Source organism: Heloderma suspectum, chromosome 2, assembly GCF_057233095.1.
Source record: "Heloderma suspectum isolate Gila_16-S chromosome 2, 16-S_ref, whole genome shotgun sequence".
Lineage (NCBI taxonomy): Eukaryota > Metazoa > Chordata > Lepidosauria > Squamata > Helodermatidae > Heloderma > Heloderma suspectum.
The window spans coordinates 62,753,528-62,897,706 of record NC_139459.1 but is presented as its reverse complement, the minus strand read 5'-3'; the positions used below and the strand labels follow the sequence as shown (position 1 = coordinate 62,897,706).

General features: G+C 43.1%; 3 protein-coding genes across 4 annotated transcripts; 2 read left to right on the top strand and 1 right to left on the bottom strand.

Annotated features, from left to right (window-relative positions):
* Nucleotides 1-55,918: 55,918 nt before the first annotated feature.
* On the top strand, nt 55,919-66,528 carry GLRX (glutaredoxin). Its single transcript, XM_084833695.1, has 3 exons — nt 55,919-56,224; nt 60,536-60,648; nt 62,766-66,528. The coding sequence occupies exons 1-2, from the start codon at nt 56,006-56,008 to the stop codon at nt 60,644-60,646; spliced, it is 330 nt and encodes a 109-aa protein (XP_084689821.1). The 5' UTR covers nt 55,919-56,005; the 3' UTR covers nt 60,647-60,648; nt 62,766-66,528.
* A 3,992-nt stretch (nt 66,529-70,520) lies between these two features.
* RHOBTB3 (Rho related BTB domain containing 3) lies at nt 70,521-124,577 on the bottom strand. Its single transcript, XM_084833694.1, has 14 exons — nt 124,542-124,577; nt 123,503-123,670; nt 116,676-116,860; nt 116,260-116,485; nt 108,622-108,814; nt 101,249-101,400; nt 91,274-91,385; nt 87,452-87,817; nt 85,086-85,198; nt 83,943-84,063; nt 78,594-78,767; nt 75,784-75,950; nt 73,458-73,554; nt 70,521-71,203 (listed from the first exon to the last, which is right to left on the bottom strand). Coding segments are annotated over exons 3-14 (1,839 nt in total). The 5' UTR covers nt 116,678-116,860; nt 123,503-123,670; nt 124,542-124,577; the 3' UTR covers nt 70,521-71,087.
* LOC146352299 (carnitine O-palmitoyltransferase 2, mitochondrial-like) lies at nt 124,283-138,710 on the top strand. 2 transcript variants are annotated; one of them, XM_084833693.1, is made up of 5 exons: nt 124,283-124,842; nt 125,611-125,691; nt 128,735-128,841; nt 133,370-133,957; nt 138,139-138,710. In XM_084833693.1, the coding sequence occupies exons 1-5, from the start codon at nt 124,283-124,285 to the stop codon at nt 138,465-138,467; spliced, it is 1,665 nt and encodes a 554-aa protein (XP_084689819.1). In that variant the 3' UTR covers nt 138,468-138,710. The 2 variants fall into 2 exon arrangements, with proteins under 2 accessions (XP_084689819.1, XP_084689818.1); XM_084833692.1 differs by having other exon boundaries at nt 133,370-134,668.
* The last annotated feature ends 5,469 nt before the right edge of the window (nt 138,711-144,179 follow it).

Below are 144,179 nucleotides of genomic sequence, written 5' to 3'. Positions count from 1 at the left end.
TCTAAAATAAGAGTAAGTAAAAAGAGATGAGCACAGCTTTCAGATGGAGGGCTGCTAGCACTACCAATCTAAAGACATTGTATGAAAAAATGCAGGAGAGAGATACACATGGAATACAGTGTTGTTTGGGACCACACACACCCTGTAAAAATTCCATGAACAAAGCAGTGCAATCGCATAATAAAAGTGATGTCTGCAAGCACCTGAGATTACTTGGGTAACGAACAAAAATACAGTCTCACTTCTTACATTTCTTGCTTTAAAACAAAACCCGTTTCCTCCTGCAGCCACTCAGACTGTTGCTTCACTCTGGTGAAATGACTTGCTTGTGTGTCTATGCCAGATAAACACCACTGGGACCCACCATGAACATGCCATATTTCCAGGCCATATTTTACCTTTTCTCTACTTGTGCAAGTGTCCATAGCCTTACATTTTGTTTCTCTGCACTTTTATCCATGAAACATTTCTCTGTGGTTGTTTCACAAGGTTGCCTACACTGCTCCTGTTTATAATTAACTTGGGCTCACTGTTTTTTAGGCTTAGCATATTTTAATAACTACAGCACAAGCACTGAGGAGTGAATGTTGGAACTCTTCCATCGACTTTATCCCTGAGGATAGTGTGTTCCTATGCAAAGTTTACTAGCACAAGCAGATTCACTTCCATCCCCCCATGCCCCACCCACCCCCCGGCCCCAAATCACACACCATATTTCCAGAACATTCTGGAAGGCAAAAGGAAGAGGGGCTGACCAAGGGCAAGATGGATGGATGTTATTCTGGAGGTGACGGACTCGACCTTGGGGGAGCTGGGGGTGGCAACGGCTGACAGAAAGCTCTGGCATGGGCTGATCCATGAAGTCACGAAGAGTCGGAAGTGACTGAGCGAATAAACAACAACAACAAAGGAACATTGCAAAATTAGTCACTGGTCTGGTTAAACCTAGGAAATGCTGAAGTTTAAACAAATAGCATGAGTGAAAAACTGTCCATTGCAAAAGTGGTGCTTTGCATGTGATTTGTGGTACTTAATGTTTGCTTCTCTGGAAAAGGTTCCAGGTTCCTTTCTTGTAATCGCTATCTGACTGAGCCAGCTCACAAATGACTAATATTGTGGGTGGGCACAATCAACCAGAAATGTATTCTGTATGGGCCCAATTGAAAAGAATGGCTACCTCAGGCTATGTAAGAGCACATCTGGCAGTGGAGGGAGGAACCATTTATTTGGTCGTGATTGTGGAGCTTATGGGGATCTCTACACCTCAAGTTTATTGTGCATTCGTGGTTGCTCACTCACTGAATTGTGCGGGTTCATTACATGATGTCGTCATTGTCCAGTCGTTATTCCACTATTTCTTCCCACCTAGCTCATGTTTTCCTCAAATGGAAAAAATGGGGTATTTTTCCAGATATGCGCAAATGGAGCTCCATGTCCTCCCCATGTATATCTCCCCTAGCGCGAATGCAGCACTGAGTGTGGTTGTTGGGGGCGTGATCATGATGTCGAAGGTGGTGACGAAGGTCTGATGGGTGTTCAGCCGTCCCACTCCTGTGCCATTTTGGCTCCTCACCATTTTCAGCCTGCCTGTTCAAAACAGAGCGGCAGAGCGGCTGTGGGGGGGGGGGGGCAGACCAGAGGAGCAGCAGAGCAGCAGGGACTGGCCATAAGTATGGAAGAGGGAGGCAGAGCCCGGGGAGATCGGTGTGGGGGGTGTCAACGTGTCAGTCCCATCCACCAGTAATGTGCAAGGGGAGGGAAAGGGGCATGAATCCAGAAGCAAGTATCACTGAACCTGGAGCGTGTGTAATGCCTCTTCACAGAAACATAACGCTATGGGAATGGCCATCTACAGAAAAGGAAGCACGTGTAAAGGGAATCGGTTGTGATCCTGCTTTTAAAATGGAAGCAGAAAGCCCCATTCTAAATGCAGGATTTTAGGCTCGTGTAGAAATCCCCTAGGTTCCAGCTGGATTGTGCCCATTGTGTGGCAGCAATGCTCTTATGCAATATGCTCTTTGCTCTGTGGAGGTTGGGGAGTTTGGGTTTTTTGTAGTGCTGTCTAAGTGTGTGCGTACTCGGGTCTTGTTTGCTTTAGGCTATGCAAATCAGTTCCTGTATTTGTTCCTGATTAGATCTAGCCTGTCCATTAAAAAAAAAAAAAAAAGACTTGTCATGTTTTCCTAAAGTATGACCATCAGAGTCCTAGAACGGCAAAGTAAAACGTAATGCCATATGCCTGAGGATTAATGAAGCACCAGCATTGCACGGAGAGCACACGTGTCCTGTGCAAAGTCTCAGCTGACTTTCCAAAAACATACTTGCCAATTTTTACATTAAGTCAACGTGTTGATTGTCATCGCTGTGATCAGAGGCCTGTCTGCTACACAAAGTTATTTTCATGGAAAGTTTTCTCTGAAACCAATGATTTATTCCATTACTCAGTGCTTCCCTGCAATAGCTGCCAAAAACTTTTCACAAAGGTGTGACAGTGTAAAATAGGTCAACAGCTCTTGGAGAGGTACAGTGTGGTTTGTTGACTAGAGGTCAAGAGCAAACTTAGACAGCTGTCTGAACTTCACCTATTTGCATTTCAAAGCTGCAGTAACTGCCTGTAACAGATTTACATGTGGAGTTTCTGCCTCTCAAAATGAGCATGATACGACTTTTTGTATTAGTAGGGACAATGCAAAAAAAGGTGAATTCACTGGTCCAAGTTGGACTTTTTGTATTAGTAGGGACAATGCAAAAAAAGGTGAATTCACTGGTCCAAGTTGATACATTTTCTCTCTACCTCAGTGGTGGCAAATGACCTCGATTTTGGTAATAATAACTATAATTAATAAAGCACCTAACAGTTTCTAAGTGCTGAACACAGTTTCAAAGCAAGACAGTCCCTGCCTGCTAGTTTACAATCTAAGAGACACAACATAAAAGGAAAAGGGGATTGGGAGGGAAGAGGAAAACAAGCAAACCCTGGCACCAATTCTTAAAGTTACTTCCGCCCTATTCAGGGGTTCGTAATGGTATCTCGGCAGGGGCTGGGGTGGGTGGTGAGCTGATCCTTCCACCCCAACATTCCCACACTGAGCAGGAAGGCCTGAAAGTAGATTGCAAGCACATTCAGTTGAACCCGGCTACTGTCGCCATATTAGGAACCCTGGAGGTGTATTCAGAGCAGTACACAACATAGCCCTAAAAACCATATAATATAATAAATAAAAGTGCAAGTGCAACAAACAAGTTCTAAAAGCAGTAACAAAATACACCTAACACTTAAAACAAAACACAAACCTAGCAAGAGTAAAAGATTTTAATGTAAGAACATAAGAAGAGCCGTGCTGGTTCAGACCAAAGGCCTGTCTAGTCCAGCATTCTGTTTACATAGAGGCCAACCAGTTGTCTATGGGAAGCCCACAAGCATGAGTGCAATAGCACCCTCCCACCCATGTTCCCCAGCAACTGGCATACAGAGGCAAACTGCCCCTGATATAGCCATCATTATTAAAACCAGTAACAATAAAACAAGGTGTCAACATATTAAAAATGCATCAAAATAAACATGTCTTCAACTTCCAGTGAAAGACAAAGAAAGAGGGAGTCTGATGAATTTATATTGGGATGGCATTCCAGAGTCATGGCACCACCACAGAAAAGGCTCCATCATTTGTGCCCACTCATCAAATCTCCCAAGATGAGAGCAAAGACTCTGACACTGATCTTTATATGGGAGCAAGCAGCCCCTAAGGTAACCTGGTCCTAAGCTGCTTAAGGCTGTAAAAGGCTGGATCCTACACTCTGAACTGAGCTCAGAAGCAAATAGGAAGCCAGTGGAGTTGACATTAGATTAGAGTGATATGGTCTGACCTGAGAGTGCCAGACAAAAGTCTACCTCCTATATTTTGGACCCATCAAAACTCCTGGACTGTCTTCAAAGGCAGCCCCACATAGAGTGCAATGCAGTAATCCAATCTGGAGATAACTGAAGCATGGATGGCTGAAGCCAAGTCCACTTTCTCCAGGTAAGGCCACAGCTGGCCTATTAGCCAAAGCTGATAAAGGCCCTCCTGGCTACTGCAGCCACCTGAGCATCCAGGGAAAGTACGTCGCTTTTGTTTCTGCAGCTATTGTATTATTGCTGCTGCTGCTAGGACTGCAACTATGTCATCCTGAATTTCTTTGGGCCCCAGCATAACATCTAAGGGTGAAGCAGGACCGTAAGATTAGCCTGCCGACCAACGAAGTATTTGTGGGTTATTCTTTTTGGTTCTGGCCTCTTGTCAGCATGAACCAACTGGCATTTTACAAATGTCCTGTTAGTTACTGGTGTTTTATTTAGCATCTCTTTTAATAGATCCTAATAAAGCAACACCAGAATCTAATGGTAGGTTATACATAGCAGATCGTTTGCACAACTTCATTCCAATATTTGTAGGGTGGTTCTTTTTTTGGCAATTCCACCAAGCATCTTTGTAATCTCCCTTTTCTTTGCTGCATATCCATTGAAGTTAAGATATATCATCTTTTGAAAGAAAAGAAATCCAGCAAGCTGGTCCTCCAGTATTTTAGAAGCAGCAGCCTCAAGCTGGATGTGCCTGATCTCGGCTGATCTCAGCAGCTAAGCAGGGATGGGAGACTGCCTGGGAATCAGACTTCCTGCACTGAGCAGAGAGTTGGAATCGATGGTCTTGTAGGCCCCTTCCAACCCTATGATCTATGACTATGCAAGAACAGTAGATCGGTAGAAGCAATAACAGCTCTGTAGAAAACGATAGCCATTTTTCTCTTATAATTGCCTTTGTGTATCTTTATTTGTAGGGCCGCGGTGGCTTAGTGGTTAAGACGCTGAACTGCAGACTGGAAGGTCGGCAGGACAGCAGTTCGAGACCTGAGTGCTGTGTGACAGAGTGAGCTCCCGTCTTCAGTCCCAGCTTCTGCCAACCTAGCAGTTCAAAAGCAAGAAATTGCAAGTAGATAAATAGGTACCGCTTCGGCGGGAAAGGTAACAGCGCTCCGTGCACCTTGGTGTTCAGTCATGCCGGCCACATGACCACGGAAGCGTCTTTGGACAGCGCTGGCTCTTCGGCTTAGAAATGGAGATGAGCACCACACCCTAGAGTCGGACACGACTGGTTGGGGACACCTTTACCTTTTTTTTTAATCTTTATTTGTAGTTTAATATTTAGAAATCCTGTCTACTAATAGCAACTCATTCCCCAAGTGTGGATCCTTATGTAGCCAAAACCAGCTCCAGCTTTTTGAGGGCCCTTGTGCAAGACACCCTCAGTGGGCCTCCTCCCTCAGTGAGTCTATCTTCTCACCGCCATTGTCACCAGATGCCTTGTCATCCTGTCTCTCATCATTGCTATCGCTAGCTTGCTTGACTGGCAGAGAGCCAGGGAGCAAGCAGGCAATGGCATCTGCTGCTCCTCCTTTTCACCACCACCGTTGTCTGGGCCAGAGCGAGGGGCAGGTAAACAAGCAGGATGCAATGGTGAAGAGAAGGAGCAACTCCAGGGGGGTCTTTTCAGTGGTCCCCTACTGGGGCATGGGACCTCAGCAGGTGCCTGACCATGCCTACCCTTGACACCAACCCTTGCCAAAACAGCATGATCCATGCAAAAGAGGGAGACATTACCAAGCTTGGGGGAAGCCCAAGGTTTGCAGAAATACAAAAAAAAAAAAAAAAAAGGAAATTATAAGTGGGGGGAGCACCCCAAAACAACGCCATGAGGACTGAGCATGGTCAGTGGGCAAGGAATGCTGACTGACTGTTGAGGGGAATATAGTAAACACTAGGGAGGGAGAATGGAATGGAATATCCTAGGAGAAGGCATGGTTGGCTGGCTGGAACCCCAGACAGGAGCTCTCTACGCTGCAACGTTTTGCTGCAGGTCCCACTTGAAATTTCTAATACTCTCTAGTATTTGCCTGTGTGTCTGAACAAATCATACCAAAGGAGGGAAGAACAGGTCTGCAGAATGGTAGCTTCCCAAATGAGAAGTGGGCCAGGACAGATCACAAGATCTTTTAATTACTGCAATTAGCTAGGGCCTTGTTCTTAGGCCTTATTATCCTGCCTTTTTTTCCCTCTAAGTAAGAGGAAATGCCGGTGCCTGCTTGACTCATCACCAACACTGCTTCCTGCGCTGGCTTTGAAGTCCAGGTGCCAAGCAAGCTTGATCAGGACATTTATAAGACGCTTGACAACTTACAAAGTGGTATCTCCTCAACTAAAGGGCACCCTTTCTATATATCAGACGCATTCATCTACTGCAATGCAGACAGTGCCATCAGTGTCCATGGCATTCCACAGAGTAATATAAGTGTGGGGGAGATAGGCCCCCACTCAAGGAGGTTACAGCCTGCCGCCGTTTCTTGCTGTTTTAGCATTGCTCTAGTGCCAGTATGGTAGAAGATGTATAGAACAACAAAAGGCGCAATCCGTGGCCAGAAGGCTTGCAACCCACATCAGCCTTCCGCAACCTGGTGCCCTCCAAATGTGCTAGAGCACAGTTCCCATCATCCCCAGCCACCGTGACTATTGGCCTTGTTGGCTGGGATAGATGGGAGTTGTAGATGTAGCCCATCAGATCTAGAAGGCACCAGGTTGGGTAAGGGAGGTCATCCCAACCTAGATTCTATTTTATCCCTATCACAAACCATTTTCAATCCATGAGATGCTTCCCTTTACACTTCTTTAACATCTACCATAGCTTATCACATGGATCTTCCAGATCATGTTATCAATAAAATTAAAATCTCCATGTCAGTGCTAGGAGTTCACACTGGTGTCCCCTGCTGGAGTGGCAACTCTGGATCTGGAGGTTTCCTATGGCAATGACAGATGTTGCAACCGGGCAAATGTTCTCACCAGTTTGCCACAGAGTTTAAATTATTCTGTAAGCTCTCCCTTAAAGGGTCATGGCAGGTATAGTAGAGCAAGGAAGCAGGTAGGAGAGGAGAGTGAAATAAACTCATTTTGTATTGCCTGTTGGCCAATATAGCTGTAGGACCTAACAAGACATCACAGAGGGGAAATGACTGCTGCTGACCCATGGCTCTCCCATGTCATCTCTCTAGTAATATCTAATTTTTAAAAAACAGTAACGTGGCACCATGTGTTCAGTGTTCCTCTTGTCTGCTCCGTTTTCATTGATTACTGCTTGCAGGGGCCAAGAAAACATTACCTACCATGACATACTAGAACCTGGATTTCCTGAGCCCAGTCCAACACCCTAACCGTACACCACTCACATCACATCATATCTTTCATTTGCCAGATATTACCATAGGAGATACTAGTTGACAGCAGCCATGTATTGCCAGTAACATCTAGTTCATAATTATGGCACAGGGAGCAATCTGACATACCTTTTACACACTAGACCATTTTTTATGTACTAGACCACTGATGAAGACGTTGTGTCAAAACGTGTTTGGTTTTGGTCTTACTTGGTACTAGTTACTTCTGGCATTGTAGGACATTACAGCACAATAACATTGTACTTTCCTCTATTGTTTGAATATATGGTTTTAGCTTGCACGGATAAAATTATACTATCAGATATTCTTGTATATATTCTTTATTATCACCAGTTACCCTATCCCAGCTGTTTTATTGTTATATTGTTCAGGGTTGGGACACATTTCCTGTTTTGCTTACAGAGAGCAATAGTCACCAGCATCTGTGTATATGAGCAATCTCCATAGAAAGTACGTGCATTTTTAAGGAGTATCCAGTCTGGGTTATGGTGGGCGGTAAAGTTATAGGAGAAACCTGGATTATTATTTTTTTTAATCCAGGCAAGCATCACTCATAGGTCATATGACTGAATCAAATGGGTGGGGTGCCTTCCTCAGTAAGCACTACTTCATGTCTGGCTCTCTGGGTTGCTGGTGTATCCTAGGGAGGAGGTAGTACCATTAGCAGTCAAGGTAGAGCTTCGGCTCTCATTAAAAACAGGGACTCGCAACAGAAGCAAGGGAGCTGATGACAAATCTTTGAGCAAATAGCTTATGCAAGCCCAGCCTCACCTAGCTATTCAACCTTGGCAGGTCAGGAAACTTCACTGACCGGGTGGGTGGAGGATTGTGAAGCCTGCTTGTAATTAGCGAGCTGACTGCATCCAGCCGAAACTCTGCCTCTTCCTGGGCTGCCACAAAGATGATGCCTTTTTATAGAGTCATCATTCCAGATCAGCCTTCTCTAACCTGGTGCCCTCCAGAGGCGTTGGAGTACCACTCCCATCATTCCACCCAATGGCAGTGCTAGCTGGGGCTGATGGGAATTGTAGGCCAAATGTAGGAGAGCACCAGGCTGGGGGAGGCTGTTCTAGATAATGCTTGGCCCAATGGGTCTAAAACTACAATCATGTTGATGTTTTATTTTTTAAAATGTGCTTGAATTGCAGCAACCCTGTCCTGCTTGGTGGGTTGTACATGGAGGGTTCTGCAAAAAGGCAGAGCCACCTTGTTCCTGTACTCCAGCAAGGTGGAATGACCTGCTTCAGCTGGAAGGGGGTGGGAGTGATAGATGAAGCTGAGAGCTGCTGTTTGAATGGCTGAGCGAGACTTCTTACAATTGGCCATTATTGGCCAGCTAGGGCTCTTCCATCTGCAGGAAATGCCCTCCTCACTGTGTCCCCCCCGCCAGCCCAATAAATGAGGTGAGATGGGTAGGGATATGTGATCCCGCATTTTCGGTGGCAGTCCCCCCTCCCCCCATTTGTGGAACACACTCCCAGTCCCAGGAGAGGTGCAATTACTCCCCACTGTGAATACTTTTAAACATAAGTGAAAGACCATTTTATTTACAAAAGCATTTGGTTCTTGACTTGTTGATTTTGGTGTTTTAAATTAAGAGTATTATTGTTGTGTTTTAATTTTTTTATTGTGATAGTAGGATTTTAATGTTGCTTTATGGGTACTTGTTTTATTAATATCATAAGGGCCCAATCCTATGCATGCCAGTATGGGGTAGTGGCAAAAGTGTTGGACTGGGAGCTGGGAGATCCGGGTTCTAGTCCCCACTCGGCCATGAAGCTCACTGGGTGACTTTGGGCCAGTCACAGACTCTCAGCCCAACCTACCTCACAGGGCTGCTGTTGTGAGGATAAAATGGAGAGGAGGAGGATAATGTAAGCCGCCTTGGGTTCCTTGCAAGAGGAATAAAGGCGGGATATAAATGCAATAATAAATAAAATGTTTAGACAGAAAAAATACTACAGCTACCAGCATGCACCAGCCAGCCATGCTGGCTGGGGAATGGTAGGAGTTGTAGGACTTTTTTCCGGCTAAATATGCATAGGATTGTACCCTAAGCCACTTATATGCTCCTTTTGGGGGAAGGGTGAGGCACAAGACAAGCAAACAAATAAGGTAAGTGTTGGCCTTAGTCGGGAAATGAGCTCTACTTCAGGCAGTAAAATGTCTTTGGCCAGCAGTTTTTCCCCTTCCCCCACATGCCCAAGAATACTGTGAGCAGTGTGGCCACCAAATTTCACTGGGGGGAATCGCCATGAAAATGGAATGAGAAGTGCGTTGGAAGTGCATGAAAATGCGAAGAATTTCATGAAATTGGCTTTGGTCCGTCAGGGACACACGAAGCAAGAAAAGCAGAGTAAACAGTACCTAAAAACTCACTTTTCAAAGGTCAAACTGCAGTTGAAATCGCCTTACTTTGGGGTTGGGTGGGCGGAGTCCTGCTACTAGAAGTGAACATCATCAGCCCCCTAGATGCTGCTCAGCCAGCGAGAGAGGCTTGCTCCCTGCCACTCCCTGCTCCTCTGCTCAGGGAAGTCTCATGGAGGAGTAACGTGGTAGCTTTCCCTAAACGCACTAGAGCCAGCAGCAGGACCGCTGCTGCTGCCGCCTCCATGTCCCGACCACGAACTAAGCCTCCTCGTCCTGCCCACACTTTTAGGAATGGGGGATAAAGGCTAATTACAGTGAATGGCCAAAGCAACCAATATGGAAATCTGAAGCCCCGAAACAGCGATGAAGCGGTTTTACGAATGGGAAAGACAGGCAGGCCCAGCCCAAGGATTATTGTCGCCTCAAACGAGGCAGCGCCGCTGTTCCCCCCGCCCACACTCACTCGCTCAGCCAGTTCATTGGCCAGCCGCTCCCTCACACCCTTCCTCCCCCATTGCAATAGTCGCTGCTGCCCTCTCCACCTCCCCAGGGCTCCCCTCGCCCTGCCTGTGTGTGCCTGCCTTGGCATTTGGTGGAAGAAGCACCAGCAAGCCGCAAACTTGCGTACCGAGTGGGAGCGGAGCTAGCCTGGAACCGGGGCTGCCCTTGCTCGGACTTGTGCAGCGCCTCCATTTCTGTTGCTGGCGGGGGAGGGAGTGACCTCTTGCAGCAGCCCTGTGGCTGGGGCACAATGTGAGAGCAGCCAGGCAGGCAGAAGCAAGTGAGGGAGGCCAAGCGAGCCACCAGACGGGTGGCAGCGGCTGTGGCTGCAGCTGACACGGCAGGCAGCAGCAGGCCGTCCTGGCAGGAGTGCGGGGGAGAGCAGCGCAATGAGAAAGGCAGGCTAGATACTCTGACTAGCATTAGTAACAGATACAGAAATCTGAAGCCCTGAAACAGCGCTGCGGCAGTTTTATGAATGAGAAAGCCAGGCTAGATACTCTGACTGGCGAAAGCAACTGCTGCGCAATTGTGAAGGCTCAAAAATGCACAACGACGGTATTATGGGAGACACAGGCTGCAGACTGTGTGCTTTACTACAGGGAGAAGAGGGAGGGGGAGGGGTGGCCCCACCCCTTGATCACGTCACTGCCGGGTCACAGCCACGCCACAGAGGCCCGCCCAGGACTTAATGTGGGGGGCCAGGGCACAGTGCAGCAGAAACGCTTAGGGGCCGCTTTAAGTAAAAAAACACACACTAAAAGGAGTTTCTGAAAATGCGGCTTTTCCAGAGGGAAGCGGCAGGATGGCTGTGGAGTGGTGACAGCATCATCTGTCGCGAACAGCCCTGATGCACTGTTGCCCCGCACTAAAATGGCTGTGTACATTAGTCCCTGGCCTGGAAGCAAACTTGGAGGCTGTTGCTTGAGTGAAAACATGTAAAGAACTTCAGGGGAAATTTTTTTTTTAAAGATTTTCAATAGAATTGGCAACATTTCTCATGGAGCCATGGGAGACAGAAAACAAAAATTCAGGTTGTTAATGAAGCTATACTGTTGATGGTCCTCTGTTTCTCACCAGACCTGGACAGGGACTCTCACTCTTTCTAAAGCAGTTAATAAGAAACTAAAACAAAAACCCTCAGCGGTACTGGGATCATTCTCTCCATCAGAACCCACCCTATGGATATGTGTCATATCTTCCCCAATCTTTTGCAAGTGCCTCTGTCCTTTTGAAATAACCGGGTCCCTGAGGGCATCCTATTGCATCAGCATGAATAATTCCTTTGATAAAAATGCTAACTTTCAAAAGCAGTTATTGCATACACTGTGAGAAGCAAAAGTTCAGTTGGTGAAAATGAAAAGTAACTTCATGTTTTTGCTGTTGTTCGAGGTTAGAAGTTGTGGGTGGGGAGGGGCTTCTTAAAGTCTAAGGGTAGATAAGGATCACCTTTGTCAGTTTTTGATAAGCTATGCTATTGTGGAGAGAAATCAGTGTCAGTCAATTACAAGACAGACATAATCTTGGAAAATATACTAAACTGCCCCCGTGAACTGTGTTTTACTTAAAATTTTCAGTTTCGTCTATTGAAAAAGATACAGTTCTATGTCAAAGAAACCAGATTCTCCTCTCACAAATGATATATATTAAGTACATTTTTGTATATAACTGGATATAATAATTAATTTCATTTTTATGAAATTTTATTAATTTCATTTTTATCCCACTCTTCCTAAAAACAGGTTCACGATGACATACACAGTTCTTTCCCTACCCACCCCTTTTATCTTCCCAACAACCTTGCAAGATAGGTTAGGAAGACAGTGCCTGCCCCAAGATCACCCAGTGAGCTTCATGGCTGAATTTTAACCTGGGTCACTCTGATCCTAGTCCAACCTTCTCCGACCTGGTGCCCTCCAAATGTGTTGGATTGCAACTCCCATCATTCCCAGCCAGCAAGGCCACTGGGAGTTGCAGTCCATCTGAAGGACACCAGGTTGGGCAAGGTTGTTTAGTCCAACACTTGGCATTATTTCAGGACTTGCATTTCCTAAGAATTTGAGGACATTTTCTTTCTGTAGAGAAGAGTCAGTAGAGAAGAAAGGGTATAGAGGTTGTGGGTCAGAAATTAGGAAGAATGACAGAAAGCAGTAGTTATAAACCTGGGACAAAAAGTTGTGTGATGCAATAAAAGCTCTTTCTAATGTCAGTTGAAACCTCTGCCCTGCCCTGTGAATTCTGGAATGTTTTAAAAGAGAAAGATGACTTTTGCCTCTGGATTCTTTAGACCTAATCACAGTTTGTTCACTGATTCACCCTTAGTATGGCATTTTTGCTACCAGCAGCATAAAATATTAGGGCCTCATGCGATTAATTACTTGGCATATATCATTCATACACACACACACACACACACAGAATCATAGAATAGTAGGGTTGGAAGGGGCCTATAAGACCATCAAGCCCAACCCCCTGCTCAATGCAGGAATCCAAGTCAAAGCATCCCTGACAGATGGCTGTCCAGCCTCATCTCGAATGCCTCCAGTGTGGGAGAGCTGCACTACATATATATAAAAAGCTGATGTGATGTACATATAATCTTATTGTTCTTAGGCTGGTTTCACCCAGATCCTGGGTACAAGTTGAGGAAGGAGGAGTACAAAGACCAATTTCATCATCTACCTGCCTGGCCAAGATCCACTTTCTAGGCAGGACTGAGGATGCTTCCAGACAGAGGGGTCATAGCAGGACCAGCCCTACCATTAGGCAGAGTGAGACAACCATTTCAGGCAGTGGATTTTGGGTATCATGAAAGGGCAGCAAATTGTCAGTTATTTAATTTATTATTATATTTTTACTGCCAGGGAATGGGAGAGGTGCTGGTGGGGTTTTCTGCATCAGGATCCCAAAAAACTTGACTGGGCTTGGTTACTCTACACTGTTATGGAGTAGCTCTCATTCAAGTGAACAGTATTGACTCTATGTTGAGATACACAGCCAAAAAGCCAGGCATCTTCATCTCCAGCTTCAGCAAAGGTGGGAGAAAGGCACAGGAATGGGGTTGAGAGTAATCACTTAAAGACTAGATCAAGCAATTCATTTTCTAATGGACTTCCTAAAATGCATTCCACCAAGGGCGTTGTTACTGACAGGCCTACCTGGACGTGGGCCCTGGATCTTTAGAGCTGTCCTAATTGCCATTTTTTAAACATTTTCCCATTGACTTGCATTGGAAAACAAAAACGGCCATAACTTTTTTAGTTTGTATCATACATACATGAAATTTGGAGGCTTGGTAACTCCCATGGAACTGATTTAATCTGCCGAATGGCAGGCAGTTAGGTCCAGGGGGTTTTGTGCTAGTCACAGGTAAAATTTGCTATTTTCAATAAAAACTGTCAAAGCAAAGAGCTATATTTTTTTTGTGCTTCCACACACATGCATGGAATTTTGGGACCTGCCAGCCCCCATAGAGATGACTGAGCCTGCCAAATTTCAAATAGTTAGGCCTAGTGGCTTTTGTGCTAGCCACAGGTAAAATTTGCTTTTTCCAAGAAAATGTGTCAAAGCAAAGAGCTATAATTTCTTTGTTCTTCCACATAAGTGTACGGAATTTGGAAATCTGGCAGCCCCCATGGAGCTGATGGAATCTGCCAACTTGCAAGCAGTTATGTCTAGTGACTTTTGTGCTAGTCACAGGCAAAGTTTGTTATTTTCAAGGAAATGTGTCAAAGCAAAGAGCTATATTTTTTTTGTGCTTCCACATATGTGCATGGAATTTGGGGACCTGGAAGCCCCTATAGAGCTGACTGAGCCTGCCAAAGTTCAGACAGTTAGGTGTACTGGCTTTTGCGCTAGCCACAGGTAAAATTTTATTTTTCCAAGAAAATCTGTCAAAGCAAAGAGCTATAATTTTTTTGTGCTTCCACATAAATTCATGGAATTTGAGGACCTAGCAGGCCCTATGGAGCTGACTGAACCTACCAAATTTCAGGCAGTTAGGTCCAGTGGCTTTTGTGCTATCCATGAGTAAAGGTTCATTTTCTCAAAGTCTAAAACAAAATGTAAAAACTGTCAAGTCACCCAGGGGATTAGAGATCCTAATCAGAAGGTGTTTAAGGCGACTATTAGGAGGTCGCTATCCCTAATCTCTGGTGTAGGGTTTTTTTGAGGTGCAAAAAACTTCTCTCCCCCCTACTTTTCTTTTCTGCTCTTACATGCCCACTGTTGGGAGCTTGCCTGCAATGAAATTTTGAAGAGGGAGAAGGAAGGGAAGAAAGAGCTCCATGTGAAATACTGGTATTTCACACAGCATCTGATTTTACTGCCCCAAACTGGAACCTTTGGATTCTGCAGAAGTTTAGTAGCTTCAGTACAGCAAAGGATCCAATCAGTCTCCACAAACTTCTTTCTCCCCCTCCACTTTAATTTCTCCTAAATAGCTGTAGGACTCAAATAATCCCAAAAGGAGCATTAGGACCATGTGGCATCATGATCGAGAAACTGCTGGAGCTTTTAAATAGGTTCTACAGTTTTAAAAAAGCTAGAAAAAGCCCTCAGCCACCTCACCTCATAAAGTTCATTTAAGTACATGCAATCCTTACAAATCCTCCACAGCCTCCTAAATTCCTCTGAAGTACTACCTCTCTGAAAGGAGCCACTTGGTTTAGGGAATTCTTTCGACCCACCCCCTACGCCCACGCACATTTCCAATCACCATTCTTCTTTTCTTCTTCCCTCCCCTATCCTGTTGGTTCTTTCTTTCTTTCTTTCTTTCTTTCTCTTTTTTATTCCACCCAGAGAATATCTTGGGGAATTCTTAAAGAGAATTCTCTTCAGTGGGCAAGAAAAGTTCTGAACTGTATTTGACTTTATACAAACAGACAAGAGGGTTGGTTTTTCTCCTTCTCACCCAAGCCGTTGAGAAAAGTGGGTTCACATGGTTGCAGAGAAACAAATCTGGGGCTGTTTTTTTTGGTCAGTTGCCATTATCCAACAATAGGAAGAGCTGTAGCTCAGTGGTAGAACACATGCTTGGCATGCGGAAGGTCCCAGGTTCAATCCCAGCATTTCCAGGTAGGGCTAGGAAAGAATCCTGCCTGAAACCCTGGAGAGCCGCTGCTGCCAGTCAGTGTCAACAATACTGCGCTAGATGGACCCAGGGTCTGACTCAGTACGAGGCAGCTTCCTATGTTCCCCTGAACAGAAAGCTTTACTAAAAATAGGAGGTTTGGGTTTGTTTTTTTAAGTGGAGGGGAGATAAATATTGCTAATTTATGCAATCCTATGTATGCCTACTGAGAAGTCCCATTATGTTTAATGAGACTTACCCTCAGGAAAGTGTGCATAGGATTCCAGCACAAGTTACTTTTGCAGGGAGGTTTGCACCTTGATGTTCTGCATATTTACTCAGAAATAAGTCCTGAGTTGTGAGCATGGTACTGCAGGCTTAATACTGTGCCTACCCAATTCTGTCTAATGAATTGACTACCCTTTCAGCTCAGTCCTATGCATGTTTTGTCATTTGTCATTTGTGGGTTTGGGTTTTTGTTTTGTTTTTTGCATGAACTCTAGCTTCAGTGGTGAGGGAAAGGCACTTAGTGCATGCTCAGAGTTTCTCCATAACTGAGCCCTAGTTTTGAAAACAGACTCATTGGCTGAATCCTGGTGAAGTCTTGGCACAAATGAAGTTATGGGGAGGAAGATACAATGAGAGCTTGTGCATAGGGAGGACTTGCACAAAACAAGACATCTGTTTTGGTGAAGAGTTGCTTGCTGGAGAATGGTAGGATGAGGAGGGATGGTTGCATGGAGGGGAATAGAATTGGTAGGGGGAGAATGTAAGTGCTCAGTTGTGAAAGAAAAACATTCTGCACACGCTCAGAGGCACTCACTATTTAAGAACATAAGAAGAGCCGTGCTGCATCGGACCAAGGTCCATCTAGTCCAGCATTCTGTTCACACAGTGGCCAACCAGATGCCCATGGAAACCCACAAGCAGGATATGAGTGCAATAGCACCTTCCCACCCATGTTCCCCTGCTGCTAACATTGGTGAAATGTAAATAAATTATAGTAATTCTACATTGTTGTTGTTGTTCAGTCGTTCAGTCGTGTCCGACTCTTCGTGACCCCATGGACCATAGCACGCCAGGCCTTCCTGTCCTGCGCTCTCTCCTGGAGCGTGCTCAAGTTCATATTCATTGCATCCGTGATGCTATCTAGCCATCTCATCCTCTGCCGTCCCCTTCTCCTTTTGCCTTCAGTCTTTCCCAGCATCAGGGTCTTTTCCAGGGAGTTTTCTCTTCGCATTAGGTGGCCAAAATATTGGAGCTTCAGCTTCATTATCTGTCCTTCCAATGAGCACTCAGGGTTGATTTCCTTTAGGATGGACTGATTTGACCTCCTTGCAGTCCAGGGGACTCGTAAGAGTCTTCTCCAGCACCACAGTTCGAAAGCATCAATTCTTCGGCGCTCAGCCTTCCTTATAGTCCAGCTCTCACAGCCATACATTACTATGTATGGTACTATGTATACATGCATTCTAATTCTACATTAGAATGCATGTATATCCTTCAGAAATTTTGCAGGTTTCTTCTCTGAGAGGCGCCTCTAATGACCTGTGCATTTTCATACAAATTTACCCAAAAACTATTGAGGAAGGGGTGAATGGAAGGGAAAGCAAATCACTCCCTCTCCCAAACTGGAGAACTCCACTTCCACATGAACTGCTGCACCTATCCTTCTGAAACTTACTTAGGGACAACTGTAGGCTGTCTGTAACTTTCAGAACAATGGTCCACAAGGAACATAGGGAGATTAGTATGTCCCCTTTTGGAGACTTCAAAATGTCAAGGCCACCCTTGCACAACAACCCTTGTGGCTAGCACTCTGAAATTTGGAGACATGATCTCCTCTGATGGGGCAATGAATCCTGAAATTTTTATCCAATTCTTCCAAGGAATTAAAATGTTATTGGCAGTTCCCTTTAAAAGAAAATCAAACTATAAACCCTGCACCTATTTTTTTTTCTGACTTTGGGCAGGTGTAATCCCCTTCTAGGGGGCTACTATGCCTGAAATTATCCAGTTCTGACCAAGAGAAAAAAGTTACAGGGTTTTTTTTTTTCTAATTTCCCATGGTAGTCAACAGGAAGCATAAAGACTCATTTTTCCAAACCTTGACTCAGGTTTGGTGCTGAGCTGAAGTGGTCCGACTACAAATTGGCCAGAGCAGAAGTGGGATGTTTTCCAAAATGCTGAATCGGGGTCTGAGTTGAAGTGGGGTGGGGGGTCAGTGCACACTTCTTATGTATGCATGTATGTACGTATCTAATATATACACACACGCAAGCACACTGCATTCACGTACCACACACACACACACATTAGATGTGCGCTTAGACTCGTATATGTGTGTGTGTGTGTGTGTGTGTGTGTGTAAATTTGTGTTTTGAAATAGAGCTGTGGCTATTGGGTGGTATAGAAATGAAATAAATAAATGATAAATAAATAAATAAAACTGTGCTATGGGCCTGTGCCCCGGATCTTTTAAGACCCTAGCAACGCCCCTGCATTCCACAAAGGTGGGCGTAAAAACTGAGCAAAATGTGGCTGTGCTGGATAGCAAGAGTGATATCCGGTAAGGTACCTGGTCAACTACCTGCAATGCACTCCAGCCTTGACAAGTGTCATTAAGACAGCCATTAGCATGGAAGGTAATATTTGGTTAACAGAAGGAAGATAGTAAGAAGGACCCAGTAGGAAGTCTGTTCATCCCCAAACACCCTCTTTTGTTATACCGCATGAGGGGCCAGCTCAGTCTTTGTCCCATAGTGGTATCACCATTTCCCATGCTTGTGAGCGCTGTCTGGTTCATCAAAGTTATGATGTCACAGACTTTCCCTGAACTGTATAAGAACCCCCATGTTTGGGCAGCCAGAATCCTGCTCTTCCCAGAGACAGGGCCAGCGTTACCATTATGCGGGGTCATGCGCCTCCATCAGGTGGCGCTCTTCCCCCACACCTCCTGCCAAGAGGACCTGCCATCACGTCCATGCTGCCTCGGCTGTGGCCACCGCCACCCACCTGGTTGCTCGCTTGGCCTCCCTTGCTTGCTCCTGCCTCCCTGGCTGCTCTTGTATTGTGCCCCAGCCACAGGGCTCCTGTGAGAGGTCTCTCCCCACCAGCAACAGAAATGGAGGCACTGCACAAGTCCGCGGAAGGGCAGGCCTCGCTCCAGGCCAGCCCTGCTCCCAGCACGTGAGAGGCGGCTCGCTGGTGCTTCTTGCGCCAACCACCAAGGCAGACAGGCTGGGAAGGGCGAGGGGAGCCTGAGGTGGGCTGCTGCAACAGGAGAGGAAGTGAGCAAGTGAGGGAGCGGCTGGCCGATTGACTGGCTGAGCGAGTGAGGGCAGGCCTCGCTTAAGGCAGCAAAAATCCTTGGGCAGGGCCTGCCCAGAGACTTGGGGCCATGCTATAGATGCTTCACCCCTCAGGGCTACAGTGCCACACTGATGCTGAAATTACTCAGGTCTTTCCTCCCAGAGGAAATACTCCATGCTGAAATCACTGAAGGACTCACCCCCTTCCCACTGAAATCACTTGACTCCTGGCTTGGCAGAGCAAGGTGCCATCATTGGGTGCCTTGCCTCCCCTAGTCAAGGCCTCCTGTTTTCCTTCCTCTTCACCTGACAGGAGTTACAACGTTCACTAGTTCTTGTCTGAAGGAAAGGGCTTTGGCCCAGGGAAAGGTAGGGGGGGTGTGCGCGCACACGCGCGCGTCAAGCCTTGGGAAGACTCCTTGCAGTCTTGAAAACTACTTCTCAGCCTGGAGCTCAGCTTCACCAAGAATGCAGCTAATTTACCCATCAAGGCATAACTTGGTGAAGGCTGGAGCATCCCCAATTGGTGTAAGAATTCATTTGCTCAGCGAATTCTCCCTACATCAGCTTGTCCATTTGAATCTCTGTAAACCTCAATAAATGTGCCATCGTGGTATTATCCCCATCAACAGTATCTAAGCGGATCTCTTTGGGTGGGAATTGCTTTCTTAACCATAGACGCTCTCTTTGCCAGTGTCTAAAGTTTCCTCATAAACAGGTGTGTGAGTCTTGTTGGAAGGTATGCAGATCCATACACAGATCTAATAGGAGCACATCATGTAATAGCACCTTTACTTTGGCCAGGGAGGGAGCGCTTGCTTCAGGAAGCAAAATGCCTGAGGCCAGCCATGGCTCATACCACTAGAAATCAAAAAACATCATGCAGCTATTTTATCTTTCCTGGTAAGAAAAAAGATGAAAGAAATGATGGGGAACATGGGACAGCTACAAACTGAAGGCTATGTCTGACTCCCCACCCTAAAAAAATCCAGTAATAAAGTAGTGCAATTTCACAATAAAAGCCTCATCCGGAAACACCCTGAGGTATAGAAGCAATCTCTATTGTCCAATAAAGCACATTCCCATTCTAGTGTAATAATACCCTGGGAACCAACAGGAAACTGTTCTGGAAAATCAGTCATTATGAAAAGCAAGCTTATTAGGCTGGCAATTTATTTTATCTACTATTTTTGAGAGTCGTCTTCCAGGAATGGAGCAGTAAAGTTAGGGGAGGGTGTCTAATACTGTTTGGATTTCTCCAGTCTAACTTGAAAATAAACATACACCCAGCAGCGGCACCATTTATTAGTTCATGACCTGTGGATTCTTCCAGGGCTTGCTTCTGTATTCATATTCCATTTTGTTATAAAATATATTGCATATATACAGAGGGAGAAGCAAGGGGTCATCCTTGATCCTTTTATACGTTGATGGCACTTGTGGGTGTCCCTTGGCTACCTACATCTTTTCTTCTTTAACATTCCACTGATGTATAAAGAGAAGAAGCATTTGATTGGCTGCTGGCAGGCCAGTAACAGGAAATAGCATGTGTGTGATTCAGAGTTCTATGAAGACTTCTTAAACACAGTGTATAGCCATCTCAGCTTCCCTAAAAAATTTAAACTGAACAAATAAAATTGCCCAAGATGCAACAGGACCACATTTCTAGAGTGGGTCTTGATGGGAGTCTTACTAGCTTCGGGTGCGTTTAACTTCCTCCACTGGGGTGAGTGCTTTGCTTTCACATCTTACCAGAAAAACAGTACCTCCTGGAGCTGACGGCGAACTAGGAAGATGCCAAAGCCTTGTTTTGATACTGACTCACAGAGAAGAGAGTTGTGGTCTTAGCAACACATCCTGCACCATCTAGAATTTCTTGCCTAGGTTTTTCCATAGGAGCAAGATGGATGGTGGTTCACAGGTAATTTTAGACTCTGCACTAAATGGTTTTACCAGGGGAAATGTGTATTACTTCACTTGATTCAAAATGTGGTAAGGCAGCCCTGCTGTGCTTGGAGGTGCTTCTGTTCATTCTGCTGAATGGGGCCCTGGACTTGTGACCTAAAGTCCTGCCCTGAGTGCACCAAAGGGGGAAAAATGCAGACTACATTCTAAATCAAGACTGCACAATCTTTGGCCCACAAGAGAAATGCAGTCTACTGCCTCAGCAGGGAGCTCAGTAAGCCTATTCTTGCCGCCTGTCTGGAGCTGCAAAAACAAGGGGGTTGATGAGCCCTTGACAGGCCAAGATGCATGGCTGGTGATCTGTCTTTAGCTTGATGGGTCACAATCACAAGTTGTGCAAGAGCCTGTTCTAAAATGTATGCCTTGAGACAGACCATCTGAGTTGATAGTGCCAGAACTGGAAGCCATTTGTGAGGAAGTATACTGTAAGTTGCCTTCTATTTATTTTTAAGGACAGGGATTTTTTTAAGTATACAAATTAGATTATGAATCATTGGTGAAGGTTAGGCTACGACTAATAATGTATTCTTAGATGTGGTCAACAGAATCATAAATCCAAGAAATCTCCCTTTCTCAGTATGCCAGTCTTACTGGTTGCTGATGTTGTGACATCTCCCAAATGTGATTTATATGTTAATATTTGTGTCTGTACTCCAGGGAAGGGCAGAAGGTAGATCTACAGATGTTTTGGACTTCAACTCCCAGAGGCTGCTGCCTGTATGGCCAATGGTCAGGAAGCTGGGAGTTGAAGTCTAATGCATCTCGAGTTCTAATTTCTGCCCACTCCTGATGTACTCAACACATTCTCTTTGATCTCGTTGTGCATGTGAAACATCTGAACAGATTCACACTAGTACTATGAAGATTTGCCATTTATGTGCTGGGCTCTGTGTGGAATTTTGCAGTTGCACAGCACAAGCACAAAGATTGGTAAAGGATGCAAAGTTTGTCATTCTGAGGATATTCCCTTCTTCTTTAAGGTGCATATTTCTAGCCCTTCTAGCTGTAATTATAGGCTTGAACATGTGTGGGAAATACCTGGGGAAATCTCACAAGATAAGGATGATGAAAGAAGGAGGAAGAAGGAAACAGAGGATTTCTCAACAAAAGCCGAGGCTTCAATAAATTGGCCCTGAAGATCCATGGATGTCCTTGGGATAATCATTACCTCTCAGCCTAATCTACCTCACAGGGTTGTTGTGGAGAAAAAAACAGAAAGGATAAAAACAGCTCCTTGGAGGAAAGGCAGGATGTTTTGTGCCAGGGGTGGAGGCAGCGGATTTGCTGCCTCTGGCCCAGGTATTGTTGTTGTTCAGTCGTTAAGTCGTGTCCGACTCTTCGTGACCCCATGGACCATAGCACACCAGGCCTTCCTGTCCTCCGCTCTCTCCCAGAGTGTGCTCAAATTCATATTCACTGCATTGGTGATGCTATCTAGCCATCTCATCCTCTGCCGTCCCTTCTCCTTTTGCTTCAATCTTTCCCAGCATCAGGGTCTTTTCCAGGGAGTTTTCTCTTCACATTAGGTGGCCAAAATATTTGAGCTTCAGTTTCAGTATCTGTCCTTCCACTGAGCACTCAGGGTTGATTTCCTTTAGGATCGACTGATTTGACCTCCTTGCAGTTCAGGGGACTCGTAAGAGTCTCCTCCAGCACCACAGTTCGAAAGCATTGATTCTTCGGCTCGCAGCCTTCCTTATAGTCCAGCTCTCACAGCCATACGTTGCTACTGGGAAAACCATAGCTTTGATTATACGAATCTTTGTCGGCAAGGTGATGTCTCTGCTTCTTACTATGCTGTCTAGGTTTGCCATAGCTTTCCTCCCAAGGAGCAAGCGTCTTTTAATTTCATGGCTACAGTCACCGTCTGCGGTGATCTTGGAGCACAAGAAAAAAAATCTGTCACTGCTTCCATTTCTTCCCCTTCTATATGCCAGGAAGTGATGGGCCAGATGTCATGATTTTAGTTTTTTTAATGTTGAGTTTCAAACCATCTTTTGCACTCTCCTCTTTCACCCTCAACAAGAGGCTCTTTAGATCCTTTTCGCTTTCTGCGATTAGGGTGGTATCGTCTGCGTATCTGAGGTTGTTGATAATTCTCCCGACAATCTTAATTCCGACCTGTGATTCATCCAAACCGGAGTTTCTCATGATGTACTCCACATATAAGTTAAATAAGCAGGGTGACAATGTACAGCCTTGTCGTACTCCTTTCCCAATTTTTAACCAATCGGTTGTTCCATGTCCAGTTCTTACTGTTGCTTCTTGTCCCTTGTACAGGTTTCTCAGGAGACAGGTAAGGTGGTCTGGTACTCCCATCTCTTTCAGAATTTGCCAGAGTTTGTTGTGATCCACACAATCAAAGGCTTTAGCGTAGTCAATGAAGCAGATATAGATGTTTTTCTGGAATTCTCTTGCTTTCTCCATGATCCAGCGAAAGTTGGCGATTTGATCTCTAGTTCCTCTGCCTCTTCGAAACCCAGCTTGTACTTCCAGTAGTTCTCGGTTCACATACTGCTGAAGCCTAGCTTGTAGAATTTTGAGCATAACCTTGCTGGCATGTGAAATGAGCACAATTATACGGTAGTTTGAATACTCTTTGGCATTGCCTTTCTTTGGAATTGGAATGTAAACTGACTTTTTCCAGTCTTGTGGCCACTGCTGAGTGTTCCAAATCTGTTGGCATATTGAGTGCAGCACTTTAACAGCATCATCTTTTAGGATTTTAAATAGCTCAGCTGGAAGACTGTCATCTCCGCTAGCTTTGTTGTTAGTAATACTTCCTAAGGCCCACTTGACTTCACTCTCTAGGATGTCCGGCTCAAGTTCAGTGACCGCACTATCATGGCTATCAGGGACATTCAGATCTTCCCTGTATAGTTCTTCTGTGTATTCTTTCCACCTCTTCTTCATCTCATCTGCTTCTGTTAGGTCCCTGCCTTCTTTGTCCTTTATCATGCCCATCTTTGCACAAAACGTTCCCTTGAGATCTCCGATTTTCTTGAAAAGATCTCTAGTCTTTCCCATTCTATTGTTTTCCTCGATTTCTTTGCATTGTTCATTTAAGAAGGCCTTCTTGTCTCTCCTTGCTATTCTCTGGAACTCTGCATTCAGTTGGATATATCTTTCCCTTTCTCCCTTGCTTTTCGCTTCCCTTCTTTCCTCAGCTACTTGTAAAGCCTCATCAGACAGCCACTTGGCTTTCTTGCATTTCTTTTTCTTTGGGATGGACTTAGTTGCTGCCTCCTGAACAATGTTACGGACCTCCGTCCATAGTTCCTCAGGCACTCTGTCTATCAGGTCTAATCCCTGAAATCTATTCCTCACCTCCACTGTATATTCATAAGGGATATGATTTAGGTCATACCTGAATGGTTTAGTGGTTTTCCCTATGTTCTTCAATGTAAGCCGAAATTTTGCAAGAAGCAGCTCATGATCTGAGCCACAGTCAGCTCGAGGTCTTGTTTTTACTGACTGTATGGAGCTTCTCCATCTTTGGCTGCAAAAGACATAATCAATCTGATTTCGATATTGACTATCTGGTGATGTCCATGTGTAGAGTTGCCTCTTGTGCTGTTGGAAAGGAGTGTTTGCTATGATCAGCGTGTTCTCTTGGCAGAACTCAATTAGCCTTTGTCCTGCTTCATTTTGTACACCATGCTTGCCTGTTATCCTGGTGATTTCTTGACTTCCTACTTTAGCATTCCAATCCCCTATGATGAAGAAGACATCTTTTTTTGGTGTTAGTTCTAGAAGGTACTGTAGGTCTTCATAGAACCGATCAACCTCAGCTTCTTCAGCCTCAGTGGTTGGGGCATAGACTTGAATTACTGTGATGTTGAATGGTTTGCCTTGGATTCGTACTGAGATCATTCTATCGTTTTTGAGATTGTACCCCAGTACTGCTTTTCCCACCCTTTTGTTGACTATGAGTGCTACTCCATTTCTTCTATGGGATTCTTGCCCACAGTAGTAGATATAATGGTCACCTGAATTAAATTCACCCATGCTTGTCCATTTTAGTTCGCTGATTCCCAAGATGTCGATGTTCAGTCGTTCCATCTCATGTTTGACCACCTCCATCATACCTTGATTCATTGACCTTACATTCCAGGTTCCTAAACAATATTGTTCTTTACAGCATCGGACTTTCTTTTCACCACCAGACACATCCACAGCTGAGTGTCCTTTTGGCTTTGGCCCAGCCGCTTCACTCTTTCTGGCGCTACTTGGAAATTCCCTCTGCTCTTCGCCAGTAGTATATTGGACACCTTCCGACCTGAGGGGCTCATCTTCCAGCATCATATCTTTTAGCCTTGTGATGAGTTCCATGGGGTTTTCTTGGCAAGAATACTGGAGTGGGTTGCCATTTCCTTCTCCAGTGGACCACATTTTGTCAGAACTCTCCACCATGACCTGTCCGCCTGTCCGCCTTGGGTGGCCCTGCATGGCATAGCTTATGGCTTCACTGAGTTACGCAAGCCCCTTCGCCACAACAAGGCAGTGATCCATGAAGGGGCCCAGGTATGCTCACCCTTTAAGAGAGCAGGATCCCACACTGTCTTCACCACTACAGATCATGTATTGAATTGAGGCATATAATAAAATTGTGGCCCGAGTTTACCGAACCTTTCTGTGTCTTGCCTCCATATTTCGGGGTTTGGCCAGAAATATGCCCACTATTTGACTGCGCCACACAGCAGTTGGGGGGGGGGGGCGGCAATTGCAGCCAGCCTCTGAGGCAGGTGAGCGGGGGACAGGGGCCTGTGTATACAGCCCCAGCGCACCACACAAAGGGGCAGGACATGGGCTTATAAACCACCTCCATGCCTTTCCCTGTCCTCCTGCATGTAATTTCACTCGTAAAGCCAGTGTGGGATATCTCCTTTCTCCCCGAGAGGTGGATTGCCACTGAGGGCTGCGTGCCAGCAGTGGGTGTGGCTAGTGGCCAAAGCCCCATCCTATTCTCTCTCACGCCTTCCACATTGACACACTACTCTGACCAAAGCAATACAATAGCAGCAACAGAATAAACAAAGCAAGCCGGTGGAATCAAATTTACTTTCTATGTCTCCTCATTGCAAAAATTAATATGGATTGAGCACAAGCAACTTACGGAGAGTTCTGTTATGCTCTTAGATCTCATTTTGGTGAATGGAGCTTTTAAATATGCTTTAAAAGGATCTCCTGCAATGGTGTGGTAAATCAGGAAGTAGGTAGTGATGGAGCTTTCAGACAGCCACATCATCTTCTCGAGTGATCTAAGCTGAAAGAAAAAGTAGCTGTGCAAGTTGGCATGGAGTTCCATGGCATGTTTTACAAATGATGCCTCAGCCAAACGGTAATTTACCATAATAGCAGGGGAAGACGTGCCTTGTCATGATTCAGCTACACCTACTGTAAGAGGAGCCTTGCTGAGTGTCCTTCTACTAACCCAGTATTAGTATCACAATTTCCAGCAGTGGTGAGACAATTGTTTTCAGATACCCCAGCAGCAGGACATGAAGGCACAAGGCCCCACTTGTTGTTTCTCTCCAGCAACTGGCTCTTTATGCAGAGGTACACTATGACTCTGAACACGGAGATTCTGTTTAGCCATTGTGGCTACTAGCCAATGATAGACCACTGTGGTCATCAATTTGTCTAATGCTCTTTTCATAGTATCTAAGGGTCAAACTACCCACAATGCTAAATGCATCTTTAGGGATTATGTCCATTTTCAAACATTTAACGACTGGAGGGTGGAGAGAGAGATTTTCATTGGGACTGCAGCACAGGGGCAGGGATATTTAACCCTTTCCAGCTGCAACCCTGACAAAAAATGCCTCTTATTTGTACTCTATTAATGTTAGGGAAAAAGCCTTTTTTCCTAATAGCAGGATGGGGGGGAGCAATTTTCCTCAGAATCACAGCTGAGGAGGGCAGGGTTAACTCTCCCCTAGTTCTGCACTGTGTTCCTATGTTCCCTATGAAAATTGGGGGCCTTGAACTTGTTAAATACTTTTTTTGAACCTGATGTCGGTCCAAATTACATATTTAGCATCATGTGTAACTTGGCCCTAGGGCATAATACCAAATCTGTGAATATTTTCACATGTGATGTATATAAAATTGCTGTCTAAGGTGGGATCTGGCTGAGGCACAGTGGGCGCTGTGGTCCACCAACAGCTTTCTTCTATAGTAGCTTAAGATAGAACCTCTCAGTATTCTAGTGATTGCCAAAGCAGAGGACAACAACAAGGGATGTCTATCTTCATCTTCAGCATGGCTTCCCTTTTGTTTATAACCAAGGCTTTTCTCCTGATGGCCACTCTTGGAGGTGGATTATATGCATGTTTGATCTGATCCATCAAGGAGAGTCTTATGTTCATAGACACACCTTCCTACCTTAAGTAGCCTCTCACTAAAGCAGGGCTGTTGAATCTCAGGCCTGTGGGCCAAATCCAGCCCCCTTGGGATTCTTCAAATGGGAAATGGGATTCCTCAAATAGCCATGCCCCCTTCCCATGACCCCAGCCCCTTTCTCACAACTACTAATTGTTTGGTGTTTTCCCAGCATTTGTGCCCTTTTCCCCATTCTAAAAGGTTTAAATGCCTCTGCTAAGGCTTAGTGACTAGCTGAAAGAGCTGTAAGCAAAGATATGCTAGTTTTTCTGCCCTGCCCATTTTCCCTTCAGCCCTGCTCACCACTCAAATGTCTCCCCCAAGAGCTTCTCCAAAAATGAATTTGACCCTTGGGCTGAAAGAGATTTGACACGCCTGCGCTAAAGCATTGTTCCTGTCAGAATTGGAAGATATCCAATGTAATGGATATTGGGTTTTTTAACTAGGGGTTGGGACAATTAAGGAACAGGGGAGGGAACCTCATCTGGTCACCATAGAAAAATGGTAGGATTTATGTTGTGCCTATGGCAGTGTGGCAATTCATGTTTTAAAAGGTGCACCCTGTCTTTGCTTTGCTGCCAGCAATCTACTATCTAAATTAGATGCGCAGCAGTGGCTATTAACATGAGAATTCTTTATTGTTTCTGTCGAACCATAATTAGTGACTACTTCAGAGAAGAGAAAAATTGAACCAATCCTCATTTATATTTCCCTGTTTCACTTCTAGCCAACACTTAACTTAATACTGGAGCAAATGATGCCATTTGCTGTGGGAGCCAAGCAAGAGTGTTCTTCTGACTCAGCTGTTTAACCAGAAGTCTTCAGAAGCCTAAACTGCACAACAGAGTCAGGAGTGTTGTTTGTGAGTAATGCACCCAAATGCAGATACCCTTTTCTTGTATATGGAAGGGGAGGGGAAAGAAACTTTATTCTGATCCTTGTTAGACTTGCTGTGTGTGTATTCAAAACAGAATGCAGGTTAAATGTTGCGATTCCATCACTTCCAAATCCTGATCCAAAAACAGTCTGGCAACTGTTCAGAAATTCTCTGTTCTTTTGACACATCCACTTACAAGTCACTCTGACATAAAGAGTGTTTCTGCAAAACTCCCATAGCTCCCTTAAAGTGGAGCTTAGCAACTGGAGAATATTCAGAAAATATTAACCACAAAGGGGAGGGGGGTGGAAGTCTCAGCAACAAATCCCTCTCTTTGATAGGCTGTATGTAGCAGCCAATCAAAAATAAGGGTCTCTGAATGCATCTGTTATTGGATGTGTCTGTTATTGCACACACACACACACACACACACACACACTTTCATTAATCTGCTGGACATGGAAGTTACAGAGAATGATTTTTTTATATTGTGCTTTATAGAATCACACAGGTGAGAAAGACAGGTCCCTGTCACTAGAAGCCTACAATATAAACGTAGATCAGGGATGGGAAACATGTGGCCCTCCAGATGTTGTTGGAATGTAACTCCCATCATCCTTCCCCATTAACTATGCTGGCTAGGGCTGATAGGAGTTGCACTCCAACAACATCTGGAAGGCCACATTTTTCCCCATGACTGACTTAGATCAACATTCACATCAGTCCTCTTTGCATCTTCAGATCAGCTTAAACATTTACTTACAGACACAGGCTTATGTCAGTTTCAAAACACACACAATTTTTTTTTTAAAAGTTCTACATCTACATGGTGATGTCTCACCTCCAGATTTGCATGCTCAGACTTCAACATATTTGCATTTTTAGAAATGCCACACCCCATGTTTTCTTCTACTGTAAAAGAGACCATATTCCTTGGAAGAGAACCTAGAAATAGTATAAAATTGGCAATTGAATATACATCTTTACAGCTTTGTCTGTTCTCAGGAACAGGGGTGTAAGCACTTTCCAGGCCATTCAAATTTAAGAGACACATTGCCAGGGACTATTATGCAAATTAACAACACTTGTTTAGCACATGACATGCTGCATTAATTGTATTCAAAAGTTTGGAAAATAAAAACCTGTTGGACACACGCACGCATGCACTGACCTTAGTAGCCAATTATAAATGAGATTTAATGGAAATATAGTTATTCCTCTAGAGAGCCCTTCGTGATTTTGAATATTTTTTGTTGAGTTGGCTTGCTTGATTTGGGAAAGATGGCTTTCTTTCTCTCTCTCTGTCTTTGATACTAGAGTGACTTTGATTAACATCAGTCTGAGAGGGAAGCCAAATTGTTAAATTGCGATAACAAGAGAAGCAGTGCATTTGCAATGTTATCATTTCTGTGGAGAAAACTGACAAATTGCTACCGCTGAGATGTTAGCCTGATTTTCCCAGCATGGTTAAGAAAGGCACAAGGGAAAAGATGGTGAATCCCACAATACACAGTCAGCAGGTGACAGATACAATCACCACCTCACTGCTGAAGTGTGGTTCAATGAATGACATTCTTGAGCAAGTACGGAAAAGTACCCCATGGGAATTCTGTACACAGGACACCTGCTCACTTCTCAAGCACAGGGCAGAAGTAAAAGAGGAAAGCATCCTTAACGGAGGTCAGAGGTGAAGTGCCAGTCAAATTAATTACATGAATCTTTTCACTAAAATTGGCACCATCTTACAGTGGCTTTGCAAATACACTCTGGGGAGAGCCACATAAAGGAATACATGTACAAAGGGAGTGCCTGTGTGCATGTATGGTAAAATGCCACCACATGGCATGTTTTGCACTAACGCTACAGACGAAAGCATGTCACTAAAACACTAAAACCTGCACCCTCCTGTGTGATCGCTGATGCCCCTTGCACAGAAAAGGGAAATAAGCCGTGTGTGTGTGTGTGTGTGTGTGTGTGAGAGAGAGAGAGAGAGAGAGAGAAACTATCCTCACCAAGGAAATAATTTCATTCCCTTTCTTTCTTTTAAAAGTGTATTGCAGAAAAAGTATTCATCACAAAGAAAAAGTAGTTTTCTACACGAGGCATTTATCTTGTGCTCGTCATTCCCTATATATGGTTGTTTACAGTTTTTTAGACAACATCATGACCCTCCAGTTTCACTTCTATGTCTAAAGAGCACTTTCAGAGAGTTTTTTTTTACAGCAGGGTAAGTGTGGCATTTAATTGTGAAAGTGAAAAAAACGAACTGTTTCCACTTGAGTATTTGTGCTATTCTGCTGTACCACAGTGCCAACTACAGGTTATGTAGCAGAAAAGCAGGAAAGGAAATGCTCTTCATGTAGTAATTGGATCTGAATTCTGTGATGACCCAGAAGTCAATACAGCCAATTAACAGCCTTGTGTAGAAAAGCTCAAAGAAAATGTTGGATCCAACAATCACTCAAACAGATGTCCATTCATGCAGTGGGACACCCCTGTCCTCTCTTCCTCCTGCAGTCCCTCCTGTATGCACTCCAAACCTGCTCCAGAGTCCCCCAACCCTTTGAAGCAGATTTGGAGGCTGCGTGGGGAGGGCTACAGGGGGAGTGGCAATCTCTTCCTGCCAGTGGTTTCCGTTCCACTAGTGGAGTATCAGTGTTGGAGTCAACCCTCTAGTTCTTCATCAGAAACATTGTCATAATTTCATATTCATTGGAAGCAAACATCTAATTTGCAACTCACAGGATTAGGAATCAGGAGGTTCAGATTATCTCACAAAGATCCAGCGACATTTACACGTTCTTTCTGTGTGATCTAGGAGAGCTCTAACCTCTCAGTTGTGCCTTCTGCTAAATGAGGTGCAAACGTGCACTTTATCCAGGTGCCTTCACCATCCAAGATACAGCAGGTGGCTCCTGGGGAAAGGGCCTTCTAAGTGATGGGCCTCCGACTGTGAAACACTTTCCCCAGGAAGGTTTGCCTGGCACCTGCCCTGATATCATTTCAGTGCTAGGCAAAGGCCTTTTAATTTAATGTAATCTGTTTTATCCAGGCTGGGGATGTCATTTTTATTTTGTAGATTTTTTTAGTTTGCATGCATGTTTTAAGCTTGTTTTAGTGTGTTTTTTCAAATTTTGTAAGCCATCCTGGGAGTTTTGTTTAATAAAAGGTATAAATCCTCAGATAAATAAATAAATTTAGGACAGTACTGTTAGGAGTTGCTCCAATGTAATACAAGAGATTATGGTCCCACCAAAAATCAGATTTGTTTAAGTTTCCAGATAGAGGTTGTGTAGCAGAACCATCTGATCTCATACTTCTGTGACTGAAGACAGAGATGTAACTACCAATTGAATCAAGGGTGGGCAGCCTGTGGCCCTCCAGATGCTGTTGGACTGCAACTTCCATCATCCTTGACCATTGACCATGCTGGCTGTAGCTTACAGGAGTTGGAGTCCAACAACATCCAGGGGGCCATAGGTTGCTCACCCCTGAATTTAAAAGGCCTCATGGTTTGCTTAAGAAGAACCAGTACCATGGGAACACTTCACCCCTGCTTAATTCTTCAAAGGCTACAGTCCTATGCACACTTACTTGGGAATAATCTAATTAACTTAAACATGAGTTTCATATGGCATCCTTTCACCCACACCCTCAAAGGAACCCTGTCCAACAGCCATTCCTCTTGTGCCAATAAGGGAGATAAGAACATAAGAAGAGCCATGCTGGATCAGACCAAGGGACCATCTACTCCAGCATTCTGTTCACACAGTCGCCAATTAGCTGACTATGGGAAACCCACAATAGGACATGACTGCAACAGTACCCTCCCACCCATGTTCCCCAGCAACTGGTGTACATAGGCAGACTTCATCTGGTACTGGAGGTAGCGTTTAGCCATGAGGACTAGTAGCCATTGACAGCCTTCTCCTCCATGAATTTGTTCAATCCGCTTTTAAAGCCATCCAAATTGGTGGCCATCACTACATCTTGTGGTAGCGAATTCCATCGTTTAACTATGCACTGTTTGAAGAAATCCTTCCTCCTATCAGTCCTGAATCTCCCACAAATCAGCTTCATGGGAATGACCCAGGTTCTAGTATTATGAGAGAGGGAAAAAAATGTCTCCTTTTCCACTTTCTCCACACCCTGCATAATTTTGTACACCTCTATCATCTCTCCCCTTACTCATCTCTTTTCTAAGATAAATAATCCTAGATGTTATAACCTTTCCTCATAGGGAAGTTGCTCCAGCCCCTTGATCGTGTAAGTAGCTGGTATGGATGTGCTTCCAGATGTTTACATGCATTGTGATGCTCATTTGGTCCCCTCTGAACTCAACAGATATGGATGGGGATGTGCACTGCAACTCTGGCCATTACTTGCACAAAACCAAGCACAGTTAGAATTGGGTCACGGTCACTGACCCAACTGGTGTTACACTGGCAATGTGGCCCTCCAGATGTTCTTGAAATGCAACTCCCATCAGCCCCAGCCAACATAGCCAATGGTGAGGTATGACGGAGGTTGCCATCCAACAACATCTGGAGGGCTACAAGTTCCCCATCCCTGGATTACACCAACCCATGGTGGCTAGTATCTGTATTCCCAGGGGATAACTGTTCTCTGGATGGTAAAATGTATCCATTGAATTTAGTTCTGAGTGAAACCTATGGTCAAAATATTTACCATGCCTTGATTAAAGTTTGGAAGGGCTGCCAAGGGTCACAGTTAAGTTAGATACGAACATTCCCTGATGAAACAGGGAATCTCAAAGCTGATTGAAAGCAACCATACTTTTTTTAAAACAAAAAATGCAATGACATAATGCTGCCACCTACTGGATAATGTGTGTAGTGTTTGCACACTATTATGTAACACAAATGGGCAAACAACTCGATGCATATTTAAATTCACCAATAAAAAAATTGTGCATAACAACAGGCCATTGTGCACCTTCACCATGCCTCATGGAGAAAGTGCACATTAAGAGGGAATTGTACACATTTCCTGATCAATAGGCATACTTTCCAACAGGCCTTGGGGAATGCACTTATCTTGACCATATATTAATTTATTATACTATTATACTATTATTAATTTATTATACATTATTATTTATAACTTATTCGCTAAAAAGCCATCAGGGTGGTATATAATTTTGTACATTTTCCAGCAATATGCATAATCTCATATATCACATAAACAGGCCTTGGAGAATGTACATATCTTGACAACCTTATGTACATTCTCTGAGCAATATACGTAACTTCTGAGAAACATGCCCTTGGCTTTATCTCTAGTTCAGAGTTGGGCAACATGCTGCAGCTGGACTTCTTCAGCTATTTCCCCACTTCTCCACTTCTCAGCTGTTTCTCCACTTCTCAGCTATGTGAATGGATGGATGGAGAGGGTGACACAACCCCACCCTCCATTCACCCACACACAAACAGTGTTTGCATGTGTTTGTTTGCATATGTATATGAATGGATTCACACACACAAATGCACTTCACCCATCCTTAAATGCAACTGAAACAGCTGAGCAGTGGGGATGAACCGGCTTGGCTGGGGAGTCCCGCTGATCAGCTGATCAGTGGGGAAAAGGCAGTAGGGCTGCTAATAATGATTAACTTTTCTGTAACCCAGCCCCTTTTACCCACTGACCAGCTGTTGCTGCCAATCAGCTGGGCAGCATAAGAAGAGGGTGTCCGTCCCCCCGCAATCCTGATGAAGATTGCCCCCACATTGCTATTGAGATTTTTCAGCAGGACTGCGGAGGTGGGGGAAGGGTATAGGTAAACTTCCTCTCCCTCCATGATCCCCCCCCCATGTTACTCAGCTGATCGGCAGGGAACAGTTAAGCAACAGGATAAAGGAGGCTGCAGTTATGCCCACTTTGCCCATTGCTTAGCTGCTTTGTGGTGGTAGGGATGCTATGGGTCACATAATATTAGACAGCTGGTCACATGCAGCTTGTAGGCAGTGGGTTGCCCACCTCTGAATGTCAGATAAAAACAAGGGTGTGTTTCTTACAGACTATGTATGACCTGGTTCGGATGACATGACACCTTGCCATGGTTTAATTTATCTGTGGGGCTGTTGCATTGTGCTGGGTTATTTGACAACCCTCAAATAACCCTAAAACAAACCATGGATTATTTGAGGGTTGTTAAACCGTCAAACAACCCCTGCTGCTGGAGTTCACACAACATGACAAGGCACAAGAAACCAGGTGCCCACTAGCGCCATGCAAAAATAGCACCCCCAGGTGCCCAGCAGAACACAACGGCCCCCATGGGTAAATTAAGGCATGCTGGACTGTCATGTCATACAAACCAGGAGATTGCCAGATAAGTAGGGAGGGAAGCAGAATCAACGTAGGATCCAGGGGCTTGCCAAATGGTGGGGTATTCAGACCCCACCAATTTTCCTATTATGTCATCAGAAGTTTGTTGTGACCCAAATTTTAGACCAGGAAGTCTGGTATGCTGCACAGCAAAGTGCTGCAGTACCATCTTTATTTGGATTCAGAAGAGTGGCTTTGTGTTTTGGAACTCATAACCCCACCTCTGCGTTTGAATTATATATAAAAGATAAATTACAAGTCAGGAGTTAGTTGGTCATCCCTTTTTGACTGTCTTCCCGTTGACTGATTTCATGAAACACACTTCATTGGAAAGCTCTTGACATGCAGATTCCACGAATAACAACAGTTTGTACTATCATTCAAAGTCCAGAGTTTATTTATGTCCATAAAGCTAATTCTAATTATAGAATTAGGCTATCTTCTATAACAATGTACTATGAAGTTTTATTTTTTAATATTAAAACATGTCAAATATAATTTAAAAACATAATTAATTGCAAATTGGAGCAAAATGAAATATGAACACAAAAAAGTCTCTGACTTTTATAAACTGAGGTGCAGGCCTAACAAAGTACAATTATATGCCAGTAACATACGGCCTGTAAACAAATAATTGAAGGGATCAACGTTGCCATGAGTCATGTGCACTCATTGGCAAACTCAAGATTCAAGTTGTTGATGGACCAGAACAAGGATGTTACAATGGCCGGCCTGGAATTTACACCAAGAAAACTGTATTTAAGGGAGTTTTGTAGAGATAAAAAAGTAACACTTTGAATGTTTCCATGGAGGCAGTTAGTTAAGTTAAACCTTTTGTTAGATTTGATTTTACTCTGCAAACTATGTTTGTGGGTAACCAACTGGTTTTATTTATTTATTACATTTCTATATCGCCCATTAGCTGAAGCTCTCTGGGTGGTTTACAACAGGGTTCCCCAACCCCCAGGCCGCAGATCGGTACCAGTCCGTGGCCTGTTAAGAACCGGGCCGTAGGTGTGTGCGAAACCCCCTTACCTTGGGTCCACGGGGGTCTGCGGGGGGGGGGCGACCGTCCCTCCCCCCAGAATAGGCTCTGGCTGCTGGCGGACTTCCAGCTGCTGGGACGCAAATGGCATCCACATAGCAGACGCCATTTGCATCCCTGTTCTTCAAGTAATAGGCTACGTAAATCTTTACGTAGCCTATTACTGCAAAGAACAGGGACACAAATGGCGTCCGCTACACAGATGCCATTTGCATCCCAGCGGCCAGAAGTCCGCCAGCAAAACCATCCCTCCCCCCTCAGTCCGTGGAAAAATTGTCTTCCACAAAACCAGTCCCTGGTGCCAAAAAAGTTGGGGACCGCTGGTTTACAAGACACTACTTAAAAGCATAAAAATACAATAACATAGTAAAATATAATATAAACCATAAGTTTAAAACTGAATAAAACCAAAGAAGTAACCAAGATAAAAGCCAGCAACAGTGCAAAGATCTAAAAATGCACTAACAATTTTTAAAACTGAAGGGCTAAAAAGTCTGGGAAAATAAAAAGGGCTTCACCTGGCCCCAGCAGCCTCCAGTGTGTCGTGCAAGTCTGCTCTGGTGGGTTGGAGGACTGTCTGGAACAGATTTGGTGGGTGCAAGGGGGTTGCAAGGGGGAACAGAGGACTGGGAAATCCCATTCTGCCCACAGTATCTGTTCTGCTGGAAGAACAACGATGCTGGATCCAACCCTGTGTGTCTGTGTATGTGTGTGTGACTGTGTGTCTTTCTTGGCATCTGTATGCAACCAATGTTCAGATGGAGAGCCAGTGTGGTGTAGTGGTTACAGTGTTGGACTAGGACTCAGGAAATCCAGGTTCTAGACCCCACTCAGCCATGAAGCTCACTGGGTTAATTTGGGCCAGTCACTGACTCTCAGCCTAACCTACCTCACAAGGTTGTTGGGAGAATAAAATGGAGAGACAGAGGAGGACAATGTAAACCACCTTGGGTTCCTTCGCAAGAGGGAAAAGGTGAAGTATAAATTTAAAAAAAAATGATTGAGATCCTATTTTTCTTTTAAAAAAACATAGTATCCTAAGCATGCAATGTACTTTCGGAGCAATCCTACGGGGAGGGAGAGGGAGAATTCAAGGAAGAGGAACCAGATTTTCCTGTGCCGTGCTGGGCTTTTGCCAGCAGGCTATAAAGTAGGGTGTTTTTGTGGGGGTGTGGGGTTCTCTTCCTTTTTTGTTGCATCCTGATTCAGGGAATCCCACATCACGGGGTGCCAGCACAGAGGAAATCTCTTGCGTGTTGCCCCCAACTGTGCCTCTGAAAGCAACAGCACACACAAGAGGGACACAGTGGCTGATCTTTAAGGATGGGAAGTTCACATAGGATAGGGATGCGGAACCCTTTTTGGTCTGGGGGCTGGATTCCCCCCACCAAAACCCCCCCACAATTATCTGTGCAGAGAGGCACGGAACTCTATGCCTCTCATGTATGGAGAATTGTCTCAGCCAGCTGTTGGAAAAGCTGACTCAGCATGCTGTCGACCATTCCGATTGGGACAGTGCACAAAGGGACTAAGCCAGTGCTTGGAAGAGCTGCTCTTCTAAGTGCTGGCCTAGTCCCAGTCTGGGACTCCCCACTGTTATCTCCAGTCGCTGATTGTAGATTACAGTGGGGATTCCTCTCCCAGTCTTGGAGTGGGGACTGGGAGAAGGGGCAGGTCCTCAGACAGAACCTCCATGGTCCAGAGTGTGACCCCCTGTGGGCCGCATTTGTCTTGCAGGCCAGACATTATGCACCCCCGACAGAGCAGAAGAGGATCCTTCAAGTAATGAGGTCCCATCTAGTTAGGCCTGTAAAGATGTTAACCAGCACCTTGAACTGCATGTGGAAATGAGCTGACAAATTTTCATTGAATGAATTTTGAATTTAAGAAAGGAGGGCATGATACTGTGATTCAAGGTGACATCATTCTTACCTAACTCTAAGATGACTCTATGGTGCATCATAGTTGGAATTAATTATGGGCGTGAACTATATCTTATGATGGATTTGTTCTGTGTACTTTTTCCTTGAGGAAATATTTTCCCTTACTTAGGTGACACACAGTGCCATCAGTGGTTTGAGATGGGTGGTGTATTTTAGGTGGGTGGTGTTATCACTGACGTTGTATTTGTGGAAAGGGAATTGTAGAGGCTGTCCTACATTATTTTTTTTTGACTGACACATCTCAGAAACCAATTCAGAAGGCAGTCTGTGTGCCAAAACCTACTTCTACACATGGATCACCTTTGTTGGACTGAGGCATTTAACTAAGGGCAGTTCAATGGTGGCATAAGGTGACAAGGGAAATTATGGAGTCCCCTTTCTTGGAAGTATTCAAAAAAGGGTGGACACTCTATGGGATGATTTAATATTTGTTTTCTTATGGGAGAGGGGATTGACTCTGCCATGGATTCTACACTCACACACAGATTGCTCATTGCATACAGCAGTGGAGGCTGGTGGCTCCGATGCCAGTGGGGCAGTGAATCCAGTCCGGGTTTCAGTCAGAACTAATCAAAACTCTAAAGGAGCTATCCAAAAGGTGCTGTTAGGGTTCTGATTGGTTCTGACTGAAACCTGGACCGGGTTTCACTGTCCCTCTGACATCGGAGCCACCAGCCTCCACTAGCATTCAGTACAAGCCCATCAACATTTACTCAGAAGTAAACACCACTGTATTCAGTGAAGCTTATTCCCCATGCTGGCAATAGAAAAGAGACTTTCCAAAGCCTTGAAGCTGTTATGCAGAAACAGATAAGAATCCACAGATTTAACTTCTACAGATTATCTGCAGAGGTGCTCTATTGACTCCCCTCCTTTCCCTCTCATTGACTACCAGTCTGTTCAGCCAAACCCTTATTAACTTGGACATCCAACAACATGTCTTGAGTTTCCTTGTTGTATGGGGCCAAGGGGCTGAATTGTCCCAGTTTTCTTTTGCTAAAAGCCTGCATTCCTGGTTGCACCTGCACTAGTTCAAACATAATTGTGTTTTCTAAAGAAATACGTCTGTGTTGTGTCTGCCTAATTTGTACATCAAGGAGATTTTGGGGTAGTTTGTTTGAAAGCCTTTTTCCTTATTTTTTCCTTACTGTAACTGAACTTGGTTGGTGAATATGATATAAAAATTAGATCATATCACCTAAATCAATTTCATCAAAATCAATAAGACTTATTTCAAACAAAATATATTTAGGATGGGAGCATTAATGTGAAATATACCATCTCTCTTTCAGAAATAACATGTAAGACATAGCTTGCCCACCCAGAAATGCACGTTGCCCCTTCTGTTCCCCAGCCCACCTAAATTTTCCAGTATCACCACTCTAAAGCCAGTAGTTTATAGAATACATTTTGCATTGTAGAAGTAATCATTTTCCTATTTCTACCCTCTACAATTACTCACGCTAATAGCAAGCACCAGCAAAAGCTGATGAGTGCCAACATGACTGTAACCAAAACAGAGCTCCTGACAAACAAAAGGGAGGTATCAGCATGCTAGAGGGAACCCAAAGCTTTGCAAAAGTGCAAAAACTCATTTGGAAACTCTTCAGGGAAACAGCCCTATGAAGACTGAGGATACTCAGTGGCCACAGACAGTGTTGGTGAGGGTCGAGATGACAGATAAGTGGGGGAGAGGAATGAAATGGAATATCCTGCAAGAAGATATGGCTGGAACACTGAACAGAAGCACTCCACACAACAAAATTTTGTTGCAGGTGCCACGCCAGCACAGTGATTTCTCTGTTGTTATCCCAATCATTTTCTTGCTGGTCCAGCAACCCATCAGATCAAGCCTTTAGCCAAGAGAGAGAACTACCTCAAAATATTACTTGCATTGTTATACCACAATACTTTTTGTAATACATAAATCAATTAATTGATTCAAAGCAAGGCGATTAATCTTCTTACAGCATGATCCTATACATGTCTGCTCAGAACTAAGTCCCATTGAGTTTACTCCCAGGCAAAAGATACTAAGGGCACAATCCTGTCCTGATAATCACCAGCCTCTGAAATTGGAGGCTGCCGACTATCCTATGCAGGGCGGCCAGAGCATGGAGAGCGTCCTCCCCTCCATGTTCCAGCTGCCCTGCATTTTGGCTAGATGGGCAATTTCACTCATCTAGGCACAGCTTCGGGGAAGGGAAGGGGCCTGGAGACCTGATAGGAAGCTGCATAAAGCAGCTTCTACAGTCTCCCCTCTTCCCTGCCCCCAGGACAGCCCCTTTTCCCCATCTCCACGCTCTGTTTCCAAGCACAGAGACGTAGCCAGCATGGAGAGAACTGTGCCGCCTATGAAGGGGTGAGAGTGTGGTTCCCAGAAACTGAACAATCCTATGGCCCTCTAGACAGTGTCTAGTGGCCACAGGATTGCTCCTTCTGAGTGCAATCTTATGCATGTTTGGACCAAACAAAAAATTCCTACAACTCCCAGCAGGGCTGGCTGGGATATCCTGGGAACTGTAGGACCTTTTTCTGTCTAAACATGCATATGATTGCTCCCCAAAAGTATCTTTTATTCAGTTACAGAACAACCCTAGACTCCCTTACCTAGGTGTAAGTCCCACTGAACACACAGGGGCTTATTTTTGAGTAGGCATATATAGATAAATTCTGGGTTTAACCCTTTCTGGCTTCAGAATGTATATATTATGTATTTTGTTTCAGCCATAAGAGGCTGCTATAGCTACAACACAGCTGTTTACATCCAGTTAACGTTGACTCACAACAGTGATCTATTTATATTGGCTGCAATTCCTCCTGGTGCTTTATTAATGGAAACTATAGCAAATGAAGGTTGCATCACTGATAGATTGGCATTTTCATCTATTGCCATTGCTCGCTATGATACTCCTCTCATACTCTGTCTCCATATTCATCCCTCCAAAGTGAAGCAGGGTGACATGACCAGGTGAGTAGAAAGGTGGGGACTGAGCAGCTAATCTTTAATAATGACACTTCATGCAGATGGGGTTGGAGCCAGATTTAAGCTGGATCAACTGTGCTGACAGAAGTGGGCTTCCCCCGCCCCCTTCAGCCCCCTGAAAATGCTACACAGAGAGTCAGGAGACCCTGCTGAATGGGGTGAGCTGTGGCCTCGAGGGAGGGGGATCCCCCAAAATGAATTGGGAGGATTTCCCCTTCCTCTCACAGAAGGCCAATTTTAGGGTGGCCATATGTCCTCTTTTACAGAGGATAGTCCTCTGTCTTGAAGGTGTCCTCTAGCTGAAGGGCCCTCCAGGCGAAGTACAGTTTAAAAATAAAGAACCATCAGAAGGAATTGCCAGGCTCTGAAGTTGCCCATCCACAGCACCTGGAGAGCAAACTGAGCAAGGCACACAGGTCACCTGGCCACAGTCTTCCACACAATGGTGAGATGTAGCGTATTTCTATTGTTATGGTCCTGTACCCAAGTCCTGAGAGGGGAGAACTTGCAGGGGCTTCAGCTCTTATGCAGACTTCAGTTTCCTGGATGGAGGGCACTGAAGACTTGTGGTGTTTCTTTTATAAAGGTCTATTTACACTGTATGAACTTGAGCACGCTCCAGGAGAGAGCGGAGGACAGGAAGGCCTGGCGTGCTATGGTACATGGGGTCACGAAGAGTCGGGCACAACTTAACGACTGAACAACAACAATTTACACTGTGCTCAGGATGAAGGCCTACAACCTCACAACGCCAAGCAAACTCTGCTTCTTCTCAGCTGCCCTGTAAAAAAAAGGTAAAGGTGTCCCCAACCAGTCGTGTCCGACTCTAGGGTGTGGTGCTCATCTCCATTTCTAAGCCGAAGAGCCAGCGCTGTCCAAAGATGCTTCCGTGGTCATGTGGCCGGCATGACTGAACACCGAGGTGCACAGAACGCTGTTACCTTTCCCGCCGAAGCGGTACCTATTTATCTACTTGCAATTTCTAGCGTTCGAACTGCTAGGTTGGCAGAAGCTGGGACTGAAGACGGGAGCTCACTCCGTCATGCAGCACTCGGGTCTCGAACTGCTGTCCTGCCGACCTTCCGGTCTGCAGTTCAGCATCTTAACCACTAAGCCACCGCGGCCCCCAGCTGCCCTGTGATCTTGTGCAAAACAGAAGTTGCTTTCCTTTTGTCTTAGATACCCTTCTCCTAGATCCATTTCCTCCTACCCCTTCAGGCCTTGTAGAACAAAGGTTACCAATTCAAGATAACCTTTGGGTAACTTACCCAAAAGGCTGCATTGGGGAAAATTCTCAATCCCTTTGTACTCAGCAGTACTGAATGGTAAGGTACCTTTGGAGGTAATATAGACTGGCCCTAAGGACATAACTCTATTTAAATTATAAGAATGATTTCTAAATTTGTATCTATACATATAAATCAGCATATGCAAAATTTATACAAATCTGTGTCCTCTTTTGGCCTCTTTTTTGGCAATGCACAAGTGGCCACCCTACAGAATCTGGATCCAACCCCATCACATTGACCATCTCATGAACAGCAGTGAATTTTATTTATTGTATTTATTTACAAGATTTTTCTTATGCCTTTTAGAGTATTCACCCTCCCAAAGGGCCTTACAAAGCAATTACAAAACCAATGTAACAGAATAACAAACTATAGAAAAATAGAACTACGACATTAAGGCTGCAGTCCTATGGTCATGGGTGCAGGGCAGAGAGAAACATCCGTGTGCGGAGAGGGAAAGCCTCCCTCACAAGGCTCCTTCCTGTGGGCACGGATCTTCAGCTTCCCTGGCTGCTCTGCCGTCACTGCTCTGACAATGGTAATGGCAAAGGGGGTGGTGGTGAATGCTTGGGACAGTTGGGGGGGGGGAGTACACCAGACCTGGAACTGGCATACTCATTTTTCCTCCAGTTGCCCCAAATATGCCCTGTCAAGAATGAGGGTAGTAGAAGCCATGATGGCCGATCAGGTTGTCACGTACAAAGTAGCCACGTGGAAGCTGATTGTTTTTTGGCTGTTTCTCAGCCCAGCAGCTCAAGGCCACACTCTGCTCCAGCTAATTGGGAAAGTGATAACAGCCACATCTGGTGGGAAGATTCAGCCTCCTTGGTGGGTGGAGTGGGGTATCCTGGGACTGGGATATGATTGGGTGTTTCAAATTTGCCTTGAGTTGCTAGGGCTGGGCAATAAAAAGTGGGGCAAAGAAGGGGCAGGCACCTCTTCTTTTGTCCTGGTGGTAAAGGTTGTGTTGCTGCTTGATGGCTATCCTGAGATGCCCATACTTTAGTATGTATAGGACAGACTAGCTGGCTTTATTGTTTTGCTCCTGGGAGTGTGTGCCCAGGTGATTGGTGTTTCTGGCTTTGGGGTATTAAAATCTTGCTTGTAATTTCCTGTACAACCTACCACCTCTCCCTTTTCCTTTCCTCTTTGTTTCTTTCCCTAATAAACTTTTATCCAACTTCCAGTTGGTGTGGTGTGTCCTGTATAACTTCAGTGCTAAATACAGTGCCTACTGGCCTGGGAGGGAAGCTACTAGGTAATCCTGGGAAGACTTGTGGCTGAGTTGGGCCTGGCCTACCTTGCAGGGTTGTTGGGGTGAGACCAACAATCCTTTACATGCCCTTTCTGCCCTGCTGGCTGGAGCCCAGCAGTACTTTGGATTTGGTAGTCCCTGTGCTATGGATTCTCCCTCCCTCTTTGGATTGCTCATCCTGTAACATTTAAAATAACAGCAACAGACAAACCATTATTACAACTCAGTTTAACAAAATCACCCAAAAGCAGATTGGAATGTAAAGGTTTTTTAGGGTTCTTCTATAAGCTAACAAAGAGGAAGTCATGTGTATCTCCCTGGGGAGGATATTCTGCAGATGGAGGGCCACCACAAAGAAGGCCCTGTCCCTGTTACTTATCAACAAAATAGTTCTTACTGAAGGGCCAAAGAGCAGGGCCTCCAATGCTGATCTAGAGGCCTGTGTATGTAACCATGGGTTTAGGTCAGGGATGGGCAGCCTGTGGCCCTTCAGTTGTTTCAGTCTACAACTCCCATGATCCCTCACCATTGGCTATGCTGACTAGGGGTGATGGGAGTTGTAGGCTAAAACATCCGGAGAGCCACAACATCCGGAGAGCCACAAGTTGCCCATCCCTGGTTTAGGTGGTCCTTTAGGGTAGCCTGGTCTCAAACCAGGGGAATTGAGAGAATAATGAAAGGATTTATCTGAGATAAGCTTTTGCCACCACCATAAATAATAAAATAAGCAGCCAAATAACCATTGTCTACTTTTTACAAAGGCTATGTCAAAATTATATATAAGGACACTCCAGCTTCATTGATTTTTAACTCAGTCAACCAATCTTTCCCTATAAATGGGGCTTTAAAGTATTCCCTGGTTACTCTGAAAGCTAGAATTTGATATACCAGACAAATTCCTAGTGGAGTCTGAAAACTGGTTTTGCTTGCATCTGTCAACATTTGAAGCATAATGTATGTTTACCTTTTAACAGAGGCCAGCATTTCTGTGCAGGGCAAGTCAAAATATACACAAAACAGAATGTTGGGGTGAAAGAATTCCTCTGCCTTTTAAGACTTGGATTTGGGGGAAGCAAAACATCCAGCTGCAGAAAGGACTATAGTTCTATGTTTGCAGGATGCAAGCTACTCACCCACTCGAGTATCAAAATGTTAGGTTATTTCCAAATGGTTTAGAAACCTGAAAGATACCCTAGTTACTAGAAAACTTGGGGAACTGGACATTTTAACATAGCCCTCTCAAAATGCAAGATCCTGAGTTCACACAAAATGGCTGCTGCTGAAACGTGGTCTTGGAGATTTCTAAATTGCGCAGGAAGCCAGCACGAGTAAAGCAGGCTTCCCGCTGCTGAAGTTACCCCTCCAACATGTGGAGGGTGGTGAAGCTGGTAACAAAGATGTGTTGGAGGGGGCAGAGCTAAGGGGTGCTTCCACACTCACCAGTTCACGTGAATTTAATCATGTTGTTTACCGCAATGTGTTCTATGTGCGGCTGCCTTTGAGGCTGAGCCAGAAGCTGCAGCTAGTGCAGCATGCAGCTGCCCAACTGTTGTCAGGTGCCATTCCACCATAGCAGCATAGAACCTCTGCACTGGCTGCCCTTCCGCTACTGGGCCAGGTTTAAGGTTTTGGTTTTGTTGTTGTTGTTGTTAAGTCGTTAAGTCGTGTCTGACTCTTCATGACCCCATGGACCATAGCACGCCAGGCCTTCCTGTCCTCCGCTCTCTCCCCCTGAACATATTGGGACCAAGATACTTGAGGACATGCCTTTTCCCTTATCCTGCCCAGCCATTATGGTCTTCTGAAGAGGCACTCCTGATGGTCCCACATGGGGCAGAGATCTGCTTGGAAACCACCAGGAGTAGGGCCTTTAGCATGTCGGTTCCCACCCTGTGGAATGCTCTTCCAGCTGAGATTAGGCATGCACTGATGTTACTTTGTTTCCGGCCTTTGCTGAAGACTTCTCTTTGCAGGCAACCATTTCTTGACTAATGACTAATTCCAGCCACTGTTCTATTGATTTTTCTGCTTTTATCGTATTTTTATTTTGTATTTTAATTTGTTGTATTTTAATTCTGCCTCTCTGTGGTCACAAAGGTGACCTCGGAGAGGGAGTAAAGGGGGCGTGCTGGTGGGTGGGGAGGGGAGGTAACTGGGGAGGCCAGGATACGACGTATCCTGAGGCCTCCTTGGCCTCCTTTCCTCCCACTCCGATGCATCCCAGCTAGACAATGGGTGAAAAAGCCCATTTAGCCAAAATGCAATGTGGGAGGAGCATGGCGGCAAAGATAGCCTCCACCACTCCCCCCGCTCTGTACAGGATGCCCATAAGCCTCTGAGTTTGGAGGCTTATGGGCATCACCATAGGACTGTGCTCTTAATTAATTTAAATGTGTCTGTGTGGTTGAAACCTTCAATAATATCTTCAGCTCCTAGAGGCAGATTTCCCTAACCAGCACATAGCTTTGCAGTCCATACAATTTGGAGCCAGAGAAGATTAGTAAGCTGAGGGACAGAGTGATATACTTGCCCCGTGCTGTGGGGCAGCCCTCCCCCTCAGAAGAATTGAGTGGACAGACCCCGCCCTTAAGAGGTTACAGGGGTACACCTGGCATGGTCCATGCCAAGGGGTGCCAGAGGACGTGGTCTTGCTCAGACAGGGCAGGCACAATGTCTCCAGCTCGCTGGCAGCTGCACAGGTTTGCTTGAAGGCTTTGCTGTATCAAACGAAGGGCTATGTGGTAGGCCAAGGGGTGGTGTTATATGCCTGTTCCCTTCCCCTTGCTCTGGAGCCACCCCTCCCACACACACCCAGGAATGGTGTGGAAAGTCCTCTCCCTCAAGGGGCTGTAGGGGTGCACCATGGCAGCGGTTGCGCTTAGGGGTGCCAGCAAGTCTGGCATCACTCAGACAGGGCAGAGACAATGTGTCCAACTTTGACAGCTGTGTAAGTTTGTTTACAGCCTTCACTGCATCAACATAAGGGCTATTCCAACTCATGTGCAGCCAGGTCCATTTGGTACTTCTGTAATAAATAAATAGTGGGGGAGGGAGAGAACAACTGAAGAGGAGTTCTGATTACAAGAAAACTGTAAAAATTGGGTGCATGACATTTATCCCATATAGATCTTGGCCAGGGGCCCAGCACAGAATGCTGAGTCACAGATGGGACAAAATGTTGGGCAGTGAGTTCCACTTCCTCTTCCCACACGTGAATCATCCTTGGGGGAACTTCCAGTAACAGCTAGAAATGTGTATCTGTGCTTGCAGAATGCAAGCTCTATCTAAGGGTGCAAACGCAATCCTATGCATGTTTAGACAGAAAAAGCCCTACAACTTCCCACAGTCTGTCTTTTTTCTGACTTGTTCTGTCTAAATATGCATAGGATTGCACTCTAAAATACTTTTACCCTACCTTTCAGTTATAAAAACTTCAAAGTGACTTGCAGAACAAGAAGAAATAATCACAGCAATGCAAAATATAAATGACAAAACTGCACTAAAACAGTAAAGGAGATAAAATAATATCAATATCCAAAACAGCACAGCCGCAATGTCAATTAAACATTTAAGGCTGCAACCCTGTGTTCATTCACCTGGGAGTAAACCCCATTGAACTCAGTGAGGCTTACTTCTGAGTAGATATTATAGGATTGAACTGTAAATGTACTAGTGGGTAGATATGACACTGTATCTAAACAATATCTGTATTCACTATTTGGAAGAGTATCTTCAGCCACCATGAACAATACTACTTCCTAAATGAACTGAGAAGCAGTGTGGTGTAGTGATTAGAGTGTCAGATTAGAATTTAGGAAATCTTGGTTCAAGTCCCCATGCAGTTGTGGAACTCATGGGGTGATCTTGGACAAGTCACAATCTCTCAGCCTGACCTATTTCAGAGGGTTATTGTGAGGATACAAGCGGGGTGAGGGAGAACCATGTATTCCGCCTTGGAAGGAAGAGTGGGATAAAAATGTAATAAATAAAAATAAACACACCCTTGCAGTGTGTTGTCACAGCACATAGGACTCATTTGTTTGTAGGCTGCCCTGTTAATTTCTGTGACAAGGACTGTACCCATTCAAAAGTACATGTCATGGGTAAGTTATTAGAAATAATTAAGGATGGATGAATCTGTAATGTTGGTTTTTTTCATTTCTCATTTTTCCGAGCTTAAGTTTGGTTCATCCCAAACTTTGAGAATGTTTTTAAAAGTTTGCATGAAACTGCATACACATTTTTTTGCACATGTCCCCTAATACATGCACTTTTGAATGCAATTTTACATAGTACACACAAATTTGGCAAGCAAGTTTCCTAATATAATGCATTTTAATGTTATTTTCATGAATGTATGCATTTTTGTGTGCAGGTTTCCCCAAGGTACATACTGTTGTATGCATTTTTGATTGGATAACTCCATTCCAAAAGCTGAAGAAGCGCAAATTCCAAAGGATAATGGAGTTTCAGTTCAAGTATTGATTTGAAAGTGCAAAATTAGGTAAGTTCTCATTGAATGTGAACTGACCTAATATCTCCCCCATCCCTACAAATAATAAAGAAGACCTGAATCAATTGCACATCTTCAACTCTATAAGGCACTTGGCTGTTTAATATTACAGAGAATGAATCACAACCATGTGATCTATGTCAGGAGAGAGACGAGGGGAGTGTGACCTTGTTGATTATCCTTGATCTCTCAGCGGCTTTCGATACCATCAGCCATGGTATCCTCCTAGGATGATTGTCTGAGCTGGGAGTGGGAGGCACTACATTGCGGTAGTTTTGTTCCTACTTGGATGGTCGTCTCCAGAAGGTGGTGCTTGGGGAATATTGCTCAGCCCCATGGATTCTCCAGTATGGGTTCCACAAGGGTCAGTTCTGTCCCCCATGCTATTTAACATCTACATGAAACCACTGAGTGTGGTCATCTGGAGTTTGGGGGCACATTGTCATTAGTATGCTGATGACACACAGCTCTGTTTCGCCTTTTCATCTTCTTCAGGTGAGGCTGTGGATGTGCTAAATCGGTGCCTCGCTGCGACAATGGACTGGATGAGGGCTAATAAACTGATGCTCAATCCAGACAAGACCGAGATGCTGTTGGTGGGTGATTCTTCTGACTGGATGGAGGGTGCTCAACCTGTTCTGGATGGGGTTGCACTCCCCCTGAAGGAGCAGGTTTGTAGCTTGGGGGTTCTCCTTGAGCCATCTTTGTCACTTGAGGCTCAGGTGGCCTCAGTGGCACAGAGTGCCCTCTACCATCTTCAGTGGGTGGACCAGCTATGCCCCTATCTGGACAGGGATAACCTGGCTTCAGTTGTCTATGCTCTGGTAATTTCCAGGTTAAGTTACTGCAATGTACTCTACATGGGGCTGCCTTTGAAGACAGTTCAGAAGCTGCAGCTCATGCAAAATGCAGCGGCCAGATTGATAACGGGGACTAGAAGGTCCGAACATATAAGACCGACTCTGGCCCACTTGCATTGGCTGCCTGTATGTTTCCGAGCCTGATTCAAGGTGCTGGTTTTAACCTATAAAGCCTTACATGGCTTGGGACCACAATACCTGATAGAACACCTCTCCCGACATGAACCTACCCATATAATATGCTCAACATCTAAGGCACTCCTCCAGCTGCCTACACTGAGGGAAGCTTGGAAGACAGTGACAAGGGAGAGGGCCTTTTTGGTGGTGGCCCCCAAAGAGGCCTGCCTGGTGCCAACATTGTTATCTTTATGGCACCAGGTTAAGACTTTTCTCTTCTCCCATGCATTCAGCAGCATATGATAAGTTTTAATCAGTCCTGGAATGTCTTATGGTTATGTTTGTTTTCTTTTGGGATTGTTTGAAGTTGCTTTAGATATATGTTTCTTTTGTGTATATTGTCTGTTCATGTGTTTTTTTATGTAAATGGTTTTTAATCTCTGTATATTGTATTTTAATGTTTTTAATCTTTGTAAACCGCCCAGAGAGTTTGGCTATTGGGCAGTATAGAAATGTTAGTGGTAGCAGTAGTAGTAGTAGCAGTAGTAGTAGTAATAATAACCAAAGTGAAACTCTGTTTAAAAATTGATTGCATTCAGTTTTGTTCCTCCTGAGACTGCAGGTATGAAAGACTGATAAGAGTTAAGTACGCAGTAGCAGACCTTTGCCTACGTAGCCCTCGGGACATTTTGTCAGAGCACTTGATCAGGATTGCTCTCCTTCTTAATAAATTCTTATTAGTTAAGAGTTATGCAAGTCATTAGAAAATGTCAGCTCAGGAGGACTCACCAGTGCACTTGACATTTAATGAAAATGTAGTCCAGGTAATGAGCTAAAAATAATTGCAGTACCCAGGAAAGCTCCATATGGTAAGAAACATCAGGACTATCGCTGAGAAACACTCCTACCAATAGGCAGTGGTGGCAGCCCCCCAGCAGTTATTCCCGATCCCTTCCGGCATTCTCCTCTGTTGAAGGACAGAGCTATCTATGCCACACAACCTGTCCTGCACCTCCTAAAGTAGCCTGCTGCCCTCAGGTCAAGTGGAGGATACTATTACCAGTATTAAAATAAGATTCATCTGTCACTCTAGTTGGCTTCTGTACAGAGAACTAGGGGTGGCATCTTGTCTATCACCTCAGGCAGCAAAATGACTCTGACTAGCCCTGAATCTTATTCTTCATTCAAATAAGGCATTTTGCCATGGAATAACTGAAACATCATCAATAAATATTTTCTAGGATAAAGGGACCCCTGCATGGATCATTGCCTTGTTGTGGCGAAGGGGCTTGCGTAACTCAGTGAAGCCATAAGCTATGCCGTGCAGGGCCACCCAAGACGGACAAGTCATGGCAGAGAGTTCTGACAAAATGTGGTCCACTAGAGAAGGAAATGGCATCCCACTCCAGTATTCCTGCCAAGAAAACCCCATGGAACGTATCACAAGGCTAAAAGATATGACGCCGGAAGATGAGCCCCTCAGGTCGGAAGGTGTCCAATATACTACTGGGGAAGAGCAGAGGGAATTTCCAAGTAGTGCCAGAAAGAGTGAAGCGGCTGGGCCAAAGCCAAAAGGACACTCAGCTGTGGATGTGACTGGTGGTGAAAAGAAAATCCGATGCTGTAAAGAACAATCTTGTTTAGGAACCTGGAATGTAAGATCAATGAATCAAGGTAAGCTGGAGGTGGTCAAACATGAGATGGCAAGATTGAACATCGACATCTTGGGAATCAGCGACCTAAAATGTACAAGCATGAGCTAATTTAATTCAGGTGACCATCATATCTACTACTGTGGGCAAGAATCCCATAGAAGAAATGGAGTAGCACTCATAGTCAACAAAAGGGTGGGAAAAGCAGTACTGGGGTACAATCTCAAAAACGATAGAATGATTTCAGTATGAATCCAAGGCAAACCATTCAACATCACAGTAATTCAAGTCCATGCCCCAACCATTGAGGCTGAAGAAGCTGAGGTTGATCGGTTCTATGAAGACCTACAACACCTTCTAGAACTAACACCAAAAAAAGATGTCCTCTTCATCATAGGGGATTGGAATGCTAAAGGGGGGAAGTCAAGAAATCACTGGGATAACAGGCAAGCATGGCCTTGGTGTACAAAATGAAGCAGGACAAAGGCTAATCGAGTTCTGCCAAGAGAACACGCTGATCATAGCAAACACTCTTTTCCAACAGTACAAGAGGCGACTCTACACATGGACATCACCAGATGGTCAATATCGAAATCAGATTGATTATGTCCTTTGCAGCCAAAGATGGAGAAGCTCTATACAGTCAGTCAAAATAAGACCTGGAGCTGACTGTGGCTCAGATCATGAGCTTCTTGTTACAAAATTTCAGCTTAAATTGAAGAATGTAGGGAAAACCACTAAACCATTCAGGTATGACCTAAATCATATCCCTTATGAATATACAGTGGAGGTGAGGAATAGTTTTAAGGGATTAGACCTGATAGACAGAGTGCCTGAGGAACTATGGACGGAGGTCCGTAACATTGTTCAGGAGGCAGCAACGAAATCCATCCCAAAGAAAAAGAAATGCAAGAAAGCCAAGTGGCTGTCTGATGAGGCTTTACAAGTAGCTGAGGAAAGAAGGGAAGCGAAAAGCAAGGGAGAATGGGGAAGACATATCCATCTGAATGCAGAGTTGCAGAGAATAGCAAGGAGAGACAAGAAGGCCTTCTTAAATGAACAATGCAAAGAAATCGAGGAAAACAATAGAATGGGAAAGACTAGAGATCTCTTCAAGAAAATCGGAGATCTCAAGGGAACGTTTTGTGCAAAGACGGGCATGATAAAGGACAAAGAAGGCAGGGACCGAACAGAAGCAGATGAGATGAAGAAGAGGTGAAAAGAATACACAGAAGAACTATACAGGGAAGATCTGAATGTCCCTGATAGCCATGATAGTGCGGTCACTGAACTTGAGCCGGACATCCTAGAGAGTGAAGTCAAGTGGGCCTTACGAAGCATTAGTAACAACAAAGCTAGCGGAGATGACAGTATTCCAGCTGAGCTATTTAAAATCCTAAAAGATGATGCTGTTAAAGTGCTGCATTCAATATGCCAACAAATCTGGAACACTCAACAGTGGCCACAAGACTGGAAAAGGTCAGTTTACATTCCAATTCCAAAGAAGGGCAATGCCAAAGAGTGTTCAAACTACTGTACAATTGCGCTCATTTCACATGCCAGCAAGGTTATGCTCAAAATCCTACAAGCTAGGCTTCAGTAGTATGCGAACCAAGAACTACCGGAAGTACAAGCTGGGTTTCGAAGAGGCAGAGGAACTAGAGATCAAATCGCCAACATTCGCTGCATCATGGAGAAAGCAAGAGAATTCCAGAAAAACGTCTATTTCTGCTTCATTGACTACGCTAAAGCCTTTGATTGTGTGGATCACAACAAACTGTGGCAAATTCTTAAAGTGATGGGAGTACCAGACCACCTTACCTGCCTCCTGAGAAACCTGTACGAAGGTCAAGAAGCAACAGTAAGAACCAGACATGGAACAAGTGATTGGTTCAAAATTGGGAAAGGAGTACGACAAGGCTGCATATTGTCGCCCTGCTTATTTAACTTATATGCAGTGTACATCATGAAAAACGCCGGTTTGGATGAATCACAGGTCAGAATTAAGATTGTCAGGAGAATTATCAACAACCTCAGATACGCAGACGATACCACCCTAATGGTAGAAAGCGAAGAGGATCTAAAGAGCCTCTTGTTGAGGGTGAAAGAGGAGAGTGCAAAAGCTGGTTTGAAACTCAACATTAAAAAAACGAAGATCATGGCATCTGGCCCCATCACTTCCTGGCATATAGAAGGAGAAGAAATGGAAGCAGTGACAGATTTTATTTTCTTGGGCTCCAAGATCACCGCAGATGGTGACTGTAGCCATGAAATTAAAAGACACTCCTTGGGAGGAAAGCTATGGCAAACCTAGACAACATAGTAAGAAGCAGAGACATCACCTTGCCGACAAAGGTCCATATAATCAAAGCTATGGTTTTCCCAGTAGTAACGTATGGCTGTGAGAGCTGGACTATAAGGAAGGCTGAGCGCCGAAGAATTGATGCTTTTGAACTGTGGTGCTGGAGAAGACTCTTACGAGTCCCGTGGACTGCAAGGAGGTCAAATCAGTCCATCCTAAAGGAAATCAACCCTGAGTGCTCATTGGAAGGACAGATACTGAAGCTGAAGCTCAAATATTTTGGCCACCTAATGCGAAGAGAAAACTCTCTGGAAAAAACCCTGATGCTGGGAAAGACTGAAGGCAAAAGGAGAAGGTGACAGCAGAGGATGAGATGGCTAGATAGCATCACTGATGCAATGAATATGGACTTGAGCAAGCTCCGGGAGAGAGCGCAGGACAGGAAGGCCTGGCGTGCTATGGTCCATGGGGTCATGAAGAGTCGGACACAACTGAATGACTGAACAACAACAAGGATAAAGGGAAAACCCAGCATGATAATTCCATTCACTTTAGGGCTCCCAAATGGAAGTGATTTTTGCAAGTAGATATGGAAGGCATTCCAATGTCCTCTTTGAAAGTAAGATTTCTGCTGATGTGATGCGAATTGTTTGAGCCACATGCTGAACTGCGCCAAATGTAATATCAGTGCCATGTGGAGGGATTTAAAATGGCCTTCAAATGGTAGCTGGAGCTTTTGAAACTGGCTCAAACTTTGGAGCCTGTGTAAGAAGCTTAAAAGGCATTGTAACTGGGCTTATTTAAGGCAGAAGGATATATGAACCTACCATATGGTTCTGCTTACATATAAAAGTAGCATAGATATTATAGATAGGTATAGAAGGAATAGCTAAGAGAGTCAAAGACTGGTTCTATAGGCCTGATCAAAGATTGGTTCAATGAGCCTAGTTTGAGCCAGAGTGAATTTCGGGAAGTGATTATTGGGTAATAGAGTTATTTGACTTTTCTAAAGAGAGACGTTTATGGGGGGAAGCTTGTGGTTGATGCACTTTGTTTTTAGAGAGAGAAATTGCCAGCCTCAGGGTATAGAAACAGGATGCTTAAGGAGACAGTGGGGAATTTTTGAGTTTCATTGGAATTAACAAAGACATCAACAACTGGAAAAGGTGCAGAAAAGGGCAACTAAAATGATCAAGGGGGTGGAGCATCTTCCCTATGAGAGAAGGTACAACAGCTGGGATTGTTTAGCTTGGAAAAAAGGGGAGACATGATAGAGGTCTACAAAACTACGCATGGTGTGGAGAATGTGTTGAGGGAGACATTTTTCTCCCTCTCTCAAAATACTAGGACCCAGGGTGAACCTACGAAACTGATTGTTGGAGATTCAGGATGGATAAAAGGAAGTACTTCTTCACACAGCACATAGTTAAACTATGAAATTTGCTACCACAGGATGTTGTGATGGCCACCAATTTGGATGGCTTTAAAAGGGGATTGGGCAAATTCATGGAGAATAACGCTATTGATGGCTACTGGTCTTGATGGCTATGTGCTACCTCCGGTACCAGAGGCAGTGAGCCCATGTACACCAGTTGCTGGGGAACATGAGTGGGAGGGTGCTGTTGTGCTCATGTCCTGCTTGTGGGTTCCTGGTTGACAGCTGCTTGACCACTGTGCGAACAGAATGCTGGAGTAGATGGACCCTTGGTCTGATCCAGCATGGCTCTTCGTATGTTCTTAACAAGGGAAGAACGTAAGTGGGAAGCACTTAGATTTATAGTAAAGGGCCTAGAAGGAGCTGGACCACCTTATAATAACCAATCAGCAAGCTTAAAAAATAATAGTTACCAAATATGGTAGTAGGTATAACTGGCATAGGACTAAGGGTATAAATGACGTTTGTCAGTATGGGTGAGGCGCTGCCTTCTATCCCTACTCTAGGGACGCAGTCCTATGTGGATTGCCAGCAGCCTCCAAACTCAGAGACTGCTAAATATCCAATGCAGGGCAGGAGGACAGGAGAGGCGATCTTCACCTCTGCGCTCCAGTCACCCTGCATGTATATTAGAATGTTTCACCCATTTAGCAGCAGAGTATCAGAGCGGGAGAGAAGGAGACTGGGGAGGCCATAGGATATGTTGTATCACAGTGCCCCCAGTCTCCTCCCCTTCCCGCCCCCGGGAACTCCCCATTTTCCCCATCTCCGCACTCTGTTTTCTGAGATTCACAGTTCTCTCCATGCCAGCCACGAGAAGCTGTCTGGGGGGCATAGGATTGCTCCCTAAGAGAGTTTTTGGGTGAGAGAGGGAACAGAGCCTCTGTCGACAGATTTGTTGTAAGTTTAACTCTTCTCTATCTAGTTCTGTATTAAGTATGAGAGGTGAATGTGCATGTTTTTTCTAATAAAAGCATTGGATTCTATCTTAAATCGTTGTCTGTGTGTGTGGAAGTCAGTGCATCTCAGCATCAAGGCAGACGTTCTCCTAGTCCACAGGAAATGAGACCGGAAATATAGACAGGAAATGAGAACCTATCATAATTTTAAACATATGGTTGGAGGAAAAAATCACCAGTAAATGTTATTCCCCTACGCCTGGTATGATTTTTTAAAATCAATAATCATATTTGTATCCCACCCTTCCTCAGAGGAGTTCAGGGTGACAAATGTGGGGGCTGTCCAATGTATCCTCACAATAACCCTGTGAGGTAGATTAGATTGGGAGACACTGACTGGCCCAAGCCATGTGTCCGAATGGGGATATTATTACTATTGGTTGATTTATTTGCTGTCATCCAGTGAGCCTCAATTATCACGCAAAAGTTAAACTGTGCTGATTGCAATCCCACCACTACCACAACATGCAGTAAATTAAGTTGGATACACCCAGGTCCATCTGGTGGAGGAATAAGACAGAGAAAGGAGGGAAATCTCATAACTGAGCTACAGTAAATTGAGATTTCAACTTGTCAGGGATTTCCCTCACCATGTAGAACTGGATGCATACAGCCTGTTGTACCACACAAGCCATGCTATCCTGAGCTCCTTGCAGGAGGATGGAACCCCATGCAAGTGTGATAAATACATACATCTGCAGGCACAGATGGATGATGTCTGTTTCCAGGACCCAAGGACTGCACCACCCCAGTTGAATGAGCCCGTAGAAGCTTACGCCAACAGTAATCTTGTGCATGTTTGCTCTTAAGTACGTCCCACTGTGTTCAATGGGGCTTATTATTTAGTTAAGTTATTCATTTCATTTCATTTCATTTCTGTACCGCCAAATAGCTGAAGTTCTCTGGGCAGTTCACAAAAATTACATGTTTAGGATTTCAGCATTTGAGTGTTATGAAACTGTGCATTATATCAAGGCAAGTGTCAGTTCTAGTCCTCCTGCAGTTAGTTTGTCACTTCGATAAGCCCAAAGAGGGTGTAATACAGGCCTAATGCAATCAGGCAAGGAGAGGCAGGCTGAACCTGCTTATTTCATTTTATATATGAGAGGGATTTCTACCCCATCAAATTCCCTGGGACTGCTATGCGCTGTTTATGTGAAATCAGGTCACACTGTGGGAATTGCATCCCAGCAAGCAAGCTTCAGACTGCTGCTGTAAAGGCTCTCCTACTCATTATCTGATGAAGGCAAACACGATGTAGCAAGCACTCCTGCTGTACAGCAGACAAACATCCGGTGAACAAATTACTTCACGTCCTGTGTAGGAAATGCAGACTTGCTTACACTATGCGACAGTTTGGAGTCCTTTTCTCATTAAAAAGCAAGAAGCAAAGAAGAGAGGAGGAGAAACTCCTCCTACAGGGTGTTGGCCCTTAAAGGAGGAGTGAGGATTGTAACTCATAAAAGCTTGAGTTCACTGTGCAGTTGTAACAGGAGCTGCTGTGTCCTTCGCTCTCTGCTAGTATTTGAATTGCGTGTTTGTTGCTGGGAGGTGATATGGTCTCTAAAATGGCCCAACAATTTGTGAAGAGCAAACTTGCAAGTGATAAAGTGGTTGTATTTGGGAAGACTGGCTGCCCTTTCTGTCACAGGGCTCTGGACCTTCTGAAAGAACTTAATCTTAAGCCTGGGCATTTTGAATATATTGATCTAGTAAGCCTAAGAGACATGGATGATATTCAGGACTATTTCCTGCAGACCACAGGCGCTAGAACAGTGAGTTTCATTTTAAAATTTGTTGATGTTGAGATTCGGGGGGTGAGGGGGTAATACTGTTCTTGCTTTCTAGCTGAATGAGAAACAGATTCCTATTCTGATGCATCTTTTCCAGACAGTGGCTTTCTTTCCAAAAACATAAGTGAAAAAAAGCCTATACTTGGTAACACTTGAACAAAACTTTCAGTACCTCTTTAGCTGTAGGTGGATCAGGAAACAGCCATTCTGAGTATCTGCTTTACAGTCTGTTGAAAAAGATACAAAGTATCTCTGGGGCTCTGTGTCAGATTGAATGTGGTGTGGTGGATGTGTATCTTTAAATGACTGCAAATGTCATATGGCAATGGATAAACAGCATCTGTTTCCCAGCAATAATGTACATTCTCTATAAGAGATTCTAAAACTCTTCTCTGAGAGTGTTTTTGATAAGACACAGTGAAAAACCCCTGCATGTTGGAGGCTCTACAGACCTGGCCTTTTGGATCATGACCAATGTGTGCACGGAAATGCAGTGTCTGAAAGCAGCCTAGGTGCTTTAGATATCACTTCTGTAGAACTTTGCATCATTACCCGAAGGATGTGCAGCAGCTGTAACATAACTTACCATATACCAAGTTTGTTCTCATGTTGTAATCTAGAAGCCAGAAAGTCTGTCTTCTTGATCCAGTTTTCAGCCTGTGAAACTTAAATGGCTCCTGACTTCATTCAAACTGTTCAGGGTGAGTAAGTGATAAAGCAGTGGGTGTGGTGTCCACTCTGATGGTGAACCAGGCCCCTTGGTGGGTTGCCAGGGTTTTTTTTACCCATGTTGCTAATGGCTGCCTGACATGCAGAAATCATAGACAAAGCTTGTTTTCCCTTTCCCTGTGATGGAGGTAGAGTGACAGGAACAATTTTTGCACAGGAGTAGAGACAGTAAAAATGGTTCCACTGAGAAGTCTCCTTAGCAAGCCAAGCTGAAATGAACAAATTCTGTGCAAAAGTATGATAGTGGCTCTCTTCACGCCTGAGTTTTTTAGCAGGATCTTTCTTCTTTAATCATTAGTTTTCGTGGGAGCTTTAGATGATGCCTCTGCTTTCCTGCTGCTGTCTCATAACTTTCCTTCTTTCTGTGATCTGAGAATGGGGGAAACCCAGCATTTTCTGTGCTCACGATTGAAATCGTCATTTTCCCCCCTGTGTATTTCCCCTTTAGTGCTTTGTGTGGGCATGTGGTAGGGGGTGTTGCTGGGCGGTGTTGAATAACATTAGCATGACAACAAATTGGTGGGAAGGTGGCGCAGGTCGCTGACCAGGGTTCCAATGACTGTTTCTGCCTCTCTCCCATTCCACTATGAGCTCCGAGATCCCCTTGAATACAGCAATGCTTACTTCTGAGTAAACTCATTGGCTGTAAGGCTTTCCTTTCCTGGGAGTAAGTGCCATTGATATCTGTGTGGCTTGCTTCTGAGTTGGCATGCATAGGAGTGCATTGTAAGTCTACTTAGACTAGCAGTCTTAAGGTCTCCCATCCCTTCATTGCATTTACTTTGAACCTCCCTCCCCCACTGATTTCACTAACTGCTTCTTCCCCCCTTTGCTCACCAGATTGATGGGCTTTTTTCCTCCCCAGGTGGATGGGGGAGTCTCCCTTCTCAGCCATGCAGGAGAAAGACTTGACAGTTAGGATTTCACTGGGTATTAAGTGCCTTTTCTCCTCCCCTGAATAAATTCATCATGCAGAGCTTGGAATGGTCATTTTAATAGTTTCCTTTTGGGGTGTGGAGTTGTTTTAGATAAGGCAGTAATGCTGAGGTGGTTTTCCATAGTATTCCCTCCCACCTAGCCAGCCAATATCTCTTCTCCTAGCCCACCTTTCAGGGTCATTGGGATGCCATAATAAGGGGGAAGAGCAACAACAGCATGGGGGGGGGAGGGGAAGCAAGCTGGGTCTAATGAGGAAGGTGTCCCCTGTGAAGCGGTTGCTTGGGTGGGGGCTGCTAGAGATGGCTTGTTGCACTGATTGTATACAAGTCTGTTTGTAGATTTCTTACAATTTCTTACGTAGTTGGGAACCGGAAATCGGTATACCCTTCAAACTCAATAGTGCAAGCAATATACTGCATTTAATTCCATCACACACTGACATATTTAGCAGAGAAGGTCTAGCAGTGCCAGCAACCTCGGGGTAAGCCACCGAGAAGACTCTCTCTCCCTTGGAGGAAGGAGGGGACCAGGTCCCATAGCCCCCTATCCAGTAGGCCAGTAGAAGGGCTTCCAACTTCCCTCCTCCTGTGGAGGAGAGGAGGGACGGGCAGAGCCATCAATCATGTTACAGGAACCAATGATCAGGGGAGGGGGTATGGATCAGCAGCCCCCATCTGTCCTGATTGCTCCGTGCAGCTCGGCCCAGCCATGAAAAGATATAACGCAGAGGGATGCGCTATGAAAGATGCCTGTATACAGGGCCAGTCTAAATCCCGGAAAAGATCAGGAATCAAAAGGAGTGGTTTGTAGTGGAATAAAATTCCAGGTGTGAAGACAGCCAGTGTTCTTTTGCCCCTGGCAAGAGAACTTCAGGGTGGATTGTGCCCATTGTGTTGTGGGAATCTATATCTAATGAAACTCTGCATTATATGCTGAGAACAAGCCTTGTTTAAAATCTTGCACTTGGGCTGCAAAATAGTACTATGATACTGCTGTAGCACCCTATGCTGGCAAGCAACAGAAAAACAACAATAGATGTTGGATAAAGCTTCCTGTCACACTACCTGCATGCTAGGAATGATGGCCTGTACAAGCATGTAGGAGCCCAGGGCTGAAAATTTTCTCTTCCTGCACTGCCACTTGCTTTCCATGTTCACAGCTTTCCACAGGCAAGCTGGCTTCACTGTGTTTTAGCCAAATAGTGCACAATGGTGGTCAACCCCTAAATGTTCAAGGCAAGGGATCCGATAGTCCTTATTCATGTGTCCCAGTGATTTCAGAGAGCCCCACCCTATGGCCTATGTAGCCTTTCTCCATGCTGGGAGAAGCAGGAGAAAGACTCGGCTGGTGCTGGGAGGAACTCCTGGTGCTGGGAGGAACAGCTGCTCCTCCCAGCGCCAGCTGAGGCCCCCACTGCCTGCATCCCCACTGTTATCTTCAATTGGAGATAACAGCAGGAGTTCCTTGGGGAGGGGGACTTAGAGACCAAACCCACACCTGCTGGCAGAACCCAAGGGGCCTATGCAGGCTAGATGCAGAACCCCTTATGATCAGAGGTTCCACATCCCTGTTCTACCCTATGCATGACTAAGTCTGGATCTAATCCAACAGGCTTGATGGAGTCATTGCAAGCAGTAAAAAAATGCTTTGCACTGGAAGGAACTTCCTCCTGGGTGCAGTTTCGTTATGCAAATCTACAGGGTGAATCTCGAGACTTATGACATAGTAGTCTTGGTGGTAGTTGATGAGTTCACTCTATGGAAGATAAAATCATGCTCTGTATCATGCTCTTTTATCTCCAGTATACAACAGAGGCTTATTCTAGGTTTTTGAACCCAGCATAGAAAACACATTTACAATAAGTCTGCCCTTAACAAAGTTATTTATGCCCTCCAGTTGCTTTGGAGAACAATCCCTGGCCATTGGCCATGCTGGCTGAAGCTGATGGGAGTTGTAGTCCAAAACATCTGGAGGGCACCTGATTGCCTCCCTGTGATGTAGATGGTCTTGCTAATTAATTAGTAAAGCTTTCATCTGGCTCTTGTTATGCTTTTGTTTCCTGATACGTTTGCATATAGTTTGGCCTTGTGAAACCTAAGAGAATCTCCCTGTCACTTTACGACTTCAGGGCAAACTTCCACCCAGCATCATGTTTGCTTGCATTTATTTCCTATATGCTTTATCTGCTTACCCTGCACAACAGGGGGAGGAGAAGGATGGGAGAAAGAATGATTGGACCAGCTTGGCAGATGATGCCACTGGTACATATTGTCTCATGGATTTCAAGCTTCTAAAGTGATGGGAAGAGTTTCCAGGTTTTCACCTCATAGCCTTAATCACATGATGAGTACAGTGTCATGGCTTACTAAAGCCTTCCCTAGACTGGTGCCCTCCAGACCTGCTGGACTAAAAGTCCCATCATTCCCAGCCAGCATGGGAGCTGCAAGCCAACATATCTGGGGACACTAGGTTGGGGAAGGCGGCTTACCACATAGTAAATTACTAAGCTACCCAGTCTTGTTGTTTTTCTGATAGCCTGCTTCCATCTCCTTTCTCCCTAGGGACTGCACTTCTCAAGCGCTTTCCTCTGCTGCATAACTCTAATAATGTCTCCATGTTTTCTAGGTTCCTCGTATCTTTATTGGAGAAATTTGTATTGGTGGCTTTACAGACCTTGATGCTCTTAAAAGGAGTGGAGAACTTGAGCTCATGCTAAGAAAAATTGGGGCCTTGTGAAGGTAAGTGTCTGGGCATACCTTTTCACCAACTCAGGGGAAAAGGAAGAAATCTAGATGCAACTCTCTGAGAGAACTAATGTCCGAGACAGACTTCTCATGTGTAAGCAACTGCATCATTCAAGCAGATGCCAGTGCAACTGCCTATGCACAAATAAGCAGTGTGTAGGTGACTGTGTGTACAAACAGCTTAATACGTGGAGCTCCACCTATGTAGCTGCATACAAGCCTATGCTATATTTGTTCACGGACAACTTGCTGTCTTGACATGACTGGTTCATGATCTGCCCAGAGGCTTTTAAAAGAAGAGTATGCTTCAGAAAACTTTTTATAATGTATGAGGTATGCATCTGGCTGCAGAAATGAAGCAGCAGCTAAAGATGGCAACAGCAGTTGTTGGCATCTCACGTGGTTTCAATTAAAGAAAAACTAGACAGCTGGTATCTTGCCTGTGGATGGTTATTGCAAGGTAATCTATTTCTCAGATTGTACTAGTACAGTCTTCTGCAATGCCCTCCAGGTGTGTCGGTCTGAACCTCCCATCATCCCCAGTGGAGGACATCAGGCTGGGGAAAGGCTGTGCTAGTTCAATACAAGAAATGGGCTGTCTTGCAACAACTTGAACCATGCCCAGAAAGGCATCCCTCCTTGGGATTCCTTAGGAAAGATACTTAAGGTCTAGGGCAGGCTTCCCCAACTTGGTGCCTTCTGGATGTATTGCATTTCAAACCCCATCACCCTAGCCAACATGGGGGATTATGGGAATTGTAGTCCAAAGCATCTGGAGGGCTCCAGGTTGGAGAAGGATGCTCTGACTGATTGCAAATGCTAGAAGGGAAGCACTAAAATGGGACAAAATGCAAAAGGAAAACATGTTCTCAAAGGACCCAATGAAAATTGATGATGATGATAATAATAATAATGTTTATTATTATCCCCAATGTGTTTTGGAATGAAGAACGTTTTCATCAGGGGCACTCTTACAAATTCAAATTCTAGATACAGGCTAAGCCAGCTTCCAAAGCTGGTGACTATCTCTCTCATATCATCAGGGCCAGGAAATATGCAGATAATTGAAAATGTGGCTGACCCCTGGGAATGAGCTGCTGCTTCCATAAGATAAGCTGCAGCTCGAGCTCCCGCCTTCTCAGGAGTGTGTTGTGCCTGTCTCTGGGACTCTGGCTTGGAACCCTACAAGCAACAGCTACAGAGCAGCTCCTTAGTTCCCATATGTTGGGTCAGTGAGTCCAGCAGGTCCTGTTGCCTTTTCATTTACAAAGAGCTGCTAACCTGCCCTGCACAACATAAGTGCCCTCCTAGCCAGCTGCACTTGCTTTTTCTGTAGTCCATCTGTCATTGCAAGCTGCACTTGGCTCCAAGCCTGTACTTTAACAGAGTGCCATCTGTCAAGAAGGTGCAGGGATTTCTTCCCTCATGGGATCCTGTGCAATAGGCAACCTTGGATCTCTTCTCTGTCACATTTAAGAAAGGATCAAGTGATCAGAGCTGTTGTAGAACTGGAGGGTGTCAGCCCCGTGAGCCTAATGTTTTAAGAAAGTTATTGAGGGGGAGGGGGGAGATGGCTAAAATTCAGGGGCTTGTGGATTTCATTAAGGCCCTTCTACCATCCTCTCCATAATCTGAGCACTGGGTACTGGGCAAAGCAATCCAGTGCTGGGCTTGGAGATGGGGTTGGGTAGTAGAAACTTGGGGAGGAGCACCCCTGCTAAAATATTCACTATCCCAGTTGGTGCTGGGATTTCAGAAAGTAAAGGCGCAATCCTATACATGTTAGGAAAGAGTCCTACAACTCCCAGCATTCCCCAGCCAATGTGGCTAGCTGGGAAATGCTGGGAGTTGTAGGACTTCTTTTTGTCTAAACATGCATAGGGTTGTGCCTTAAGTTTGAAAAGCTCATGTAAAGCTGAGCAGTTCTCAGTGGCTTCAGTAGCCCTGGCCTATCCCATAACTGTGTTTCCAATGCCATAATCTCAAGTTGTGGTTGGCTTCTCTTTAGAAGCAAGCTTTCTTTTAAAGTACTACTCAGGTTTATTGGAGTTGCTCAGCATCCTTTCACAGAAATCTTCCTTTGGTTTTAACTTGCCATCTTTAACTTTCAGACTGGAGAGTACTGTGTGCTAGGACTACTTCTTGCTGCAGCACAAGCCTTTGGAAATGAAATTGCGGTTCCCTGCCTCCTGCTTTTCTTCTACATCTTCTCTGATGCTTACTATGCATTTCAAGATAGAACATCTTCTCTGATGCTTACTGTGCATTTCAAGAAGATAGTGATGGTGGGAGACGGTCTGGTTTGCTAAGAATATGGCTGTAACCTATGGCACCTTTTTGATATGTCTGTACCCCTGCTAGCAAACTGAAAACAATTAGTTCTGGTCCAATAGAATAAAGTGCTTGTACTAGCAAGGAGTTTTATTATCCCTTTCTCATCATACCAAAGTCTTTGACTTGGTTCAATTCCATCCCCTACAGGCATGTACAGATGTCATCTTGCTCTCCTCACCTTGTGCAATTTCAGCTCTTCTTGTTCTTTCTATCTGCTCGCTCCTTTTCCCCCGGCCCCTCCAAAACAGGTCCCCTTCCCTTCCTTATTACAAAGGTTGGCTCCCCCTCTGCAGGTTCAGAGAGACAGAACTCAGACCCATACACAGCTGGTAATCCATCATGAACAGGGGCTAGCTACCTCTGAATCAGCCACCCCCACTTGAAAACTAGGGTCACCTTATATCATGGGTGTAGAACCTCAGGTCGATGGGACAAATCCAGCCCCCTGGAGCCCTGATCGTTTGGTAGTTTCCTGGCTTTTGTGCAGTTTTTTGCCCAAAGTTGAAATGCCTCTCTGAAGGCATAGATTTTTGAGGTAAGACTTTTCAGCTAAAATATATTGTCTTCTGCCCTACCCACTATTGAAATGTGGCCCCTGAGAGCTTCTCTGAAATAGAATTTGGCCCTCTGGCTGAAAGAGGTTCTGTTGCCCTGCCTTATATGCTACAGCTCTGGTAACCATTTAGGCTCTTGTCTCCTCTCCCTTCATTCACATTAGGGATCACCTATGACATCAGTCAGCATTTCCCTGGGTTGCCCCTCACCATTCTTCTAGTGAGTCCTCTGGCCAGAGTTCTATATGATGCCCACACAGGCAGGAAAAGTAAACTTTAAGTTTAGTAACACTAATGCCAAACCACTTTGCAACCATTCTCTTGATTCTTACCATTACTCCCTGAAATAGTGAGGTTCCTTCTTATAATTCAGAGGGGGAATTGAGATGCCACTGGAATTAATCTAAGGCTACCTAATGAATAGCAAAGAATACATAAGGGCATTCAGACAATGAGTTCCTTAACTTGAAGTCTGAAGTGGTGCAGTCCAGCACAAACACATCACATCAAGCTCTAATTTTTATTTTTAAACGAACAAATAAACATGAGAGAGGGGAAGACTATGACAAATGGACAGTGTATTACCAGCTGGAAATGGGGGCTGAAACAAGAAAGATGAGTGAGGAAAGAAGAGATTGGAAAGTAGTACCCTTCCTCCTAAAACACCATTCCTAACTCACATGGAATTATGTTACCTAGTTAACATGGTTTTCAAAGCCCCTCTAACCACCATGCACTAGAACTAGACTTAGTCATACATAGATTAGAGCCATTGAAATCAATGGGACATAAGTTATTCATGACTAACTTCAGCCCCATTAATTTCAATGGGTTGATACCACATATGACTACATCTAGATCCAACACCCTATATACAGGCTAAGCTCATTTGGCTCAGTGAAGAACCCAAAAAAATGCATTTTGGTGCTACTGCTTCAGTGGTTGAAGAAGGTTGCCATAAGGTCTACCTGTTTAGGCATGTGCACTGGACCCTATTACCAAAAATGTCTAGGCTCTTCCCATTTGGGTGCCTGCACAGAGGCCAACAAGAAACACTGGTCTCTCATGCATTCCTTTGAGTAATGGGAAGCATTAACAAATGTCAGGTGACTCTGATGAAAGTCTGACACACCTTGATGATAATCAATCTGTTTTCTTGTCAGCTATGCAAAATTCAAGATGACCTAACTTTTCCACCCATGTCATTGAAGTTTGTCTTTCTTTGTATTTTGAGGGGAGAGGTCATTATTTGGTGAGTGCTGTTAAGCAGAGTAATTGCAGATTTCTTTTTGAAGTTGCTGTCTTCAGATACAATAATAAGTGTTTTAATGTAATTTCAGGGTTTCTATACTTTAAGATACAATTGTTGCATAATAATTGAGTAACAGTAGTGCATTTGAACAAGGCCATTTAGTTTCATCGGTAGTTTCCATCCCAAGAACTAAACATGTGATTCAAAAGCTGATTGCAATTACCATTGCTCATGGGAATATCCCCACAAATAAGTCATGTGATGAAAATCATGGAAAGAACATTGGGCACGAGCAAAAGCTGTAATTTTGCATACTGCCATTCAACCTACATCAAGGTGGTCTGGAGAAGGAGGGTAGTCAGCTGATCCCTCTTTGAGAAATCGTTAAATCAGGGAGTTGGAACCACACTCCATCCTACATGAGCAGAAGGCATGTTGTTGCACAAGTGCAAATACCTTTTTCCTCAGATGTATGAAGTTCTACTAATGCTAGGATCCTGATCCATCATATTGGGTTCCACAAGCTCTAGGCTCTTGCACAACCTATCATGCCTTCATATTTTAAGACCAGATTTGCTTGTGCAGTGTTTTTGCAGAACTGTGCTGCCGCTACAACTCTTCTATGATTGCATATCTGGATCCAGCCTGTCAGCTTTAACAGAAAACACTGGCAAGTTTGGCTGAGGAGGATTCAAGTTTTTGTGAAAAGCACTGAACTCTTGACCAAGTTTAATTTTATTGTGGAGATGCTGAAACCAGGAGTCCAGTATAGTGAAACCATGAGGCAAAGAGGTGGGTTTTCCTATGTATCCATAATGTATGCAGCACAATGAAGTATTAACAATAAACCATACATATTGTAAATTATAGACGTGCTCTGTTTGAATTTATCTACCATGATATAAATTTCAGTTCCAAAAGATAATCAAATTTACACTCCAGCATGGTTTGAACTACAGGTATTTAATGGGTAAAAGAATCACATGAAATGAACACATAGTAAAAACATTTTATTTTCTTGTTACAAGGAGTTAAATAGTACAATGACAATCTTGTAAATTTAAAGCACCTGCTAACCTGTGGAAATATTGTTACGTATTGAATACATGCCATAATAAAATAAGTGTTTCTTTTAGCTACAAACATTCTTATCCATGTAACAAGTCTATAACAAACTTTCTTATTGTGATCTTAGGGTGGCCTCTTCCTATACCTTTGTGCTAGTATTTATAACTTCATTTAAGTAATTATAACAGTCTGTTATTGGAAATAATTTTCTTATAAAAATAGACTTTAAAGTAATCCCTTCAATATGTGAACTCCCTAGAATGCTATTTATTAATATCTGATTATTAATACATCTATTAGAAATGCAGAAGCTACTGCCAGTTGTCTTTCAAAGTAAACTACCAGTACAATCCTATACATGTCTTTTCAGTAGTAAGTCCCATTGAGTTCAATGGGGCTTACTCTCAGGTGAGTGCACATGGGATTGCCACCTTAATTGCCCATGAAACCTCTGAAGAGAATATGAGGAAAGTTACAATTTGATCATATGAGTTTGTGGAAGAGAGGAGAGGATTTCAATATCACAGAAGGAATTACGGTGCAAATGCATGTGCATATCAGTGAAGTTGTAAACGCTGTAATTTTTGTGGCCATCTGGCATATCAAGCTATCCAAGAGTTTGAGTTAACTACTTACAAAAATAAAAATCCACTGTTTGTATCAATATTTTATGGTCTTGCTATTTTTCAAGTTAAACTAATTGAAACGTGTTGAGATATACTCACCAAATAAATAATATCCCTAGTTGCACAAGCACTTCATGTGATTTCTAGTCCTTAAAAGCCCCAACTAGTTATTCTCAGTTCTTAGGAGCTTTTGACTCTTGTTCTTGCCATATTGCAGGAATATTAACAGTTCTGCTTTTCCCCATCAAGTTAAATGCAATTACTGTTTTACAGCATGGCTGCACCATAGCAGGCCATATAATGAGGCCTTAGATTGGGGTATAAATATTTTGAGAGTAAAACATTAGTCTATAGCAAATGCCTACGAGTAGCTACCCACTTCCAAGTGAATGGATCGTCTACAATAAATCTTAATTTTAAAACACTTCTCTGTTTAAGAAAATTATTCCTAAGATTACTTGGCAAAATCACTGCAATAAATTATCAATCCATTTGTGATTTGCTGCAGTGATTCAGAATATGCATCTAATACATGAAAGAAAAGAGTGCAAGTAAGGAATTACAACCTATTTTGTGTGTTTGCATACTTAGCAAATAATTAGACATTGGTATATAAGGGAAAACTTCATGCTTGCCCTACTGACTTACAAAATTGTTTTTACAATTCTACAATTAAAACAAAGGTACAAATTATAACTGATTATACTTCATACATTTCCATATTACTTATGGTATGTCAAGCAAACAAAAAAGGCAGGTAAAGTTTTTTAGACTGGATTCATAAAAATCCCACTACAGGCGATTAGTTTCTAGTAAGAGCTCCACAAATGCTTCACATTTTAAAAAAAACACATTAAAAACTTAATATAAAACATTATTTACAAGGGCCATGGAAATATATGCAAGGAACGCTTGATCTAGTGCATTGTCTAAAAGTGCGTGCTCTGGGCTGGGAAGTTCCTATTCAAAACTCACCTCAGGTAACATGGGCATAATCCTATACCATGTTTGTGCATGAGGAAGATAGAGTGTGAAGTCTCTGCATGTGCACAAAGGTCCTGCAGATTATGTGAATACATGTATATAGCCTCACATACACAAAAACAGGCTATGGTCTTGGCAGGAGCATGCCACTGCACAGCAATAGGAAGCATCTCTTGCCATGTAGGACGGCATCCAGCCCTCTTGAGTCCTGGACAGCCCAGGCACACAGCTTGAATGCAGTGTGACCACATACTGGGCCTACCTGGAACAAACTCTCAGAGGTGTGTGTGTGGGGGGTGTTTCCTCCTGGGGCACAGTATGTCTGGGCGGGGTGGTACTGTCCCAAAGCCCCTACTTGGGCTTCTAAGTTCAGCTTTCATGACAGAGAGAATCCATAAGGGTTTTCTAAGTTATAACCAGGACTCTGAATTCTGCCTGGAAACAGACAGATAGCCAGTGAAGCTGCTGTAACAAGGGAGTTGCGTGCTCCCTATCAAAACCCTGGTCAACTGTTTGGCCGCAGCATTCTGGACCAGCTGAAGTTTCAGAATAGTTTTCGAAGGCAGCCCCATGTAGAGCACATTGTAGTCCAAATGGGATGGCATGCATGACCATGGCTATGTCAGACGTCTCTAGGAAGAGGCACAGTTGGTGTACTAGCCTCAGCTGTGCAAACATGCTCCTGGCCGCTGCCAAGACCTGGGCATCCAGGTTGACGGCTGAGTCTAAGAGCTCACCCAAACTGTGAGCTTGAGTCTTTGGGGGAGTGTAACCCCATCCAGCATAGGCTGAATCCCTATTCCAATCTGCCTTTCAACTGACCAGGAGCACCTCTGACTTGTTCAGATTAAACTTCAATCTGTTGCCTTTCACCAGTTCATTACCAACATCTGGCATCAATTTAGAACCAGAACAGCTTCCTTGGATTTAGATGGAGATGAGAGATAGAGTTGGGTGTCATCAGCATACAGTTGGCATCGAACCCCAAAACTCCAGACAATTTTTCTCAGAAGTTTCATGTGTATGTTAAATAGCACGGGGGATAAGATGGAACTCTGAGGGACACCACAGGCCAAAGGCCACAGGGCCGAACAGGAATCCCGCAGCACCACCTTCTGAGATTGCCTCTCCAAGAAGGACAGGAACCACCACATAAGAGTGCCTCCCAATTCCATCTCAGACAGATGCCCCAGGATACCATGGTTGATGGTACTGAAAGCCGCTGAAAGGTCCAGCAGAACTAACAAGACACATTCCCTCTGTCCAGTTCCTGGTAAAGATCGTATACTAAGGAGACCAAAGCAGTCTCTGTCCCATAACTAGGCTTGAAATGGATCTAGATAATCCATCCCATCCAGAAATCCCTGGAGCTGAGAAGCCACCACACACTCCAACACCTTGCCCAAGAATGGAATATTGAAGACTGGCCAGAAATTATCCAACACAGTGGGATTTGGGGATGGTTTTTTTAAAACAAAGGTCCTACCACTGCCTCCTTTAGACAAGACAGAATCACACCTTGCCATAAAGAGGCATTCACCACTGCCCTTACCCACTGAGCCAGTCTCATGGCTGCCTTTATAAGCCAGGGAGGGCAAGGGTCCAGCACACAGGTAGCAGGCCTCACTTCTCCAAGGATCCTATTCACATCCTCAGGCTGCACAATTTGAAAAGTATCCATTGTAATTGGACAAGCAGGAGCCAAAGTTACATCTACCAGACCTGTGTCAACTATGGCATCCAAGTTGGCATGGATACAATTGATTTTATCTGCAAGTGTCATACTCTAGTCGACATCTCACCCATTTCATCATCCACAGCATCCTGGAAAACCGCAAGGCTCGTTGGGCTCCATGCCGTGGGACAGGATGCTCAGGAGCAAGTGTGTCAACTGCTTGGGCCATTTCTCTGTTCAAGAGATTAACCAGGTCTTCCACAGAATTGCCTGCTGAGGAGACAGGAAAATCCCCAAGAACCATCAGAAAACCATCCAGATTCATCCATCTCTTGGGGCAGACAATCTTAATTGCCCCTCCGTGCCCCACAGAGGCTCAGAGTCACAGCAAATTTAAACCCCACCAGGGAGTGATCTGTCCATGAAAACAGAGCTATAGAAAATTCCTCCACCCCAGATCACCATCATCCCACCATACACAGAAAACCAGATCCCAAGTGTGCCCTGCTGAATGAGTGGGGCCAGATACTATTTGGGACAGACCCATGGTTGCCATGGAGGCCAAGAAGTCCTGAGCCATTCCCGGCAAAACGGCCTCAGGATGTATGCTGAAGTCCCCCAGCACAAGCAGCTGTGGACACTCCAGCACCAATGACAAGACCACCTTGGCTAGCTCAAGAAGAGAGACTGTTCAGTAGCGGGATGGGCAGTACACCAACAGAATTCATATTCTGTCCCAAATACCCTACTTCAGATACACACACTCAAAACTGGAAGACTGTGAGATGGGGCACCTGGACAAGGGGATAGAATCATGAAAGACCACTGCGACTACTCCTCCCCACCCCTCAGGCCTTGCCTGCTGCAACACAGAGAACCCAGGTGGGCAAGCTGGGAGAGATTTACTCCCCCTTTCTCATCCAACCAGGTCTTCATGATAAAGGCCAGGTGAGCACTCACCCAGGATCAAGTCCTGGATGCCTGGTTTTCCTGTTCACCAACCTGGCATAGCCAGCCTCTGCATGTTATGCCCATTGCTAAGCTCAAGATGCAAGGTACTTTTGAAAAATGTTGCCCTTCACACACTTTCTTTAGGAATAGTTTTCATGAAGGAATTAATGTGGAAAATATTAGGTCTTAATTTGTCATCTATGTGGAAGGAATTGGCAGGAATTTAGTATTGTTACAGAATTCTGATGTTTCAGTTTTCCCCCACCACAAAAACCATTCAGCAAACACCTTTGTAGAGGCCATTATATTGGAAACAAGAGAGAGAGAGAGAGGGAGAGAGAGAGAGAGAGAGAGACTTATTTCTCAATTGTCTCTTGCCTTTCAGGATAAGGATCAGCAAAAAAAAAGAAAAAGAAAAGATTGGCGCTGTTTTTATTTTATTAGACACCTCAGTGAGGAGAAAACCTAAATAATTTTCTGGAGAGATAGCTTTGTAGTAATGTAAAGAATACATCACTAACAGGCGATACACCTTTAAAATTCTTGTATAGAAACATAATACCAAGTCCCCTCGTTTGTTTTTACAAAATTCTTAAAAGGCCCATAAATAAATTACAGAAATTCTTAACAGAACCAACTAGAAACAAAAAAGTGGGTTAATGAATTTGGAATCTCTCTCCTTTGGACTCTTAGAATTCCAGTGACAGAGGCTGACAAGATTACTAAACTCTATATAGTCCGTACTCCTCTAAAAAAACCAGACCCAGCAGCACAATTCAGACACATCCTGGTTAAATGCTTATCCTGTCCTACAACTTGTTTCGCATGCTTTTAAAAAGTGCAGTAGTTATTCATTAGCAAGTGCAATATTATATAAATTGTTTCACAGCATTTAAACTCAGTATTTTCTTTTAGGCTTGTGAAGTTGTAAGATTCCTGAAGCAAAACGTCTTTGTGATTCTCTTCTTCATAAATGAAGAGCTTTCAGTTTACATTACTAGACAATGGCATTTCCGAGAATGAATGTAGTTCCTGTACTCTGCAAGCTGTTTCAGGTACACACTAGAAGGCCATCTATGCATCTCAACAAAGTTGCGTTCTTCCACTGAAAGAAGAAAAGAAAAAACACAAAGACTTGTATGGGTTGTTATGCTAAAAGACTGTTATATCCAATCTGATATGTCTGAACAACTTCTTAAGTTTTTTCTCTCTAAATTTGTAAGGTTCTACCTAGTGTCAGATGTGAACTGCAATGACAGCTTCAAACATTCTGCACTTAACTTATTTTGTAGACAGACATGATAGAAAGCAATTAAACTGAGTTCTACCACATGGATATGAAAATACACACTTTAATCGGAGACTACTTTAATCTGAATTTTGCCTAAATGTAATATGAAAGAATTGCCTGTATATCTTTGCTTCTAGAGAAGAGAAGCTGAAATGTGAGGAAGTAAATCACAGATTTGAGGAGAAGGGGGCATTGTAGCCCCTGCTAAGTTTCTAGATTCTGTCTAGACCCTTTTAAGAGCTCATTAGGAAGGAAGGGAATGGAAATCTATAAAGCTGTCCCTGCTTCCTAATTGTTGGTTTTTATATTACTGGAGAATAAGATGATGTACCGGAAGTGAATGTCAGCCTGTAGGACTTTTAGAAACCCAGTTACCATATTTTACTATGTCTAGACAAGAGAGACAGATTATGTTTCCAGTGTGAGATACTTACAGCACTTTGGGCTACACATAATACTACTACCTGTGAAGATGATGTACAGGTAAGAAGTGCTGAACTATTGAGCTTTTAGAAACCCAGCTATCATAGTTTGCTAAGCTTGGGTGGTGAAGCAGGTAGTATACACAGGCCTCTCCCACATCTGATTATTACCCCTATCCGTGCTTACTCTTGCTCTTACTGGTGCAGACCTTGAGTCCTGACAATACCTTCCTGAAGTTGTTGGAGGTGTTCCAACTTTGGCCTGCCTCATGGTTTCTCTTAAGTGTTTCTTCTCATTGGATCCTTGCTGGCAATGGAACCTTCTTCAATCTCTCAATGTTAATTAATTTTCTCTTTCTCTCTGGGCTGGCTTTGAGGGGGTCCTGAGCAAGGTATCCTCTGTGGGCCCCTTCAAGTGTTAACTTAGCTTTACCCACCCACGGGGGCTTACTGGGCACTGGTGTTCGGTGGGTAGGGGTTATGGAGGCGGACCACTGCTATCTGTGCTCCTCTTGGAAAGAAAATGTAAAGGGACCAGGGAGCTCAGACTAGTGCAGGCAGTGGTGCTTTTCCTCCGTAACCATTGCTAGCTGGCTGGCTGCCACCACTTCTGCCATTCCTGCCTGCCCAGAAGAATAGTCCAGGTGTCAACTTGGAAGAACTGCCATTTGTGTTATTGGCTGGGTGGCCAGGGTTGCTGATGCTGGCCAGACACCAATGGTTATGGAGGAAAAGCAGCACTGCCTGCACTACTCGTTCTGGGCTCCCCCACTTACTTACACAGTCACCACTCACCCAGAGTAGTGCAGACGGCACCACTTCCCTCTGCTCCATTATTGGCTGGGCACAGCACTACCACCATATCGAAATGAATTTCCTTTTCCTCAATGTCTCTGGAGACTGTCCCGATATTCCTTCCTGAGAAGGAAGATCATGACAACAGCAATAGCTGTAGCTGACTTACCTGGCACTGTTTCTTTATGTTGTAATTTAAAAAAAAGTTTTAAAAATGGCTAAGAGGCCAGTGACGGCCCCAGTGAGCCTCTGAGGCCCACAGACCAACCATGCTGAGCGCTGATGCTGGGCCTGCTGTCACTCCCAGGCTTCTCTCAGCATTCTATGCCATGTGCCTCCCTCATCTTGGGATGCTCAATTTAGTCAAATGAAGCCAGAGCCACAAATATTATCATGCTTAGTATGGAAGTAGGGAGGGAGGTGAGATCAACTCATATTTATTTAGGGTGGTGGTGGGTTTTTTGGTCTACTTCTTTTTGATTCTTTCTTTTCCCCTTCCAATTCTGTTTTAGGCCTGCCATTTCACGAATCCCCAAGAGCCATCCATACCCTTTTAAAACCTGTTAAAGCCTGCCCTGCAACTTTTGAGAGCTTTGAATGGATTTCTGTGTCTCCCCTATGGATTCATGAAATTACCTGGCATTGTTTTTGCTTGGCAAACTTCATCAGTTCCTAAGTAAAGGTGGAAAGGCAGATTCCAGTTGATTTAAAGATTTGTGGAGAAGATAGAATCCTGTCACTCTGCTAAAGCAAAAGCATTAACAGTGTACACTCATTTCAATACTGAAACTGCACTATCAGTCCAATTATAAACTTCTGGGTTTTGTTTAGGAACCAAATAGGTAAATTACCTGAAAGGTCTTCAAACTCAGGTTTTTCACTGAAGATTAAGTAATTAGAAGCAATAAAATGAAGTAGCCAATTTGAAAGGCAATCAGAGTTATGAAACTGTAAGAAAAAAGAAATGGAAATAAAATACATCCATTATAGAAAAAAAGATTTTTGCATGAACAATAACTAAAACAGTTGGTTAATTTGCAAGAGGATGGTCTCCATATATGCTTCTAAAAGAGATAATGCAAAGCTTGTCCCCTAAAGTATGTCTGCCCTGGTACAAATCCAAAGGTTCAAGATGCATCCACTATTTGCATTAGACTTTAGAATCCACAATGTAATCAAGAACCAACCTGTCTGCACTATAAACAAGTTTGATCGTTTTGACAGCAGTAAAGAAGGGTAACAATCTTAGCTATGTTTTTTATTGCCCTTGAAAAGGAGAAGTAGTTATCCTAGGGTTAGGACTAATGGCCAAACTATATGCTACAAGAAACATGAGGCCTGAATCCAATGTACCATTAGCGGAAGAAATTGCTGCACTAGCAGAGCTCTGCTGCCTTTTCCTGTTGCACAGGCAGTTGTGCAAGTGTTAGTGGACCACTTTGTAAAGCTAAGATTTGCAAGTGGTTGTGCAGGCGGAACTTTAGTTGGATTGTCCTCTTGCACATTGTTCGGTACTTGATTTCCACTAGCACAACATCAATTGCTTCTTCCTTTCCCAGCAACCTGGAAGCAGCCCAGATTGCTGCTTTAGTGGCACTGTTTGAGTGCCCTAGACCCTCCCTTATCTTGGATCTCTTGTCACAGAACAGAGATAAGGGAAGGGATTCTCTAAGAAATCAGAGATAAACAAGTGGTAGGAAGTGCCACCGTAAGAGCAGATGCAGGGGTATTTGGGTGGGCTAATGGAAATTGCTTGGCGGGCCGCATTTTTTGTACCCCCGCTCTAGCAGAATGATAACTGTTCGATACAACCCCATAGTCTGGCACTGCATGAATCCTTTTAGAACTATAAATAGCAGCCACTAGGGGTGGGGGGTGGTCTGGACTGGAACCACGGCACGTGCAAAGGTTTAACCCTTCTCCCACTAACTCATCACATTCCCAATGAAAACCATCTCCTGAAGTTGCTGCTTGGCACAGGAGGGAAGCTGCCATTGGCACTATTTGTTGTTCAGTCGTTAAGTCGTGTCCGACTCTTCGTGACCCCATGGACCACAGCACGCCAGGCCTTCCTGTCCTCTGGGGCTATGCAAATGAAGGGAAGGACTATATATACAGGAGAAGGCTTGATTCTCAATTACTAGTAGACTTGCTACCATCAGCAGGAGCAGCAAGACCCCAACCTAATAATGTTACTGACTGTATCCCTTATGTTTTTTTTTCCATAGTAAGTGAATGGTTGTTATTCACTCCTAGAGAGAAAAGTAAAATACTGTACCTGGTAGCGTTTTTGTGAGAAGAACAAAACCTGCCTTCCGCCCTGTCACTGGGTGGCCCAATCCTCATTGATAAGGTCCAGCAGTAGAAGCAATGCATTTCAGTGCACAGAGCACAAAGAGACATACTGTAAGCTCCAGGGGGACTCCTGCCACACGCGTGCGCACTCATACATACACCATTACCATAAAAGGAATTTTGCTAATTACAGTATTTACTTCCTCCCTTAGAGAAATTACAATCAATTCTGACATAAGGGGGAAATGCAGAAATAGACCAACACAGCAATCCTATGCATGTCTGCTAAGGAGTAAGTCCCTTTGACCTCAATGGGACTTCCTCCCAGGTAAGTGTGTATAGGACTGTAGTCTAAGCAGACTTACTGTAATTTCTGCAATAAGGAACTATTTCACACAATCATTTTGAAATAGAACAGTCACCATAAGGGGACAATTCCCAGCAGAAATAAAGCAGTCTCAAGTTAGAAGTGGGAGGAGGCTTTCAACAGGTCACAGTATTATCATGCTGAGGGGGACATCATCTCCAGATGGCTCTGTCACCTCAGATAGAGTGAAAAAGCCATCCTTTGACGCCAGCTTTTGAAGCAGTCCTGTAGATGGCCATTTAACAGCAACTTGATTCTATGCAGCAATTAGGAGGCGATATGTTTAGATCCATGACATAAAAAGCTTCACCTACTGATTTTTTCAAGCCCTTGCAAAAGGGACAGGAGCAGGCCAGACAGTTTTTTTACTGCTTTTTTTATGGCCCACTGACAACCCTCACCTCGGAAAGGATATTGTGGAATGCCAGCTTTTGCTGGCTAGAGAAATGCCAGAAAAACCTCTTTACTGGTTAAGTATTATAAAGCTTATACATTCATAAACAGGAAACACTTACCTTTGCTTTTCGAAGCAAGCTGACAACACTCAGGCTTGTTGATGCCAATTCCCTACTAGGCATGCTCTGGAGCTGTGTGATGATATAAAGCTCACAGATGTGCTGGAGCCTTGACACCTGGTACATCTCAGCACAAATCAAGAGCGACATGGCTTGCAGAACACTGGCTGGTAAAAATATCAAATGTGAGTTAGATTAGCACACTTACCAGTAAGCTAAGCGACACACCAATTACCTGTCCTGGTCCATGCTTCCTAATTCATTTGGGTCAGCAGTCATTTTTAAAAAGGTCTTTCTCTAAACATAGTCTTATTAGTCCCTTCTGAAATACCTTGAGGTTTAATATCTATGAAATAGCCCTAGCCACACATCTCCAAAAGGGTTATGCCAAGGGGTAACGTATGGATATCAAGCAGTGGGTAAATATGTAAGCAACAGTTTTCTTATGCCCAAATAAATCCCCTGTTTATCACAAGGGTCATGAGCAAGTTGACAGTGAATCAGAAATCGTCCTTCTTGACTGAAGTAGAATGGCTCTAAAGGAGCTCAGTGCACAATCTACTTTGGCCGAAGGACATGCCTTTCAGCCAATTTACTCTCATTAGAGTCTATGGAACTAAATACGGTTAAATCCCACTATTTTTATTTAAATGGATGGTGAATGGGAGTCTCATTTTACTCTGCACAAAACATAACCCACACTCCAGGGAGCTCTTGCTAATGGCTATAGGAAGCATGCCCCCACAGAATCCACAAGATTCATTCTTTTCCTGTCACTGTCAACTGGAAAACCTAGTGGATGGCAGCATAACTATAGTTTTAAAACATTTTATTGGGTACAAACTTCAAACACAGAGAAAGCATAGAGAAAGAAGGAACAAAAGAAGATGAAAAAGAGGTAAAGAAAATAAAAGGAGAGACATGAGGAACAAGAAGTTGTTTCGTTTTTAAGTACTGTTTTATTCCATCCTTGGAGATGTATATAATTTTAGGGATTACAGCTACAATCTACAATAGTTATAAAATCAACATTGATTGAAGTCGTTTTCATGATCATAGCATAAAATGCTCACATTTACATTTCCTTTCTAGTCAGCAAGAAGCCAGAAAATACGTTTTGTTGGCAGTATTACTGCTGTAGCGGCCAATGAAGTGGGGCAACTTGGTACTTGGCCTATACTCCTTGGCAATGTTGCACATGGCATTGGTGGAGGATAGCTGGGTCAGCACAGTGTAATCACCATACTGATGCTGACATAAAATGGGGAGGTCTGACCATTAAAAATAAGAGTTTCTAGAAACTCCAAATGGTATGCCTCGTGGTACACCTCATCGCATTGCACCTCCTAGTCTCTTTTGTTAGTCTGCTTTCTTTTCATTGTTAGGTTAGGGAAGGGAAATGTTTATACAGTGCTTCGCTGAGTGTGCTTGGTAAATAACTGCGTTAATAAGATCTGGGGGGAGGGGTTCTTTGGTGAGAGCAAGAAGCCCTCACTTCTTGGGAATGGGCTCATTTGAATGGTGACTCTAGAATGGGACCTTTTGGATGGAGAGATCCCTTGAGTGAGTAGTAAAGGTGTATGGTATAGGTTGTTAGGTGTATGGTATGGCTGGATAGATACCTGCAGGTTGGATATTCTCCTCAGTGACAGGTATGGATATTAGTGGGTTTGGGAAATGTGGAATTTTTCAAATGCTATTGCAGCTTTCTACATTCAGTCTTTTATTTGTTTTGTATTTGTAGGCTCTAAGCCAAAAGACTCCTAAAAAGTATATTTTGTGTTTTTTATGTTTGTTTTTGGATTTAATTATCACATGGTCTGGGCTATCAAGATAGGTAAGTATTAGGATAATACTCAACATTATTTATATGCAATACCCAAAATCAATACATTTTGCAGGACCCTGAAAAGCAAATCCGAGGTTATCAATCACAAAATTCAAAAGGTACCTATCTGATTTACAACACTGTGCTAAATTTATTCAAAAGTAAATCCAATAGTAGAATGGGACGTCCTCCCAATAACTGCTCTGAGGATTGCAGCTGTGCAGCACAATCCCATGCAAGTTTTTTTGGAAGTAAGTTCCACTGGGCACATTCACACAACCATAGGGGGAGGGTGGGGAGGGAAGGGGTAAGGGAACCACTACACATGTGCCCCACATACAATTGTGGAACCACGCAGGGCGGCCTGGTTCCCTTACCCATCACTGCTCCATGGCTCCCTTGTCGTCCTCCCACAACTGCGGCCATGTATCCCAGCGGTCACCACAGCAGGAACAGGGTCGCACTGGCTGTGCCAGCCGTCACTATGTGACCGTGACCACAGAGTTCGGCCACGCTGACTAGAGTGCCACTGGAAGTTCTGGACGCTCTAGGCAGCTGTCTCTATGGTTGCCTGGATTTATTAACAGAGCGGCCAGATTTATTCACGGGGAGCCCAACAGACGACATAGTAAGCCACCCAGGGCCCCGTACCCACTCTGCAGAGAGTGAGTAACTAGGGTGGGTAACGCACCTATTGTGGTCAAGAAAAACAAGCCTCCACAACACGCTAACCTACCACAGTTTGCTCCCAAACGCAACCCACAGAGGATTAGCGTGTTGTCTGAACCCAGCTACTGTGTTCAATGGGATTTACTCCCAGTTAAGTACACATAGAATTACAACCTAGGTCAATGACAGAAGAGAATTGAAGAGATCTGGAAAGTATCTAGTTCTGTCTCCTCTACTGAAATAGCAATCTGAGCAAGGGTTTACTAACACATGTGAAGTCTGAAGATATAAGAACGTTTTTGTATTTGCTTACCTGGACAACAGGAGTCAGTATACAGATACTCTAGGAAGGACAGGAAAGTGTCTTTTGAAATCCCATAAACTGGAACCAGAAAACTATTAGATTCTATGTAATTACCGTTAAACATAGCTGCCATTACCTCACAGCGAGCCACCAGGACTGCTCTGTGAGCCGGCACTGTAGCACCTGTAAGAAAGCAAGTAGGGTGGAGGGAAAGAAAACAATGAGACCATAATTTCAACTTATTCTTGCTGCAAAATACTGATGTGAAGGCTATGTTAATTAAATTCTTGAACATCAATGTTTCAAGAAAAACCTCTTGTGGATAACGAATTCTACAGTATAACTTGTCCATTTATTTATAGCAATATCTTCACTTAATGGGATTTGGATCCAAGCCCGTTTAGGTTGAAATACTACTCCAATTGCCTTCAATAAAATGAGTTACTATCCCATGTACATTTAGCCTGGGATTAAGTCCTATTTACATTGGTTGGATTTAAACATTGTGTAAATATGATTAGAATTGCACTGCACAGTGGCTCAAAATCTAATCCTATAAATTACTACACCAGCAAAGAAGGGGAGGGCGCTTCAGTTATTGCTTCCAACTGCAACCTCATGACCCATGGCAACAACATAACCCGACTTATTGCTCTGGTAAAACAAGGTAGATTGATAATCCGAAATGCCCACCCTTATTAATGCACACAGTGGCAGTGCCCAAACACAGATGCCTCTCCTCCTCTGGTGTGGCTACGAAGGGCTCTGTTAACTATGAACCCCCCAAAGTAGTACCTCCTCCAAACATATGCCAAAGTATTGTGCAGTTTTATGCCACAAATCCCAAGTTTTGTGCCGCCGCCACCCACAACTATGTACTGATACATCAAATGTGGGTGTGTAGTTAACATAAAAACAACAATATTGTCATATCACCTCCAGACCTGTACCAAAGTTTTGTGCTAGTTTTGTGCTGCCACCAAAAGCATGAAAATGACATACCCTTGGTGTAGCATGATAAATGCTAAAAAAAAAAAAAAAAGTCGGATATCTCTTCCAAACCTACACCAAAGTCTTGTGCTGTTCTGTGCCACAAATCCCCAGTTTTGTGCTACCATCAAATGCATGAAAATGACATACCCTTAGGTGGGACTTGGTGAGGGCAAAAATCCACATTCTGTGCCATGCCATACCCAAGGGTGTATCATTTTCATCATTTTGGTGGAGGCACAAACCTCGGGATTTGGGGCACAAAGCAGCACAAAACTAGCACAACATTTTGGCACAGGTCTGGAGTTGATAAGACAATGGTAGGGGTTTTAAGTTAACTTACACACCTGCATTTGATATATCACTACACAGTTGTGGGTGGCAGCCGCAGCACAAAACTCTGGATTTGTGGCCTAAAACAGCACAAAACACTGACATATGTTTGGAGGAGATACTAGTTTGGGGAGTTCGTAGTTGTGGGTGGTTGCACAAAACTTTGGCATATGTTTGAAGGAGATACTACTTTGAGAGGGTTTGTGGGTTATACAACCGATACAAAAAATATTTTACTTTCACTTCAAAACTAACCAGTTCCCCAGAGCTGGTTGAACAACTGCACTCAATGAGTGCTCATTAATGACTCCACATCCTCCTCAATGGAGGTCTAGGTGGAAGCACCCTGTGTTGCTCAACATTTTTATAAATGAACTGGATGAGGGTGTAGAGGGCATGCATATCAAATCTGCAGATGATATAAAGCTAGGCGGGATCGCCAACACCTAGGGATGTGGAGAAATCCACTATGGACCCAAATGAGGCCGAATTCCCAGGAATCCGACCTCCAGATTCTGCAGCGAACCAGAACCCCCTTACCTGGCGCATCCGCCATAGTTTGTGGGTGGCCCTCCGGCTGTCTAAAGGGTGTGATAGGCTAATGGCACCTGTCATTAGCCTATCGTGGGAAAATTACGGGCATAAATAATGTAGTTGACAGCATTTGCGGCCATAAAGCACTTCCTTCTATATAAATTGTGTCATCTATTATTATGTCCAAACACAGGGGAACTCTGGTTGGTTTAAACTATGGTAGTTTAAACAAGCCAAGATCAAACCATGGTTTATGATAATGGCTTGTTCACTAAATATAGTTTAAACTAACCAGTTTCCCAGAGTACAACGTAACAGGGAACTCTAGTTAGCTTAAAAGAAGCGGATGCTTTTGAGTTCTTCATGGCTGCCCCAAAGGAGAAGAGTGGAGAGGGGAATGCAAAAGCCTGAGGCTAATGCAGACCTATGCATGTAACACTAAATCATAGTTTACAGTTGCATCTGAACTGGCCCTAGCTATTTTCCCATTACTCAGCATATATTTAAGAAGCATAAATTTTCGCCTAGTATATTCATGGCTTCTATGCAATAAAAAGTTCAGTGGTGATCAACTGAAATTTGTATATTATGGATGCAATCTACTTAGGGAGCAATCCTATGACTGCTAGTCAGCGGCCAGACGGCCACAGGATATGTGGTTTCCTGGGAACCGATCTTGGAGCCCACGCTGTTCCCAGAGAACCGACCTTCCCCCCCTTCCACGCTGCCTCGCAGGCAGTGCAGAACGGCCCCGTGCTCAGAAGAGGAGAGCACAGAGGCCAAAACGGGTCGTTCTGGGGGACATTCCAGGGCGGAGAAGGCAGAAATGCCGGTACGACACATCCTATGTGTTGTCTGGCAGCCTCCTCCCCAGCTCCGCCTTCCTGCAGCTAGACAGCCAAAATCAGCTGTCTAGCTGCAAATGCAGGGCAGGGGAAGCGTGGAGGGAACAATCCCCTCCATGCTTCTCCTGCCCTATGTTGGATAGGCGGTCGCCTCCGAGTTCGGAGGCGGCTGCCTATCCCCGTAGGATTGCGCCCTTAATGTAATTATTTTACATGATTTTAATTATATCTATATATCTAACAAACTAGCTGACTTCAATAAATATTCCTATTCTAAAAAATTATAATTTACAGTTTTAAGCAGTGGAGGCTGGTTTTGGTGGGGCTGTAAATCCATTCTGGGTTTCAGTCAGAACCAGCCATAACGCTAAAGGAGCTATCCAAAGTGCTGAACTTATTTTGCGGGTAGGATCCAGCACCTTGGGTAGCTCCTCTAGAGTTCTGACTGGTTCTGACTGAACCCCAGAATGGATTCACAGTCCCACCACAATCGGAGCCACCAGCCTCCACTGGATTTAAGACTGCGATCCTATGGTCCTTGGGAGGGTGACCTAGTGGCCACAGATTTTGTCAGAACTCCCCCTTTGAGGGAGGAGAGAGGACTGCTCTCAAAGGAGATCCAACCTCAGATTCCCCACCTCAGCTGCCCTGGAACATCTGAATGGCAGTAAGGAGGCATGCCAGGGGTGGGCTGGGGGCATTTGGGAGAGACTGTGGATCCACAGTTCTCCTGGCCCTCAGACATGCCCTCAGTCCAGCTACTGATCTACACCAACTCTCGAGCTGATGTAGATCAATTCCGTCCTACTGGTTTCATAGGAAGTTGAAACAAATAATAATACAAGTATCTGGTCCCATGGAGGGATGGGGCAGTGGAAATGCCACTTCTCCATCTCTCCTGCTCACATCAACAGGGCTTTGGAATTGTTGGAGGCTCCAGTGTTGGAGATCTCTGGCACAGGAGGTAGATTGCCATTACATATACTCAACCAGTTCTATTAATTTCAGTAGGACTACTTCATAAGTAAAGAATTTGGGGATAAAACAGCTCAATATTCCAAAGATCAATCTATGACATCCAATTCCACACAAACACACATTCAACAAATATTGCAGTGATTTCTTCAGGATTAGGCTGTGTATCTTAGGATCACAGTGACAGTACCTGTCTTCCAAAAATCTTATTTTTGCAGGTACAATGGAAGAGCTCCAATTATAGGAGTACCAATTCTTTGAAAAAGCATTGCTGATAAGCCATGTGACATTTGATTGTTGTAGAAAAACTTCAAAATTGCCCCAACATTTCATATCTATACTATATTGCTCTGCAACAGTATGAGAGAAATAATGCTCTGGTGAGGCATTTACCTACAACTATGTTCATTTATGTGCTTAGCCTATAAATATTTAAGTGCAAGCAGGGACACAATCTGTTGTTAATTTTAAAAAAGAAATGTTCCAGGCTGAAGACAGTTCTCAGTGCCATGTGTTAAGACCTGGAATCTTTACCCTAATCCCTCAGGAAGGAAGGCACTTTGCACATCCTCAGAAGTACTGCCATTATTACTTCACATGTTCTTCAGCCGAGTCCCAGCATTAAAACATTCTGGGACTGAACTGTGTGTATCCTCTCAAAAACCTGGATACAATTCAGTCAGCAGAGCTGCTATGCAATATGTATTCATTTGTATGCTACATCCTTGAATAAGGTGATTTTTAGTTCTAAGGACAAAGCCCTTTAAAAAATACAAAATATTAATTCAATGTGTTCTATTTCTAATGGATCATTGCACTCTTGTTAATATCAATTTATTCCTCTGTGGTATTTGCTTTGGGACCAGCAATGAGACCCATTGTTCTCTTGACTTCCTACATGAAATATCCAGGGTAGTTCTTAGAACTGAGCTGTCTGTCTCACCAAGCTGAGCATTTGTATTTTGTTCTCTTTTCAAAGAACTGTTTGTTTTCTCTGAGTATTGAAGGCAACATCTAGAAAAAATCCCCTTATATGCATGTGCCTAGTTCATAGAGAATCAGACTTGACTGTGGTTTTTCAAAGCTGAAAGCAGAATAATTAAACAACTCTTTAACCTTGTACAAACAGGAGTTTGAAGTTGATAAAAATATTTGCACCTACTCTTATCTGTGTGTATGTATAGGAGAAGTTAAGAGCTGAAATCCTGCACAACAGCTGCTTAAATCCATCTGCTTAAATACTATAATAAATATTGCATTTTCCCTCGGCAGGACGTTTCTTTCTAGCTAATCAAAGGAAAGGGAAAAAAATCCCATTTTTATTTCAATAGACTTTTTATTTTGTTTTCTAGCAAGAAATTGCTAAAATCAAGGAAATATTGCCTTAAAAAAGTAGCAGGAGGTATTTTTTCCCCACTTGACAATATTTAAAAGAAAACAGGGGTAAAACAAATCAGAAAAGCTTGTCCTTTTCTTTATTTCCTTTCTATACGGCTCAATAGCTGAAGCTCTCTGGGCAGTTCACAAAAATTAAAACCACAACGTGCAGCATAAAAACAATATAAAATATGAAAAAACACAGTATAACAAGCAGAATAAAACCTAGCAGCAATGCTGAGATTTAAAATATAGATTTAAAACACCAAAGCTAAAAGACTAGGAAGCTAAAAGGTTATGATACCTTGTATTTTGAACATGACATCAGCTAACACAGTTGTGTTAAAGAAAAGCCTGAGAGAGCTGTTACATAACTGCAAGGGTCTTTTTGACAAATATGACCTGCAATTCCGTGAACTGTTAACCTGCAAAATGAGAAGATGGTAGAACATACGAGTGTCAATGCTTTTTAAAGGGACACCTTTATTACTGCTTTCAAAGCAAATAAAATCAAACTTATCTTTGGCCCATCCATTTCATTGATATTTCACATCTGATCTGCACATTTTCAAGAGCTCTTCCCATTTTTATCTCTACTTACTATAAATCTGGATCCTACAATGGTTCTTTCCCCAAAGGTGTAGTCTGCCGCCTTTACATGGATTTTGTACTAACTAATGTTGATCAGTGGGGCATCCCTGGTGCAAGTACAATTACAAGTGCAAACTAAAGATTTCCTTTCCAACATGGCGCCAGTCAAACACATTTTGATGCCTGAGGTGGAAAATCCAAATGGTACCCCCTTCCCATTAAATTAACTCAGAATGGGATCCAGAAAGGCCAGTGCATGTTCACATAGAGTGGTACCCAACGTTTCCTTCCAGAAGTGGTTCCTTGAACCTTACCTCATGGGGAGTGGTATATGGAGGGCTGCTGCTGGGGTTGGGGGAAAGTCTCTGAAAGTTACCCATGAACATGCAGAACCCTGCCTACAGCACTTTGAACCTGACCACAGGGCACCATCCTCCAGGACGTTCTTCTGCACAAGTCTTCTTGAAATGTATGGGAGCTATGCAAGAGCACACTTGCACAGGAGAATTTCTCAGTAACTTGTACCCAAGTCAGATCTGTCTGTTTCCCACTGCTGCCCTTAAATGACATTCAAAATCCGCTGACTGAGACAGAGGCCTCCCCATGCTTTGAGGCGGGGCTACTTCCTTCCAAGTATTAACCAAATCCTTCTTCTCCTTGAACCCCACCTATTTTTAACTCTTTCCAAACAAAACTCACAGCTTCCCATGTTTACTTTTTAGACTATTTCTTACTAGAGGGCGCTTATTAAGAAAGAATATTAAAGACGACACTTTCTTAATAACCATTTAATCTGGACCTCTTTGCATCCTATTCTAATAATAAGTCAATTATACAATTAAATAATGTAGCTTACCTTTCCTGGAATTTTCAAGATACATTTTACTCTCTCAAGAACAAGTTCAACATTCCCAGGATCTTTCAGTTTTTCTTTAATATGTTCTTCCAATAATTCCCATTGGAAAGCACCTATGGGGAGAGGGAAATAATATTTCTGGAGTGTGGCCCCTTCCAGATTATCAGTTTTTAGCACAATAAATGCACCTGTTACCAATATGTGTTGCACAAGCATTTTTGCTAGAGATTTCACTTCTGTTGCTGGGATGCTGCATTTTTACAGCCCTGGCTGTATTATATTTTGTACTTGGGAAAAGGCAGGTTTCATCCACCCACACATATCAATATCAAATCCATTGTTATTGTGATTGAGGTTAGCAATGTGGTTATGTAGGTGTTATTAGCACTAATAGGATACACCTAAGGTGTGAATGACAGCAAGCAACACAGCTACCTTTCCCACTCATATCTGTGGGAAATATAGGCATCCTCATTCAGTGCAGTGAACCCAATAGGCAAATGAATGGAACTGTCTTCAAACATACCGAGTGGAAGAGCTCCATGTGCATACAGGAACACCCCATGTTAAAGAAGTCTTTAGATCTGCACAATAAGGTACAACCTACCAGGCACTGCTATTGTGCTACTTCTGGTCTCTCCCCAACCCCATTTTTCCCCAAAGGGGCTGCCTGGAGTAGCTTGGTGGACTGCTCTATAGCATTTAGTCCAATCTCTTCCACTGAGCTACCCTGTGACAATTCGGCTATCTTCAGATTTGATCAGTGCCACCTTTCCGACATTCTTTTGGTGAAGGTTTTACTTGTCTCCTACCACCATTTCTTTATTTTTAAATCACACAGAGAAAACTGCAATTCAGCAAAACATCACAGAACATGTAAACAGGGCTGGCCCTAGGATAGATAGCACCCTCAGTGAGGTGCCCCCACTGCACCCGTAGTCTGTTTGGTAGGGCCACCCGCAGGATTTATGGGGCCTGATGCAGGTGTGATGTCCATCAAGGATGACATTGTTTAAAACCTTGATCTCTCAGCCACCGTGCTACAGTTTGCACAAGCCAAAGTTCAAAAAGCCACATTCCGAGCAGTGGCAGTGCACTATGCATCACAGCAGAACTATCACAGGTTTTATTTATAATATTCTTTGTTTTGTAGCAGTTCCTATCTTTTGGTAAGTATTCTTTATTTTAGAATATCCATTATTTTTATCTTTAAAAATAATCAAGCAAAGTTATAAATAAAAAAGGTATCCAGCTGACCTCTTAGACGTTACAGTTTTTATTATTATTATTATTATTATTATTATTATTATTATTATTTATACTGTACTTATTGTGTTTACAGTATTTGAAGTCCTACCTGCTTGGTAACGTTGCCTCAAAGTAAAGCTGTGTTTCACTGATTTTAACTCAGTACAAATGACATCAAAGTGGAAATTGAAAAAGAAACATACTTTAAAGCTAATTGAAGGAAGATCATTTTTGTAGTTATTACCCAAACAACCTGTAGAATCTTGGGGGGAAAGGGTTACAGACACTTGTTTTTTGCCACCCTAGCTCACTGCAGACAATACATTAAAAAAACACAGCCACTGAGCTCAGCTTGACAACCCCCTCAGCTCAGCTCCCCAGGCGACCGCCCAGCTCGCCCACCCCTAAGGCCAGCCTTGAATGTAAACAAGCCGTAAACAATGAAGAAAACTGGTGTCCAATCAACTTGAACCATGCAAATACAACATCTGGTGGCATCTACATAGATTCCCAGATGTTCTCAGTAAAATGCTGTAGACTAGATGGCGTGCGATAAGCTCACGTACAACTCAAAACCTTGCATGATTTGGGGGTCTTTTTCTCTTCTGTAAAGGAAAGCACACGGCACATTCACAGGGATGTCCTAGTGTGAGTGCTGAGAATATTCTTGCACATAGAAGAGAATGAGAAAGACCCTATGCACACAAACCTCCATGTGCCCAGCAGAACTGCTGGATTGCAGCTACATGTCAGCAAACCTTGAATTACCACAGGACTATGGCCTAGTTCTGACTAAAATGGTAAACCTGTACCACCTAAGGCTGCAGATGGAGGCTCATACGATTGAATGTCCCTCCATACATAAATTCCCTCTGCAAAGAAAATAGGAAAAGGGTTCTAGCATAGATGTCTCTCTGACATACTAATTATTTACGTGCAGGGATTTTTCTTTTTCTTTGGAAAAGCATTCAGTCATGTGAGCCTCTGCCTGAAGTACTGCAGCCCAGATACAGGTTTACTACCTCAGTGAGAACTAGGCATCTATACTGGTGAGTTAATATGCAGCCCCACTGCAGTAGGTTAGACAAAAAGCAGCTGGAACCATTCTGACAGGATACCTGAATAAATGAAGTGCAGAACGTCTGAGAAACAAGAACAGAAGGAAGAGTCTTTAACAATGACTCTTACTGGTGAATTGCATGATGAGCCGTGGTTTAAAATGGGAAACACAACTTCCTGGTTTGCTGCAAAAAGGGTCTGAGCAGTCCTAATGATAGAGGAATCCTGAATGTCAGCTGGGCTCTTCACGTTAAAGAGTAACATGAAGACATGGCTAATAGAGCACAAAACAATCCTGTGAGCTTCTGCTACCTCCTTCAAGTCTTCAGAGTAAAAGATCACATCCACACACTGGCAACAGAACAACAGGTTATGTAAATCGGAGTCGTAATGTGAGGCTTCACCTTTTAAGATTGGCATTTTTTCTATAAAAAAAAAGCGAGCTATTAGAAAAGTGATAATGAATAAACTGTTTGTAACTCCAAACTTATTTTAGGCAGAAACATTTTTATTCCCAGAGACTGGATTTAATGAGGACACAAAAGCTTTTCCTGAATGTTTAAATACATTTTTCTTTACTACATTTCAGTCACTAAAGCAAACCCATTTTATAAAATTTCTTTATTTAGTAAATGTTTTTTCTATTTTATTAACCTCATGTTTTTGAATTTAATAATTTGAGAAGTACTTGAACTTCAGTTGGTCTTCACTTTACAGAAAAAGCACAGCGAGGATAGAAAGCTGCACACGCATGACTGCCGATCTGGACCACTGAGGACCAAACTAGATTTGATACTGAATATCACCATCTACTGCTGGTAGCAGTGATGAATTGCAGAACATTCTGATATCAAGGCATGGTTAGAGAGACTGAAGTAGTAGACACATAGCTGCCATTTTTGATGGCAGCCATGCATTAAACATAATCAAAGTTTGATAAACCCAATCGACTTCTCACTATAGGTGTATGCCCCTCCCCCATCTGGTGACCACTCGTGCTTCCACCAAAAGACTCGGCTGTGGGAAACTACTTTACTTTTCCTCGCCAGTACTCTTAGAGAGGAAAGGAAAGGTGGTTTCCAACCTCCAAGTTCAGCTTTTGTTGTTTAAAACAAAAACAAAAAACACAAGCAGCACCTCACAGCTGCTTTCTGTGAAAATCTGACAGGAAGAACGAAAATACACATCCCCTTTTTTCTCCATAGAGAAAAATTATACGGTTTTTTTTTTGCAGCAGGAAGGTATAGCTGCAGAGGAAGAGAGGGGTAGCTTCTTTCCCTGGAGTTTTTGCAAGAGGCAGTAGCAGGAAGTGGCTACTTACCTCTTCTTCAAAAGACGAGCTTAAGGGGAAATACCCAACCTTTCCCTGAGTTTTCTACACATGCAGTGAGACTCAGGGAAGTGATGGGGCAGTGGCAACATGTAATAAATAGGTCTGAGTTAAACAACTCTATCATCTGACAGACCAGGAGTGGAGAACCTTTTTTGGCCAGAGGGCCAACCTGGCTCCAGGCAATCATGTCAGGGTCCACGTGCCAGCAGTAGGCGGCTCCAGCCCACTGCTGGCATGTGGCCCCCGATGTGATTGTCCAGACCCTGTTCACACACACACACACACACACACACACACACACACACTCACACACTCACTCACACACCTCTCTCTCTCTCTCTCTCTCACCCTCACCCTCACTCACCACTCCCCTTTAATGTGGAGGGGCTCACAGAGCTGGGGGCAGGAGATTTTGGTCTGGCAGGGAGAAGGGGTGGGATCTGGGGGAGAAACTGACAGGATGGATGGGGACCTCCTGCAGGCTGTACTAGCTCCGCAGGCCAAAGCTTCCCTGTGAAAGACAGTGATGAGGTAATGCCCAGGCTGTACTGCAGGAGTTGGCAATTTCTCCGCATTGGAGATTGCATTACCCCACACCCCTGGACCCACCAGTGGTCACCCCTCACCTCTGTTGAAATTGCTGCTGCAGCAGCAGCTAAAAACATAATGATTTTGCAGGGAAACAAGGCATGTGGAGCACGCGCACCTTGTTTGCAAGCAGAATTGCATTCCTGGGAGGTTTCCAGTAATGTGATTCCGCTTGAGCTACTTCCCTTGTTTCCTTGCAAAATTGCCTTGGTTTTGGCCACTGTGGTGGCAAATCTGCCAGCAAAAATAGCCATAGGGGCTGCATGTGACCTGTGTGTTGCCCAACCCTGCTGCAGTATAACTCCTTAGGGACCACCTCACTGCATATGTCCCTGCCTGATCTGTGCAATCATCAGAGGAAGCACTTCTGAGGGGTTACATGCTCCTGAGGTTTGCATCAGGAGTACTTTTAGTAGAACAGTTAATGTTGCAGCACCCACTCTCTACAACGCTTTGCCAATTGACATTAGATAGGCCCCCACGCTTCTGATGATCAGATGTCTTCTTAAAACTCATGTCTTTACACAGACTTTCCCTGAAGTGTGACCCACCCAGCTATGGTTTGTAGCACACTGTAGAGTGTGCAGTTTTATTGCTGATTAATTTGTATTGTGTTGTTTTTATTGTTTTATTTATTGTTGTTTTTATGCTATTGTATTTTATGTTCACCACTTTGATACCTTTGTGGAAAATGGTATATAAATTTAAATAACAACAACAACAACAGAAATCCTTTAGGTACCAAAAAAAAGTAAGAGCTGGCAAGGGCTTCTATCCAGATATTGGAAAGTTACTAAAATTCTGTGCTGTACTTCCACTTTCCCTTGGTTTCTGAAGCCCCTTACACCAAGGTAAAAATCCCATCTCACAGACAACTGCACTAAAAGCATTCTCCTACATATATTCCTAATAACAACATTACAGGGCTGGACTTAAGCAACAGTGATACTTTTGGCTATTTCTGCTCATTCTTCTTTGAAGACCATTTATAATTTAAACCAAACTTGTGCCACATAAATTTCTGTAGCACAGAGGCTAAAAAGATGATGAAGCCTAGAAAATTTAAGTGGAACCGCTGAGACTGAAGTTTATGTTTTCCTATATACATGATGGCAAACACTCATGTCTCTCTCTGAAGAAAACGAGAGTTCTAAAGTGTGGAATAAGCAGAGCTATGGTGCTGTCTGGGAAGAATGATAGCTGGAAGAAAGGATGACGAGTTAGGGGAAACTGACATTGGCCAAATCCTTAGCCCAAGAGCAAGAGGGCTGGCTGGAGCCCCGAGTTCTCAGAGGGAAGGCTCTGAGCCTACTTGCCTCTTTGAACTCAGAGCTAAACCAGATGAGACTTATTTATTTCATCTATACCACCCAACAGCCGAAGCTCTCTGGGTGGTTCACACAAATTAAAGTTGGAGATCCAAGATCAGATCTCCGATCTCTTTCAATTTCTTTAAAAATTAGTTGTAGGGGGTGGGGGATTGCATGAGGAGTATGGCACTGGGAAAAGTATTTTTAACCCTCCCCCAGCCTGTGTTTTAAACCAGCCACTCCATGCCCTTAAAGGACAAACAGCAGGTTTGAGAGACCCAACTAACACTGGGGAATTGGGGGGGGAGGGGCACGAAACAGTTAAAAAATCTCTCCCCTAGCACCATGGTTCTGATGCAATTCAGCGGCCAACACGGTAGTTTTGAAATAAATTTAAAGAGACAGAGATCTCCTATGTCTCATCTAGTCTGGCCTTCACACTCAATTTCCATCAAAATTTTCGGAGTTAGAAAACCCAAAATCAAGAATTTTATATCAAACCTTTCTTGTACTTTATGTAAATAAATATGAAACACATTCTTAGAAAGTCTGCACTAATTATGGAATATAATTCTAAATTATAATCATGACTATTGCAAGTGGAACTACAGCATAATTCACAGCAACTCAGACACCAGATTACATTATACCTGGCTGATCAAGTTGAGGTGGCTTAACTCCATGGCACTTATGGCTTTTTTTCCTTTTCTTCATTTTTTCAGATGACTTCTGATTCAAGCTTTGTATCATAAAATACTCCAGCTAAAACAAAACGTACGTTACTAAATATCATAAATAAACAATTTAAGAAGAAATAGCGGATCTATTCATTCTATGGGCTTCTTCACACAGAGCCTTTATCCTGCTATTGAGATTGCTTACTCACAGAAGTTTGCGGGGCCCTTTAGATGACGTTGTTAACCTCCAGGGTGTCTCCTGCACTAAATGACCTTTATTCCATTTTTAAATAGATTGGAGATAATGAGGTACCCCACTTGTGTCAAATTACCCTGCTTGTGTTTCACTTGAGTTCCCTCTGGAAAAAGGAAAAGCCCCAAGAAGAAGAGCTAGATCAAAGGGAAAAAAAGGAAGACTCAGATAAGGGGGAGAAGGAAAAGGAAGCATGTGTAAAGGGACCCTGCTGTGAACTTACATTTAAAACGGAAGCAGAAAGCCCCATTTTAAATGTGGGATTTTAGGAAAACTATTACTACTGCTGCTACTGTGAACACTCATTCATGAGGACTGAGCTCCATCATTATGTAAGTAAGGTCTGCAATTCTGTTTATGGGCTACTTAAATCCCACTGGAAATTAACCAGCCTAAGACTACTGTATTTTTGTTATCAACAGTTATAGCTGACAATACAGTATTTAAGGGCGCAATCCTATGCATGTTTAGACAGGAAAAAGTCCTACAATTCCCAACATGCCCCAGCATGGCTGGCTAGGGGATGCTGGGAGTTGTAGGACTTTTTTTCTGTCTAAACATGCATAGGATTGCACCTTTAAACCGTTAACTAAAGACTAGGAGGGACAGAGCATTGGACACCACAGCCTGAAGGCACATGGAGGGAATGAAACTGCCAACTCTACTCCCGCTGCTCTCACCAACCAGGCTGGGCCCCTCCTCTCCACTCCAAGACACTTTCAGAACCAACTGCCCTGTGTGAGAGAGCAACAGGACCATTTGCTCTGGGGCGGGGTCATCTGGGCCTCCCTGAGCTTTACCTACAATTGCAGGAGTGACAAGACTCTTAACTGATTCCACCAAGGCCCCAGAAGGCCAAGACCCCACCCTGTAAGGCCAACAACTTCCAGCTGCGTTATAGCCAGCTTCCATGAAGGCTGGCTCACCAGACTATTTCTCAAAGGCCTTCCAAGGCCTGTTTTTGAACTGTCAGAAGTCCATTTCCATCCCAGCTGGTCATTATAAGGCATTTGTGACTTGGTGGCTGAATTTGCTTGTTTTCCTCTTCCCTCTCTATCCCTTTTCTTTTTGTATTGTGTCTTTTAGATTGTAAACCCGAGGGCAGGGATTGTCCTTTTTTTATTATCTGTATGCTGCTCTGAGAGCCATTTTGGCTGAATAAGTGCTTCTTCTAGGGTTAAAAAGTGCTTAAATTAAAGAAATAAAGAGATAAATAGGCCCCATCTATCGCCATCATTATTATAACTAGACCTAAGATTTTCTAGGCACCGTAAAAGATTTTAAAACAATACAATCCCTGCCCACAGGCTTACAATCTAATAAGACACAATACAGAAGTAAAAAGGGATGAATGAGGAGGGAACAGGAGAACAGGTAATTCAGGCACCATTTCTTCATAAAGGAACATAAATGTTTAATGACCAGGTGGAATGGCCACTGAGGAATGTAGTTCTGGGACAGGAGGAGCCAAATGGCAGTTGGCCCCAGATGAGCCAATGAAGTGGCCCATGCTGTCCTGCCTTTCCTTACCTTCTGATGCATCCAGGTGGAATGGCTGCTAACAGAAGACAGTTCTGGGAGAGGAGTGGACAGACAACAATCCTATCTAAGCTGATGGAATGGACCGTGCTGCATCTCCCCTCCCTCAGCAGCAGCCAGGAGAAATGGCAATGTGTACAGGGTCTATAGCACTTTCCTGGTCTTATACCACATCTCTCCAGCTCCATCACTTACATCTAATAAAAAATAAAATCTGTGTAATCTAGAGCTAAGTGATAATCAAGATTCAAAAGTGGGATTAAAACCAAGGTATTAATGAATTAATCCTATGGCACACTCAGGAACAAGATTTTGAAGGGAAAATAGAAGAGAACATAAACTTAGTCATATAAGGGAGCAATCCTATGGCCACTAGACAGCGGCTAGATGGCCGTAGGATATCTTGTTATCCAGGAACTGACCTCAGAGCCCACGGTCCAAGGTCGGTTCCCAGAGAACCGACCTCCCTCCACTTCCATGCTGCCTCCAAGGCAGCGCGGAACAGCCCCATCCTCTGTGCTTGCAAGAGCATGGAGCAGCCAAAAAGGGGCGTATCTGGGAAGCGTTCTGGAGAGGGGCAGGCGGAAATGCCTGTATGACACATCCAATGTGTTGTGCAGCAGCCTCCTACCCCACTCCGCCCACCTGCAGCTAGACAGCCACAATTGGCTGTCTAGCTGAAAATGCAGGGCAGGAGAAGTGCTGCTTTACTACAGGTAGAGGTCACTGAGAAACTATGTTGGACAGCCTTATCATCTAATCTGCTTTAGCAGGCAAACTGAATTCCTAGAATCAGAAAGGTTTTTAACATGTAAAGATGGCTATGCTGCTGCCAACATGATATGAACAGGCTTCAATAGACAATAAAAGCGTATTTCTGCCTCTCCTAAGTAAACTGTTGGAACAGATGTGCTACCGACAAGCAGCAAAGCAGCAAAGCAGCAGGCTCGACGTGTCCCACTTCCCTCACACAAGCAACTAGGACATCATGAATATTGTTTAGGACTAGAGCATCAAGGCATAAAGAAACAGCTGCTGTTTATATTCAATAGCAGTTGTCAAAAGGATTTTCCTTACAGCAGGGGGAAAGCATAACAAAGGAAGAAGAATTTCTGAAACATTTCAGTGGGCTAGCTGCATTATATTTCTTAGTGAACTGAGATTAGATTAAAAATAAGTAAATCTATATCAGACATAAACTGAGAACAGTACCCTATCAAGTGTGTTGAAATGATTATGTTAATAATGTCATTAGCTTTGTTTTTTAAAGTGTCAGCTTATTATTTTTGTAAATAGCCTGAAGATTAATTTCAAAACTGCATTCTGCTTGTAAGGTAGCATGTTTTCCCCGATGTAATGATTATGATTTAGACATAATTAAATACATTGAAATCCTATTGCTTTCAACCTGGTGGCCTTATGGAAACCTGGTGGAATGGAGAGAACCACCATGATATGGTCATCTCTGGATATAAACTCTATAGGAAGGCCAGGGAAGGGCATTCTGAAGGAGGAGTTGCTCTGTACGTCAAGAGGCCATATTGTCAATCAGACTAGAAAATCTAAAAGGGGCAGACTCCTCTACAGAATTGCTTTGGATGAAAATATCAAGCTCCAAAATTAATTTAGTACTAGGAGCATGCTGTTGTCCCACAGACCTGAATGCTCAGGGTGATCTTGAGAGAGAAAATGAAATAGGGAGGCCTCCAAACGAAGAAGTGCTGTAATAATGGGTAACTTCAATTACCCCCACGTTGACTGGATAAATGTATGTTCCAGTCACAACAAAGAAGTTAAATTTCTCGATGCCCTAAACGACTGTGCCCTAGAACAGTTGGTCATGGAACCAACCAGAGGGGAGACAACCCTGGATTTAATTCTAAGTGGTCTCACCCAGGACCTAATATGAGATGTGAATGTTGTAGAACCAATTGGAAACAGTGACCACAGTGCTATCAGATTTTATATTTAAGTGGGAAATTTCCAAGGAAGTCCAACACAGTCACATTTGACTTCAAAAGAGGAAACTTCTCTAAGAAGCGGGAACTGGTAAAAAAAGAAGTTGAAAGGGGGAGTCAGGAGGGTTAAATCCCTTCAAAATGCTTGGAGGTTACTCAAAACCACAATAATATAAGCTCAGCTAAAATGTATACTACAGGTTAGGAAAGGCAGCACCAAGTCCAAGAGGTCACCAGCATGGTTAACGAGCAATGTCAAGGAAGCTATTAGAGAAAAGAAAGCTTCCTTCAGAAAATGGAAGTCTTGCCCAAATAAGGAAAATAAAAGGGAGCACAAGCTTGCACAAAGGCAATGCAAGCAGACTATAAGAAATGTAAAAAAACATTTTGAAGAGCGTATCGCTAACAACATCAAGGCCAACAATAAAGAATTCTTTAAATATATCAGAAGCCAGAAACCAGCTAAGGAGGCAGTTAGACAGTTGGATGATAATGGAGTTAAAGGTGTACTAAAGGAGGATAAAGAGTTTGTGGAGAAGCTGAATTAATTCTTCTCATCTATCTTCATTGCAGAAGATATAGGACAGATACCTGAGCCTGAACTGATATTTTCAGGAGGGGAGTTTGAGGAACTGAGGCAAATAGTGGTGACAAAAGATGAAGTTCTCAATCTTATTGACAAATTGAAAGCAAATAGATCACTGGGCTCAGATGGTATCCATCCTAAAGTTCTTAAAGAACTCAGATATGAAATTGCTGACCTTCTAACCAAAATATACAACATGTCCTTAAGATTAGTCTCTGTACCAAATGTACCAAAATGTAAAAACAATTTTTAAAATAAGAAATTACAGGCCAGTTAGCTTAATGTCTGTTCCAGGTAAATTGGTTGAAAGCATTATTAAAGATAAAATTAGTAACAATATAGAAGGACAAGCCCTGCTGAAAAAGAATCAACATGACTTCCGCAAAGGTAAGTCCTGTCTCACTAACCTTTTAGAGTTCTTTGAGAGTGTCATTAAACATATGGACAGGGTGATCCAGTGGTCACTGTTTACCTGGACTTCCAAAAGGCTTTTGACAAAGTCCCTCACCAAAAACTCCTAAGCAAACTTAAGTCATGGAATAAGAAGAGAAGACCTCTTATGGATCAGTAACTAGTTAAAGAACAGAAAGCAGAGAGTAGGAATAAATGGTAAATTCTCCCAATGGAGGAAAGTAAATAGTGGAGTCCCACAGGGTTCTGTATTAGGACCAATGCTTTTCAACCTGTTTGTAAATGTTCTGGAATTACGACTGAGCGGTGTAGTGGCCAACTTTGCTGATGACACCAAATTATTTAGGGTGGTTAAAACAAAACGGGATTGCAAAGAGCTCCAAAACAATATCTCCAAACTGGGAGAATGGGCATCAAAAAGGCAAATGCAGTTCAACGTTAGCAAATGTAAAGTGATGCACATTGGGGCAAAACATCCCAAATTCAAGTATAAACTGATGGGATTGAGCTAGCAGTGACTGACCAAGAAAGAGATCTTGAGGTTCTGGTTGACAGCTTGATGAAAGTGTCAACCCAATGTGCGGTGGCTGTGAAAAATGCAAATTCCATGTTAGGTATAATTAGAAAAGGAACTGAAAATAAAACTGCCAGCATCATACTCCCCTTATACTAATCTATGGTGCAACCATACTTGGAATACTATGCAGAGTTCTAGTCACCAAGCCTAAGAAGGGATACTGTTGAGTGGAAAAAGTGCTGAAAAGGGCAACTAAAGTGATCAATGTGCTGAAGGAACTCCACTATAAGGAAAGGTTACAGCAGCTGAGATTGTTTAGCTTAGCAAAAAGGAGAGTAAAGGAAGACATGATAGAAATGTATGAAATTATGCATGGTGTGGAGAAACTGGAAAGGGAGATATTTTTCTCCCTCTCTCATAATTCTAGAACCTAGGGGCATCCCATGAAGCTGACTGGTGGGAGATTCACTTCCACAAGATGTAGTGATGGCCACCAATTTGGAAGGCTTTAAAAGGGAACTGGACAAATTCATGGAGGATACGGGTACCAATGGCTGCTAGTCCTGATGACTATATGCTACCTTCAGTATCAGAGGTAGTATGCTTATGTACACCAGTTGCTGGGGACAATGGGTGGGAAGGTGCTGTTGCACTCATGTCCTGGTTGTGGGTTTCCCATGGGCAGCTGGTTGGCCACTGTGTGAACAGAATGTTCGTCTAGATGGACCCTTGGTCTGATCCAAGCATGGCTCTTATGCTCCTTTTGAGAGACTGTCAAGTAGAGAGATGCTTAATTTTCACACTGAAATTTATGGGATGTGCAGCCCAATCCCATGCATGATTACTCAGAAGTAACTTTCACTAAGACCTGGTTACTACATACTACTGGTTACTACTGGTTACTACTGCAGCCTGCCATGAGTTGGCAGGCTGCATGGTAGTGAGAACACTGCTTCCTGCCCGCTCACCGGTTTGCATCCACTTTGCTAAACAATCCAACAACAAACCAAGGGTTCAAACTCTGGGTTGTTTAACCCTCAATTATCAAAACTGTTGGGTTTGGACATTAAGACTAACAACCCAGGTTCCTGGGATGTTTAGCAAAGCAGATGTCAAGTGGAAGTGGAGAGTGTGCAGGAGCAAAGCAGATGCAAAGCAGATGCAAAGCGTAAGCAAAGAGTGTGTGTGAGGCAGCACACTTGCTCACTCGCAAGACAGCTGGACAACCCATGGTTTAAACAACCCATGGGTTGTCGATATGGGAGAACTGATTTAAAGAATCAGTGGGGCTTACTCCTCAATAAATGCACATAAGACTATAGCCGCAATCCTTTGCATGTTTATTCAGAAGTCCAACTGAGTACAAGGCCCTTACTCCCACAAAATTGGCCATAGGATCACAGTGTTACAGGCTTATCTTTGGGTTATGGCCTATCTAGAAAAAGCAGACCGGTTTCAGTTACTCACGCATTGGTTACATCCAAAATGGATTACTGCAATCCTACTTACGTGGGACTGCCCTTCAAAACTTCAACTGATTCAAAATGCAGCTGCAAGATATTGGTAGGAACAAGGTGGTTGGAGATCATTAACACCCATCCTACCCATCCTACACTAGTTACACTACTGTCCACTTTGTTTCTGGGCACAATTTAAGGGCACAATCCTATGACTGCTAGACAGCAGCTAGACGGCCATAGGATTGGTCGGTTTCCGGGAACCGACCTCAGAGCCTGCACTCCAAGGTTGGTTCCTGGAGAACTGCCTCCCTGCCCCCTCACCTGCCACCTTGTAAGCGGCGCAAATTGTCCCCAGGCTCCAAGCGGCCCCAAGCGGCTAGATCTCAGAGGAGAGGAGTTCAGAGGCGACCACCTATCCCGATAGCATTGCTCCCTCCGGTGCTGTTTTTGATCTTTAAAGTCCCAAATAATCTGGGATCAAGTTGCTTCCAGATGAGGCTTTTATTGTGCAATTACCCTGCTTCATTCACTGAATTTTACTGAGAGTCCAGATGACAATGTCTTCAATTCGTAGGCCTCCCACATTTTCCCACCACTTATTACCAGAAACAAATCCATTAAGGGTGCAATCCTGTGCATATTTAGACAGAAAAATGTCCTATACTCTCAGTTGTAGGACTTTTTTCTGCCTAAACATGCATAGGATTGCACCCTTAGGAAGGAAAGATGGAACAGCGAATAGCTGCACAATGCCTCTGACTGTTAGTGCTAGAAGCCCTGTATCCAGAAGCACCCCCAGTTATTTAAAGGACCGCTTTCACCCATATGAACATACTCAGCATTTAATATCATCTCAGGCCTTTCACTTTGGTCTCCCCCTTTAAATCAGACTTGTTCGATGAGTACCAGAAACAGGGCCTTTTCTACAATGGGGCCTTCCCTTTCTGAGGAAGTCTAGCAAACCAAACGCTCTAATTTTAAATACTCTTTGAAAATGTTTTTATTCAGAAAGGCCTTTTGTGATTAGTTTTACCTATGTATGCTATCTTGCTTTTACAAACTTTTTAGCTGTGCTGTATTATTGTTCATATTTTATTATTGTTTTATTTAATTTTTATTGGTTTTGTCATTAGTCACCTTGTAAAAAAGCTTTTTAAAAGGCAGGATATATATATCTATAAATACATAAAGAATAAAAGTGGTATTATTTTGGCTTCTGTTTAAGTTTAATTGTTGTACATTTGCTTTTCATGTGCTGTTATTATTATGGAAACTCTACCAGCACAGAATAAGCATAGGAGCATGTTTTTGCTGCATACTCTGCAGCTAAAATTCTGTTTTATTTCATTTACTCTGGGACAGCTAATCTATATAGCTTGCTTAGCCATATATATATAATTCATATGTTTTTACTCACAAAGAAACCTTGACGATATAAGGCACAATCCAATCAAAGTTAAGAACTTCAAAGTTCCACTGATTTCAGTGGATAGAATTTAAGTTAAGTTTGCTTAACTATCCTACTTTTGAATTGTGCCCTAAATTAATAAATTTTCAACATATGATTTCATTTTATTTGCCATGCAAATTTTTTTCCTATAATGTAATAAACAGTCATAGTTTAGGTAAAAATAATTTCCTTCTTGATAGCAATAATTAAAATATATAATATACTGTTATGTTGCTATGATATTTTGATACAATATGTTACTATCAATTTTTAAAAAGAGAGGACAACAATACATATTTCAAATATTACATATTAAGTCTCCCTCTTTTTATCATTACTCGGGAAAAGTTCATAAAAATAAAAGCAGGATGAATAAGCACTCACAATGAAAAAAGCAAAAGCAAATATAGCAACACCAGAGGGAAGAGTTTAAGGGCAAACAACTCAATCCATTCCTTCTGGGCATCGCGACAATGAAAAGCGGTCATGACAGAATGGCTTTTCTGGCAAGGATATTGACAGTACATACAGCCCCATACTTGCACATGGATGGGACAGGGTGCAGAGTTCTTCTCTGTATGGAATCAGGCCCTGCAGCCCACATGCACATGCCAGTGGCACCAACTATACCTACACATTTTTAAGAGATGCATCCTTATCATTTATATTGTAAAATATGGCAGAAATCAGTATAAGTAAGGAACACCATGTACAAAGTGCCTAAGGAACAAATTTAGTAAGGAAGCTCATACAGATGTTAATATGAAACAATAATAACCTATGTAATATGTCTAATATTGCTTATTCCTGGTCCTGTTTTCCATGTGCAAAACATTATGCCTATGTAAGTGCATTTTTAAAGTAGCTGATTCAACAGACAAACTAAAGTGCTTACTGGCTGCAAACAGATTTACTGCAGCAATCTTTAAACAGGCTCACTTCCAGTGCACAATTAACATTGGCAAATCCATTAATGACACATAATACAATTTCTGAGAAATAATTTGGAATCTACTAAGACGGTAATTCATTTGAGAATATTATTTTCTCCATGACTGGGTGTAATCCATACCCATTCAAATCAATTTACAAGGTAGGAAGTGTATTTACAATATTTGATATTGCTATAGCCAATGGTTAGTGGAATTAATGAACTGAAATAAATTAGATACTTTGCCAGCAGACCATTTAAGGTGAAGTGACATTTGGTGTGGACTTGGCTCTCAAAGTTATTACATCCTTATTTAAGAATATTACATTCTTATTCCAGAACATTATTTATTTACCACTTTTACCAAACTTTTTAATTAAGTCCATTACAATGATGAGGGTACATCCATAGAAATACTCCTGTTCTATTTCAGTTCATTTTAGCCTTATCCCTGATAAGTACCAATGGTTGAATGTTTCTCAAATATGCTTTTTCCTTCCAGAATAGTGGGCTTCAAAACAATGAAGGAGGAGTGAGAAAACAGCTAGGAGGAGAGGTAGTGGAAGCCTTCTGTTAGTGGAAACATTACCACCTCCTTGTATAATTTTCTGTAGCACACTGAGTAAATGTGTCAGTTACCCTATTTATTCCCCTTACAGAATTCATCTTTACAAAGGCACTGTGTGACAGCTTAAACTGAGAGAATATAATTTTCACCGGTCATCCAGTGAGTTTCAGGTCAGATCCTAATCCTGGATCATCCATGTTCATTGCAGCTTCCCAAATCCAAGTCTGAATTTTAAATCTTAACATTTGACCATTCTGATATAATTTCATACTTACCACTCCTCCAAAATATTTTCCTATGTAGAAATCATTGAGACTGTGCAATTCCAGGTAAGTAGCTCCTAGTTCTTTAGCAAGCTGAATCCCTTCAGAAGCTGTAACACAGCTTCCTCTGTCTGAGATACACAAAGGACAAGTGCAGGGAACTTCTGAGAAGACAAATTATTCATACAAAGCAATTTAATTATACTGGCTCTTCTTCAGTGTCTTTTGCATTTTCCTAAATAATGAATAATGCATTAAACAACAAAAGGTAAGATTTTAAACCATTTACAGTACAATCTTATACATGTCTACTCAGAAATAAGCCCCAATGACTTACTACCAAATAAGTGTGTAATGACTGCAACCTAAGACCATAAAGAACACAAGTGTTCTGCAGTTGCCTTATTGCAGAGTCACTCAGACAAGAATTATACTGTCATTTTAATTTGGTATTAAATATTATATGTTACTTTTCTTTCCTGTAAGTAATTTTTGGAATCTATCATGTTATTTGGGATTTATCTGATGAACAATAGCTGCATCAAGGTTTCCTGGTAGCAAACTACTTATACTGGAAAGGCAAAGATTCCTCCTGATATGCAATTATGGCTTACTAAGATTACTGTTTTGGCACTATGGGAAAACAGTTTTCAGTGAGAGAAAACTCACTGAGTTTTCTCACAGTGAGAGAAAACTCACTTGGCATCCTACTCAGATTGTTCCACGTTTTGACTAATAGTCCGCCCTTCATTAGTAGTTTTCTCAAAACATTTTAGAATTTGGTAATATAACTTATTAAGTAAACAATTACAGAGAAGCTATCACATGTATTATTTTAATAATATATAGGTTGTAACAGATAAAGCAAAAACAAAACAAAACCTGTAAGGGATTGATTCAGAGAAGATTAAGCAGAATCTGCTCACACAACAAGGCTTTCCCGGCTCCTCCCTCCACAGCCCCTTGCACCTTCCCAAAGCTGTTCCTGAGGGTCACTGGACCTTCTGAAATGTCATGGGATGGGGCACAGGCGGCCGCAGCAGGATAGGAAAATTGGGAGGAATTCAGGAGGGTTGCCTTGTGCAAGTACAAATGCTTATGCAGGACATCTCTGGATCCAAGCCTAAGGGTGCAATCCTATGCATATTTAGACAGAAATAAGTCTTACAACTCCCAGCATGCTCCAGCCAGCCATGCTGGCTGGGGCATGCTGGGAGTTGTAGGACTTTTTTCTGTCTAAATATGCATAGGGTTGTACCCTAAGTTAATAAAGGATTAATATAAAACACAGTATCTAACTACCAACATATTTTCTCCTTATAATATTCATAGATTCTATGATTCAGGAGAAAATATCTTAGTAGTTACGGACATTCTGGTTTTTATTAATCTTTTATTAACTTAGGCTTGGATCCAGAAATGTCCTGCGTAAGCAGAAAAGCACTCCCATATTAACAGACTTGTTCTGTTTCTATAACAATATAGTTATAATTAATTCATTTAACTGTAATTAGGTCATTGGGTACACCACAGTATTTCTCCCTAAACTGAAAAGAAATGTCTTATTTTCTCTTCACTTTTCAATTTGTCAAAGGTGTATTTTTAAAGTACAAATGTCAATTATAGCGAAGGCCATTACGAATCAAAAAGCAAATCATGAGAAAAATTTGTATCACTTTGAAAGGACATTTTCAGACCACAATTTCCTCTAAATTATGGTCAGCATGACATTACAGGAGTATTCACCATGCCTTGCTAGGCAATGTCAATAGGACCCTCCAGACAGAGTAAACAAGGTTCTGCAGACAAAATTATATATTCTTTTCATCATTAACTGTAAGAGGGATGTTCTTATATGTTTATATATGTTTATATATATACATATATATGTATATATGTTCTTATGTTTTCCTCTTGCAAGGTTCCTTGCAAGAGGAAAAAAGGCGGGGTATAAATGCAATAAATAAATAAATAAATAGAAAAAAATTAGTACTGTTATGAATAAAAATAATAAATTATTATGAATAATAGTGCTATTGTTATTCATATATTATGCCGTCAATGTATAGCTCTTCACAGAATTTGATAAGCAAAAAGACAGGCTCTCCTTGCCTGCTGACTATAATCTCTAACAAACCTTAGGATGTATCAAATTTCACATAAGATAATCTTTCAGGCAAAAAGATGGCTGCTACCTACTGATAAGCCTTACTATAAAAACAGTAGTAGAGTCATACTGAAACAATTTACCTTGGCCATTTATATTATCAGCCATTCCAAATAACTTATTGCCTTGTAGAAGCATTGCAAAACAATGACAAACATGAATATTTATGTAGATCTATCTACATGGCATCGAGCCATTCTTCACCAAGCACTAGGTTTACTATCTATAGATAATTTTCAAGGTTTATATCATATAGATTGGTTAATATGCAACCTGACCATTTTAAACTTTCAGTATTAATGCCCCAAGCACTTGAGGTAAATAAATTCCAGTCTAAATCAGTTATTAGACTACTGCAGATAATCACAACCCTTAAAATAGGTATGATGAATAACAGACTAGTTAACTTGTATTATTATAATCTTAAAGTGGTAGAAATTATAGTTAGAGCTGATGACATGTATTAAGATGGAGTAGACTGCTTATCATGACCAAATCACTGAGGAAAAAAAATATTTTTACTCTTGAACAGGTTCTCTTTTTATATGCAACTTGAATCTGGCAAGTTCTCCCCTTTTCCTTCATGCTGCCATTCAGCACAGCTGCATCAGAGTGCACAAGGAACTGAGTGTTAATCTGAAATAATTCAAATTATCTCCCACATTGTAACAGTCTGCAAAGTCAAAAAGCCCACAATACAGCAAAGTTTAAGAATTCATGTAAAAAGGGACTGCATTACAGCAGCTGTATTTACATAATGGCTTTTAATGTAGCTGTAATGTATAATGGACAAAAGCATGGCAATGTATTAATGACTGGAGAACAAAGGAACTTTTTGGCAAATTATTCCAGTTGAGAAATAACACAGATTGCTCTGCTGCTGCTACTACTCTCCAATAAACATATTAGCTTATGTTATGGGTAAAAGCTCTTTTCCTTCCAACATTATACCACATTTTACACAAATCTTGTCTGAACTCATTAAACAACACTAACAAGAATTGTGCATAGCTCATGAATTCTCCAACAATATGCCACGGGCAGGCACACTGGCAAGCTACAAGAGAACAGCTAGCATGCAACAAGAAATACATTATTTTTTTAAAAATAGATTTTCCTGTGAACCTAAAGTGCCCACCCACAGAAAAGGCTGCCTACAGTGTATTTGCACAGAACAGTGCTCTGCTGTTGCTTCTTAGCATTTAAACTTCATTGTGGGTGGGGATATTCTGCTGTAGATATAACTGCTCTCAATACAGTGACACAGCAGAATTACCTGCCCAAACAGGAAGCATTACCAGAACTTTGACTAACACAACACAAGGCATGGGCTACTGTGAGTAGTTCTTAGTCTTATACACACTCTAAAACAAGGATGGGAAACGTAGCCTTCCAAATGTTTTGGCCTACAATTCCCATGATCCCTCACCTTTGGCTATGCTGGCTAGGGCTGATGGGAGTTGTGGCCCTCCAGATGTTTTGGCTTACAAGTTGCCCACCCCTGCTCTAAAAGTAAACCTTTTCAGGAGCAAGAGTACTACCAGAAACTTGGGAAACAATGGCACAGCTGAAGTTATGACACTGGCCTTTGTTAATGTACAAGTTAAGGAAAGTGATGATGACAAGAAACCTTCACACACATCAGAGAGTTATAGAAATCAAAGCGAAAAATCATTGTTTTACCATGTAAGGACATATCCACACAAATTTTCAAGAGATCACATTCATTGTTTCATCACTCAGAGCAGAATTTTTCACCAAACAACAAGCCTGTACAGTGGAATAGGTTAGAGACATTGATTTGCCTGGGGCTTCATAGCTTCATAGCTAAACAGAAATTAAATCCTGGGGCTCTACATTCAGGCCCAACAAAGTAGTCACTGCTTTACAAACAGGCAATTCATTTTTAGACAGAAAAAAAAATCCTACAACTCCTAGCACGCATGACTGGCTGGGGAATACTGGGAGTTGTAGAACTTTTTTCTGTCTAAACATGCATAGGATTACGCCCTCAGATGCTTTAATGAATGACTGGGATGTTTAAATGACCCAACCGACTGGACAGGGGCTGATCACATGGTTTCCAACCAGGAAATTCCAGGAAGACAATTTCATGAGAAGATACTTCTGATCATCCCTTGCCCATGTGGTTGGGTCATTTAAACATTGCTCCAACTGTTTCAGAATCCACTCAGAGTAAATCAGCTCCCCTCCCATACAACTAGGGTAACGTTTGAGGGGCTCTGCAGTCTGAACTGTTATCCAACAGCCCACATAGCTAGCAAGTATCGTACGGGCATCAGCACAGGCAATGGCTTCAACCTCCAAGTGCAAAGGTGATGGGGCCTGCCCTTTTCAGGCCCGCCTTTGAGCTGTTTGGGTTGTACTATAACATGAAGACATGTTCTAAGAGAATGAAATGTTATGAAGTTACTGTTATGCATGAAATTGGCACTGTGAAAAGAGCAGGCAAAAGAATTTGGCAAGTAATATTAGCAATTTTAGCTACTTTTTTTCCACTTGTCATTGGCCAAATTATAATCTGGAAGAATTACGAATATATAATATGCAATGTTATTTTATTGTACTGAGATTACTCTCGAAGCAGGTTTACTTTTCTTCACTGATTGTATATGGAATAATTATTACTACTGTTTGATTTTACCCTGTATCAATCTTCCTATCTAGAAAAGCATATGCAGGTTTCAGATGTAATTCAAATTATCCCCACAGACATTCCATCCTCTCCTCCCTCCTGCGTGACCTCCAAATCTGCTCTGGAGGGTTGGGGGACCTTCTGGAGCAGATTTAGAAAGTGTGTAGGGGTCTACATTAGACCTGATAGACAGAGTGCCTGAGGAACTATGGACGGAGGTCCGTAACATTGTTCAGGAAGCAGCAACTCAATCCATCCCAAAGAAAAAGAAATGCAAGAAAGCCAAGTGGCTGTCTGATGAGGCTTTACAAGTAGCTGAGGAAAGAAGGGAAGCGAAAAGCAAGGGAGAAAGGGGAAGATATATCCAACTGAATGCAGAGTTCCAGAGATTAGCAAGGAGAGACAAGAAGGCCTTCTTAAATGAACAATGCAAAGAAATCGAGGAAAATAGAATGGGAAAGACTAGAGATCTCTTCAAGAAAATCGGAGATCTCAAGGGAACGTTTTGTGCAAAGACGGGCATGATAAAGGTCAAAGAAGGCAGGGACCTAACAGATGCAGATGAGATTAAGAAGAGGTGGAAAGAATACACAGAAGAACTATACAGGAAAGATCTGAATGTCCCTGATAACCATGATAGTGCGGTCACTGAACTTGAGCCGGACATCCTCGAGAGTGAAGTCAAGTGGGCCTTAGGAAGCATTACTAACAACAAAGCTAGCGGAGATGACAGTATTCCAACTGAGCTATTTAAAATCCTAAAAGATGATGCTGTTAAAGTGTTGCATTCAATATGCCAACAAATTTGGAACACTCAACAATGGCCGCAAGACTGGAAAAGGTCAGTTTACATTCCAATTCCAAAGAAGGGCAACGCCAAAGAGTGTTCAAACTACTGCACAATTGCGCTCAATTCACATGCCAGCAAGGTGATGCTCAAAATCCTACAAGCTAGGCTTCAGTAGTATGCGAACCAAGAACTACCGGAAGTACAAGCTGGGTTTCGAAGAGGCAGAGGAACTAGAGATCAAATCGCCAACATTTGCTGGATCATGGAGAAAGCAAGAGAATTCCAGAAAAACGTCTATTTCTGCTTCATTGACTACGCTAAAGCCTTTGATTGTGTGGATCACAACAAACTGTGGCAAATTCTGAAAGAGATGGGTGTACCAGACCACCTTAGCTGTCTCCTGAGAAACCTGTACGAGGGTCAAGAAGCAACAGTAAGAACCAGACATGGAACAACCGAGTGGTTCAAAATTGGGAAAGGAGTACGACAAGGCTGCATATTGTCACCCTGCTTACTTAACTTATATGCAGAGTACATCATGAGAAACGCCAGGTTGGATGAATCAGAGGTCGGAATTAAGATTGCTGGGAGAATTATCAACAACCTCCGATATGCAGACGATACCACCCTAATGGCAGAAAGCGAAGAGGATCTAAAGAGCCTCTTGTTGAGGGTGAAAGAGGAGAATGCAAAAACTGGTTTGAAACTCAACATTAAAAAAACTAAGATCATGGCATCTGGCCCTATCACTTCCTGGCATATAGAAGGGGAAGAAATGGAAGCAGTGACAGATTTTACTTTCTTGGGCTCCAAGATCACCGCAGACGGTGACTGTAGCCATGAAATTAAAAGACGCTTGCTCCTTGGGAGGAAAGCTATGGCAAACCTAGACAGCATAGTAAGAAGCCGAGATATCACCTTTCCGACAAAGGTCCGTCTAATCAAAGCTATGGTTTTCCCAGTAGTAATGTATGGCTGTGAGAGCTGGACTATAAGGAAGGCTGAGCGCCGAAGAATTGATGCTTTCGAACTGTGGTGCTGGAGAAGACTCTTACGAGTCCCCTGGACTGCAAGGAGGTCAAATCAGTCCATCCTAAAGGAAATCAACCCTGAGTGATCATTGGAAGGACAGATACTGAAGCTGAAGCTCCAATATTTTGGCCACCTAATGTGAAGAGAAAACTCTCTGGAAAAGACCCTGATGCTGGGAAAGACTGAAGGCAAAAGGAGAAGGGGACGGCAGAGGATGAGATGGCTAGACAGCATCACCGATGCAATGAATATGAACTTGAGCACGCTCCGGGAGAGAGCGCAGGACAGGAAGGCCTGGCGTGCTATGGTCCATGGGGTCACGAAGAGTCGGACACGACTGAACAACAACAACAAGGGGTCTACAAGGGGGAAGAGAGGACGGGGAAATCCCGTTCCACCAGCAGTATTTATTCCATTGGCATAACAATATTGGATCCAACCAGAGCTGCAATTCTGAAACCAATTAAATTGGCAAACCCTCATTTCCTGACTTAGCCCCAATTAATGTGCAAGTGCGCAGACTGCTAATCATGATCTAGAGCAGGTCTTTTAACTGTAATGAATCTAACCAACACTACAAATGTTTTCTATTGAACATTAAGTGATACTTTTAATCAACTCTGTAGAAGTACCAAATTTTATTGTAATTGGACTAATAGAATTTTTTCCTCCATGATTTATCCAACACGTAACCTCATATTTATATTTCAGCTATTTATAACATGATCCCCAACACATACCGTTTTGTCTTGCACCAACAGCAGAAATTATGACTGGAATTGAACAGTGGTTTAATGTTTTTTTTATCAGTGGTGCATAAATGTCCTTTACTTCTTGAAATGAAGACTTGTCATTTACAGAGTATTTAATCACAATGATATCTGCTTCTCCAATAAGGTTCCGAGATGTGTACCAGTCACTTTCAAAAATATCCTATACAAAACAAAAAGATAGAGCTAAATTCCATTTTCTATGAATCAAGAGCAAGCTGGATAATTCCTTCACACAAAACTAACAGAGAAGTATGATTTGAGTTCATCTTTTAATGATGAAAAGTTGCTAAAGCCAAGAACAGAGAGTTTATGATCAGTTTCTATCTTTTTTTGTTTGCTTTAAAGAAAAATAATTTTTGTAGATGCCCAGAATTAATTAACTAATTAGTATGCAAAGTGCCTATTAAGCTTCATCTCATTCATCCTTGCAGCAACCATGTCAACAATATTTCCAGATTACAGATAGGGAACTGGGTACATGACACAGTAACTTGATCACACTAACTGGTGAGTTAACACATGCACAGCAACTTGAATCCAGATCTCTCAACTCTAAGCCTAATATTCTATCTGGTTTTAAGTACTTCTGGTTGTTGCAGTTACTGATATATTACTTTTAAGAAAGATATATGTAGCAAAATTGTTTTTCATTTCTAGTTACAGAAAAAGATACAGCAAAAAATGCAGCAAAATCTGCTCACAGGTATAGTACTAATATAAATTAATAACATGAACAGTTCACTATTCAAAATTCTGCCTTTTCTAGTAATTAGTGTAAATTGCTAGAAAGGTGTAATTGAAATCATCTGCATTGCTGACAGCTTCACTTAAAGATAATATTCTTTAAGTGAAGCCTTTGCTGCTCTCACTGATGACCTACTCTGGGTGAAAGACAGGGGGAGTGCTACCCTGTTGATCTTCCTGGATCTCTCAGCAGCTTTTGACACCATTGATACTGGATCGGCTCTGCGGGATGGGAGTTGGGGGCACTGTGCTACAGTGGTTCCGCTTAGGGATGGGGGAGAATTTCTCCCCGAAACTTCGGGGGACCGAGTGCCAACGCATTCGGTCCTCCGAAGGTTGTTCGGGGAGAATTTCTCTGCCCCCCCGCCCCCCCCCCCGGATGGGACTTACCTTTCACGAATGTCGCTCCAGGCGGCGGGTCCCGGCGGTGGTTCGGCAGGTCTTCGTCAGGGGTGGGGGCGGCAGCCGGTCTTTTGACCGGCTGCCGCTGCCGCCATTACAAGTAAAAAAAAAACGCCCCTGTGATAGGCTACGTAACGATTAACGTAGCCTATCACGGCTAGATTTGCAAAGTCAGCCGTGATAGGCTACGTTAATCATCACGTAGCCTATCACGGGTGACTTTAAAAAAAAAAGCGCGTACGCTAATGGCGGCCCCCATAGGGAGCTGCCATTCGCGTTCCTTATTTGGTCCCTGTAGTCTACATAAAGATTTACGTAGACTACGGCGAAAATAAGGGCAACGCAAATAGCGTTCCCTTATTTTCGCCGTAGTCTACGTAAATCTTTACATAGACTACAGGGACCAAATAAGGAACATGAATGGCAGCTCCCTATGGGGGCCGCCATTTGCGTACGTGCTTTTTTTTTTAAAAGTCACCCATGATAGGCTACGTGATGATTAACGTAGCCTATCATGGCTGACTTTGCAGATCCAGCCGTGATAGGCTACGTAAATCGTTACGTAGCCTATCACGGGGCGTTTTTTGGTTTTTTTTACTTTTCTTTTGAAATTCGCGGCCGGGGAGACGGGGCGCTTCTCCCCAGCCTGAATTTCGGCCGGGCGAGGCGGGAAGCCTCCCCCCCCGGCCTGAATTTCGGCCGGGCGAGGCGGGAAGCCTCCCCCCCCCCGGCCTGAACTTCGGGGGGAGAAGCGAAGCGCCTCCCCCCCACCGTGAAGCAAGCTGCGAGACCAGGTAAGTGACTTTCGTACATCCCTAGCTTCTGCTCCTACACGCAGGGCTGGTTCCAGAGAGTTGTATTGGGGGAATCTTGTTCTACCCCATGGCTATTAAGCTGTGAGGTTCCACAGGGTTCTATCCTATCCCCCATGCTGTTCAACATCTATATGAAGCCTTTGGGTGAGGTCATTAGGAGTTTGGGGGTGGGGTATCATCAGTACGCTGGTGAAACTCAGCTCTATTTCTCCTTGTCGTCAGGGTCAGCTGAGGAAGTGAAGGTGCTGGACCAGTGCCTGGAGGCTATAATGGACTGGATGAGGTCCAATAAACTGAAGCGAAATCCTGACAAGATGGAAGTTCTGTGTATTGGTGGTTCCCGAGTCTGGGAATTGGATAAGCGACCTGTCCTGGATGGGGTTGCACTCCTCCTGAAGGAGCAAGTGCATAGCTTGGGAGTACTCATAGATCTATCCCTGTCACTGGAGCCTCAGGTGGACTCCGTGGCGCAGAGTACTTGGAGGCAGCTTCGGCTGATCCGCCAGCTATGGTTTTTCCTGGACAGGGATAACCTAGCCACAGTAGTACATGTGCTGGTAACTTCCTGATTAGACTGTTGCAATGCACTTCATGCGGGGCTGCCCTTGAAGATGACTCGGCAGTTGCAGCTAGCGCAAAATACAGCAGCTAGACTGCTGGTCGGAGCACCTTATAAAAATCATATAACACCAGTTTTAAAGGAATTGCACTGGCTACCAATACGCTTCCAGTCAGAATTCAAGGTTTTGGTGAAGACATTTAAAGCCCTAAGCAGCTTGGGACTTCGATATTTGAGGGAGCGCCTCTCCCTATATATGCCTGCCTGAGATCTGTTGGAGGGGACCTCCTCTGCATTCCACCAGTGCAAGACATACACTATGGTGGGACGTGGCAGAGCTTTTTCTGCTGTGGCACCCTGGTTGTGGAATGCCCTCCCCTTGCAGGCCCGATTGGCGCAGACATTGGTCTCATTTTGGCGCCAAGTAAAAACATGGCTTTTTACCAAAGCCTCTGAGGGCTAAAATGCATTCCCTAAAGTAGCACACTGTTTTAACTATTTTATTGTTTTAGATTGTAATTGGTATTAACTTGTTTAATGGTTTAATATGTTTTTAGCGGTTTAAATTTTTATTGTTTTATATTGCTTAAATTGATTTTATTTGTATGCCGCCCTGAGATCTTAATGATATAGGGCGGGAAACAAATGTTTTAAATAAAATAATAAATAAAATATTCCTGGGCTTCGTCATATTGCACGAACAACCATGATTATTTAAATAAGCACTTCTTCATTTTTGGAAGTCAGTAAACACTGGGAACAAGAAGAATGGAATAAACTGTATTTACAATATTTATATATATATTCTAAAATGAAATGTTATATTATATGCCCCAACTTTCTTTTAACAATTCAAGAACAAACAGCTAACTAACCATAACATTCTAGAAGAGCATTTGAAGAATTTTTCTGTGAGACAATAGACTAATATTCCCGCTTACTCCTGCCTACACTTTCCCAGCATATTAGAATCTACATTCCAATACTCCCTTTGATTGGCACTCCGTTCCTCATTCTTTTATTCCCATTTTTATAATAAGATTCTGAATGCTCAAAATTTGGAGTTCTTTGTTTATTCTTACAAGCAGAGGCAACCTGAGATTCTGCAACTATTTCTCCACTGGCATTCTGGAAAGATCAGTGCTAGAGAAGGACAGGCCAATGCCCTTGCTTCTTATGCAATAAATAGTTATTACCAGTTGATGAAAGGCTTTCATAGTCTGTTATAAAACGATCTTCTGCTCTGCCCATTTTTCAGTTTGTAAAATCCCAATCTGCAGGATTGCAGAGACAGCATAACAATTTGAGAATAACACTAAATTTCCAACATTCTATGCAATATCGGATCAAACAGATCACGAGATACATTCAAAATGTTCAGAGGTGTAAGAAGTAAAGCAGGAAAAATAAGTGCAAAGTATGGAGAGACAACATGAAAACTGAGGAGGCAAAAAACAGAACATGGAACATGAGCAACATGAAATTAAAACAACAAAATGAAACGTGTTTGGTGAATATGTTAACCCATGGGCATATATATTTGTACATTTTTCAGTTAAAGAGCAAAAGCTCAATTAGAGACCAATGATGTTGAAATTCCCAGCCTTCTGCAAGCATGACACATACTGCCCAGCCCATGACAGTTAAGTACTTCTGGACATCATTCCCTCTATTTCAGAAGTTCAGAGGTAAGAGTGGATACTTATTGTAGCCAAAACAGCACCATCCATGCACAAGAGAGAAGTATGGGAGAACCCAAGGTTTGCAGAAGTACAAAAAAAAAATCCTTAGGAAAAAAACCCTCTAAGGGAAGGAACCCCCCCAAAGTCCAATGAGAACTAAATGTGCTCAGTGGCCATGGAATGGGGAGGAGTACTGGGGAAGAATAACAGGAAACCAGGTAGGAGGGCCAATGGAATGAATACCTTGGAAGAAGAAATGGCTATCTGACTGGAACACTGAGCAGGGACACTGTTGGCTTTCCTTGTGATAATGCCAAACCAGGAAACAAAATTGGAGGTGCCTTTAAAAAGAAGTACCTCTTATTCTGAGGGTTTTGTTGCTGCCCTTGCACAAGAGCAAATGTATTTAACAGTATGGCTATCACCACAGATGATGTCTGACTTCTAGGTTTCTATAAAACTCAGATAACATGATGTAAAAGCATCATGATCCCTGGAGAAAGCAGACATCTAGAAGCACTCTTAGTCAAATAAATAAACAGTTTATCTATACCTGAGATCTGGAGCAGAAAATCAAGTTTTCAACACAAATAATAAATAGCAGAAATAGGTTGATAATGGATTGCATTATGACCCAGACAAAAAATACAGGGTCAGTTGAATCAATAATATTGACCAACAATCATCTCTGTATGTTTGCATACAGACATAAGTATGCATAGTTACTCTTATAGCTTTAGGGCATGTACTCATGATTGCTCAGCAGAGATTGTTACCTTTTAATGCACTTCAACCACCCTTCTGTACACATGAACAGAAAGGTTACAAGGGTAGCAAGCAGGCACTTTAAAAAATTCTCTATGCACATTTCATGTGCAGCAGAGTAATCTCTATGATGTTTGTGATTGTGGGTACAGATCCAGAAAATACTTGTTTGTGATGTCATAATCCAGAATATTCCCAGCTGTCCATGGAGGCTCAGGTGTCAGCTGTGAGCCGGACAGCGCTGTATCAACTCCATCTGATACGGCGGCTGCGCCCCTTCCTTCCCGACCATCTGCTCCCATCGGTAGTACATGCCCTGGTCTCCTCTCGTTTAGACTACTGTAATGCGCTCTACGTGGGGTTACCCTTGAAGACGGTTCGGAAGCTGCAGCTGGTACAGAACGCGGCGGCTCGCCTGATTAAAGGCAGCCGCCGGCGAGATCACATCACTCCAGTGCTGAAGGAGTTGCACTGGTTACCAGTTGTTTTCCGGGCCAAATTCAAGGTGTTGGTTTTGACCTTTAAAACCCTATATGGTTCCGGCCCAGCCTATCTTAAGGAGCACCTCCAGCAACACCAGACAGGCCGCTTAACAAGATCAGCCTCAGATGGCCTTCTCTCTGTCCCATCAGCCAGGACAGCTAGACTGGTGGGGACGAGGGAGAGGGCCTTCTCTGTGGTGGCCCCCACTCTGTGGAACTCCATCCCTAGGGAACTCCGTCATGCCCCCTCTTTAATGAGTTTCCGTCATGCATTAAAAACGTGGTTGTTCAGGCAGGCATTTGGGGTGGGTTAGGGTATTTAAAAAAAAAAAATTATGGTAAAATTTTATTGTTTTAAATTGTTTTATGGTGGGTTGTACATCGCCCAGAGTGGCTGGGTGACCAGTCAGATGGGCGATTAATAAATTTAATAAATAAATAAATTAATAAATAAATAAAATATGAAAAAGTAATTTTTTTGGCATGTCTTGATGCCAGAAGTATCTTAACTGATTATTTGTAATTAATCACTTGATAAATCTATCAGATCTCTAGAATCACCCACGTGATATGATGCATAGTAGAACAAAGGGTGTTCTGGACAATGTTGTGTTTGTGCATGGCAAGCATATGATGGGGCTCCAGATGACTGTTCCCATCTAATGCACCAATTCCTGGACAACTGCATTTTCCCTGAACTCAAGCTTCAATACTGAATTACTTGGAAAATGCAATTTTGCTTTCTACAACTGCAGGCATTGTACTAATGTCATATGACCATGGTTGCATTATTGGATAATACTTGTAACATTGTGATAAGCAATACAAGTCCACCCTTACTCTACCTATGCCACTTTGTATTGTTTAAATACTCTGCTATTCAATTACCTTTTTTCTTGGTTTTTCTTGGTTCCCCTGTCCCCCCTTTAGACACTGTGCACTTCTGCTCTTCGGTGTCTCCCAATAGCTTAAAAAATGGCTATGCCTGAGCAACAAGATAACCCCCTCAACTTTCCATTCAGTAGGCCTGGAAATATTATGTCACTGGGTCTATAGTACTTTAGCACTTAAGATTAAGGCTCAAAGAATATTGTCCACAGCCATCAGTTTCAGGGGACTGATTCCTGTTAATAATCTATGTTATATCTTGAATTATCAGAGACATCTCCAAGATGAGCAGCACCTCACCCACCTGGATGATACTACCAATGCTTGCTATCACAAAGCATGTACAGATTTCTGTAGAACCATAGTCTTCAACCATTTTAGACCTGGGATCCATGTTTAAATTTTAGACCGTATGTCTGCCCTTTTTCTCTTCACTCACTTCATCTTGCTCCCATTAAAAACACAAACAAATACAAAATGATGGTGATGCTGTTGGTGCAACCCAAGTGTGGGTTAAAATCCATGAGTTTATAGAACATTTATAAGTGGAGATGTTGCACACAAGGAATGAAAAAAACCATTAAATGAAAATGAATGAAATGTACAAACAGAACATTAGTAAATGAATAAGACATTTACTCAACCCAAATAGTATTTCCCCAAGGTCTCACCAAAGAGTTATAAATCGATTTCCTCATAACTGATCCTAATACTAATTCCAGGAACATTACTAACAGCTATTTTGGTGCATGATCAACTTATTGCAAAAGTAAATAATGGAACAGGTACACTTTTCAAAACTTTGCCATCATGCAACTGTCAATCATATTACATAGGAAGTTTCATAGAATATTAGTTTAACGTCAAACTGTGCTTTAACATTGCCAAATCATGTTATATTCTGTTAGCTTCAGCAGAAAGACATGGATTTTCAATCTTCAAAAATGTTTTTATTCTCTATAAAACATTGCTTCTATATAGGAACAAGAGATAATGGTCCTGTTTCTTTTGAACTTTTCAAGATACTCCAAGAAAGGGTCTATTTGATTTAATCAATTGGCAGTATTTTTCAGAAAGTATGTACTTTCATTTCTTTTTCTACTGATTCTACATTTTAATAACCTTATAATGAATTATAAGTTGACCAGACAAAAGCTACAATCATAAGCACACTTACAAGGAAGTAAGTCCCATGGAACTCATTGAGACTTGCCTCTGAGTAAATATGTTTAAGGTTTGTCTGTTATTTTCCTACTAGAGTCTCTTACCCAGAGAGGACAGTCATGTATCACCAATCTGACATTTCCAAACACACAGGCGTGATACTCGGTGAATGCAGGATTTCTAAGGTAGTTGGCAGAGTTTAGTAACGAACTGCTGTCAGTCTCTGAAACGAGAGCACTTCTCCCAAGATAGGTCCAGATCAGACTCCTCTGCTGATCATCTTCAGAAAATCCACTTCTTTCATTTCCAAAGGCTACAATGTGAACAGACCTACAAATAAATGATGTTTTTAATCTGCTGTTATCAAATACCTATTATTACAAAATTAAGAGGATGTGGGGAGGGGGAGAAAAGAAAAAAAAATCTGTTCCAAGTCAGAATTAAAATGTAATTTTTTTCAAGGCACACTTTTTGTTTTCCAAACACAAACCACTTAAGGAGTAAATAACGACCCACATACATGATCTTAAATCCAAAAGCAGGAGAGCAAGGTGGCCGGAGATCCTGCAAAAGCTGCTTGCATTATACATCCAAAACCTCTTGGGTTTATTCTTCCTCCATTTCTTGAGGCTGTTTCATTCGCCCAGTCGCATACTCAGTGGCTCTGGGGTGTTTCCTCCAATGTCCTGTTCAGCAACCCCTTCTCTGCAAGGCAAAATGAGGGTTAGCTCTGTGACAACAGCTTACTGCTACTGCTGCTGGCTGAAGGTGAAATCGGCACATAAACTCAGCAGCTGCCAGCTTCGAGCTCAGCCATTGCCTCATGACGTCAGTAAACCCTACCAACAAAGGGTATTAACACCCGCAAAGGGAAGAGAGACTCCACATTTCTGCAGAGCCAACACAGTACAGTCAGGTCAGTGGAGAGAGAGAGAGAAACAAAGCTTTGGGAAGAGCAGTACCTCACTGAACTGAAAGAGACTATGCATTGCTGCTAGCATGAAAAAGATACATAAATACATGAGCTCACTGGCAGCCAATCCACTTCCAGTCATATAGGCAAGAAGGCAGGCAGCCCTGTCTAGCAGGATAGAGATGTCAACACTCTAGAAAGAAATGCCCGCAATTTAAAACATTTTCTTTCAGACTTTCACTTGTACCCTAGGATTGTTGTTTATAAAATCCTTTAGATTCCACATTCTGCTGTTTTATTGTTAACCGACAGATTAAATTAAATCTTATATTTAATTGTAAATATATATCTATATCTATAAATTATTTTTTAATGTTAAATTGAGAGGTTTTTTTGCTATGAGCATTATTTTTGAAAAATAATATTATATACCTCTTAAAAATAGTTTCTGCTTTCGGTGGCACCAATATAAATCAAGCACAACAAAATTCCATTATAAAAACAGAATTTTCAACAGAAATATTAAGAGAATATATCTACTATAAAATCTGATAGATAGATAGATACACACACACACACACACACACACACTAGTCTTCTTGTTTTTTCATCCTTAAAAGCTGTGGTGATGAAGAAGGGAAAACAAAGTGTACAACTTAATATTATTTCAGGTTGTGTGAAGTGCTGTAATACATTGTTACTGTGTAAAATAAAATATGCAATTCATTTAAAGACATTAGGGCTGCCGAGCCCTAATTTTGAGGCTACATAAAGTTATTTATGTAGAATATGAGTCACCTCCTCTTTACTACTATGGTGGAACTATCCTGATCATGCTTCAGTAGCTTGAGATCTGTGTAAATATAAGGAAGGAAACGGGGAGCCTTGATTTGTGTGTGTGGGGGGCGGACTACCTTTGCTATATGAGGTAAAGCCTGTTAGCTCCTTAAAACAAAAACAAGGAAACACTCTGACGTTAGAAATGTGGAGGGTACACTATCCATAGAAGGCCAAATTTTAGATGGTAAAGCACAGCATTTGAAAGGTCAGATACTGTGTTATATTTTATTTTACATCTCTTTGTGGGTTTCCTACTTGACCTTGTTGTTCAGTCGTTAAGTCATGTCCGACTCTTCGTGACCCCATGGACCATAGCACGCCAGGCCTTCCTGTCCTCCGCTCTCTCCCGGAGTGTGCTCAAGTCCATATTCATTGCATCCGTGATGCTATCTAGCCATCTCATCCTCTGCCGTCCCCTTCTCCTTTTGCCTTCCATCTTTCCCAGCATCAGGGTCTTTTCCAGGGAGTTTTCTCTTTGCATTAGGTGGCCGAAATATTTGAGCTTCAGCTTCAGTATCTGTCCTTCCAATGAGCACTCAGGGTTGATTTCCTTTAGGATGGACTGATTTGACTTCCTTGCAGTCCAGGGGACTCGTAAGAGTCTTCTCCAGCACCACAGTTCGAAAGCATCGATTCTTCGGCGCTCAGCTTTCCTTATAGTCCAGCTCTCACAGCCATATGTTGCTACTGGGAAAACCATAGCTTTGATTATACGAACCTTTCTTGGCAAGGTGATGTCTCTGCTTCTTACTATGCTGTCTAGGTTTGCCATAGCTTTCTTCCCAAGGAGCAAGCATCTTTTAATTTCATGGCTACAGTCACCGTCTGCGGTGATCTTGGAGCCCAAGAAAGTAAAATCTGTCACTGCTTCCATTTCTTCCCCTTCTATATGGGGCCAGATGCCATGATCTTCATTTTTTTAATGTTGAGTTTCAAACCAGCTTTTGCACTCTCCTCTTTCACCCTCAACAAGGGGCTCTTTAGATCCTCTTCGCTTTCTACCATTAGGGTGGTATCGTCTGCGTATGTGAGGTTGCTGATAATTCTCCCGGCAATCTTAATTCTGACCTGTGATTCATCCAACGCAGCGTTTCTCATGATGTACTCTGCATATAAGTTAAATAAGCAGGGCGACAATATGCAGCCTTGTCGTACTCCTTTCCCAATTTTGAACCAATCGGTTGTTCCATGTCTGGTTCTTACTGTTGCTTCTTGTCCCTTGTACAGGTTTCTCAGGAGACAGGTAAGGTGGTCTGGTACTCCCATCTCTTTCAGAATTTGCCAGAGTTTGTTGTGATCCACACAATCAAAGGCTTTAGCGTAGTCAATGAAGCAGAAATAGACGTTTTTCTGGAATTCTCTTGCTTTCTCCATGATCCAGCAAATGTTGGCGATTTGATCTCTAGTTCCTCTGCCTCTTCGAAACCCAGCTTGTACTTCCGGTGGTTCTCGGTTCACATACTGCTGAAGCCTAGCTTGTAGGATTTTGAGCATAACCTTACTGGCATGTGAAATGAGCGCAATTGTACGGTAGTTTGAACACTCTTTGGCATTGCCCTTCTTTGGAATTGGAATGTAAACTGACCTTTTCCAGTCTTGTGGCCACTGTTGAGTGTTCCAAATTTGTTGGCATATTGAGTGCAGCACTTTAACAGCATCATCTTTTAGGATTTTAAATAGCTCAGCTGGAAGACTGTCATCTCCGCTAGCTTTGTTGTTAGTAATGCTTCGTAAGGCCCACTTGACTTCACTCTCGAGGATATCCGGCTCAAGTTCAGTGACCGCACTATCATGGCTATCAGGGACATTCAGATCTTTCCTGTATAGTTCTTCTGTGTATTCTTTTCACCTCTTCTTCATCTCATCTGCTTCTGTTCGGTCCCTGCCTTCTTTGTCCTTTATCATGCCCATCTTTGCACAAAACGTTCCCTTGAGATCTCCGATTTTCTTGAAGAGATCTCTAGTCTTTCCCATTCTATTGTTTTCCTCGATTTCTTTGCATTGTTCATTTAAGAAGGCCTTCTTGTCTCTCCTTGCTATTCTCTGGAACTCTGCATTCAGATGGATATGTCTTCCCCTTTCTCCCTTGCTTTTTACTTCTCTTCTTTCCTCAGCTACTTGTAAAGACTCATCAGACAGCCACTTGGCTTTCTTGCATTTCTTTTTCTTTGGGATGGATTGAGTTGCTGCCTCCTGAACAATGTTACGGACCTCCGTCCATAGTTCCTCAGGCACTCTATCAGGTCTAATCCCTGAAATCTATTCCTCACCTCCACTGTATATTCATAAGGGATATTATTTAGGTCATACCTGAATGGTTTAGTGGATTTCCCTATGTTCTTCAATTTAAGCTGAAATTTTGCAACAAGAAGTTCATGATCTGAGCCACAGTCAGCTCCAGGTCTTGTTTTGACTGACTGTATGGAGCTTCTCTGTCTTTGGCTGCAAAGTACATAATCAATCTGATTTCGATATTGACCATCTGGTGATGTCTATGTGTAGAGTTGCCTCTTGTGCTGTTGGAAAGGAGTGTTTGCTATGATCAGCGTGTTCTCTTGGCAGAACTCGATTAGCCTTTGTCCTGCTTCATTTTGTACACCAAGGCCATGCTTGCCTGTTATCCCGGTGATTTCTTGACTTCCTACTTTAGCATTCCAATCCCCTATGATGAAAAGGACATCTTTTTTTGGTGTTAGTTCTAGAAGGTGTTGTAGGTCTTCATAGAACTGATCAACCTCAGCTTCTTCAGCCTCAGTGGTTGGGGCATAGACTTGAATTACTGTGATGTTGAATGGTTTGCCTTGGATTCGTACTGAGATCATTCTATCGTTTTTGAGATTGTACCCCAGTACTGCTTTTCCCACCCTTTTGTTGACTATGAGTGCTACTCCATTTCTTCTATGGGATTCTTGCCCACAGTAGTAGATATAATGGTAACCTGAATTCAATTCGCCCATGCTTGTACATTTTAGTTCGCTGATTCCCAAGATGTCAATGTTCAATCTTGCCATCTCATGTTTGACCACCTCCAGCTTACCTTGATTCATTGACCTTACATTCCAGGTTCCTAAACAATATTGTTCTTTTCAGCATCGGATTTTCTTTTCACCACCAGACACATCCACAGCTGAGTGTCCTTTCGGCTTTGGCCCAGCCGCTTCACTCTTTCTGGCGCTACTTGGACATACCCTCTGCTCTTCCCCAGTAGTATATTGGACACCTTCTGACCAGAGGGGCTCATCTTCCGGCGTCATATCTTTTAGCCTTGTGATACGTTCCATGAGGTTTTCTTGGCAGGAATACTGGAGTGGGTTGCCATTTCCTTCTCCAGTGGACCACATTTTGTCAGAACTCTCTGCCATGACCTGTCCGTCTTGGGTGGCCCTGCACAGCATAGCTTATGGCTTCACTGACTTATGCAAGCCCCTTCGCCACAACAAGGCAGTGATCCACGAAGGGGAAGTAGTGATCCATGAAGGGGGACTAGCAAATCACAAGCACTAGAATCCAGGAGATGCCATTCTATATCCTCCTAGGATCATTCTCTGTGCCCATATCATGTACCATTTTATGTCCTCCAACTATCTGAGCTCTACCGTGCATTCAGTTCTCAAATTATCAATGCTTATTACTCTAACAACTACAGCATCACACATACTAATAAAGAATTTATTCTTCAAGTACTATCCTGATGTAGCCAAAACAGCACCATCTAGCACAAGAGGGAGGTATCAGCAGGCTTGGGGAACCCCAGGATTTGCACAAGTTAAAAGAAAACTGGAGGCAGGGGCATCCTAATGGGAGGAATCCCCAAAACAGCCCAATATGGACTGGGTGTATGCAGTGAAGATGGGATGGTAACTGACTTTTGCGGGTGGGGGGGGCAACAGAAAACTGAGGGAGGAAAGAGGAATGGAGTACCCTGGAACAAGGTATAGCTGGAACCCTGAACAGGACCACTCCACATTGCAACGTCCTGTTGTAGGTCCAACTTCTGTAAATGTACTTCTCATTTCATGTTGCCCAATAACTACCTTAGTTGCTTCTGGAAAGTTCTGGACAAGCTCAGAGCAATCCTATGGTGGGTGGAAGGGATATGTGGCATAGCTACTGCTGCTTCCTATGCCCTGCTGGCTCATTGTGGCCAGAGCAGGAAGTGGGGATACATTTTATTTTTATTTTTTTGCTGTTTTTCACCACATGGGTCCTTTTGTTTTAATTTTCTCTCCGATTGACGTCAATTGAGGTAAGGTAGCGAACTAACTATGCCAGCTCCAAGGCTCGTGTAGTTTCTGGGCTGCTTTGTGTGCATGTCACAGTACTAAGAAAGCTTGGGATTCCACAGATTCTCAACCTCCTCTAGCTTGTACCTAACATACCCCATTCCAGGAGCCACTGTCAGCAGAGATGGAAATGGACCTGGGCCTCCTCTACCTGAGAAGAGAAAGATCCATCTGCAAGGAGGAAAGTCTGTGATATCCTATGGGCCTAGGACACCCTCCCATTATCCAGGGACCATAGGACCAAGCCCTTAACCTTCATGTTAAGTGATTTTGCTTAGTATCTTTGCATGTGTAGAGAAAGAGAGCGCTAACTAGCCACAGAGGTACTGTCCCTAATCTGTTATAATTCTGCAGTGCAACAGATATTCTGGATTATGCTCCTAAATTGTATACATTTATTTTCATTGTCATCTCACTTTTCTAGAAGGCATTCAAAGCAGCAGCAGAAAATTAAGCCTCTTTATTAGATGCAAACCAGTATGTCTGGTTACAACAACCAATTATAAAAGGCGTATATGAATTTCAAATGGGAATCAATTTAAATCCATTACCTAAACCAGGTTTTTTTCTTGGCAATTTAAATTGACTTGATTTCTGATATCAATCGTTAAAGCAGATATCAAATCACCATGCCTTTCCCGGTCCCTGAAACAATTTCAAAGCACAGTGGCAGAGTGTGTGTTATTGCTTATGGGTTCCCACACAGTCACACCAAAATACATCTCTTGTGGAAGAACTGATGGCACTTGTGTGGACTATTTTCAGTTTTTCCATGGTACACTTTGAAATGTGACAAGAAAGTTTGACCAGACTATGGTAGAACACAAAAACTGAGTGTCTGAATCACAGGTAATGCTGGCTCCAGTATTACTCTCTACTTTGAAAGGCTGTTTTTTTGTACATATTACCTGACCCCAATCAGCCTTTGAGCTCCATTACTATTAAAAAAAAAAAAAAAGGTCAACTGCAGTCCTCGTGTCAGCCTTTTAAGGTGAAAGAATGTCTGTGTAACATGAGGTCAGCCTTTGGCAGAATAAAATGCCAAGTAATATAATGCAGCTGACCTAAAGAATACCTGGCCCCAATGTTGAAAGGTTGACTATCGCTGGTGTATACCTAGTGAAGGCTTGGGGGCACAGCTGTTTCTCATTACTTTTAGTGGTTAAGACGCTGAACTGCAGACTGGAAGGTCGGCAGGTCAGCAGTTCGAGACCCGAGTGCTGCGTGACGGAGTGAGCTCCCGTCTTCAGTCCCAGCTTCTGCCAACCTAGCAGTTCGAAAGCAAGAAGTTGCAAGTAGATAAATAGGTACCGCCTCGGCGGGAAAGGTAACAGCATTCCGTGCACCTCGGTGTTCAGTCATGCCGGCCACATGACCACGGAAGCGTCTTTGGACAGCGCTGGCTCTTCGGCTTAGAAACGGGGATGAGCACCGCACCCTAGAGTCGGACACGACTGGTTGGGGACACCTTTACCTTTACTTTAATGATAGTAATAAAAGATTTAGGGGTAAATAATTGTTAGACCATATTTTTGTCAGGGTGGGAGGGGGAACCAAATTACCAATGCCTTGATGAAAGATTCCAATTAAATCAGAATTTTAAAAATTCATTAGAAAAATAGATTAAATGCGTGATTTCATCACTTCCTAGGAAGCTGAAGCATAGAAACTCTGGCCTATTTTACCCCAGCCTGTTTTCTCATGATATATAAGTGCTTTAGGATAAACATGAGGTTGTGATTTGAGCACCTGTTTTGCCCCCCAAATATGGTGCTTGCTTTGGTTCACTGCACACTCAGTAAAACCCTCGAAGCAACTGGAAAAAGCACCCTAAAATACAGGGTTGACGTTCCGAAAACAAATCATGTGCAGAAACCCTGACGGTCAAAAAAGGTCCCATCTGTAAAGACGAGAAGAGGCGTTGCTTTCCAGCTGCGTTTAAATTACTGAGCATGCTTCAAGTCTGTTTTTAGCACCAATACACGTTTTTAAAAAACCAAACACCCATGGCTATTTGTTCCCGCTTTTCAGGGTGGCAACACAGCTAAATAACGGACAAACGGAAATGAACAACACGGGCTTCCTGATCTCATGAGGTGTTCCGGGCCGCGAGGGGGGGACGGTGTACGTGGAGAGTCCGAGCACAGGCCGCACCGCCGATGCTTCATAACTCCGAAAGAAATGCCCGGCCCGCCAGCACCGCCCAAGAAGCCGCGCCACAGCAGCGCGAGGCGAGCCAGGGGGCAAGCGGCAGGGTCAGCGCGGCGCTCGCCCCCGCCGACCCGCAACGGCCGCCTCTCGCGCTCTCTTGTTGCCCTGGCTACCGCCCTCGTCCGCCCCCCACGCGCACCACCGCCGCGGCCTCCGGCCGTTTTGCCGCCATTCCGAAAAGCGCGTGCCGGCTGGCCGACGGGTATCTGTTGGCGCCTGGTCGCGCCTCGCCCGGCCCCTTCCCCCCGTCGCTCCGAGACAATGCGCCGAGCGAGGGCCCCGTGGGGTGCCGCGACTCTGCGGAGCGCGGCCGCCGGGGGGCGACGGTATTGGAGGACCGTGGGGCAGCCGGAGGGCATCGTGTCGGAGCAGGACACGGACCATCATTTCGTGCACCGGAGCACCATTCCTACCATGCACTTCCAGCCCAGCTTGCCCAGGTCCCTCTTATTTCCTCCAACTGGCGGAGGGGGGAGAGGGGGGAGACAGCAGAGCCGGAGAAGAGGAAGGCAGCCCCTCGCCCCTTCCTCCCTCCGCTCGGCAAGGAGCCACCGCCCCCTGCCCAGAGAAGGTTGCTCTGCCCTCTAGCAGCTGCGCTACACGAAGTCACTCCTTTCAATAGTGACAAATCCCACAGGGGCTTAGTCCTCTCAGCCCATCACAAGTCACCTCCCTTGGGTGAACTGCGTTCTAGTCGGGAGAAAACATTTATTCTTCACTCTCTCCATCCCATTATATATCCCAGTGCTATTTGTATGTGTGTTATTGTGGTAAGCCGCCTTGGGTGGGCTTCTGCCCTGAAAGGCGGCTAAGAAATATTTTTAAATAATTTTTTTTAAATCCCATTATGTTATAAAAGTTTTATCACATCCTCCTCTAGGTGTCTTTTTTTCCTACACTAAAACACCCACATGCTTTAACATTTATAGAGAAGCCGTTCCAGCACATATTTACATTTCCTTTCTTTGAATTTATAATAATCACTCGCCTGTGGTGGGTAAGAATTCACCTCTGGGTGACCAGGTAGGGAAGGTTTCGCAAACCAAAGGAGAGTTCATCCGTTTCCTCCCAGGTGGTTAGTACGCCAGAAATTACTAATGTAAATTTATGTGGGCAGGCGGACTAGTGTATTTTTAATGTAGTTTAGTAGCTTTTGAGGACTGATATGGAAAGCTGACTTATAATTTATTAATGTTATCCATTTTTAGATTACCTATTCCAAAACTGGAGGATACCATCAACAGATATTTAGCCGCTCAGAAGCCTCTATTGAACGATGAACAGTACAGGTATAGGAAATGCCATTTGTAATTTTATAACAGTTGTCCATTGCACCAGCTGCTCAAGTCTTCTGCTGTCTTATATGACTTGACGATTTTATCGTGGTGCCCCATGCCGAGGGGAAGAGCTGTAGCTCAGCAGCAAAGCACTAACTTTGCATCCAGAAGGTCCTAGGTTCAGTCCCCAGCACCTGCAGGTTGGACTGGGAAAGGCACTTGTCTGAAACCCTGGAGAGCTGTTTCTAGTCATTGTAGACCAGCTTTCACCAACCTGGTACCCCCCAGATATTTTGAACTTTGATTCCCATCAACCTCAGCCAACATGGCCAATGGTTAAGAATGCTGGGAATAGTAGTTCAGAACATCTGGAGGGCATCAAGCTGCGAAAGGCTAGTGTAGACAATACTGAACTAGATACGTAGATCAGTGTTTTGACTCAACAGCTGCATTTGCAGATAACAAGCCAGAATTTTGTGGAATCCTGGTTAATCACTCATAAGCACGTTTGTGCATGTTGCCTGGATTGCTCCCCCTTGGCTCCTCTCACCAGTGAGAGGAACCAGAAACTAACCAGGAAGCAAAAGCTTAGCATTATGTCTGAACTGGGGTCCTGGCTTGTTGCTCAGAAACCAAGTACAAACCCTAGCTTCAGATTTTGCCTTGTTAGAGGAGCAGCAGCCCTGGTGTCCCAGTTCCTGATATGCCAGAATTCAAGGGGAACTTGGCTTGTCATTCATGTGTGAACACAGCCAATATAACGCAGCTTCCTATATGTAACTTCCAGAACATCTGCACAGTGCCACCCCTCTTTCCTCGGAGCCAACCTTTTCTAAGAAGTATTTGGGTTAAAAACATAGCCTTCATATCCAGATAACAGTAGCCCAAAGCTGCAATCCTTTACGCGCGCGCACACTTGGGAGTAAGCCTTATTTCATTCAGTGGTAAACATGCTTGGATCCCACAGAAATTATTTATAACTGCACTTCCACACACCCTTACTTTTGCCACTCTTCATTCTTCTCCCTTTGTTTATTTAAATTTTTATCCTGTCTTGGTTATCTCCTCCACTGTCAAAACATAGTAAGTTCCTTCGGCAAACCTATCTTTTTAGCTTGGTAGAGCACCATGTATAATGGTGCTACATCAATAATAATCAGAGGTTCACACATTTTGGCTTTAATAGCCAAACATTATTTTAAGTTGCCATTGACACACACACACACACGCTTGCAGTTACTTTAGCAACTGTAGAAAATGCAAGGGAGAGAAAGAATCAGTCTTCCACTTTGTGCTAGGCTTTGGAGAAGCAGAAACAATGCAAGGGAGGGGCCTGTGCTGCTCCTGCCTTCTCATGCTTAGGGAATTCAGGTGGAGGATATGTCCTGCTTCATATTGGGTTTGAGAGGTAGCAGAAACTGCTCACGTCCCTTGTGGTACTTCTGCTTCTTCAAACCCTAACACAAAGTGAGAGATCAAGCTCAAACGAGAGAAGTTATTTGCACATGTCTTGTGCTTGGCACAGTGAAAGGCTGCCCTTAGCCCCAAGTTCTCTGCAATTTGTGTATAACTCAGGTATGGGATATTTGTGCCGGGCATCCAGGGCCCAATATACACTGGTGATTTAGCACACAGAGTACATCAGGGTTGTTCATGACATATGATGTCGTTGCCATTCCGCAGCAACCCCACAGCTTTCCTCTGAAAACAGCATCTTTTTTCCTTAAATGCAGCTCCCACGCAGTTCTGCTGTAGTGTGCCCCATTCCCCCTGAATTAAATCCTGCATGCTGGGCATGCCTAGAGGTGTGTCTGTGACCTGGTCAATGAGTGGGGCTGTCCCTCCCCCCCACATTCCTTTTTTTCTGCCATTGGCAATAGTGCGCTTTTTGGATACAGGCGTAGGGTTCTTTTCCTGACAGTTAGTACTAGTTTGCAGTAGTGCTTTTTCACAATAGTGATATTTTACTCTTTCACCACTGGCACTCCTTTTCTTCTCTGTTTATTTTTAGTTTGTACTGTGTCACAGTAGCACTATTTCACAATTGCACTCTTTCACGCTAGTGCTGGTTCACTCTCACACTGCTCCACAGTGGTGTAGTTTGGATATAGGGCACGTACTGCTTTCTCCTGCAGCTCCCTTCTCTGCTATTTTTACTGTGTAATACTTCACAATAGCACTATTTCACAGTAGCACTCTCACTACTTCACAGTGATGTGCTTTTGATATAGGGCACTTCTCCGCTGTTTATTTTTACTTTGCACTCTTTAGTGTGCAGCTTCCTATCAATACAACCATTCTAGGAGCAGAGCGCACTTATGAAGACAAATGGTGGATGTGAGGGGAGAGATCTGGGGTAAACTACAGGGACATAATTCATTTCTTCCATTAAACTTCCCTGAGCAGGGGAGCATGGACAGGGGCGGGGAACAAGCCTCTCCCATTTGCTGATCTATGCGGTTGATGACGTTTAGTTCTACTGGTGGGACTCTTCCCAGCCATCCCCAAAGTGCCGTTTGACCTGTGAAAGCAGGTTTTTACGAAATGTATATTCCACTTTTCTTGCTTCATCTGCTGCTGACAGACCAAAGTCATTTCATGAAAATCTCAATTTAACCAGAAAGTGCTTGTCATACCATTTCCATGTAGATTGGACCCAGGACAGGAGTTGTTACCAGAGGGACAGAAGCAGTTACCACCAGCAACCTGGTAACTGTGTTTATGGACTCCTGATTATAATTCAAACACACAAAAATATCCTTAGAGATTCCAACCCTAGAATTATTAGAATTTCTATTTATAGTCTATGTTAGTCCATTTAAAAAGCATTTCTATATTGATCTTGTTTCTGAAAACTTTTTCATGTTTATTTGACTCATGTCAATTTCATGTGATACTTATTTATGGTGTGATATAGTGAAGTACTGCTGCACAACCTACATTAGTTTGAGAGTATAAGGGTGACATATTTTAAATATGCGGAAAGGGATTAATTTTAATTACATTTTATAATTAAAACCTAAAGTCCAGTGATAAAGTCATTCTGAACTTCTAGAAATACTGAAAAAATTGCCAGAGAATTTGAAACCGGAGAAGGCAAGTTCATACATCGTGATCTTCTTGAACATGATAGAGTAAATAAGCATACAAGTTATATATCAGGTGCGTTTTAAATTTTTCTTGTAATTTTAAAACATTTTGTTAGCATATTTTCCTACTATTGTTGGTGTTCATTACAGAGTCAGTCTAGGAACTATTGTCACCAAGCTTTCTGTTGCATTTGCTGGTTGCTGTTTTACACCAAATGACTTTTTTGTTCTTGTTGAGTTGGCCATGTAAGAGTTCTACCTCATGCTGAGACTGTAGTTCTCTGTCCCGAAGCTTTAAAAGTAGGGTGCACAATGGCACGTCTACTCATGGTCTAGGTCAGGGGTGGGCACCCTGGAGCCCTAGGACTGCATGTGGCCTTCAGCATAATTCCATGTGACCCTCTGCCTAATTTCAGCAGCTCTCTGCAAGTGATTGGTTCAGGCCTCTGGCAAGAAGGATCTTTCCCTCTTCCTAGCGAAGGAGCTGGCAGAGAGACAGAGATAGCGGAAAGAGAGAGAGAGAGAAGGGGTGGCCCCACCCAGTGTTGACTCTGCAGTCCCCAACAGATTGCTCCAGAGGGAATACAGCCCTTGACAGAAAAATGGTTTCCCACCCCTGATCTAGGCCCATTATGGTATCCTCACATATAAATCAAATAAATAAATAATCATTTTTCATTTGGAAATGGTGGGCAAAATGTTACTCACACAGAAAAACTGAGCAGCCTGCCATGATCAAACTGGCCATCTGAATCAACTCTGTGCCTCTGTTAAAACGTAGGTAGACTGTTTCTTGTAGTTCTACTTACACATTATCCTATTTGATCTTGTCCTAATTTAGAAGCAAGTAGGAATCTCCTGTATGAAATGTTATAGCAGTCTCTTGTGTTTCCAATTAGGAAAGGCAGGTGAAAGTCCAAATTTTTTGGACTGTTGTTTTATAAAGGTAAATTAAAGCATTTACTACATACCTACTTGGAAGCGAAGAAGGTCTAGGCTGGTATCTGGATGGGACATTGCCTGGAAATGTCATGTAGTTACTTTGAGTTCCTTGAAAGAAGGGTGAGATACAAATGAAATAAGTAAATAAATGGTAGGTAACAATTCTATTAAATTTTCCTTTATTTAAAGTATAAAAGATTGCAGATTAGTTATATGTTACAGGCAATCTGTTACAAAGTTTCAATGTAGGTAATATAAAGTATACTTAGGAAATCTATATCACAACCCAAAACACCAGTAAAATTACCAAGTATCTGTTCTCCCACACATTGCCTAAGCATTCCATAGAATAACTGACATCGAGTCAGCATTGTGTGGAAAAATGGTAACTTAGAGGCAAGAGGAAAACATTTAAAGTACCAACCCAACCGAGGAATTAAAGTGCCACCCTGACCCTTGGAGATCCCCCCCCCCTTCTAGCGTACTCCTCCCCAAGTCCCCAGCACCTTGTCTTCATATAAAAGTGCATGCCACCCCATTCTCTACCCCAAAGGGATATTTTGACAGCTCTCAAAATAGAAGCGGTTACAGCTGTCTGAAGAGAAGAAGGGGGAGGCACCTTGGGCACCCTTAAAAACAGCTGCAGGGGACTCAGGCAAGTGGGGATTTCTAGCAGGGCACCCTCAAGGTTCAGGGCCATGCATTGAGCCCTGGGGACACCTTGCTAGGGGGGTAAACCTTGTTTCCTCACCTGTCAACTGTGCAAGGCTGCCAAAACAGCCTTGCTACAGTGTAGCCTTGAGTGTTCCCTTGTATGTTTGACATACAAGGGTGTAGCCAAGGGAAAGCCCTATATTTTTGGATACCCGCAATTGCTCAAGTGTGCAATGGCCAATAACTAAAACAAATAAAGGGGACATTTGCACACATAAAACAGGGCTGGAAAAATGTGAACAAAATCCCAGCTCTGTTTTAGCAGAAGAACATAAAAAGAAAAAAAGAGGCCTTGCAGTTGAAGTGGATATGGGAGTCTTGGCAGGAGCCAGGAGGGCCAGCAGCAGCTCCTCTGGATTGCCGTGTGGGCACTTCGGAGCAGCTGCCACTGGCAAGGGGGAAAGCGCACTGGAAGTGGGTTGGCTGCGATCGCGAAATGTGTTTGCGGCTGTGCTTGAGAAAGGCAGCAGGGGGTTCTGCAACTCTTGCCAAACAGCTTGGTATCGGATGCCCTTTACCTACACTGGGTTGGTATGTTCAGGTTCAGATGGCACACCAACCCATCATGGGTTTATTTATATTTATATAAATAAATAAAATATTTTTATTTATTTATATAGTGCCATCAGTGCACATGGCACTGTACAGAATAAAACAAGAAAACAACAAATCCCTGCCACGAAGGTGGACATTCTAATAAAATTTCAGTATAAAACTGAAGGGAAGGGAATGCACCAAACAGGCACAGGAAACACTACAAAAATAATCAACATTATCAAGCAATGAATAAAATCTAAGCGAAATTTCCAAAAGCTTTGAAAAAAGAGAAAAGTTTTTAACTAAGATTTAAAAACAGTAAATGAACCAACCATCCACAAATATTCTGGAAGAGAATTCCAGGAATAGGGAGCATCAAGAGAGAATGGACAGAGCCAAGCAAGGGAAATAGAAACCCTTGGGCAGGTAAGAAACATAGCATTTGAGGAGCGAAGAACATGAGCGGGGCTATAATGCGAAATAAGGGCTGAACAGTAAGGAGGAGCTAGCCTATGACAGACCATAGGTTATCAGGGTGGGTTGTCTGGGAAAAAGAACCCACTCTGATAAACTGGTCCAGATTCAGGCAACACGCTAGCCTACAGTGGATTGTTTCAGAAAACAACCTATCGTGGGTTGGTGTGTTGTGCGAATGCAGTCATTGTTCATCATTCTTTATTATTCCATTATTATCATCCCATGACCAAACTAGTTAAAATGTTATCTTCCTCTGAGCATTAGGAGGACGTTTTGTTTTGCTTTTTGTCAATTTGCTTAGTTTTGTAGCAAACGTTTGTACAAACACATAGCATAGAAATATACAGTTTGCACACGTAGTAACTTTTTTCTTATTTTAAAAGGGACTGTTTAGGAGCCCATTACCACAATTATTAGTCATTTTCCCAATACACCTCTGTTTTCCCATTCTTCGGAAGATGGGGCATTGTTGTCGCAAGGCTTTTGCCAATCAAAAATCAATTTGCTTTCCTACTGCTTCCTGGGCCCCATCTACACCAGGCTTTTACTCCAGGCCGGGAGCAAGTCGAGGTCTGTCATGATAGATGACGCAGTTGCGACTTTGCAGCCATCCATGGTTTTCGCCTGGAAAAAGTGGAGTTCCAAGGAGTAGTTTTACTGCAATTTTCTGGGTTTGCTGTGGGTTCCTCCACGGTTGCAGACCTTCTATTCCTTCCCCAAACTGACTTCGCATCTTATATTGGGCGTGTTGTGGGCATGCATAGTGCCTGCGTCACTCTGTGATGCCCCTTTATTCCCCCATCCCTTTACAGCTGTGCAGTTACAGAGGCACAGAGGGGTGTTTCCATCTAACGCTACGTGCCTAGCCATCACTCCAAAATGGTGCCCGGAGCAATGTTGTTCCTTCCCCCAAGACCCTCCCCAGCCCTTGGGTACTGAGTCAAAAAGCAACCGTTGCGAAGGTATGAAGCTGCAAAACTGTGCGAAACTGTGATTAAATAGATGAAAACGTGCCTCTGTAACTGCACAGCTGTAAAGGGATGGAGGAATAAAGGGGCATTACAGAGTGACGCAGGCACTATGCACGCCTACATCATGTCCACTATAAGAGTGCGAACCATCGCGAGAGTTTCAGGCTGGGGAACTGACAAACTGATGGTGTTGAAATGAAGGAGCACAAAACACCCATTTTTTACCTAAAAACGGACGGAAAGACACAGCAGAGCCCCTCAAATACAAAACAGCCACTGAAGTGTCGCACCCCCACACTTACGGGCCTGCACAGCTGCGCATTTCAGTATAATGGCAAAAAAAAGGGCGCGGTGAGTCTCTTAGGGAAGCATGCAGTACATCGTGAGTGTATCGCAGGGCATGGCGAATCAAAGCCACATTGCTGCGCAGTTGCAATGGGGTGGGGGGGTCAAAGCGGTGCCATGGAGATGGGGCCCTGGTAGCCTAAATAGCCAGCCTTCCTCCTGGCAATTGATGACTTGTTGTAGGACAGTGTTGTCACCCTTCAGGAACTGCATTTGTCTGAGGGGCTACCAGTTGCTAACCTCAAGAGTAAATGATCGGATGGAAATGCAGTATAAATAATTATCCTTGCCTGTTGGACTTGCTGTTGCCTGTAGCGTGACACGTTCTTATTCAGAGTCACTTGAAAATGTTAGTTTTCTGATATACTTATTTCATAGTCTGGCCCTGCTATTCTGTGACCTTAAGTTTTTCTTCGGTCAACATGACTGTAGGCTTATAAAGTATTATCACTACTCTTCTGTACTTTATTATTTAATTTTTATAACATGCTCTTCATGTTTGAAACAGAAAGGTAAGTGCTGCTGAATCTAAAGAATGTGAAATTATACAAATGTATTTATATATCAAAGAGGTAAATGTCTATTTTATTAACTGAATTGTTTTTGTTTTTGTAGAACCCTGGTATGATATGTATCTTTCTGCAAGAGATCCAATTGTTTTCAACAACAATCCTTTTATTACTTTAAATCCTGATCCAAAACCAGGATACAACAGTCAAATAGTGAGAGCAACAAATCTGGTTGTATCATCATTAAAGTTTCTGAACTCCCTGAAGAATGACTATTTGCGGCCAGATATATATTATGTGAACCGCAAATGGGGTCAGAGTAAAATTTTCAAACACTTTATCCGTATTCTTCCACCTACTCTATCCTGGTATGGAGCATATTTGGTAAATGCTTATCCTTTAGACATGTCGCAATATAAGTCACTCTTCAACAGTACCAGAATCCCAAATTTAAGCAAAGATACATTGTTCACAAGTGAATTTGCAAGGCATTTGTTGGTGATGAGAAATGGTCATCTTTATGTTTTTGAAGTATTGGATCCTTTTGGTAACATTCTACACCCATCTGAAATTCAGGCTCATTTAACACAAATAATACATGATGCTGATCGGTTGCCTGGGTTTGAACTTTCGTATCTGACAACTGAAGAAAGAAATACTTGGGCAACTGTAAGACAGCAACTCGTCCAAAAAGGTAATGAAGAAAACTTGAAGAAAATTGACAGTGCAGTCTTTTGTCTTTGTTTAGATAAAACTTCCCCACAAGATGAAATTGAAGTTACTCATTGTTTTCTTCATGGATATGGTTTCAATCGCTGGTTTGACAAATCGTTCAGTCTAATAGTCACTAGTGATGGCACTGCAGGAGTAAATTTTGAACATTCTTGGGGAGATGGAGTTGCAGTTCTACGTTTTATTAATGAAGTCTATAGAGACAGTACAGAGCACCCGGCTCTTGTACCAGAAGCCAGTCCAGCTATTTTTGTTACATCATGTGACAAACTGGAATTTAATATGGGCCGCACAATAATATCAGCTATAAGTGCTGCACGTATAAAATTTGATGAAAAAAGGAAACAGTTTTGTGTTAAATCATTTAAATATGGAAAGTTTGGAAAGCAGTTTACAATGAATCAAAAATTGAGCCCTGATGCTGTGTTTCAACTTGCATGTCAGATGGCTGTCTATCGCCAGTATGGAAAATTACTTCCTTCTTACGAAGCATGCAGTACTGCAGCTTTTAAGCATGGTCGTACTGAAACGATTCGGCCAACATCTGTGTACACAAGAAAATGTACAGTTGCGTTTATTGATGAACGAGGAAAGCATAGCATTGAAGATATGAGAAACATGATCGATGACTGTTCAAAGTATCATAGACGCTTGCAGCTGGAAGCTACGTTAGGTTAGGTCTCTTCAACATTTTGCCATATATATCTATATAGATAATACTTATTCTCTGTCTTGTGATAAAAGTCTTTCTAGGACTGGCCCTTATATAGGATTTTCAGTAAATCATGATGAAATGTTTAACTTTATACAAGCTGTTAAAAGAACTGGGTTTCTGTTTGACATGTCTTACAGAAAGGGTGAGTTTCTTAGGAGTTTTCACATAGGAATATAAGTAATTTTCACTTTGGCTTTTCCTAGTTTAACCAAAGACCTTACTGCAGAATACAGAGTGCATGAGCAATTTAAAATACATTGGGCTGGTTCACATCACATGGCCAAGCCATTGTGGCCTATTTAACCCATAATGAGCTGCAGCATGCATAGTCACCATTTTGAATATGCAACCCCTGATTGGGAGTTGTGCTATGTCATGCAAACCTGGTTACTGTGGGCTATTTGAGGGTCAAACAATGCTTGCATAACCCTATGTTGTCTAACCCTCAAATAACCCACGGTGGCCATGTTCACGCAATCCAGCGCAACCTCCAATCACCCTAATTGTGGGTTGCATATTGAAAATACCAGACGCAAACACCCAGGACACATTTCAGCTCATCATGTGTTATTTTACCCATGATAACCTGCCATACTGTGCAAACTGGGTCATTGTGTCTTTAATTATATCCCACCTTTCCTCCAAGGAGCTCAAGATGGTATACAGAATTTCCCACCCCCATCTTAACCTGGCAACACTGTAAGGTAGGTTAAGCTTTCAGTGACTGGCCCAAGGTCACCTAGTGATCATAATGGCTGAGTGGTTATCTGAACCCTAGTCTTTCCAGCCCTGGTCCGACACTAACCATTATCCCATACTGGCTCTTTAATTAATGAGAAAAATGCAGTTTCTAGAGATCGTTAACGACATTAAAATCCATCACCTAACTTTTAAAATGAGAGAATAGAAGATCTCTAAATGAAGGGTGGTCAGGATACAAACCATCAAAAATGTGTGACTTTAGTGTTTTTAAAAACCAGGTATTATGTGAGAAGAAGACTGACTTTGGAAAAACTGGGCATTAGATTAGTTCTAACAGAAGGAAGTAGGTCACATTTGAGCACTATGTAAGACCTCTAAACTTGGAAAATTTGGATTTTGTTATAAGAAGGTAGAACTCAAATAGTGTTACATTTGCAGACATATCTGGCTTCTGGTTGTTATAACTCCAAAGGCAACATTTGTTTGTTTTTTCAGTCACTCTTACATCCCTGGAGGAGCTTTTTATGATAATTCCACCAAAACATTTTAACAGTGTCTGCATTCTAAAGTGCTGATGCATTTGTTGTAAAAGCAGACGTGGCCAAATAGCATTGCCCTTGTAAAGTAACATTGGGGGAGGGGGGTCTTTCTTTCCTAGGCCTGAAGGAGAATGATTCAAGAGCTATCTTCCAGTGTTTTAAACTAACTGGTATAGCACTGGTATCATCTCACTTAACAGCAGTGCATGTGTATTCTTTGGGGCTTTGTAAAACTAGGGATGACTATTGTATAAAACAGAAATAGTATAAAATATAGCATATTTTGCAAAAGCCATACACTCCCTAGTAAGCATGGAATAGGTTTAGGTATCTAAAGACATTGGGGGATACTTGTGAGTGTCACTAGCATCCATTAGTCACAGATAAACCCAAAATAACAGGAAAATATGACGAAAATCAGGAACACCACAAAGTTAATGAAGGAAAAAAACAGCTTAAAACTATTTAACGATGCAATCCTATACATGTCTACCCAGAAGTAAGTCCCACTGAGTTCAGTGGAACTTACTCCCAGGTAAGTATGGCTAGGATTACCACCCGAATCAGAGATATTCCTCACAATAACAACATTATGAGCTATCAGTTAAGGCCGTTTTCACACATTATGCAGAATAGGGTTTAGGTTTTAACATAACTCTAAATAGAATGGAAAGGTGCATTGAGTAGATATACACTGCAGTTAAAACTTGCTCTTTTTCACTTTCTAGAAAGCATTAACCATACTCAGATGTGATGCACTCTAGGTACTTTGAGAGGCAATTTGCATGTTACGCAGAAATGGTGGAAGTGTAAGCACTTCTGATAGAACATCCAAAGTGAGAGTCCAGAATCTCACATGTTGGGACTGTTTGCATGTGACGGCAACATTCAGTGGCAAATCATGGATTAATTAACCTAAGAATTGTGGGGATGCATGCAGTGCGCCTTGTGCTGCTTCCAGTTTCCAGCAACAACCTATGAATGCCGCATTCATAGGTTATTACTGTGACGTCCTAACCTGGGCACTTCGGGTTGTTCATGAGTTAAACAACCCAAAGTTAACCCATGGTATGTTCTTGGATTAACACTGAGTTATTTAACCCACAAGCAGTTTAAAGTGTCCAGGTTCAGTTGTCACAGTAACAACCTATAAATATGGCATTCGTAGCTTGTTGCTGGAAATCGGAAGCAGTACACAGCATGCATACCCACAATTTCGGTGAACAAGGTCAATGTGAAATCTGTACACTCCAGTGATCATCTGGATAAGATTTGTGAACCTTATGCGTACATTGCAACAGAATCAAGGTAATTCTGCCTCTGCTTCTGCGTAGCATGCATCAGGTCTTCAGTGTTATATTTTCAGTGTGAAGAAGCTTTGAGGTGTCACAATGCTTTGTTTTGATCCTAAATTATGCTTTTAAGGTTTTGTTTAAATTAGTTTTGAGAATTAGCCACTCAGTTTGTGGAACAACAAGGGAGTGTTATAATAAAGAAACAGAGGTAAAGAGTTGACCAAATAAGGAACTGAGAAACAAAGCCTGGAAGAAGAAGAAAAAAAAGTAAGACATTAGATAAAAGCAGAAATAGATTCTGTGACTGAGTCTGCTCATCATAAAACAATCCATGGTTTATTAAACAAGGGGTTGTTTTGAACAAAGGCGAGCAAGCAAGCGTGCTGACTTGCAACCGCTCACCTACTCCCGCTGTGCTAAAATTCCAGGGATGTCCCTGGGTCATTTAGTGTGGCATGTGAGCCCAGAACTGTGGGTTGTTAGAGGATGAACTCAGACTCATAACCCAGGGTTTAACAAACTGTGGGTTGTTTTGCGACATGCAAACCAGGTCAATATCTCTTTTGTGCATTGTAACATAAAAAAAAATCTTAAATGCTTGTTGTTGAGACATTAGAAGTTATGTAACATGGCATAGCAAATCAGAGAGGCACAATCCACCTAATGGTAAGTGCTTTGAAATCAAATTGATTTCAACAGGAGAATATTAATCACCTCCCTAATTTTGCCATTGAAATCAATGAGTCCTCAAAGTGTAAAATTAACCTTTAACCTTGGCTGGATGATGTCTGAGGTTTTCTTACTATTCTATAAAAAGCCCATCATAAACTTATTTTTATAAATAATCTACTTACTCTCTCTACTCAGTGCATTTGTCCTCTTTTTTATTCAGGCCAAGGATTTGATCGCCATTTATTTGCCTTGAAGTACCTTGTCCAGCGCAGAGGTGGACGTATTCCTGATTTTTATAATGACCCAGCCTACAAAAGCATAAACCACATTATAATTTCAACTAGTACACTAGGCAATCCAGCAATTAATCATGGTGGGTTTGGACCAGTGGTGCCAGATGGTTTTGGCGTTGGATATAATGTGTTTGATACGTGGATAGGATGTATTATAACTAGCTATTTAGAGGAAGACTTAGATGAACTTTTGAAATGCCTTGAGTATACTCTGAATGATATATTTCATGTTTTAGAAGGAAGAAGACTTTCGTAGTATTAAAAATTATTGTTATTTTGAACTGACAAATTAATAATACAAAATCAAGCACAATATTTCAATAATGTACAAGCTACCATGAAATGCAAGTTATAAAATTAACACCACAAAACTGTAGAAAGCACAAACTTCTAGACAAATAGATAAAGCAGATCTATGCCAATGGCAAGATACTAATACTGTAATTTCTTGTTCTTACTGTATATTATTGCTGTCCTTTATTTTGTATTAAAGATGAAAGATACAAAGATTTTTCCATTGATTTTATTTATTCTCTAGAGCTCTTCATGTCTAGGGAAATCATCTTGTGCTTAGGGGTATACAAACTTTGGGAAGAATTCTGAAGTCTGCAAGGCTAAATCACTACATAAATAATATGGGGGTGATCTTTTACGACATCTGTGTAACGTGAACTGGCTCTCAAAGTACTTCGTTCTCTCCTCCTCCATCTGTGCACATGCATTTTAGATGTAGAGCATGGACTGGAAATATTATTGTTTTATTAATAATAATATCAAGGAACTTTCCCTTTTTTATATGCATTTTAACCCACTTTACCAGATCATAGTGTTGGTGGTGTATAATTCAGCTTGATTAGAACAGGAAATTAATGGCAAAACAGGAACTTCTTGAGTCTTGAAGCTAAATAGTTTTGCATAGGCAAACGGGATACCGTTAAAAGGGATGGAACTCAAATGAAATCCATCTTGAGTCCCATTAAGTCTAGAAAGAGATACCCCAAGATCTTTAGGTTGAGAAGCTGAGGAGCACTATCAAGGGCTTCAAAAATCTGTGAGTATATGTCTTCCAGTCAGTGATTTGCCATGCCTTTAACAGGGCAACTAAATCCAATACATACAAGTTTCTCCAGAATAGAGGTACAGCAATGGGGAAATCAGTTGAATTGCTGCCTGTTTTGCAGCCATTAATTACACGTGGGAGAGAAGGATGGGCACAGGAATAGGGCAAGAGAATTTATGATTACATCATCCAGAGCATCCTACTTAGGCTGGGTCAAACTCAGCATTACGGTAATTGAAGGGCAAAACCAATGGCAAGTCAATAAACAGGCAAAAGTCAAGCTCAGAGGTATCAGTCTGGCAAGACAGCAGTTCAAAGTAGTAGTCATTAAACAGGCAATGGTCAAAGGCACAGTATTACCAGGCAAGAGGGAGAGTTCAAAGAGGCTCAGTCAAGGTCCACACACAAGTAAGCAGTCAGGTACAAACTCGGTCCAAGAAGCACAGTCAAATAGGAGTCCAAAGGTCAGTAACAACAAGAAGACTAAGTTCCATAGCACTAGATCTGGAAAGCATTCCCAACAGCTAGCAAGCTCTAACTGAAAGCTTATATAGCCAGAGCCCCATCCAGGGCTCAGCTGAATTTCATCACAGACCCTTTGGCAAATATGCTACTCATGAGGAGGGCCATGCTCACTTGAAGGTCTCTGCTCTTGAGGAGCATTCCTTTGTAACCAAGCAGTTCTCATAAGAGTCCTACTGGCCTGCCATTTGAGAGAACAACGCGTTGGGAGCTAGGTGGTCGCTCCAGGGGTGGAACTCCCCTCCTCTTGCGTAGGTGGACCCATGACCATCTTCCTTGAGGGCCCACGCTCCCCCAGGCCCCTGACCTGGCCAGTTCCTCAGTCAAGGGTAGGCATGGTTGGGTACCTGTTGATGTCCCACACCCTAGCAGGAACCCATTAACAAGAGCCCTCTGTAGGTGTTCCTCCCATTCACTATTGCAATGTGACTGTTCACCTGCCTCTCGCTCTGGCCCAAACAACTGAAGTAGTGAGAAAGAGGGGCAGTAGATGCCACTGCCTGCTTGCTCATTGGCTCTGCCTGTCAAGTGCTTCAGCTATTGGGCGGTATAGAAATAAATAAATAAATAAATAAGTGGTAACAATGATGAGAAAGAGGATAAGCTGGTGACAACAGCTGTGAAAAGATAGACACTGCAGGAGAAGGCTCACTGGGGATGTCTTACCTCAGGTCGCTGAAAAACTTGGAGCCAGCACTGACATCCACACGAGGATTCTTTGGGTTGCAACTTGAGAACTAAAAAGTCAGTGGGTAACAAAATAATTTGTGGTGCACTCCATGTTTATTTGTAAAAGCAACCTGTCCTTAGAATCCCAGGTGCTCTTGATAGTGTCAAACAAACCCAGGCTGATGTCCAACTGCTCTAGCTCCTGGTTAGGCCTCTCTTCAATGATGGGGATGGCAAAGGAAGATACTGGGAGGCAGATCTTCTGAGTCCTGTCTCCAGTTCTCCTAGTGTTCCTGCCACTGTTCCTGCTGCTTTGGGCAGCTCCCAGCAATCAGACCACACAGGAGTGCTAGCTCTGGAGGTGCTGGGCGGAACAGTGATGTGTACGAGCCCCTCTTCACATCCTCCTTGTTTATGTTACTGCCTTACGAGGTGTGCAACAGTGGCCAAGGGGGAAATAATGGCATGTGCAGCAGCTGCATGTGAGGGCAGGGCTTCCTCACCCTGTTTGATATCCAATTGCCACTGCTAATGGCTCTGTTTTTCCTCAATGGGTTGCGTGGTGTGTGGGGAGGGCAGCAGCACAGATGTTCTTCACCCCAGCCCTTCAGGTTTCCTTGCATACTGCCTCCGGTACTGGAGAAGACAGACAGAGATATATTAGCATTTATACTTATTGATAAAGAGCCCAGATGTTTGGAGTGATCGTCTTAAATGTCACCTCAAGAGCTTTTCAGTGTTATGAGTCAGAGCAGATTGTTCACGCAGATTGATTTACTTCAACATTTATTATCCAACCTTTTATTACAATGCATTCTCAAGGTGGCTTACAAAAGAAAAAGTATATAATTACACGGGTACATAAATACGCTTAAATTACAATAATAATACTTACCATTTGTATGGATGTTCAAAGTACTTCACATGCATTATCTAGTGACAACCAACTTATAAGATGAGTCAATATTTGTGTCACCATATTACAGATAGGGATACTGAGGTTGCAAAAAAAAAATTTTGACTTGCCTAAGCCTACCTAGTGAGTTCATGGCAGAAGCAGGATTTAAAGTGGAGTCTTTCTGATTTCTAACTCAGCTTTTTACAGTGCAATCCTGTACATTATCTACTCAGAAGTAAGCACCACTGAGTTCAATGGGACTTGCTCCCAGGAAAGTGTGTATAGGATTGCAGCCTTAGCCACAGTGCTACACTAGCTCTGAGCTATATAAAAAAAAAACAGACCAGCAACAGCAATAAAACAGCATCATAAAACATATCAGCAACAACAAACAGAACAGATCATATGAAAGAATCTACGTTTAAAAAATCACACCTGAATAAAACACTCATGAGAACCCACTTAAAAGCAAGCAAAGATGCCAGGCAAACAAACCTCCCTTGGGAAGCTGATCCATAATTTAAGAAGCACAGCACCTATCTTTTGTCTCTATTGTCAAAGGGACAAGGAGAGCCTCTGAAACCAAATTAAGATCTCAAACAGGTTCATGTGGGAGGAGGCAATCCCTCAGATACCCTGGTCTGAGGATAGCCACTTTTTGTAAAGTGACCATGATTAACACCAAAATATCATACTAGAACAGTGTTGTTGTTGTTATTCAGTCGTTCAGTCGTGTCCGACCTATCGTGACCCCATGAACCATAGCACACCAGGCCTTCCTGTCCTGCGCTCTCTCCCGGAGTGTGCTCAAGTCCATATTCATTGCATCGGTGATGCTATCTAGCCATCTCATCCTCTGCCGTCCCCTTCTCCTTTTGCCTTCAATCTTTCCCAGCATCAGGGTCTTTTCCAGGGAGTTTTCTCTTTGCATTAGGTGGCCAAAATATTTGAGCTTCAGCTTCAGTATCTGTCCTTCCAATGAGCACTCAGGGTTGATTTCCTTTAGGATGGACTGATTTGACCTCCAGGGGTCCAGGGGACTCGTAAGAGTCTTCTCCAGCACCACAGTTCGAAAGCATCAATTCTTCGGCGCTCAGCCTTCCTTATAGTCCAGCTCTCACAGCCATACGTTGCCACTGGGAAAACCATAGCTTTGATTATACGAACCTTTCTCGGCAAGGTGATGTCTCTGCTTCTTACTATGCTGTCTAGGTTTGCCATAGCTTTCCTCCCAAGTAGCAAGCGTCATTTAATTTCATGGCTACAGTCACCGTCTGCGGTGATCTTGGAGCCCAAGAAAATACAATCTGTCACTGCTTCCATTTCTTCCCCTTCTATATGCCAGGAAGTGATGGGGCCAGATGCCATGATCTTTGTTTTTTTAATGTTGAGTTTCAAACCAGCTTTTGCACTCTCCACTTTCACCCTCAACAAGAGGCTCTTTAGATCCTCTTCACTTTCTGCCATAGGGTGGTATCGTCTGCATATCTGAGGTTGTTGATAATTCTCCCAGCAATCTTAATTCCGACCTGTGATTCATCCAACCCGGCGTTTCTCATGATGTACTCTGCATATAAGTTAAATAAGCAGGGTGACAATATACAGCCTTGTCGTACTCCTTTCCCAATTTTGAACCAATCGGTTGTTCCATGTCCGGTTCTCACTGTTGCTTCTTGACCCTCGTACAGGTTTCTCAGGAGACAGGTAAGGTGGTCTGGTACGCCCATCTCTTTCAGAATTTGCCACAGTTTGTTGTGATCCACACAATCAAAGGCTTTAGCATAGTCAATGAAGCAGAAATAGACATTTTCTGGGATTCTCTTGCTTTCTCCATGATCCAGCGAATGTTGGCGATTTGATCTCTAGTTCCTCTGCCTCTTTGAAACCCAGCTTGTACTTCTGCTAGTTCTCAGTTCACATACTGCTGAAGCCTAGCTTGTAGGAGTTTGAGCATAACCTTGCTGGCAGGTGAAATGAGCACAATTGTACAGTAGTTTGAACACTCTTTGGCGTTGCCCTTCTTTGGAATTGGAATGTAAACTGACCTTTTCCAGTCTTGTGGCCATTGTTGAGTGTTCCAAATTTGTTGGTATATCGAGTGCAGCACTTTAACAGCATCATCTTTTAGGATCTGAAATAGCTCAGCTGGAATACTGTAATCTCCTCTAGCGTTGTTGTTAGTAATGCTTCCTAAGGCCCACTTGACTTCACTCTCTAGGATGTCTGGCTCAAGTTCAGTGACCGCACTATCATGGCTATCAGGGACATTAAGATCTTTCCTGTATAGTTCTTCTATGTGTTCTTTCCACCTCTTCTTCATCTCATCTGCTTCTGTTAGGTCCCTGCCTTCTTTGTCCTTTATCATGCCCATCTTTGCACAAAACGTTCCCTTGAGATCTCCAATTTTCTTGAAGAGATCTCTAGTCTTTCCCATTCTATTGTTTTCTTTGATTTCTTTGCATTGTTCATTTAAGAAGGCCTTCTTGTCTCTCCTTGCTATTCTCTGGAACTCTGCATTCAGTTGGGTATATCTTCCCCTTTCTCCCTTGCTTTTCGCTTCCCTTCTTTTCTCAGCTGCATCAGACAGCCTCATCAGACAGCCACTTTGCTTTCTTGCATTTCTTTTTCTTTGGGATGGATTTAGTTGCTGCCTCCTGAACAATGTTACGGACCTCCATCCATAGTTCCTCAGGCACTCTGTCTATCAGGTCTAATCCCTCATGGATCACTGCCTTGTTGTGGCGAAGGGGCTTGGTAACTCAGTAAAGCCATAAGCTATGCCGTGCAGGGCCACCCAAGACGGACAGGTCATGGTGGAG

What these genes read in the sequence shown, in the direction of transcription:
- GLRX (XM_084833695.1), top strand. Translation starts at nt 56,006, where the DNA reads ATGGTCTCTAAAATGGCCCAACAATTTGTGAAGAGCAAACTTGCAAGT. An exon ending in AGACCACAGGCGCTAGAACA is followed by an intron (nt 56,225 to 60,535) that starts GTGAGTTTCATT and finishes CATGTTTTCTAG; the next exon opens with GTTCCTCGTATCTTTATTGG.
- LOC146352299 (XM_084833692.1), top strand. Translation starts at nt 124,283, where the DNA reads ATGAGGTGTTCCGGGCCGCGAGGGGGGGACGGTGTACGTGGAGAGTCC. An exon ending in TTGAACGATGAACAGTACAG is followed by an intron (nt 125,692 to 128,734) that starts GTATAGGAAATG and finishes CTGAACTTCTAG; the next exon opens with AAATACTGAAAAAATTGCCA. An exon ending in GCAGCTGGAAGCTACGTTAG is followed by an intron (nt 134,669 to 138,138) that starts GTTAGGTCTCTT and finishes TTTTTTATTCAG; the next exon opens with GCCAAGGATTTGATCGCCAT.
- RHOBTB3 (XM_084833694.1), bottom strand. An exon ending in GAAAATATTTTGGAGGAGTG is followed by an intron (nt 91,386 to 101,248) that starts GTAAGTATGAAA and finishes GTTTTGTTTTAG; the next exon opens with CTGGAGTATTTTATGATACA. An exon ending in ACCTCAACTTGATCAGCCAG is followed by an intron (nt 87,818 to 91,273) that starts GTATAATGTAAT and finishes TTTTTTTTATAG; the next exon opens with AAAAAATGCCAATCTTAAAA.